Source organism: Syngnathus floridae, chromosome 2 (assembly GCF_059516105.1).
Source record: "Syngnathus floridae isolate MCC-2025c chromosome 2, RoL_Sflo_1.0, whole genome shotgun sequence".
Lineage (NCBI taxonomy): Eukaryota > Metazoa > Chordata > Actinopteri > Syngnathiformes > Syngnathidae > Syngnathus > Syngnathus floridae.
The window spans coordinates 11,750,815-11,894,993 of NC_142414.1; the positions used below are offsets into that span (position 1 = coordinate 11,750,815).

Below are 144,179 nucleotides of genomic sequence, written 5' to 3' on the forward strand. Positions count from 1 at the left end.
CAAAGTACATTTGTATATCATGTTATCCTCAAAGAGAAATGTCAGCAGATAATCACAACAAATCTTCCTGACAATGTTGCCCAATGCACTGATTTTGTGTGCATGTAAACAAAACGGTTTCACACGCATCGAGAGATAAAGCATGAGTCATTTTGCATGTGCTTGCAACATGATGGATCCCCTGTTGACTGTTTTCGACAAACTAAACCTAAATCTCTTCTGGATGGATTCAGTATTATTTATTGTTGTATTTGTGGTCAATGTGGGACACATTCCATTTCAAGTCTTGGATTGAATTTTTATTTGAATTGTGTTCTTGCCTTCCATTGTACAATAATTCCTGGATATTTGAAGATTTATGTAAAGCAGCAGAGCATAAGAAATCATTTTTTATATCATAGTTGTTGAAGGCAGTTTTTGTTTAGCCTCTGATTTTAGTACAAGTGCAATATCTGTGTGAACAGTCAGCAAGTGTCTTTACCAATTTTGTTTAAGAGCAGACCTCAAGAGCAATATATTTAGACGACACAAAAAGTTTTCCTCAGATGGCAAACAATGGGTATTTTTATTAGAAAAATATTTCCCTACTCCCTCTAACTCCTGCTGCATACTGTGCAGTGCTATCAAACCTGACTTGGATCGGACCATGGTCCTCCCCCGCACATTAAACACTGAGGTATGGGAGCCCCACATATTAAACGGTGAACCTGTATGGGCTTTTGAGACTGCACATGCAGTAATTGTACTTTATCACTTTTCTTAAACCATAAAAAGACAGCATGACAAGTATGGAATGGAAAGGTTGTTACAGAGCGAGGACATGAGCGAGAATAAAGACAAGAATGGGGACATACTGAAAGGCTTACTCCCATTTACTTGAATGTACTCAGTATGTACTACTCTATTGCTCGTGTACATTTTGACTACAGGTTTTTTCATATCTTCAACTGTCGGCTGTGTCTCGCACTCTTAAAATCGGCAAATGTCCTTTTACCATATTTGAAAGCTCATTTGCATTTTGATTGGCTGTAATCTGCAATGTCGCATTGGTGAAATGACATTTTGAATAGTCGTAAAACTAGTGGCTACTGGAAGAATTAGTAGCTGCTCCTATATGAGTTACAATGACTGCTATCACCGTGGACTATTTATATTGTTACTGTATTTTGTTTTGCTCTCCAATCAGCCCTTTCTAACCAAGTGGTTGAGGCCAAATGCCACCCCGCAGTGAGTCTGGCTCGAGCCAAGGTTTTTCCTCTTAGACGTGTTTTTCCTTTGCTACTTTGGCCAAAGAAATCTTGCTCATGTAGCGATGCATTGTGTCCTTTTGAATGGATGAGGAGAATAGCGCCAAACTTGGTTCATGTTGAGTTGACTTGTGCTTTCATTAGCCATTCTTGAGATAAAATACAAATGAAATGTCAGTCAAAGCGGCGTGTCCTGCACATCACCCCCTAATGGCTGTTCTTTACTTTCACATGATCTCATCCTGGTCGCTTTCAGGCCACGGTGGGGAGTCTGGAATTCAAGAATCCTAAACGGATTGTCTTTCACTCATGGAAATATTTCCACTTCATTATTTTTTGTACTACTCCTCTCTCGCTCTTTCAGATCCCAAGTATATTTTTAAACGCAGTCATTACAGCACTGCTCTGATATGAACGGCCCAGATGGAGACGTGCCCTGCAGAGGAGCTGTTAGGCTCACTGTCACACAGTTCACTGACTCACAAACAACACATGACCCATGAAGCCATTTCTTTCCACCTGCCAAACTCTTATTGACTCTAAGTGCAACATTATGCATGCGTGTCTTCTTGAATGACTCGCTAATGCATGTTGACAAGTTTGAGTACCCCAAATATGCACGGGGGGCAGCAGAATTGCCATTTTGTTTTGGTGTGGGAATTCATGAAGGTTTTCTTCCAAATCAAGTTGCGGAGGTCATGTGTCTGTGTGGCCTCATGCCAGGAGGGATTCTAAATGAACCCAGCAGGCATTGCCTGGATGCTGGTACAAGTGGGCACAAGATTCTGTGGCGTGCAGACAGAATCGTGTACACGTGAGTCGATAGAGGCAGAGCATTAGAGTAGAAAAGTAAGAGTAGCACACACTGTAAATCATGTGCTTCAAGAGCACATTTGGAACACTAAATGGAAACTATCATTGTTGCATCTGGTTAGCGGACCATTATGATGAAAGAGTTCTTTATTCCAGTGATTCCCATCCACTGTGCTCACCAAAAGCAACAGGTGTGCCTTGTGAAATGTTCCAATTTCACTTCTTTGGTGTGACGATCTTTTTTTTTTTTTATAACTACAAAAAAATGTGTTTTGTTTAGTTGTGTTAAGTGAGATTATTCTAATGTAAATGTACATACCTACGGCTCAATAAAGGTTGGGAAACACTGCTCCATTCAACTGCAGCGTGTGGCAGAAAATAACTAACAATGAATCATTTATTTTTAAGAAACCCTGTTTATTTTTGTAAGAGGCAAAACAGTTGAGTAACAGTTCTTTAAATACTACACTCTGTGGATAGCCATTAGCTCCATGGTCATATTAATCTGTGGGAAAAAAATTTTGATAAGATCTTTAAAATTAGCGAAATTCACATTAACCCTATGGGGCAGCTGGATTGACCAATTTTGCCCATCCTGAAACAAACATGACCAGGCTGTGAACCAATCCAAATTGGTCTGGCTTTTATGTGATGAAAGTTTCTCCCAGTTACTGGAGGTTTGCCCCTAATGGCAGCCCTCAATAAATCCAGGTTTAATCAGGACCGGGTTATACTATATTCAAGAAAGAAGGAATTGACATTACCAAAGAAAACACATTTGATCAAAACATTAAAGTGTAATATGTGTTCTTAAAGGTTACATATTATTTCAAAAAATGCCCAACAGTCTCTGATCAGTGGTAGTCCCGTGCACCCCGACATCCTTTTTCTTTTTGTCAAGGTAAAGTAGGGTGGCCTCCATTTGTTAAACAGAATTCAAGCTAAACACATATTACACCAGTGCCATTGAAAAAAGCATTCCCATTTATTATCTAAACTGTCTAAGAACTTAGTTTCATGTCCTGATGGTCCAACAAAAAACAGATGTGAACCTGGCTAACTATTAAATTCCCTGCATTGTTTATTAATCCAACTTGCATCCTTGCCAAAATCTCCAGAAACTTTACTTTCCAGTGTTAGAACCAGACAGATGGTATAGTCAATCTATGATTTTTAATGTTCACACTAGACTTTCAAGATCAGTTTGGCCTTTGCGATGCCACATTTCCTGCTTAGAATACTACGCTTTTCACTCTGAGGACACGAGCGTCCCGTCCTTGCTGATGTAAGAGCACATGCCGACCAGGCTGTTACATAAGGTCTGTAACAACATGAAAATGTCATCAACAGAACCACATGATCTTGATATCAAACGACTGGCCGAGCAAATTATAACACAATATCTGCTCCTCATGCTCGCCCTTTGTGATCTTAACATGAAGGGCGAGCAGCTGAGAGGACCCATGTGACATACTAAAAGTGTATGCAAGCACGCGATGGGTGCAACTCCAAAAGACTGAAGCTGGAGTCAAGTTCATTCCACAGACAGAAATTATATTTAAAGTTTAGAATACAGTCCACAGTACCATTGAACACATTACGCTTGCAGGGACTCTGAAAGCTTGTGGTATTTAGTATTAACCCAATAAAGATTTGGGGGCAGGATCTCATTACCAGCCATCCTTGTCCTTCTGAGGACCATGGTCTCAGATTTGGAGGTGCTGATCCTCATCCCAACCGCTTCAAGATCAATGATACAGTGAAAACTATGGGGAAAGTCATACAGTGCATTATCCCTTTGTAATTCTTCTTTCTGATTGCATAAACTTGATTTATTTAGTTTGACTTGACATACTGAATTCTTCTGACTGGATCCAAATGACTAAATGTACCTTGTGTAAGTCAAGTATCATAAACAACTCTTGAAATGTCACGTGGTACTGGAAGTTTCCTTTTGCACTGCCAGATGAAGGGGAGTCCGTGCTTAGTAATGAGCTTGCACACATGCACAAACACACACATACACACACGCACACTTGCAAATGCTTATTGTCCTCAATGGTATATTAAAGGCCAAGGTACCAAGAGCTATGGTCATAACTAAGCACATTCTGCATCAAAATAAAATAATTTTACTCAGTAGAGTCCTTCAAACACATTTAGCAGTGAAGCGTAATGGAAAGCCGTTGGATTTGCTCCAACTGAACTTAATTGATGGCGGAATGGAAATTATTCTAACCTTCCCAATCAACACTTAGAGAGGCTTGCACTCTACGCACTGTACTCTCCTCTCGTGGCAGCCCCTTTCCAACTGAGGTGTAATGCACATTATAAATCATGCAGTGGTTATTTTGTTAATTGTACCAAATGAAACCAAATGACCTGGCTGTAACTTAATTGAGCAGACTGTACTTATACAGTGAATTATCAAGCACACTTGGGAACAGCAATCAGAGGCCACTTTAGCCTTGTGGCCCAAAGCCTGTGCAACTTACAAACTTAGAAGTGAATGTATTCACTTTCCCATTCGTTCCCTACGTTTGAACCTGTGTGATAATGTGTGCTTATTGCGTGCGTGTGTGTGTGCATGTGTGTGTGGTTCGAAAGGAAGACCATAGACAGCAACAAATAAATGCTTCCAGGTGTTGCTTTGCAGGGGTCTGCCATCCACTTGAATCCACTATTTATGCTGAAGTCAACACACATATGGGAGAGTTGCAATTTACCTGCACTTTAAGGAATAAATGGACTAAATTGTCTAAATTGAGGCTTGGTGGATTTGGGTTTGTGTCAGTGCATTACAAGTCATTATTAATTGTGAATTGAACTAACCTTTCCTGTGTGGATGTCACGTTCTTCTAGTCTTGTGTTGGCTGTGTTTTGCTGTCTTGCCAACACCACACTGGCCATACCTAACAACTTAACAGTGGAACTGCAAGATGGGTTGCAATGAGGACTCTCCTGGCTGCCGGGTCGGCTGCACTCCTTGCCAAGTGGTCACGCCGGAAGCATCAATGACAAATAGATATTGTATTCTGAAGTCACATGTAAGTATTGAAACTTTTTAAAGTATCAATCCTTTTGATAACACTAAGGTACAGTGCACAGTGTAGTATCATGCGTATGGTATGAACTCATTACATTTTCTATACAGTCCAATTCGTAGCAAAAAAGCAGAAGAACGGTGCCAAGGGCTGAAATGAAAACCGCGGTACTGACCTAAGCTTCCATCAAGCCGAATGGTCCATGTGGCAATCAAAAAGTCACTCAGCCGAGAAGGGTGAGGTATTTTTTTATCAGAACATCAAAGAGCCTATCATCCCTCAAGTCGGCATCTTTACTCAGCCACTTGGCGCGTCCAACGCCTTATTTGATAAGTTCAAGCTCAAGCAACCGGAATAGATTGTACGCTATCGTTCACACTAATTAGTCTGTCAGAAGGTCAGTCCCTGCTGAGCTTGCCTGAGGTTTACCTCAGTGGGTCAAAGGTCAGTGCGCATGAGGGTTGAAACTCCTCACCCAAATATCCCCAGCCTTTCCTCTCTGGCCTCCTTTGACTCAACCGGTATTCCCTCTGTGGCAAAAGATGAATCTGCGAATAATGGGGAACGGGAATGTCATCTGGGATTTGGCTTAATACACATAAATCGGCTCCCTGTTGTGGCCTTGTGACCTGTGCATGTGGCCTTGTCAGTGGAGGGGGCAGGTATGTGGGGAATGCAATTGTTGAGGGCGCATTGTAAATGTTTTGCTCGACCTGGAATCTCTTACGACAGGAGGAGTGCAGATGCCCGAGCCTTGATCCCCTTGACGTTTGACCGGATCACCTCCTTTTTTTCAGGCTCCAGCAGACTATAGCATGCGTGGAAGACGTGTGGGTAGCACCATATACGTACGCTCAGTGCCGTTAGTGCCGCTATCACCACCAATTACAATTGGTTTTTACCTGTCTGTCGTTTTTCAAGCCGAGCGTCTAAATAGGGAGAGGGATCTACCTCCACTCGTAATAATCTCTCTTCACCGACTCTGGGGCAGGATCAGAACGGCGGGCATGCATGAAAGGGGATGGACAAGGCGGGGAGGGGGTGCAGTCACATGGTGTTATATTCGTTTCAATATCATCACACTCTCAATATGACACCGTAGTGGAGAAGTATTTTATCTCTGAAGTGAATTTCCCCTTTGTCCCATTTTTTTTTCTACCATTTTTACATGTTTATCTATTTCAGGAGAGCTATCAAGTCTTTCGGTGAAATATTCCTGCCGTAATACAGTTTGGAATAAAATCAGTGAATTGAGTGTTGTGTCAATAATTCTATAAAAAAATGTACAAAGAAAGCATTGGAGCTCATCTAAGTAGAGGTTTGACACACCCTCCATCTGGCAGCATAATCCATGACTAACACACACAAACAAATATTACATTTTAATCAAAATTGGAATCCTGCCCTGAATCTTGTCAGGTGGGATGATGGAGCACAAGTTTATTCAAGAGTCACTGACCAAGATGAAGGTTAGAATCAGGGAATTTATTCATTCTATTTAATGTATTTTCAAATTTGGAACAAATAAAAAAAGCCTCTTATAAAGACTCTAAAAGAATACAAATAAATCGATTTTTTTTCAAGCAGCGGTCAACTTAAACAATGATACAGTTTCACCTGCTGGACAGGTGTTTGTGAAAAATGACCTTTCAACTCAATTTAGGCCAGCTGTTCAGAACGTATAGGTAAGGCTGTTCTCGGCCTGTTGCGTAAAATTTCATGCATTCGATTGCCTTTGAAGCAGAAAAAGGAGAATCCAGTTTTACAAGATTTGCCACACCGTTCACATGGTCAATCCATCACTTATAGAAATAAAAAAAGGGGTTCTGGTAAATGGAGGACCAGTGACCTTGTCCTTGACCCAAAGCTTTCTTCATGCCTTTTTAATAACATCCATTCACGAGTGGTAGGCTACAATATGAGGCGCTCCAGGCAAAATATCCTCGATACCAACAAAGCAACAGTAAACGGAGTTTACAAGGAGAGTGTGGCAGTTTGTCACTGGAAACTGTCAGGACTGTCACATTAACAGAATTTTTTTCCTTTATTTTACTATAGTACAGATGTTTATGATGATGTTTGGGGGGGTGCTATGGCTCCCATGGCTTTGAGAAGGGTTAGGATGAATACCTCCCCAAGCAGTGATGGTATGGATTTAAAGCCTCATCCAGGAATCTGAAAGACAAACAAAGTCCGGCTCCACGCTGAACCGGATATGAACTATATGCATATGCCCCAACAATCACAGAACACGTGACAGCCCAAACTCTCCATCTGTTGAGTGCGTGTGTGTGTGTGTGAGAGAGAGAGAGAGAGAGAGAGAGAGAGAGAGAGAGAGAGAGAGAGAGAGAGAGAGAGAGAGAGAGAGAGAGAGAGAGAGAGAGAGAGAGAGAGACGGAGAGAAAGCATTCAAGCAAGGGTGGCGTGCCAATCTGCACTGTTTTCTCACGTTATCCGTTGTTGAGGTAAGGATATGAGCATTACAGACCGAGATGTTTAACTTGAGGCACCGTGTGTCCACCCAGCATGACTGCTGAAATGGTATGATGGAATTCCCAGTATGGCAAGTGAAGAATTACAGTGGATTAGCCTTGAACCCACTTAAAGCATGTTGGCGTCAGTAGTTTAACCAAAGGGAAAAGCTCTGTTGCTTTTTTTGTATGATACGTCAGTATAAAGGATGTTGCGTTTATCAATGCTGTTGACTCATTAGATGAACTCAGTCAAACAATTCTCTAATCCAAGTCAGGAATCATGTAAAAACACTACATTTATCATTTCCAAATATTATGTCTCATACATAGACAGGTTTAACAAGAAGACAACATTTTGACAGACCGACATAAAAGAAATTAAAACCAAAATTATTAAAGGAAAATTTAACTTTTGTACTGTATTCCAGCTGCAGATGTAAAAAGCTAACATTTTGCCTATAATTAATTTGGTAACTTCATTATCTTCCATGTTCTATTAATAACTAAATTATTGTTTTATTGTATTATTATCTGTCACGGTTTCTTTCCTTGTTTTAATGTCATAGTTTTGGTTCACGTGTCTGTGTGCTCGCCCCTCCCCTCCTGTGTGCCCATGATTAGTGTGATCATTCTCACCCTGCCTCTTGTTACCTGTCATGTATTTAAGTCCTGTCGGCGTGTCACTCCCTTTCGGGTTGTTCTCGTCTCTTGTCTTCTTGTTTCTTTTGGTTCCCGTCTTTGCCAGTTCTGTTCAGTTATTCGCATCCCTAGTCGAGCATCTATAGTTTGTCTTTTGAGTTCGTTCATTGAACTGTGGTCGAAGCTGCATTTTGTCGCTCAGCTCCGTTCACTCCATGACACACAGCCAAATGAGTCTACTGAGTGAGGTTTAATTTTTGATGCAATCTATCGATCTACCTACCTGTCTACCTACCTGTCTACCTACCTGTCTACCTACCTGTCTACCTATCTACCTACCTATCTACCTACCTATCTACCTACCTATCTACCTACCTATCTACCTACCTACCTACCTACCTGTCTACCTATCTACCTACCTATCTACCTACCTATCTACCTACCTATCTACCTACCTACCTACCTATCTACCTACCTATCTACCTACCTATCTATCTACCTACCTACCTATCTACCTACCTATCTACCTACCTATCTACCTACCTATCTACCTACCTACCTATCTACCTACCTATCTACCTACCTACCTACCTATCTACCTACCTACCTATCTACCTACCTATCGTACTCACACTTGACTGGCATAATTTAGCTACATGGAAACTTTAGCCAGCAAATTAGTCAGATATTCCTAAATTCATCTATGGCATCTGCTCTCGCTTATTTTGCATCAAACTATTTACCGTGCGCATTTTAGGATTGTGTCTATTCCCAGTGGTTGGAAAGAAAGAAAAATGGCTTCCTGTGAGCCAAACACTTGGCCACCTGGTTTGAGTAAGACTGGCCACAACTTCTACCACACAGTCACATGTACAAAAACATGTCCGATTAGGTCGTTTTGCCTGCAGTGATGAAGCAGAAATAGCTCGAGCCAGGATTTTGGCCAGCAGGTCCAAACAAAAATGTTAATTTAAAGATTTGTACTTCATAATAAACACACCTTGATGAGAATGAATGTTCTTTTGAGATCTGTTCTTGATTATAAATGAACTCCAGAAAGCTAGGGTGCATTCAGTCCATTTGGGAGTGGAAGCAGGATGGAGAAGAGAAGGAAGGTTAAAATCAGAATTTCCTGCTGTTACTTTGGAAGACGGTCCCGTAACTCAGCATGAGTCAGGACAAGGAGAAGAGGATGCGGAATACGACAAGAAAAATTTATGAGGGGGTAAAAGTATACAAAGAAGACAGGAAGAGAAAGATTTATTCGTCCGATGTGAGAATAGCTTGCTGGCTTGCTTGATTTTTCTGTGACTGTTTAAATGGTAAATATGTCTGAAATTCAGGTGGCATGCGTGGTTAACTCATCAAACAAGTAATCTATTCAGAATGAGCTACCAAAACATGGAGATGCTGGGGAACGATCCCAGGACCTCATGCATGCGCTCCACCACTGAGCTACATCCCCATCTTCTAACAGTTGAGTGGTTGTTTCCCGGCCACCATGAGATAGGTGATTCTATGCGCTGCACGTAAAGTTCACTTTACATGCATGGGTAACTCAACATCAGTCAGATAATCTATTCAGATTGAGCTAACAAAACATGAAGATGCTGGGGATTGAGCCTAAGACTTCACGCACACCAAGCATGGCCTCTACCACTGAGCTATATGGGCAAGTGATTGCTTTCGATGCATGTGAAATTCAGGTGGAATGCATGTTTCACTCAGACAATCTATTCAGATTGAGCTACCAAAACCTGGAGATGCTGGGGATCGATCCCAGGACCTCATACATGCGCTCTACCACTGAGCTACATCCCCATCTGTCAGTTGTAAATTGGTTGATCCACAGACACCATAAGATAGGTGGTTCTAGTACTGCATGTGAAAGTTTGCATGCATGGGTAACTCAACAGACAGGTAATCTATTCAGATTACACTACCAAAACATGGATCTTAATATTAGCGTGAATGGATAAAGATGTGAACAAAAGATGTATACATTGTACTTTAACATGTGGCAACACAAGAACAGGGTGTCACCTCAACTGATTGAAGCAGAACAAGAAAACAGAGGCAGGGTGGAAAAACAATGAGCAGAAGTGTTGTGTGGTTGCCCGGTATTCAGATCCTGTCTGCTATGACAAGGTCTGCCAGAGTTCACGCACGGTTTAGGGTGTCATTGCCAAAGACAACAGTCGGTAAAAAGGGAAGTTAGCAATCAGTCATGTGATGGGCAGGTGTAGGGGGAGCAACATCTATCTAATGGAATCAGTGCCCCAGGAGAAATGAGGGACAGGAAAGGATGTGCGTCTCGTCTAAACCCAACTTGATTAAAATAGGACTTGCCTGATGTTAAGTTAAGCTCTCATGGAACCTCTTTACCTCTTGAGTGAAGACAAATTTATGACACCATTGAAACATAACATTGGATGTTATCACTGTCTTTGTGTGCCACTGAAAAGGCGTTCACTCAGTCAATGAGTCCACAGGGGAAATGCATTTGCAAGCTCGCTTGTTCATGATCACAATGGCAGACGCCTCCAAAGTGTACCGCTTCGGTTTCAGCTCCTGACGCTAATCACTTGAGCAGATCATTCAAACAGAACTGGACTGTTCACACACTATGACATTTTCCAAGAAAGATTTTTCACTTCATCCACCTTTGTTTTTAGCAACCTGCCCTAGTTCATATGTCTAGATACCAAACTTCCAAACTTGGCCAAGCCCAAACTGCGCTTGCATGTCCTGGAAGGGGACAAAAAACAACAACAACAGCAATGACGACAAAGTCCATGTGCCTATCTCGAATTGTGTGTCAGACGTGATGCTTGACTGGGACTGCAGCAGGAGGACATAAAAATGAAGCACAAGCTGGCCATCAACTCACTCGACTTAATTCACAAAGGTGATTAAAGGGCAGCAAGTGGACAGAGAGGAGAGACTCCTTAAATTACTTATCACATATTTTATTCATTTATTTCATTTCAGTAAACCAAAGGCTAGATGATGCTTAATCCCAATTTTAATTGATGTGTTTAATATAAAAATATAAAACTCTTCTTTGGTAGAAATTATCCTACTTTTAGGAAGCATTTATTGACACTATAAAAATAAAAGTTTAGAGGAGTAGAAGTTGCAATGAAAGTTGTTACATTTTCATAGTGGAGTTGTTCTTTTTACAGTTACAAAGCAGTTACATGGAAAGTTCAAATAGAGTATCAATAAACATGTAAAATCATACTGTGAATATATAAAAAGTCTACACACCCCTATTCAAATACCATGTTTTTGCAATCTAGAAAAAAAATTGAGACCAAGATCAATCATTTCACAACTTTTTCCACCAATTTTTTACCTTTAACGTGTGACACTAAATGGGAGGAAGATAAAGAAACATTTTCGAGAGGGAGTAAAAATAAACAACTGAGATAATGTAGTTGCACAAGTGTGCACACCCTCTTATAACTTTGGATGTATAAAACTTCAAACACATTCAAACTCATGTGGCGTCAGCATACACCTGCAACCTTTTGAGGTGCCACTTATTAACCCCAAGTTAAGATTCCATATTTTCTGTCTTTTCTGTGTTCCATGATATAGTATGTAATACCTTAGAAGGTCTTTACCTACCTTGACCTTAATAATGAGATCCCTATGACATTATGGAAGCTCTCTATGGACCCAGAGTTGTGCTGTAAGATGTGACTACAAAAGCCAACTAAAACAGCTGGGGTCAATCAGGCTTTTGAACAGGGGTGTGTAGACTTTTTATATCCACTATATGTAATAGATATGCCACTTCAAAGATGTGTGCAGCATGTGGTGTGATTGCTTGATTTCAGGTATTTTGTGTTGAGAGGACAAGATGGTGGTGTGCAGCATGTGATCGTTTACAATCAACAAAGCCTAAAAGGGTAGCTCCATGCATGAGTAATCAAAAAGCATCAGTTGATGAATAATTGATTGACATTATACACCCATGGTGAAACACCTCGCGTGTTCAGTCACATATAATGAACATTAAACTGCTGAGTCAAGAAGTCAAAAGCATTGTCGGTGGAAAAGAGTTTGCGAGTGAAAGCAGACTTCTTCAAGAGGGTTTTTTTTCTCATCGTCACAAAGCCTAAAATCATAATCAAGCATTGGACTGTACCAATAATTTGCATCTATATGTCTATATTGGGAATCTAAGATACATTTCACATAATTTAGATAGGTAAATAATTCACAAAATTAGCTGGAAAAATAAATCAAGTCTAAATAAGAATTCCATTTTATTTTTACAAATATAACAATTATTTTCCATTTCTGCGGAACATTTGCAATACCACCATGGACTACGAGAGGACCACCGGTTGTCAATCGCTGCAGAAGATCTTGGCATTTTTTTCTATATCGAGTTTACTCAAAATTTACAGAAGAGGGCAGTTAGTCTGCAGAGCACTGACAGCAAAAAATTAGAGTTGAAAAACAATTTGTTCTTGAAAGTCCAATTCTGCCACCTGGTGCCAGAAGCTGTTACGACAACCTCTTCACAAAAAACTTAGAAAAAAGAAAATGCCTGTTCCTGAATTCCATAACCGTTTTTGAAGAGTGTAACAGGAAGAATATTTATTATTTTGCAAATCAAAAACCAAACTGCTTTTTTCCCACCCGCATTATTTCTGTTTACATCTACAGAAGCATCACCGTCACATTAAATTGCTGCATCACTGATCATAGGGAGATGTCCGTCCATAAATTACCATTACTTCGAGTAGAAGTTCACCCATATTCAAGGAAAAGATTGATTTAGTCATGTATTTTATTTTTCTTCCCAGATTTACAGAAAAAGGCTTTGGAAGAATACCTACTTTTTAAAAATTTCAAACACATATATAGACAAGAAGTTGCAAACAAGTATGAACTTTACAATGTACAGGCTTCCACTATGTGTAACACCACAGTGAGGGACAACTATCTGACATGGAAGCTCGAGCTTGACTGATCTTTTAGTACACGCGAAGTCAGTCCACAGTAAAACCCTCGGGAAGATCCACCACCACGGGCGAATACTCGTCCAAGTCTGCGTCGAAATCCCAGGAAAACTTCTTAGTCAGGTGGGCTTTAAACTTCTCCGCTCTTTTGCGGAGCGCTCCGTCCACTCCAGGTCCGCTGGCCATCTGGAAAAAGTCCTACCAGGAAAAAAAAAAATAATAATAATAAGTTGACTGGACAGGAAAAAAAACAAGTTGAGTTTGGTTAACTCATGTATTGTATTATTATCATTATTATTATTTTGTGTGTCGAGGGTGGGGGAGCCCCAGCGCGTCAGTGAGTTTCACAGTGTTCAATGTGCTTGCGTGAAATAAAACCATTGGTTGGGTTTTGCCCCGTGAAGCTGGTACCTGCAGAGTGGAGGTGAGGAAGTTGTCCTGAGAAACAATGTCCACAAAGAAGTCAGGAGGGATTTCTCCTAGCTGGTGGTAGAGCACGGCAATGAGCCCCAGGTAGAGCTCCTTGTGCTTCTGCATGGCCGTCTCAGCTCGACACAGAAGGCTCAGAAGGCGCTTCCAGTGCTCGAAGCCCTCGTACACGTTTCCCATCAAGAAGCACACAAAGGCAAACTGCAGCTCACCTAGGAAAGGAGTTTTGTGGTCGGGTCATAAAGTTCAACAAAGTCCTCCCCTCCACCGCAGATTTTTTAAACTGCTTGTCGGACTCTTGAGTAGCATTACTCCGTGTGTAAAAATAATCATAGTACATCTTCAAAGCATAGATAAACAAACCGGTAAGGATATTGCTTTATCCGTCAACCCGACCAATGATAAATTTAGTCAACAAAGACGAGTAGTAATGAGCAAGGAAAACACTTACCAAGCAGGTCGAGAGGCCTCTCTTGGTGGTTCTCGTTGAGCACAGTCTCCAGGGCGTAGGTGAGGTCCAGGCTGCACTGTGTTATCTGGGCAGGTGTGGCCCCCGCTGGGTAAGTCTTCTCTGGGATGACAGAGAAGCGTAGTTGTGTCCCCTCCCTCTGCTTCATCTTGGGAAGCCTGTCCAGTCCCTCCTTCATGGTCTGGCAGGCCGTGTCGTTCCTCGGCTGCTCAGCCCGGTCCTTTGTGTGTCGGAACTCTGTCTCGGGAATAACGTCGCTGAAGGCACATATTCGTCCAGAGAGCGGCTGCAAGTTTTTGGCCACCTCCTCACTCAGTCGGTCTGTGAGGGACACCCACTTCCTCATTACCTCATAAGGATAAGGCCCAAGGTATGGGTCCAGATCCTGCAAATTTGCTCGGACTCTGCTCACTTCCTCCTCATTCTGGGTGGCAGAGAAGTCAAAATCCTCTTCTTTGGGGTTCCAGTTAGCCAATAGGAGGTCTCTTGGTTTCAGACTGAGAAACAAGCCGGTCTTTGGGCCCACTTCTCCTCCACAGCTTGGTGGGTTGACAGAGCAGTAGTTGAGAAAGTGCAGTCCTGGGGGGATCATCTTGATACCCTGGAAGCGTGGACCAACCTTCCAACTTTTGCAGTCAATGCCAAATTCTGTGCCCTGAGGGACTCCAAGCAGGACCAGGGTGGCCCCCTCCTCAAACAGCCTCCGAGCAACATCGGGGTCCATGTCTACACTGCTACTGCTAGCCATTTCTGGAATCTAAATTCGGCAAAAAATTTGACGGGGGGAAAATGTCATTGCTAGTTTCTACCATTTGCATACGTTCATACTTACGTTTTTTTGCAGAATTTCTTCAGTGTTCGGCACAGTTGACACGATGACGCTACGATACGATTTTTGTGGCAAGACGTTATTCACAGAAATAATATTTTTAATAGATCGTTCGTGATTGATTAACTAGATCGTGTGATGTTGTGATGTTTATGTGATGTTTCGCTTCCGGAAGAAACGGTGCACGGGCATGTCCTGGTGTAAATTGAGCCCGGAAAGCAACAAATGTTTTTGTGAAAAGGTTCCTACTAACATAAACTAAAAAAAAAAGTACCCATTACGATTGTATTGAATAACTTTTTTTACTGCTGAAATTGCTGTTATGAACCAGTACTGACAGTTTTACAGTTTCAAAGACATTACATTTTCAAAAAAACAAAAATTGACACATTTGGCAGAAAACACGTATGTTTAACAGGAATGGTTGGTCACAAATACGTCACAAAAAGAAACAGCTTAGAAAATTGACACATAGTTATAAAAAACAATGTTCACAATAATATATGAAGCCAAGATATTTTTGATGATGCTTACAGTCAACGTATTGTACATCCATTCATTCACAAATCTAGATGATACTCAGTGTAGGGAAGAAAATAAGTCAGTTTGACAATCGCCATCAGTGACACAGCTTTATATGCTTTACAGAGAGACATTCTGAAGTTTCTGCCAACAATTTATTAGTGCTTTGATAGCTTTAATTAACCTGATCTTATTTCTCTTCTTTCCTTGAATTTTCTTGACATCTGTACAAGAAACAGTCTTACCCTGGAATAATGAAAGAAAGCTGTTATTATTTGAAAAAAAAGATGTGACCTTCCATTCAACATTGACACTGTTATTTTCAAGTTTACAACCAAAAAGGATGTCTGACCCTTAATTGTCCCCTTGTTTGGTAATTTGCTAATTAGTGATTGATAATTATGAAAATAAAATAAACTATTACAGTTAACAATCCTAGTACTTGGCATCTCACCAGGGAATTTGGACTGCAGTTAAGAACAATGAGTCTCTCCATGTTGTCAAGAGGCCGATCCAGGTCCGAGGGGCGATTGACACCTCGCTGACAGCGCATCCGCTGAGTCATTACAAAGATGGAGCGCAGGATGTGATGAGTCTGCTATTTTTGATGACAGTACAAATAAGTGACAGTACAAATAAGTGTAAAAAAAATCAATAATAATTATTACTCATTGCCATGTCCGTAGTGAGGGAGTACAACTCCTACCTTTCCGGGACAGGGGTCCCTTGCTTTGGGCGTATCATTTGAATCTGTCAAATTCTATAAACAAAGCATGACAAACATTTGGACTGATAACCCATTGTGTCACAATGAGACCACTGAGCCCGATTACCAGATTCTGTAGCTCCACAAAGATGACCTCGCTGTACGAGCCCAGTATTTCTTGATAGTTACATCTACGTTTTCCACAAGAGGTGACCAATAAGAGAAGTGCCAGGACACTGCTGAGTACCTTTCCAGTTTGACACTTTGAGAAACAAAGAGGGCAAAATCGAAAAATGCCATTCAATGTCAGATTTGGCCTTTTAGGCATAGACAATTTTAACACAATAAAAAAATTATTTGTGGAGCACCACAAATAAGCATCAGGAATACTATAGGCTGCATGCTTAAAATGCTGGGTTAAAAGCAACCGAATTTGACCCTACATCCTGGGTTGTTTTGCCCAAATCAACTCTTTTTTTTTGTATAGAACAACTCAGCAAATTGGTTTTATTTTTGCAAAACACAAAGTTGGGTCAAATTGAGTATCAAGCTAATTTATATTGTCATCAGCCAATAAGATTTTACTTTATACAACTGCGTAGGAAAGTTGATGACATAGCATATTGGGAAAGTGCAGTAATTAACCTTGTCGGAATGTTTATTGTGATAACAGTTAAACTTCCATAGTTACCTAATAACTAAAAGCACACTCACCATTTATATCATCTTCAACCTGCAGATCGACAGACGAGCAAACTGCCACCTGAAGAGTCAGGATTCACCTGGATCAAGTTCTATGCAAACCTCATCTGGCAGCACAAAAACTTCCAAAAAAGGATGCAGTGAAGCGTACATTCCTTATCCAATGTCACCTCGGCTCTATTTTCATTCCCAGTCGTGGATGGCTTCCTCTTGGCTTGATTTAATCGTGGTCGTGCCAAGTCAAAGAAAATAATAACCACTTTTGCTCACGCGGCATGTGAAGAAAATTGTGTGCTCACTTCTGACAAATGCACAAGAATAGCAGCAAGGGGAGGTGGTGCAACAATTTATTGTTGGCCAATAAAGTATTGCGAATCCATGTCTAACAAACTACAAAAACAAGACTACAACCGGACAAGGAATGCGATAAAAACAAAATAATGGAGAACGAGTAACTCCTGAGTTCTACCTAAACACTAAGGTGACATCAAGAGACACATTTCTGTCTCTCTCACGCTGTTTTTCTTTTCCTCTTCTACACAAGGATCGCAGGAGTGCTGGATTCTCACTGCTGTCGAAAGGGGTTGCTAGTTTACAACACAAGCAACAATGTCTCATTACGCTGTTTTCATATCTCATTGAATATACAATTTGGAACACTTGCAATAATATTTGGGATTCAGCTGCACACATGGATTGAGATTTAATCACCATTATGTCATCATCGAGCAGTCACGGTCTAAAAAAAAAAAAAAAGTCAAACAGCAACTTGTATTTTCAATTTGTTATGAAAGCCTTATTTCACAGGTGATCACAAAGCCAGAGGTACTCAATTTACATTGTGTCTGCTGCAAAAGGGCAAAACTAAGCAAAAAAGCTGAGCTGTGTAATTTGATTTGCTTCATGTGTTGAGTCCAGCTACTCAGTCTCAGAATGTGTTTTTGATCTTGCTTGCAACTTGTGCAAGAATCTCTGTTGTCTTCTTTTGCCAGTTCAGAACATGTTTAGACTCAGCGCACCACAACTCTCCATGACGTGGCTCAGCATTCTCACAGCGCTTGCGCACTTCTTCCTGCTGCTCCTATTGGATGACAGTGAGTATTAGAACTAAGGCCCGATTGTTGTGGACTTTAATGGCCAAAGTTTTGGCAATAACTGATGAATCAGAATATTAACTTTTATAAGAACATATAATACATCTATTATTATCTGTGACATTTGCATTGTGAAAGTCCCAAATAGAAATGTGAGCTGTGACACTCACAATGGGACACCCAGGGGGACTTTGATCTCAATTTCAGTCGACAAAGGCGGCAGTGCCGTATAAAATGTCACTCGCCATCCAATTCTTATTCAATAAACATATTAATTTAAACAATATGTTTATACTCGTGGGGGACACAGAACATTGCAAAGAACATTTTTTAATAAAGCGCCCCTCTATATCTGGGAAAAGGGGATCTTACTTCTGTTCCATGCTGCAGCTCAAACTTGTAGAAGAGAGCCCAAGCATCTCCCAGGTCAGGCTCTATCTTGACTGTGCGGAGGAACCACTCTCTGGCTTTGGTGATCTTCCGCTCACTCCAGAACAACCTAAGGTTACACATTTGCATTGCAACACTGGAACTCACAAGGATTCTTGAACAGAATACATTGAAGGATGCAGTCATACTTAGCTACGGCGAGCAACACATGTGGATCGTGTTCACATTTCTTCAAAGCATCCACACTCTTGGTCTTCCTTTGTGGCCTGGCTTCCAAAAAGACGGCCTCGGCCCACAGGATGCCTGGAAAAAAGACGAATTTGAATTAAATGATTACACTGAATTAAGTTCATCCCGCATTGGTTATACTCTCACCTGAATTAGGACATTCTTGCAGAGCTTTGGCCATCAGTGTGTTTGCAATGTTCTTCAGTCCTGAACGGAATTCTAATCGGACCGATTCCAACCTGGTTAGCGGGAGACACGGGCAAGAAGTCTGTTGAGCGATGATTTTGTGTGTACAAGTTCCTCCCTCTGTTTTCTGTGGTGTGCCTTTCCTCACCACAACTCGGGACTCTGTGGGTTCTTGAGTCGCGCCTTTTCCAGGATGGCTCTGGCTCTGGTCAGCTGTCCCACTCGTTCTTCCAGACGCGATGTCAGAAGCCACAGAGCCACTGAGTTGGGACACTTTTTCAACTGTGTGGAAAATATGGGATGTTAGCCGCTTAGAGGTCAAAATGAGAGCATTTGAATAAGTAGCTCACCCCTTGGTTGTAGGCCTCTCTGGCTTTATCCATGTTGTCACATTGTTCTTCAATTTGGCCCCTCATCATCCAGAGTTTGGGAAAGTCCTCATAGTGTTTCAGGGCCTCGGTGCACAGCTCCTGAGCAGCTTCAATGTTGCCTAACACCCACTCCAACTTCACCGACTTCATAAAAACCTTTCAAGACAACACCCGTTTCTGTTAATATGGCTGCAGTGAACTGAAATGACCCTTTGAGTGTGTGTGCAGCGGCTCAAGTGCCTTATTAATGTCATATCATGACAGCTTTTCAGATGGAGCAGTCAGCAAAGTCAAAAGAAAATCAAGACTCATGGGATGTTATCTGTCAGCAAACAAAATTCTCAGATCACCCAAGAGAGAAAGTGATAAAGTGCACTGCTGTCAGCATCCGTCAGCATGAGCTGAGGTTTCAGAATCGAGCAGGCCCCAACTTGATGCACGAAACACATTATGTTATCAACAGGATTTCTATAAAGTTAAGAACGACACCTGGCACTGCAACTATTTGCAACGCAAAGATGGAACTGAAGGCAACGAAAAGATTCCAAACATGCTGGTTTTATGGTGTTACTTTGTATACTTTGCAAACAAACTAAAGAGTCGTGTACACAGAGGAGTTGAACAGATTCCGAACTCGAACACTGAACAGTGGGGGATCGACAGTGTAGCTGCAGGTCGAAGGATTTGGAGATGGCTCAAGAGGGGAAAGTGGGAAGGAAGAACTCACTCTCGCTGTGGGCGCGCTGCTGCGAGCTTTGGCTAGCAGCCGACGAGCTCTCTCGTACTCGTTATTTTCGGACTCCAGCTTGACAGCAGCCAGCCAGATCTCCTCACTGTTTGGGTTAGCCTGTGGGAGAGAGTGAAGCAGTGTAAATACAATTCATACAGATTTTAAAAAATGGGGTTTACTCATTTGTTAAGCACAGTCGCTGAAACATTAAATATACAGCTTTCTTCAGACTGGAGACTACTTCGTTTTGAGAAGATCCTCGATTACCTGAAAGGCCAGAGCGAGGATACTTCTGGCGGCAGGCACGTCCTCAGCTAGCCACTTGGATTTGGCTCCCATAAGCCAGAGTACCTCCGCCTTTGGACAGTGAGCCACGGCTTTCTGGAGGAGTGTCTCCAAAGACTCCCTGACAGGTACGTGCAAAATATGAACCAGATGATTGAATACATAAGATTGCCCTCGAAGGGAGTCTATTCTTTACCTGGTTCCGTGGTTCTTCTCAAAGTAGGCTGCTCGAAGCCACACACTTTTCTTACTGGGGAACACCTGCAGGGCATGAGCATAGATGGCCCTGGCACACTCCAATGCTCCGTGTGCCACACACTGAAACAAAAATATTAGTATTCAAGGACCCTCGCAGATATCACATCTTTTTTTTAATGACAATTACATATACGCACACTATCAGAGTCCTCCATCCAGGTGTGCTTGCGGTCTTCCTCATCGATGCCTATCCCAATGACTGCTCTGATTACAGCCTGGCAGGTGGCCACGCTACCCGCTTTGTCGCACTCCTCTGCGTCCTGCCAGCAAAGAAGGGCATCGACAGTACATTATTTCTTAGTCTTTTCACCGCCATCTGTTGTACAATTATGACGCACTATGTAGCATGAACACCCGGAGCAACTGATTAATTTTAAATGCAAAGACTTAAATTGACTGTTAGACCGCCACCTGGCCGGAAGATGAGCTTGACTGCCCCAGCATCACCATTCAACAAAAAGTTAGCAAGGCTACCCTGCATGAGAATATTGCGGTATAAACTCAAACACACCTGTATCCACTGCTCTCTGTTGATCTCCACCCCGTTGGCACGCAGTGAGGTGATGGCTCTCTCAATAATCTTTTCCACCATCTGCGTGTTGCCATTGGCCTCCTCCAACTTTGCAGCGGTGATCCAAATGTGGCGGTCGGTGGGGATGTTCTCACGGGCCTTGTTCAAGACGCGTCGGGCGTTCTCGTACGTCTCAAGGCGAGCCAAAGCCAGCCAGAGCTAAAGACCACGGACGGAAAGAGTAAAGAGCTCTGATGGGATTTTTCACATTAGGGAGTCAAAAGGCATCAACAAGTACCTCCACACTTGTTGGGCAACACTCCACTGCTCGGCTCAGCATAATTCTGGCATCTTCTGGCTCCTCCAGCTCGACGGCTGTCTTCCAAAGACGGACTGACTTGGACACATTCTCTAGGGCTGCGTGAATACCAGGAGCCGCTTAAAAACCACACACACAACAAAATGAAGGTGGTACATTAAACCTGAGCCTTACCCTTCCTAAGGACTCTTTTCTTGGCTCTGACATCTGTTTCTAGCTCCGCAGCTCTGATGTAGATTCGGACCGACTGCGGCATGTGGCGGACAGCTTGAGCTACAACAGCTTTTGCCGTGTCACCAGGCTGGAGCCTGGCTGCCTCCAGCCACACGTCCTCGCTCTGATGGACACAGACAACAACCACAGTTTTGCTGAAGGAAAGCCAATAGCTAGTAAATGTTGACCTGTAACATTTATGCAACTAAGACGCATCCTATACCCAGTAGAAGTGAGTGTCAAGGTTCTTGCTTTTGACAACACGCACACGTACACAAAGAAACACATACACTTGCATGTATGCGCTCAGGTCAGTCTCTTTCCTCCTTTACCTTGGGACACATCTCTGTGCCTTTCATGATGAGGTTCCGGGCCACCTGCAGTTTCCCAGTTACTTCTTCCAGCCTGGCTGAGGCAATCCATGCAGGCGGGTGATGAGGGTTCGTCTCCCTCACGGATTTCAATAGCAGACGAGCCTTTTTGATGTCACTGGACAACAAAGAGCATGAGGAAATCAGAAAATACATTGTGGGCAAATAAAGCACATAAACCTTGGGAGTGGCACTGCGCCTATACCTGATGTCTCCTCCGTGTGTGGGGATCATGGAGTTGAGGTCGGTCAGGTAACCTTTCGGATCCACCACCGTCTGACCGCTGACTGAGTCAGACACCTGGTGAAAAAAATAGGCAGACACTTGACAAACAAAATCATGAACTCAACTACTAATTGAAAGGTGAAGTGCTGGCCTGATTACACGGTTGGCAATACTTTCTCATGCAACATCAAATGTTGTCAAGTGTTGGTGTCAGGCAGAATGATGTGCTTGCACCATTTTTCCACAACCCAATAAGCATCTTTCCGAAAATAATTTCTGATGAATATTGGAATCGGCCTCAAAAGATCCCAAAGAGTTGGGCCCAAATGCTTACCTGACTGAGTCTCATATCCATGAGTGTGTTCCTGGCCTGACCAATTTTTCTCATGTCAAGGTCTCCCGTCCCTGGCGTCATCAGCCCTGGCGTCATGCTTCCTGGGTATGGCGTGTTCAGACCACCAAGCTAGAGGAGAGAAAAGACAACAACAGTTGAGTGTTCCTACTTAGCAAGGCTGAACACATAAACCAGCATTAACCAGAACCATATTTTTTCATTCACATTGAATATGTATTTGCATGTCTACCGACCCCCTTCAGAGGATCTACACTGGTGTGGTTTTCTCCTGTCTGAAGGTGCTTGGAAAAAAAGCTGTCCGGAACAGGAGTGAGTTTCTCAAAGCGTGGGTTTCTCTGGCGCTTATTCCTGGCGTCTCCCACTTCAGGAATGCTAAGCCACTCCTCCTCTGAGACCTCTGCCAGTTTCCTCTGTATGGAAAAGAAGAGAAATGAGAGGTTGGGGAATCTGAGGATAAAAGCAGCACATTTGAGAAGATTGGTGGAGTTGTTCCATACTGTACCTTGAGATCTGAAAACTGCTGCTGAATTTTGGGTCGCTCCATACGGTATTTCTCAATCTCCTCCTTTTCTCTCAGCTCCCTTAAAACGCAAAAGAAAGATATTCATCAAAAATCGACTCAGAACTCATAAAAGATGTGCTTTTCAATCAACCTTCTTTCTTTGCGTCTTTCATCCATCCTTTTATCCAAAGCTGAATATATGGCATCTGCTTCTTCATCGTCCTTCTCGTAAGGACCGCTGGAGAACAGGCTCCCCGCATATCCGTTAAACTGGAAAAATTTAGAGTTGCATATTTTCAAGTAAATAAAGAATAAGAGGAGTAGCTCATCCCAAAATGTATACAACGCACCTCATCATAATTAGTGTCATTCAGATCTTCATCATCCTCTTCCTGGTTCTTCTTCATTTGGTCCCCAACCGTTCTCTTTCCTGGGGGTGCATGCCGGTCATCTACTGGATCATTGGCATCACGAGCTGGACCAATGTCAGAACGGGTCGTGAAACCAGTAGCCCTGAAGAACACAATCAAGAAGTGGGTACACGTGTAGCCATTGCAGATGGTCAGAAAGGGTCACTGAATGAATCACACTCTTGATCATTTTCCGCAATATGTGTCAATTTGTGCACACATTTTTTTTGTACGCAGTACTGGCCAGGACCCTTAATGCTAATTTCATGAACTGTATCACATACAAAATGCACTTCATATAGTGTTCTACACCTTACAATGAACTTTAACAACTTATGATGTGTCAATTTGTTTATTTTCTATGTATGCTGGTTGTAAAATTGAACCATACTACATTAGCTGACTGCCGTCAGTGGACTCTGGCTCTTGACCAATGTTTGTTTTGTTTTGTGAAACTTTGCACTTGACTTTTTATAATCACTTTAACCTAATAATTTTCATACGTTGATTGTTTCTGTGTTCAGCAAGAATGTCAATGAAAAGAAAGATGAAAAAGTTGTATAACTTTGTCACTCATTTTAAATATCAAAAAACAAAAGGGTATATTAATACTGATGTCGTGTAAATCAATTGAAATTTTATAAGCACACCTGAATCAGGCTCATCTTTATATTAGCCTTGATTTTATTATATTACAGAGTAATCATAAGTTACTATGCACCATGTTCATTAGGAGGAAGAATTAAACTAGTTAAATTCACGGACAGGTATAGTTAGCAAAAAGGCTAAAACGTTAGCTTACCCTCTGCCCAAACCGGGAACGTAGCCTAGTGGGGCAGGCATCCCCAGGAAGGGTTTCTTCTTTTTCCCCATTAGCGGGGAGGCGAGAGGAATAACCGGTGCACCACCGGCTGCTCCCGCTGCTCCGGTGGCTGCTGCGTTTGTTTTAGGGGCATTTTTAGAAGGCGGTTTAGCTACACTGGCGGACATGTTTTCGACGCACACGACGAAGCTGCGCGATACCGGAAAAACAATACGGTCACATCCGCCTATTAAAATTGACAACGTTTGATTTGGAACAGCGCTCCTACTGGAAAGGAGTGTTCACGTTGTCAAATTATCATAGTTTAGCAGACGCACATTTTTTTATAAATACAAAGTGTGCCTTTGTGTAGGTATTGTGTAGATAATATTTAATTTGCAATAACAGGAATGAGGACGGGACTTAAAATAACTGGACCAAGTTTGTGTTCCATTTGGTTGTCATACAGTCAGCAGCCACAGAAAGGCGCTATAGCCATAATCCAATTGCTTATAGCAACTTGGTTCTTTTAATTATAGTGTGTTATTTTGGTGGTACTTTGCATATTATCTTTTACACGCACATGCACACACACACACGCACTTACAGGATTTAACAAGGTTGAAAAAAACAAAACGAAAAAACTAAATATCATGCAACACTTTGTTTACTAAATATGGGCAAGTATTTACATTTTCAAATAATTCAAAAGGATCACCTCCACAATATTCCACAGTCTTATCACTGGTAAGGTATTTTTAGAACAAGAGCCAAACACATGGTCTTTGGGCTACTTGGTGCCTTTGGTCAACATGTTGGTGACCCCTGATATGACTTCTCCAAGATCTTTAAGAAAGTCTTCCCACAACTATGAAAGCCACGATACTATAGCTGCAAAGTTGAGAATATTGTAGCATTTCTCAGCATTTGTCATTTCTAATGGTGAAGCTGTCCTTGTCCAATTAGTCAGCATGTCTCAAACTCAAGGCCTGGGGGGTAGATCCGGCTAGTGATATCAATTTATGTGGCCTATGAAGGTAAATAATGTGTCAACTTCATGCTTCTTACCATTTGTCATCGCTTTTAACAACATCAAATTGAGACAAGACAAGGTTTTTCTATTGATTGCCCCCCCCCCCCCATTCATGTCAAATTGAAAAAGAGTTCAACAAACCATTCACTGGCTTCTGATTTCAAAACTAGTTATTCATAATTTTTTGTGTAAATGTGATAATGTAGGTCGATCATACATTCATGTGGGTTCACAATCATAACGACCCTCTGATGGAAACCATAGCAACGATGTGGCTCCTGACAAAAACCAAGTGCGACATCCTCGAATTAGTGTAATCATTACAGAATGTTTCATTCATCAAAAAACAAACAATTTAGTTGCATAATCCAGTATGCCCTTGATGACATTATTTAAAGACCTTATATTATGGCATTGTGTGGTAAATTAGCTTGGCCTATTATATACTCACCATATTGAAGAGACTGTTCAAAATTGAAACAGTAGATTACAGTAATTCTAATTAACAGGACGACTCAGAATGTTATCCCTTGAGGAAAACTGGCTCCAGATACCGCATCAACTTGTTTCAATGATGTTTCACTTCACCCATTCACGCCTTGGCATGAGCCTTCACATTTTTCTTCATTTAAACGGCCAGCAGCATAGACATTATCATGCTCATGGGAAAAGGTGCTTTGATGAAAATGTACTGCCTGACAAAACACTGGCGAGGACTAATTTAAAAACCAAGTACATCTCATTTTATTCAGCTTTCATGATGTTCCTGTTACTTTTATGTGATGAGTGTCTTATAACATTATGCACTGCTTGAATTAACATCACTGGCCTGCATAATTGGTGAGAGAAAGTAGTAATGGAACAGTAAAAAATTGTCGGGTCGTCTAACCGCATACAGAATGGTCTATTGTTCTATTTTACATAGTTTAAGTATTCATCTGCTCGATCTAGCATGTCCAAATAGCTTTCCTACAACCTTCACCAACACAGACATCTGAAGAAGTTGTTGCCTTCAAACCTTAGTTGAACACAGAGTGCCGAGCGGAGTCAGAAAATACAACAATAGGTTAATGAAATAAATGTAATGCTATTTTTTCCCATAACCTCTTTCTGGTTAGGTTACATTTATTATTTTTACTCATATTGTAAGGCATCAGGTCGACAAGATACAGGTTTGGTGAGATCATGAGACGACAAAGTTAATGACATACTTTCGTACATCCGCCAAGACACACACTCGCACACACACAAAGAAACACTAATGCATCATTCATATAGTCTGAGTGGCAATGGCAAGTTAATTTTAGCTCATTAAAAACCAGTGATGGTAGATAGGACACTGACATTATCGTTTTTCCGCTATTACACACACAGGTAAAGCTCAAATGGCATCTGTTGGGTTTAGGCACAAAGTGATATCTACATGGAATAATATCCGGACAGGATGAATGATTTGTTGAGCTCTGATTAGACACTGTTATAACAAAGAAAAGTGTCCTTGTAAAAGGTCAACTCTAAACTGCTTTTTTTTTTTTAAAGTAACAACCCTACGGTACAGCCCAAATAGAGTCTCTTTTTTTGTTTTTTTGCCACAGATGCTCAAATGGAATTATTGATCCACTAAACTGGGCCTGACAGCAAACTTTTCACACTGATGATGAGAGCTAGAAACTGAGGCTGTGCAAAGGCGACAAAGGCTGATTGCGTGTTTGGAATAGTAATGTGTTGCATTGTAGACCACTCAAATTGGGTATGATTCATTAGGCTAATTGCTATGTAAAGCATCAGAACCCCTTCTCTCTTTATTCTAGCAAGGGCACCTTCAGTAAACACCATAGAAATCCTCTTGAATATACAACATACATAACTTAAATCGATAGGGATGCTTATGAAATATCATAGTGTGTATTACATTATTTTGCAATTGCTTTCACATAGCGTGGGAAAAGAAAGGATGAGTACATTTGATACATTTATTCATATTAGGTATACCTACACGTGTTCAAAACAATGTCTGGTAAACATTTCAAATATGTCACCTAATAACGCCACGAGCTTGCATGAGCCTGAGCCTGAGGAGAGTTGACTTGTTTTTGTGATGCTGGGCAGATAAATTAGATTATTGACCCAGGCTGTTATTCAAACACACGTGAGCAGTTAGCATTCGTTTCTTTAGAGAGGAGACGAGTCGATGCATGCAGTTAATGACTGCTAAACTCAAGTAGATGAAAGTGGAAGAGGTGCTAAAAGAGATTAGTGGGATTGAAAAGCAAATAGGAAGGCAATGACAGACATAAATTTGGAATTTGGCTATTCTGCTAGAAACGGAATTTAAAGACCCTGCAATGAATTCAGGTTTTTTCTACTAAATACATTTTACATAAGTGAGGATGATTGCTGAGAAGTGTGTAATCCTGATTTGTGAAGGTCTGGGGTTCAAAAAGTTTTTGAAGTATTTCAATTTTACTGATTTTTGGTTCAGGTATGAGTTAAAATTACAGCCCGACTGTAATTTTAGTGTCCGTGGTGGTGGGAATATTTTCAATGCGTTCTGTCAAAGCCAGTGAAAGTTGATTAATTTGTTCTAAATCCATACTGACTGTCAAATAGTAATCTATATCTTTCAATAAATAGATCTAATCGATGAATTATTTTTTCTAAAATTTTAGGAAATTGATGTCACTGGTGAAGCTAAAAAAAAGATTTAATTTGGAGAGGGCATGGGGAGGTCCAAGGATCTCAGGAAGTCTGCATAACAAACAAACAAACAAACAAAAAATACAAACCTGCAAAAAAATCTTCAGAAAAAGCTGGTAAAGATTCATTTTATGTTTTCCGCAGGGGACAGGTGGAAATATTGGAAAACATTCCTGGAACCAAAGTACAATTATATGGTGTGGCACCTTAGGAGGGTCAAAGCATATTTGAACTCTCCCCACTAGCCCCGCCAGCAATTGAGGTAGCAGAGAACAGGCCTGTCACTTATAAAGCTGTGTTTGTCACCCTGTTTGGTATATCTGTGTGATATTTGCAATCTACATTTTGCTCCACTATTATACTTATTATAAATTTAAAATTATAAAAAAAATATGAGAACTGTCTAAATTCAACTGACTTATGAAGAAAGAAAATGCCCATCTGTTTATATGTGATGATGAAAAAAAAAAGCACATAAGGAGATTTAAAAATAAAAGAAGACAGAGAAAGCTACTTATCATTATTTTTCAGAAGCAACAAAAGTCTTTCCAAAATAAGAACATATGTTTAGTGAACGCAGGCCAAATTCTGAGGAAAAAGAAGCGCTCACTGAAAAGTAATCACGGCTAACGGCATTGGTGGAATGACCATCAGAGTGAATGCGACTGACTTTCAAAGATGAAACCCTAGATAAGACAGGATGATGAGTAATGTTGCAAATCTTACATCCGATGTCCCCCCTTTCTTCTTTTGGCAATGTCTCTTGGAGATTCACTGGAATTGCTTCCTCCCGGCGGGCGACTTTCCAGCCGGTGTTGTTGAACCAGAGGGACATATGCATCTCATCCCTCCCTACATGCTGTAGAAAATACCTATATGGACTCATACACACATTCACACACGCGAGACAAACACAGATGATGATGATGAGAAGCCAGCAAATGGATTCCTCCAAATAGGTTCTGTCAACATCCGCTCTCCATTTGAAATAAATGAGAGGAGATATTGCATGGTTACGGAGAAGGGCCTGTCGACAACAAGAACAAGAACTCCCCCCCAGGTCAGTGATAACAAAACAGCTCAGAAGCTGACAATATAAAGTGACTTCCTCTATCATTTGCACCCAGCAGTGAAACCGCTTCCTCTGGGAATTCAGTGCATTTCTTTCACTTTCACCTGAAAGAGCCACCCCTTTCATATCAGATTAAGAAGCTCCATTGAGCTCTCACTTCTTTCAAACTTCACTTTCTATGCATTCAAATACACCATCAAGATCCAACAACAGACACTTTTCTTTCCGAGTGGTGTTCTATTTGGCCACCGTGATTTCTCAGTGCTCGCCAAAAGACCGCCATTCACCATGACACCAGCTTTAGGAAGGCCGATGCCACACTCCAAGCATCAATAGCTTCTCTATGTCTTTTCAGGAAGTGCTCCTCTCTCCTTGAATGAAGCTCCTCAATACACGCTCAATAAGCTCCCTTTTTCTTCCCGCTATCAGGCCGCAATAGTCCGTTTGAGCACAAGGACACTACAAACTACATATGAAGTGCTATCGTCAAATTGGGTGCTCGAGTTGAATCTCATGTCAGTGTGATCATATCGAAAGTGCTCTTGGCAAAGAAGACATATGAGGTGGTGTAAGATGAAATGGATATTATGCATGTCATCTGTTGCTTCAAGTATGTAAGGTATATGGATGCTATTATAAAATGTGGGAACATCACATGTAGCCATCCGGTTTGCACAACAAAACTCCCCCCCCCCCCCCTCTATAAGTCTACTTCATTATTCACAGGGCTGACCATCATCTGAATTAAAGATACATAATTGGACTGCTTGCTGTTAGGACCAAATGTCCTTTCAGGCATACATGAGCACACTTCTAAATTAAGATCTCTCAGAAATTAAACACATTTACAAATGTGTGTGTCTCTGGGGGTGAGTGAGTGAGTGAGTGAGTGAGTGAGTGAGTGAGTGAGTGAGTGAGTGAGTGAGTGAGTGAGTGAGTGAGTGAGTGAGTCAGTGAGTGAGTGAGTCAGTGAGTGAGTGAGTGAGAGATTGCCATTACAAGAATCTAGCCAAAACATGTCAAAGTCGTTATTGCACATTTTGTTCATACAATATTTAGGGGATAGAATATGATTTAGTTTATCTTCTCAATCAGCAATTCCGTAAAAAACAAGTGAGACAAAAAGACTCAAAATATGATATAGTCTGGTGCATCTATATTTCCATGCTGTAATTGAGCAGAGAGTGGAGGACTGTTCATATTCTTAAAAAGACTTAGAGTGGAAGCCAGAGATTTAAATGTTACTCTAAAGGCTTTCAACATTTCTTCTTATACTAAAACCTTGACTGTGCTTTAGAGCCTGTGTTACGCATGTTGTACATTCGAGCTCATCCGCTCACGTGATCACAACATAATCCTGATGTGCAAATGGACAGGATGGATAGGGTTTCAGAGTGAGGGGCACTTCATAAACAAGTCAGGAGCTCTGGTGCCTTGCTTAAGGGCTCATGTCAGGGCTCGAGTTACATCAACTCATCCAACCGTGCACCATTGTTAACACCTTATTGATCCAGACGATCAATAAGTGATGAGTGATGCAGGCGTACCCCCGAAAAGGACTAAACAAATCTATCCGGTACGCAAATGCCATGGTGGTTAGCATTTTCCAACAGTCAGCTGAGTTTCAATTCAGAGAGGATCATTCGAGAGCAAGTGGAGATTGTTTTTGTTAGGACAATCTCACCCTGGCTAACTGATTCCCCAGTTTTCAGATACTGCAAAAAAAAAAAACCTGTCCCCAAAAGACTTTAAACAAGAGCGAATGGGAGCAGATGCAGTTTTACAACTTTGTTCTCACCATAGGCAAACATGAACATGGGACATAGCATACAGTAAAGATAACAGTGGCTTTTAAGATTGCCGCAAAACATAACGAATCATCTTAATTCAGGGTGTTATGAATAGAAATGATTTTCCCACAGCGTTTTAGCAATTGTTTGATTGGTAGACAATTAAATGAAAGATGAAAGTCACTTGCGTTTTCTCTTCTACTGCACTGCGACACATTTTACAAAGTACAAATTAATGCAGGCAAATGACACAGACCATGTCAGTTGTGAATTTTAATATATGCAGTGGGCCGTTAAACGATCGCAATTAGCCCCAGGGCTGTAGTTTGGACACCCATGATTTTACTTATTGTACCAAACAACCGATTGATTAAAGCGTCTAAGGAACGATAAGGTGCTTCAGTAAGGGGAGTATTAGAAGAAACTCTTTGTCTGTAATTAAATTATAATGAGCTACATTTTTTTCCCAACACTACTTCGATTGAAATAATATTCCTCTGAACTCCCAATGGCTCTGACTCTTATTAAATCTGTCTGCATTTCTATTCCCAGATGTGCCTTTGGAAATTTAACCAATTATCACAAAAGGTCATTATTGTATCTTTATTGTGCATTGTCTTTGCAAGAGTGGACGTGTGTGGTGTGTGTGGGTGGGTGGGTGAGAGAGTTATTTCACATTTAATGTTTCATATTAATCGTTTCATGACATGGGATTCTATTTATATATTCTGGGGAGCTATGCGGGTCTGCATTCTCACGCATTTTTCTGTTTTAATCTGGTGAAACCACAATTAATCTGTACACATTGTATTGTTTTGATGTTTTTAATATACTGTAAAGCGGTCATGTTCTTTATGCACAATCACTTCAGAATAATAAAAAGCACAACAGCTTCAGTGTATGCAAAGTGTCATCAAGGGTTGGGTAATTTTATTATCTTATACAGTGGTTCACTTATTTTTGCCCAACCACCTACCCATTTCTATACTGCTTTGGGTTGTAGGTGAAATGAGACCTATCTCAGCTGACTTTGGGTGAGTGGGGAAACATAACTAACAATGTCCAAAGATATAACCACTGCACTCTCATCTGTTTATCGAACAGCACTGTAATAGTTCTTTTGCAATATTCTGCAATATTGCAATGTTTTTAAAAGTGAATACAATTTGCAGTTAGCAAGACACATCAAGTCAATGCACATAATTTACTTTGGCTGCATGGCCACATAAAATGATGCGGCGGGCCGGATCTGGCCCTCGAGTCTTGAGTTTGACACCAGTAATTTAAGTTGTGCCTCACCAAAAAAAAAAAAAAATGGGTTTACATGCACGCGACCAAATTCCACAGCGTTGCATTGTATTTGACATTCTTTAAAAATATGTCAAGTATTCAGCATCCCATACTTGGGACTAAAAATGAAAAGCGTGATGGAAAAGAAAGTGTACTGTCGTGACCTTTCAATCTCGGGGCAGTCAGGTGCAAAGAGGAGGCGGAGCTTCAGCGCTCACCACCTCATGTGTGCGGGCTGCCGGCTTGTGTGACAACAAATGGTCGCGGGATGCGCGAGTGCAATCCGGCTGTCCGATCGAGAAGACTTCTTCGCCTCCTCCTGCACCGTCCACAACCCCCCAACGTTCCATCGCTCCGGGATCAGAATGGAAGAACCCTTGTGACAGCACCACGGACAGACCCACGCTGAGACCGAGCATGGCCGTGGACGGTAGGCGCATTTTGTCTTGACGGAACCGGGTCAGCCCCAAGCCAATATCATACTTTTTCTTTTTTCACACGGAATGCAATGCCAAAAGAAAAGTGAAAGCGCCAGGCTAGTGAGAGGCTGTAATATTATTGCGAAATACAACAAATATGTATACACTAGAAAGTAAACGGGACAATTATAAGGCGGAGTTTCCTGTCATGTTTCACAAAATTTGCCCGAACTTTTTTTTATTTATAGTTTATTCTGTTGGCTAATTGTAAGGACAATTTTAAATAATTTAAATGATTTCCCATTCCCTCACCTGATTGGGTGGCATCCAGTATTGAGTAGAGAGATACAAAAATGAGCTGGCTTTTATTTGTTCTCCATTCTTTTGTTTGGCTATAAATAGAGATCAAGCAGTGTAAACACATGCATGTGTTCTTCAGTATGAATGAGCTCATAGCAGTGAGGGCTTTCTTTTGTTTACACACACAAAATGTGAAATTTAATGTGAAATAGCAATTTGAGTTTACTTGGAATTAGAAAAAAATAGTGTTATTTTGACAGAATGTCACTGATGATATTATGGTACATTAACCTGACTGGGTGCTTGCAATGTTGGTTCAGTTCATGCACAGTGATGTTCGGAATATTGTTTTAGAGACAGACGCACACATTCAGTACTGTTGACCAATCCAGGGTGAAGTTTAACCCTGTCTGAAGTCAGGTTACATTTTTCCATAACCCTGAACAGGATAAGCAATATATATAAAGCATATTTCAAAAGCCATTGACATGGGCGCCTAAATTGAGCCACATGTACTATTTTGATAATTAAAAGACTTCCTATTAGCTAAAAAAAAAAAGTGTTCCATTTCTCCTTCAAAAAACGGGATCCAAATCATTTTATTATTATACTTGCTTGCAGTTACGGGAATTGCATGACAACCCGGAATCATTCGAAGACTTGTAGACCCTTGCAAAAGCTACTCGTGTATTGCTCACACTAATGCTATGGAGGCTATTCTGAATTACATGAAGCACCATCAAACAAAATGTCTCAAAAATTATGTGCGTTATATTGAAATGAAATACTGATATGGTGCTAGTGGAAGAGCATTTATCTGTTCTACCTGTCACAATACATCACTGTCATTTGGTATTGGTGGTGATATGTCTGATTGGTTCTCATAAAATCCACCAATATTACCTTCAGGAAAACAGATGGCAACACTTTTTTGCTGAGAAATTTCTACTTGTTTACATCCACCAGACTCCACATTCTTCTTCCACTTAGTGTTGTCAAGATACCAACATTTTGAATATTTAACATTTGACATCTCAGTCACGGTCTATCGTAACATGAGTAACCATGCAGATGGATGAGTGATGGCAATGAAGTCAAATAGCACGGCGATTTCACTCCTATGATTTTTCTTGTATTGTCAGCTTTTATTGCTTGTTCGACAGCTCGCATTGTTTAGACATTTGTAGTTCTTAGCATTTAATTCATTGATGGAGGAGTTTCCCGTGTGAGTTTAAAATGTCCTTCTGTCTTTGAATGCACCTCGTGTTTGGTGCAGATTGCGAGATTAGTGTTTAACTCCTGTTATGATCCTCTCCGTTTTATCAATGAATCACAGAGATGCGGTATATTACAATGGCAAGTGATCCGAGTGATCTACTGGCTTTTACACCACGCTCAGTAAATACAATGCAAGTGACAGTTGGAGACGGAACCGGCTGGTCAGCCACTTGAAAAACATCCAATCAACTGTTAAATTGTCAGTAATGTCATTTACCAAAAGGTTTGTATTTGTTTAAATCAAGAAAAATTTGTGTTTTGTATTTTTGCCCAATATTTGGTTAAAATGAAGACATTTTCCTTACAATTGCAAAATGTAGCGGTATCAGTGAATATTGATAGAACAATGAACAACAAACAAGAACTGGAATGAGAGAAATAAAATAAAAAATACATAGATAGGGGCAGATCAAAATGACACGTTGACTAGACAATTTTAAACGGGTGCATTTTGAACTGTGATTTGAATCTCATGAAAGAGTCTCTCCCTATGCGGCACGTGTGGTAAAATGCAAATACTGGCAATAGAAGGACAAATAGTAATAGGGCTTCCACGATCGCCTGCGTTGATGAATGTGTGCATGGTCGCCTTCTTGCCTATGTATTTGAACAGCAAATATGCACACTCAGCTATTTTAATGGTGAAATCATTGACATTATTGGATTCAAAAAGAAAATCAACATAAAGCTCAAACAAGATAAGTGGAATGGAAAATAATTTCTTTGTTTTATCCTGCACATGGGATGGGGGGCAGGGAGGCTCCACCCTCCCAGCCTGCCCTGAATGCATGTCCCCGGTATTGATTGCAACTTACCAATTTTCCACTCTTGACTAAGCTCACAGTCGCGGCCATTTCCGCATTGATTTTGGGGCTACCTTGTTTCAAGCCTTGGCGAAGGCACAGTACATGCTTCGTAAGCACTCTTTTGTTTGTCATGTTGTCGTCATGCTTGTGCTTGACTAGCTGACTGGTGTTTGCTTCAGGCGAGTTAACATGAGTGAGGCTGAATGAGAGCCTCTCTCAGCTCGGGGGTATTAATATTGGTGAGGAGTCTGATGATTGTTTTTCAGTGTGTCTCTTATCAACTGAAGGTTCATTAGCAATACAGATGGCACACAAATTCAAGTATGGGCACTTAGTCGAACACGGGCTATGTTTTAATTAATCCGTAGTTTACTTATGCATCATTGATTGAATGCTCTGGGCATCGATGAAACATTGTGTTCTATTTAACGAATGGGGGTTAGTTTAAAAAGGTTGCAAAATGTTTTTCACACGCGGCTGACCTTCACAGTTTTGACATATGTGTAATGTGTATTACAAAGTTGGTGCCTCAGTTTTCTCAGTGATACACAATGGAACTATTCTGTTATGCATAGATAATGAATTTCTATTTGTTAGATGGGGCTTATACATATCATATGTATAGGGATTGAATTTACACTTTATATGAGCCTTGCCTATAAATTAATGAGACATTAATGCCTGCCGCACATCAAGTCCCTTTATGGTTGCTTCATAGCTATACAACACAAATTGTGTAATTCATCATGTCTTTTTTTCTTAATCGCCCAGGATAACTGGCATGCATTCCCATAAAAGTATGCACAATGCTACCGGACATATGGTGGTCAAAGCCTAATGTGCGCATTGTACTGGACCTTTTGTTTCAGAGGAGGGCTCCATCGCTCATTTCCAGCAGGATTATACTGTACATGTGTAAACGTGTACTTGTGTTGTTGTTTTGTGTCTTCACTCACACAATATGGGCCTAGCCAAGCTCAGCATGCGAGATTTCCAGGATCTCTACAATTCCTTCCAATGCATCTTGGCTTGCTTCCATACATATGTAAGACGTGCACGCTCGCACGCACGGACACACACGCACGCATTTACATCGGCTTGACAGGCCAGCATGAGGCCAAGCACACAGCTTGATCGAAGCACAAATTAACACTCCCCAATACGCCCACCAAGCCTCCGTGTCAATGAGACTAAACTACACAGTGTCTATAAGAAGTGGATATTAACTTGTCACCGTGACAACATCTGCAGCTTGTCATGCTTGAAGCTTGGCATTTTGAACAACCACGTGTTTATGTGTCATTAATGGCTATTTCTGGCTTGTAACATGATAGGTTTAATGCATTTTTTTTATTGCATAGATGATGTTTAACCTTCAGGACTAAAGGTGATAAATGTCCTTTTCATGTTTATTTAGGACAGTAGTCAACTCATTAGTACATTTTCCACTTAAAGCCCCACTAGGGAACCTTTCAGTTCAAAAGCGGTCGTATCCCCTCTTCATCGACAACAACTCTCGAGACAGTGGCAATAGAAAGGACCAACTGATGAGACTAAGAATTTTGTCAAAATAATGAGAACCCCCGCCCCCAATAAATATGACATTTAAAACTGCTATAGAATGTAAACTTGGAGTACGACAGTACAATTTTGTAAGATTTTCTGAATCTATTTATAGATTTCACCAAAAAATAATTCATGACTTGAACTGGGAAAAGTTCTAAAATCTGGTCTCAGTTGTTATGGACCCAAATGTTCATTATCACGAAAATGGAAAAAAAAAGAACGCTGAGAGTGCAGCTTTAGGATGGCTGCCATATAATATTTTGGACGACTCTGCAATAACCGGCTTCGATTTTACTCTACCCTGGGATACAACGCAGAGTTGGATTCTGGTATAGGAAGGTTGAAAAACTCTTGGAACTGCAGGTCATGTAGTTGTGTGCATTGCGGCCTGTGTGTGTTTGTGTGAACATGCAGATGAAGTAGAAGGGCAGCCAGCCAGCACCCCAAGTGGGCGGGAGGATGGGGGTCGGCGTTGTTGTGGGGCTGTTGGTTTAACAAACAAATGCACCCTTTGTCACTTTCCCGCCTTGCGTTCCAGCCCCATTTGCGAACAACGTCCATTTGGCCGATCCAGCTCTGACAGCAAACCACCTTTTGCTCTCTGTCGTCAATCGTAATATGGTGAAAATCTTTTACTTTACATTACGAAAATAGACAAACCAAATACTTACCATGGAGGGTTTTTTTAACGTTTTTAAAAAAAAACGAAAAGTAATACTAACACTAACTAAAACCAAATTAAAACTGAAATTTTTTGAAAAAACTAAAATAAACTAACAAAGCCACCCTAAAAAAAAAATAAATACAATAAAACTCAGAATGAAATAAAAAAAGACTATAGTTAAAATTCCTAAATTCTCTATATTTACACTGCAAGCGGCTCACTTGCAGGATTTCTAAAGAGCGTGCAAGCTACTGACCAAACCTTCGCATCCTCGGAGCACGCGGTATGTCACTCTGTATAACGTTCGGAGATAGAAAAACCTCTTGAAGCCACACATGCACGCACTTGAATTCTGATTGGCACAGATGGCCCACCTGGCTTGATCCGATGGCCTGGCCGGAGGAGGATAAAGATGCTGCAGACAAAATGATTGACCTAAAACATTTTTGAATGATGTAAACTTGTGTAGGGTTCCCCAATGAGGGTCGTTAAAGGGCAGCCTACTATATACTCTATATTATTTTACAAGTATTTGTTTTAAGTGACCCCACTCGTATACGGTATTCTGATTAATTTAACTTTTGTAGCGTAAGGATCAATTTTCATCCACCTCCCGGGGTTACCATGGTGAGCAATCCAGATAGCGGAGCACTTTGGACATTCAATCGATGTCCGTCCATCCATCCGCTGTGACATAAACCTTTAAATTCATGGTATTTCCATTCATATTACTGAGCAACCATGATTTAAGATACCAGTGTTTTAAATTGTGAGAGTGGTTATGGAACGACTTAAACTCACATCCATATTTCTCTTCATTATTATTAAGCACTGCTGTATCTCCATAAAAATACCTCATAATGGAAGGAATACATTTATTAATAGTGTCTCGGACCTGTGCCACGATAGATGAATAAATCAATCAGTAGATAAATATCTACATGCTTAGGCCTTCCAGGGAATGATGAGGTGGAGGAGAGCAGCATTCAATAAAAATCAGCAGCGGATTAGCACCAGTGCACACGCTGAATTTTGGATTCCCGTGGTCACGCTTCAACAGTCTCATCCAGTCTGACCTCGCCGCTAACCTTGGCATCCTCCAATATTTCCTCAAGTGACAAGGCCTCACTACTCGTATCCAGGGCCTGCATCTACGGCTCCGCCAATTCACACCCGTTCCCCCCGGCTCCTTCCTTCTAAATTACAGTGCTCGTAGGTCCGTATCCAATTTCTCCCCTTTAATTGGGGAGACAGGAGAAAGTCGGAATAGGTGTCGGTACGATGGTAAATGAATACGATAGTAAAAAAAAAAAAGATGCCATAATTTCAAAGGGATTACTAATTAGGTAACATCATGTGAGGATTCTAATCTTAATGAACTACACCGTTGACTCTGACTTTACAGACACACACAAAAGATGAGTGACTTGGAAGCTGCAGTAATTGTATTTTTATTCACAGAAAATAAAGGCTGGGATTTTTTTCGTCTGTCTACACTTGTTGCTTTACCGTTTGTGTTCAAATAGCTTTCATTCTAAAGGGTTTTGACAAGATGCTCTTCATTAAAACATTAAATTTAAATGACTGTTATAAGGCATACGTCACTTCACACTTTACTCCATTCGTTACAGATAGGAGTCGAACGTTGCGAACGTCTACGTGCGATTCCTTCTGGCATGGCACAATCTGCAAAGCAATAAACGAAAAGTTTTGTCTGAGGAGACAAAATAAACAACAAATACTGAAACTTCTTAAGTTTCACTTGTTGCTGGGGTTGTCTGGAACATAACCCTGGCAGTGGAGGGTGGTTTACTGCATTGGAGATAATCAAAATGGAAACTTCAGTCTTACTTAAGCCTACAAGAAACCCACACTAATGAGGCTTAGGTTTTAAGGATTGATAAACAAACGCCTCTCATTTTGACTCAGTTTACTTATAATGACTTTCATCTCTTTCACCTCACAGTCACCATCTGTCCTGAGAACATGAAAGCCCCAAACACAATATGTCCTCAGCCTCATCGTTGGCCAGATGACTTTCAGCCTTCAAGTTTCAAGGAGAGCAGTCGGCATCCGCCGCTTCCCTCCATTTGCAATCTTTCCATTAGAGTCTGCTAATCAAACAGTCTAATTAAGTGTGGCCTTGTGTGATAGGGTGCGCTTGCAGCTTCCCACTCTTTGTTAATAGGTTGGCCTTCTCCTCCCACTAAGTGCTGGGGGTCACTGCAGTCTGTGCTGCAGATTGCCCATTAAACCAAATGGCGATTGGCCTCAGCTTCAGTTCTCATGACTCAGGGAGCACAAGTCACATTCATGTACTTGAAAAGCAATCGCAATTGCCTCTCGCAAGCTTAACAACTTGATATGTGTTGGTGGATGGGTGTGTGAGGGACTTAAGAACTATCTTTCAAACTGCTAACCTTTTTCAAGTTGCTTCCTTCCACTGTGAGTGTGGCAGTGATGAATAGCGGAAATGCTGCTTTGACTGTCCCTGCGCCGCTCAAATGGGCCCTCAATTGTGTCAACAGACTATCAAATGTTTGTGCCAGCTTTGCAGTTGAGGATGGGAGAGTGTGTTGTTTCAATGCCTGTCAAAAGTGACTTTCTTTCATCTACAGAACTAATTGCTCTCTCTCTCTCTTTCTCTCTTCACCCTAAAGATGGAGACTAAGTCGAATTTTTCAAATAATAAAAAATGCAGTTAGAACTGTCGCTATCAAAACTTTTCAAATAATTTACCATTGATTAATTGAATAATCGCTAGATGCAATTTTATTTTGCATTAACAACTAGGAACAATCACACAAGAGGGATTGATTAACCTTTTTGAAACTGGTTAAATTTCCGGTTCAGTCAATTTGTTTCAGAGTACATGCCTTATTTTGATTAAATACAAAAGCTAATCGCTCTGCTTTCATAAAAGACTTCATAAATGGGGCTGAAATCAGAGCATTTGATAGGTCTACTTTCTTCTTTCTTCTTCTCTTTCTTAGTTGGTACATTCCGCCATCTACCGTACATATACTGTCAATACAGTCTACTCAAGCACACTTGTTATATACTAGTATGTATAACAACACACGAGATATGCGGGGTGTTTTTCAGTCAGTGACAGACTGAGATTTTATTTTCGTCAGTGCTGTCTGTCATTTTTAAAGTTTGCCGTCAAGCAACCATGGTCGACAAAATCTTCCCTCCTTATCCGTGTGCAACTACTCAAAAGAAAGTGATAAAAAGTTAATTGGAGGTAATTAACTTCATAGAGACCACTCTGTCAATTCTGCAAGCAGCCAATCATATTTTGCAGTGCTTATAAATCCCCTCAAAAAAAAAAAAAAAAAGAACTCATTACCAATTACAGATGGTATTAGCGGTTATTGAAACCGTGACTTTTGAAAACCACGGTTAATCCTGAAAGCGGTTATCAGCCCGTGCCTATTGAGTTCCCGTTGTTGGATTTTGCTCGAAATGACAGCTGTTAAAGCCACTGCATGACCAAAATGTTGTTGCGAGAAGTAGCCGAGGTCACAGAGCTGTCAGTCAGAGTTACAGGGGACGCTGTCAACTCAGCGTTACGTTCTCGCTCCACATTTCAGGTCATTGGTGCTTTGAAGGAGAACATATATGGATCCATAAATACTCACACACATGCACAAAGTATAAGTCAATTTTATCAATGCATTCACACTGCAGGGATTCCTGTAGCAAAGAGACTGATTTTCAATTTGGATAAAAGTGACCCTAATTGCATATATTGGATGAGGGATGAGTTGTGAAACATTTAGATGGCTATATAAAATAAAATAAAAAACAAGGAAATGGAATACGATAGAGATTAATGTTTGACTTTATTTGAAGAGGTTAATTTTTCACTTTATTTGAAGTTCAAATGAAATGTAAGTCCTGGGAGTCCCCGGGCTTAGCAGCATCTCTCTTAGAAAGTTAACTGAAAATTTAAATGAATAGTAGCCCGAGGTTTATGCAATCTTAAGATGATCTCATCAGCCCCCCCTAAAAAAAAGCAGAAGCCGATATCACAATGACAAATATTGGCTCAGATAATCATATGTATTGTCAATAATAGTCTTTCCCTATTTTTTGTGCCAGTCCGTTGAGACATGTCTTTATGCGAAACTGCTCCGTGTCACATAAAAAGTTTAAGAGCACTGTTCTGTGCTGAAAAATATCATTGGTAACACTGACATGGGCAAAATATCTTCAATCCAATCAGAGTTCGGGTTAACATTTTAATCGATTTCACTGTTTTTATGGGCACTAAAACTATCGATCCAATTTGAACTTGCGTGTTCCCGCGTCACACTCCAGGCAGAACAAATAATTCTGACATGCGTAGATTGACGAAATAAAACATAAATACAATAAAACACTGCAGTGTGAAAACACTCAACACTCACTTGACTACAATACAAATAGAAAATCACTTGGGGGATCTATAAATTCATCTAAATTCATTTTTATTTTTCAATATTTACTTCCAATAAAGTGATGTTTACCAAATTCACGCAAAGACTTAATTAAACGATAGCTGATCCAGAGATATCTCACTTGTGTGTGTGTGTGTGTGGGTGTGTGTGTGTGTGTGTGTGTGCGTGGAGTACAGACGTGGAGAACAGACGTTCCCTCTGGATCGTTTGGCCTTGAAAAAGAAGCTCCTTTCAGCACTTTGCATCTATTGATGTGTGTACTCGTCTACGAGTGTGCAGAAACACTCCAATCCAGGTTGAATTGTTTTATCTATTCCTTCTTAAACTGTCCATTTTTTTTTTTTTCTCAAGCTGTCTCTTTTATAACCTGACATATGGGACTTCAGGACGTGTGAGTGGGCGAGGTGGTGCTTGTCTATCTGATTGAACTGGCTAGATAAGGAGGCAAAGCTGGTGTTCGGCTATGGCAATTAAGAAGTTCTAAGACACAGAAAGTCTTGGTAGTTAAATACTTCTCCTGCTCGCCTTCTTTCACATTAGTTATCAAGCATTTACAGTCTTGTCATGTTACAGTGCTATAATGCTGATCTCTAAGGGTCAAGAAAAGAAAAACAAGAAATCATAATGATGGTGTGGTATCTAAAAATGAAACAAACAAAGCATTGGCTCAGCAAAGGAAATAAAATGTCTTTCACACTCACTTATTTGATTATATATATTGCATATTGAATTGCGTGATTTTGCCTAGTATGGCTCAGTGGTAGAGTTGTCATCCTGAGGTTGGGGGTTCAATTCCTAAACATTACCACTAGGTGTGATTCAACCTTCAAACACTCTTAATAGAAATTGTCACATAAGGTGGCAAGGAAGCCGAAACAGGATCATGACAGTTTACCTTTGACCTGGTCTGTAAAACATTCTTGAACAGTTTGCAGGAAAACATGCAGTATTTTTCCCATGTGATTGCCTTTGTCCATTCACCTATCTCAGCAGTAGTGCACTAACTTCTGCATCACTTCCCCTTGTCCTCTTTCGGTCCATCTGAAGCATCAACCAACAAAGCTGCTGTTTCTTATCAAACATTTGACTTGTATGAATTAAATGGATGTTTGCCCGTTTGACTCGGGTCAGTCCACCTCAACTTCACACTTTTTCCTTTTCTCCCTGTTGTGCTCCTTCAGCCCGCTTTTGTTGGGTAAGCAACTGTAAAGAGATTTGTTTTTAAAGTACTTTGATTATAATTGATGAGTGTATGGCATTTACGGGCTAAATATGAATAAATGTTCTTGCTGTCCACTCCACTCTCCACTTTTATGCAGAGCTATTTGAAGGTGCAATTGTAATTTATATTCCTTCCAACTCTCTCTGTGTCGATGCTGGTAAGGCGCTGAGCAGTTCATCAACAAACTCTCATTTATTCCCGTCTTTGTTTGCAAACCACTCTATGATCAATAGCCACTGTGTTTGTGTGAGCGTGTGTGTGCGTTGATACATTTAGCCGTATTGACTGGCAGCTATTTCAGCCACGCTACATCACTTTTTTCTCATTTGTCACGAGGTCTGTGACACGTATGCATCAATGGCGTGGTGGGCATCGGCTAAGGACGCTCAATATTTTATCGATCGGTGCGCCCCACTGTATGCCATTCACTCAGCAAGCCACAGCATCAGCGCTCCCCATTGATTTATAGTAGACCGCATGTGACAAATACTTTGGAAGAGAAGTCCATGGAAACAGTCACTTCTTTCTAGCAAGTTCAAGCTCCACCCATAGCAATCAACTGCTTTGGACTCATGACACTAAATGACATGATCGTGTAAATTGTTGGTTTCTCAATGTTCACCAAACTGAGTGTGTTGGATACCTGGCAAGCTCTAGCTGAAGGTAAGTCGTGTAAACTGTGGGTTTCTCAATGTTCACTAAACTGAGTGTGTTGGATACCTGGCAATCTCTAGCTGAAGGTATTTGTGCTCCAATTGTCATGTTTTGGAAAAATAGTTGAGATCTTGATGACTGAATTGATGTAGTGAATAATTGTGTATGCTATAAATGCTGTCTAGATTAAATTTTTTTGCTAAACAGCAGTTTATTCACAAAGAGCATGGTACAATTTGGGGATCAGCAGATCACTTTGGACTACACTTAAATTTATTCCCACACATGATATATTTTTTCCAAAATGTAATATGCCGTTGTCATAAGTTTCAAACTGGCGAATAAGAAACTTGTTTTATTATACATCAATAATGTACATCAGAACTATACAACCAACTGCACTACGTTACCCTGACCTATACAATATTGTTGAGATTTTGCTTCAAACTCTCTTTGTTATTGAATTATTCAGGTTGTTTGATTACTCTTTGCAGCTCAAGGCCATTTGTTTGCATTGTCATGCTCACGGCTCCAAAAATAATTATTATTATTTAATGTTGTAGGCATATATATATATATATAAAAGAGGGTTTTGTGTTTTTTTTTTTGGATCACCAGACCCCAGCTCAACAGGAAATTATTTGGTATTCCGATGCTGAATTCTCTCAGGGTGTGGTTGTCCATAAGAATCATAACAGAAAAGCTGAATCCACCTGAGCTCTCAACCCTGCAGTACATTCTGAGCCACAATTGCCTGCAGTGTAAATACAGAATCCATCTACTGTCCACACACTTGCTTCATTCAGACCCTGTGGTCCGAACCAAGGCAGAAAAGAACTATCCAGATGTGTGGCTATCAGAGTCTCCATGCTGTCTTTGTGAGTCATATTCACATTTGCATGAGCCTGCCAGCTTTGACTAACACGCGCTTTCATACACAGATTTAGTTGGCCTGTGTCCTGATGAGAGTTGGTGTGTTGTTATCTTCTATCAGCCTGCATTGTGTATGCCCATACATGCCGAGCCAAGTGATAGTGATAGCTTGTGAAAAGTAAACCTCAGACCCAGCCTCTGCAACATTGTCTCGTGTCAGAGTGGATAATGGACTGCAATGCATCATGGGTAAAAGCCCGGCTTCTGGGTTTTATATTTATCCCGAAGCACGTTCTTGAAATTGAGTAATTTCATGGCTCATTCCTGGGCTTTTTGCCAGGTATTGAAGAGGAGAGGCATCACAGATAACCCTCCGAATATACCTCCGACATATTAAAGCCTAAACACATGCTAATCATTTGCAGATGTACCACGGACTTGTTAGTAGTTGACACGATTTCTCTGCTGATATCATAATTTTTTAGTCTGCTTTAACATGTTCTGCGGGCATGAAATCACCTTGTGATGAAGTTTCACCCACTTTTCGATCACAGTTGAATGAGGATGAAAATACACCATTGCACTCCTCCACCAATGCCTGCAATAAAGTACGTTATACAACTCTAGCTGATGGCAAGGTTATGCAAAAATCCTACAAAAACTGTACTAACTGAGGTAAATGTTCTCTTCTGGAGTCAAATGAGTAATGTTAATCGAGTGTGGGATTTGCCTCGGAACGACCTTCCGCAATGCTGGCGCCAAATTGCTTAATTACCTTTTGTGAAGAAATACCTTTGAGATTTACCTGCCGCTCTGCACAGTAGATAGAGAACGCTTGTGCTGCCATGAAAAGTTGATGTGAGGTCACACTTCACTAGGTGGAGATGCTTTGACCTCTCTACCGTCTGTCTGCACACACATCCCAGCACTCACACACATGCACGCACGCGCACGTGCGCCAACACCTTGTATATGACTTTGTCCTTTAATTTGAGGCTTCTTACCTTCGACTGTGTTTCTCAACTGCGTTTCTTGCTCTGTTTTGTGCAAAGCTTTAAAATAAATGCATCTCCATCCATTGTCAAATGTGACGCCCTGTGTTAATTTATCATTCAGGATTCAGGTAGAGCCCTTTCGGGTCACCCCACACCGGGAAATAAGTCTGCAGATGCGTTTTTATTCTTTGCTAAATAATAGACTTCTTTATAATTCTTCGTGCCTCCTTTCGTCCAACAACCATTTTTTATTTCATGTTTTCTTTTGGGACGTTGTTAAAGGCTTCTTGTCAAGGGTAGGGAGAAATAATTCAACATCAGTTAGTGACAAATAGGACAAAGTATATTTGGCAGTTGTCCAAGCTAATCAAGTACTGAGTGTTGAGACAGAAAGGTGACAGATGACTCGTGATGCTGACCAGTGAAGACGCTAATCACCTCTGAGATATGACTGGCAGTTCCTTCCTTCCATTGTAGTCCTGGCCAAGCGACAGGACCAGGTGCCAGATTTGGCCCCGATCCACTTACCTGGTCCATGATGTTTGCAGAGTTTGTTGCAGGTCGATATTTCCAACCCCTTTTCTTCCAAACTTTTGGGCAAAGAGATTTTTGCTCAAATAAGTCTTTTTAGTAACTATGCAACTGAGTGTTTCCAAACGCCTTGACTCAAAGTTGGGACATTGTTTGGTTTCTTAGAAATCATATGCCTAACTACATGATTTGATGGAGTATAATTTAACAATCAGAATGTTTTTTTTTTCTTGCTGTTATTACTCAGCTATGGATTTTCTTTAAATTGTCTGTAACCTCTTTTACGAGGTTAAGAACAACAAGTCTATGATAGCTTGCGGCGCGAGTGCTTTATCTTCGTTTTATGACTTCTGGAGCTCACAAGGTCTGGTGAAAGGGCAGCAAATGAGACATCAGTGGAGCGGAGATGAAATGATGCTCATCTAGCACTCTTGTCTGTCTTGCTTTGTCTCGTTCTTTTGTCTTTTTCTCTTCGATTGGCAGGTTTTTAGGCTTGCAGGGCGCTTTAGCTCCCCACATTCCCTCTCCTGTTTTTTCCATCGCAGTCTGACTGGCAGTAATTAGACGGGTTTGTCCCGACGACCCAAAAGACCTGCCAGCTACAAAAACGCAGAGAAAAATTCCACTGGGAAACAAGGAAAAAAGCAGATGAAGTTTCAAAAGCACTAGTACATAACAACAATTCCTGCAGGCTGTTTCTCGTGTTTTCATCTGTTTTTTGCCACCATCATGGCAAAGTGAGCTTTGTCTTGATGCAGCTGCTGACTGAACAAACCGCTGAGTTGTGATAACACACGTCAGGTATAAATGGTGTGTCGAGAAATACTCTGAAAAACTGGTGCGCCTTTGTTGTTGGGTGGAATGGCTGGTTTACTTATTTTTCTTTTAAGTATCTTTTTGGCAACGTGCAGCTCAGTTGTTCCTTTTTTTCTGGGGATGAATGTCGAAATGGATCGTACGGCAATTGAAATTGAATTGTACGAAATGACCTGTGTAAAACACCCATGTGTTACTTACCTCTCTCTACTTCTATCTCCTCTCAGCGGCGTCCAGCTTCAGCTTTTGCCGCGCCTCCCTGGAGCACACGTTGTCGGCTGAAGAGCTGAGCTACCAACTGCCACGTCGGTCCGGGGGCAGCAACCTGACCTGGCATGACGGCCGTGGCGAGAAGACAGCTCACACGCGCACCGTCAAACTGCTGCAGCAGCCTGGCACAGAGGGCATCCAGGTACAAATTGTTTTGTTAGATTTAACTATGATAAATCCATTTTTGTCTTTTGAAATACTATAGCCCGGCTGGTCTGATCAAAGGCATGTTCATGAGTAAAATAAGTAATTAAGATTCACCCATTTTTTTGTAAATAATTAATAGATTAAAAGATTCAGCTCACTACTTTTGCCTATACTTACATTTTTCCTGTTGCTGATCTTACATCAAAAGCATGCAACGGATCTATTCAGATGCGACTTTTATGTTTTTAGAGTCCCAAGTGATAACAAATCTGTCGTTGGTGCTGGAGGTGCAAGTAAAAATTTCCGTTTGCAAAGGCTGGTTGCAACGTTGTTTCCTCCTGCCTGGAGGCAGCAATACGCTTCCTGCGCTTCGCACCACACATAATAGAAGAAAGAGAAACCAAAATCAGACACTCTCCGTTGTCATCTTTTATCATGTGCTACCTCTAACCAAATTGCTCAAGATCAATGATGCAGTCTTTGTCTGTCTATACACTGAAAATACGATGATAAATACCGTTTAACAGATTATAATTGACAAATAATCTTGATGTTTTGAAAAAAGTAATTCAGGCTAACACAAATTTTACTTGATGACTCAACACAGTCCTTGTTTAAATGGGTTTTAGACAAGAAAATAGTTTCGGCAGATAGTAATCATCATTAACCCTCATATGTCACATACTCACTTTTAGCTCATAAATTCTGCATTCATAGTATCTGTGTCAAGCAGATACATCAAGTTGTTCTGACCCAGTGGTTGTATTCTACATGTTCAGCGTTTGTTTCTGTCGGAGGACGTCCATCCCTCGCTCGGGGTTAGCGATGCATCGAATCTCGAAGCTGGCAGAAGCGTTAATTGTTTCTCTGCTCTCACCTGAAAAAAACTCAGTCTCATTGCTTGTGATGTAAACACGCTCTGATATACAGACCTCATCGGCAATTAGAATCTCCTCGGTGGCACCATGGAGGGACAAAACAAGGTGTCAAAAGAAAAAAATTCAAAGCATTCCGCTCCTTGTTTGAGCCAAAACAGCGCATGACACCATCGACTCCTTTTCCTGGTCCAGCTGTTCACATGAAAGCGCGCCCATAGCCCAATGGAGTATTCCCACAGGCCTTAAAAACACTTGCAGCCGGGAGGCTGTAAGATGTACACATTCTCTGCAGGTTTGTTTAATAATTCATGAGTAGCCCCTCAGCTTTAACAACTAGAAAAGCTTTAATAAAAGACAAGTGAGAAGCTGTTTCCATATGATTACGCAGCGGACAGATAATTAAACCTCTATACCATGAGGCTTATCGTTTCCTCGTGGCAACACGCCACCTCATACATTATTAAATATAGCTCTCTCGAGGTGTGCATGTTTGTGCATTCCCACTTTGTACGCGCATTGCCCGTGCCTGCATTTTCGAGAGTCTACGGGCATGCACGGACGGTGGCAGACTTGTGCCCTGTCTACGTCTGGTGGGAGTCATGATTAGATTATTCTTCATTACACTGTTTATTCACACTTCAGCGCTAATGAGGAAGCAGTTATGTGAAGCCAGCTCATTGTTGGATTTAAGGTACAACCTTGGGATTCCTCCTGGTCAATTTAACAGGGTTAATGGAACAACTGGATATACATATACACAATCTCATACACAAACAAATGACCCATGGTACTGATGAGAGTCAATACACATAAACTACTTTTGGATGCAGTGGGATGGCAAAAAAGCTTCTCAAACTGGTGGTGAACTGTAGACCGGGATAGAAAATCTTTTTGCCAGGTGCTGATTTTGCAATGCTGCTCCAATGTCAATTGGTTAACCATGTAGTTGTAATAAAAAAAAGCAACAACAAAAATAGATAGGACATTTACTTCACTAAACCTTTGACCAAGTGATTTTTCATATTGCTTTGTCGATCTTCCTGTCACAATAAACCATACATTTAAATCCTGTTATGTGTCAAAGAAGACACATGTTGCTTATTTAAAAATATTATTACCATTATTTATTCGGCCCTAATCGGGGGACAAGTGAGAAGTATGGACCGGTCCCTAGCTCGAGTTCCATCAGACAGGGCATCCAGCTAAAAACTTTGCCAAGTGATTATGAGGATTCAAGCTGACGTGGAACGACATCAGGGATCAACTCTAAGCCCCTTGCTCTTTGCATTAGTGATGTATAGGCTGTCCGATGAGGTTAGACTGGATTCCCCGTGGAGCATGATGTTTGCAGATGACATTGTGATCTGCAGTGAAAGCAAGGATAAAATGGAGGAACATTAAGAAAGGTGGAGACATGCGCTAGAAAGAACAAGAATGAATATTTGCAGAAGATAAAGAATAAATGTATGTAGATTAGAGTGCTTGAGGAGGAAAAGTGAGGCTACAGGAAGAAAAGAGGGTGGAGTCAACAGTCCAGAGCAATGGTGAGCGTGGTAAGGAGGTGAAGAAACCGATCCAAGCAGGATGGAACAGGTGCAGGAAAGTTCCAGGTGTATTACGTCATCGAAGAGCCTCGATTTGTATGCAGGGAAAAGTTTATGACAGTGATGGCCTGGCCATGATTTATGGATTGGAGACAGTGGAAGAACCAGCAGGGAGCAGAGCTGGAGGTGGCGGAAGATGTTGAGGACCTCATTCAGAGTCACCAGGACGGTGAGGATTAGAAATGAGCTCATCAGAGGAACAGCCAAGGTTAGATGTTTTGGGTGAAAAGATTGAGAGTTGATTTAGATTGTTCAGGCATGTGCGGAAGGGAGAGTGTGAATATATCGGTAAAAGAGTGATGAGTATGGAGCTGCCAGGAGAAAGTGCAAGAAAATTTAAACTCGTATTGATTCTTTTTTCATTTGTTTTTGTTTCATTGACCCACAAATCTGGAATTTTTTTTTTTAATACGGTATTTGAAGCAACTGTGCAAGGATCGTTTTGAAAGATGTGATAAGTCAATTGGGTGTGTGCATTGCTGCAGATGCGTCTCCAAATTGAGCCATCTACCAAACAGATTTCTCTAACCAAACTGTTGTTTTTCCACGCACTGCGCCATCCATTGTTTGCCAGATGAGGCGAGGAGCGGGCTCGCTTGGTGACCCCATAATGCTGTGTGACACAGCATGGCGAAGCTTTTTTAGAGGAACAATTTAGGAAGTTTCAGTCACCCATGTGTTGTCTTATTAGGAGAAACAAGTGCAAGGAAAATTGGAATTTGTAAAGCAGTTTTTCTAACTCCAAGGGTAAAGAAAGGCCAGTCAGGGATTTTTCTTCCATGGCTTTGCAATTTTTTTCACATGGTGGCAAGAGACTGAAAATAGAGTCTATTTGTTGTCATTTTCCTCAGGCCACTTATAAACAGAATGTCTTGATCTTAGACTTTTGCTTAATCGAGAGTTTGTGAAAACCCCATCCTTTCCTTTTTCCCTTGACTGAGTCTCTCTTCCCAGACATTCTTATTTGTGTCCCCGGAGGGACCAAACAGAGATTGTATGTTGACAAATACCTAACAACCTTTATTTTTTTGAAAGTATGTAAGACAAGACTGTGCTTGTTGAACGGCATCCGAAGCAGCAAGAGACAGAGAGGCTTTGGTGTCAACAGCGGATGAGAATGAAGGATGGGAAGTGTATGAAATATGCAAGATCATGTATCAAATCATCTGTCACAGTGGGATCAAAGAGAAGTTGAATCTAAAAAAAAGCAAGAACTGAACAGAGATCAACTGTCAGCCGCATCAGAGCAGAATCAGATTGTTGTTCACATAAATGTAGACATATATATGTTCCATTTCCACTCAGTAACACGGAAAAATATTCTTCATGAAGTATTTTTTCAGGGTGCAGAAAGGACGCGGAGAATTGCTCACATAAATTTTAGCCCCAGTTTAGTGAAACTATATGATCCTCATGAAATCACATACAATGTATACAGAGCAGACAGATGTCCGATTTTGTGACATAATGGAGGTAGGAGGGAGATGAAAAGAAGCATTGGGTTTATTTGACGTGCAAAATCGTCCCCAGCAGCAATCACACATCAAAAAGATGAATGCACAATAGATCATGCAATTTAGATTTTTAGCTGCAATCAGAGATTTGCTTCTCAATATATTGTATTTGTTTGACCATGATTGCTGCTTTTAATATCCTACCATGACGACGATGGAAGTGTGGCGATTTTAATATTGCAATATTACGATATCAGCATTACCGTTACATTGCTGCTAACTATTGTATTTTACTTCAATTTAACGGAATATGTCAACTTTTTAAAGCTTGCAGCAACTGAAGGTTAAAATTAACTTCTCCGCATATGATCTTACTGTCTTGATAGACAACAGGAAGACAATAAGTGTGGTATATATTACCCATCCTCCAATGTCTCATACTTGTTCTCCATATTGAGTTTCAGCATGGCCTTCCATTCCTCATTCTCATTTCTCCCTCGCTTCCTGCGTATGTAATGAATGAGGGAGCTCCTCCCACTGGACAGAATTAGGTCTCGGGAAGAGTGGGGGAGTCGACAAAGTGTGAACAGGATCAGAAGAGAATTGGCCAGAGGACATAGACACTGATGGATGGCCATAAAGGCACGCAAGAGTAGAGGAGGGGAGGTGGGGGCTGAGAATCTGAGCATGATGTAGAACTATCACTCTGTTTGCCTTCTGCCAGCTTTTTTGACTCACACACGCTACCTTATAACTATGTTTTGTAAATCTCTTGGCTGCCTTTTTCCAAAATATACTTTTATTCTTTTATTTATGCCACTTTGCAGTGTCACAATTTTAAGTAATGAAATCAAACCCTTCCTTTTCAAGCGTCAATGCACAGTTTATTTTATTCATACCCATAGACAAGAATTCAGTAGTCGACACCCCTTTTATCTTGCCGGCTTTCATGATCCAGAGAGCCAAACTGAGTTATTTTTTGCCCCCCCGAAGGTGCCTTGAAATGAAGCAGTATCTTTCATAAGCTATATCCAATAAAAGTGAGCAGCAATGTGCTGCCAAATACTTAATACTGTACTTCAGATGTAAAATTCAATGATGAATCAATCAAAATTAGAGCAAGAGATTGTTCTTGTTGCATTGATAATAGCAGATGATTACCAGGCACTTGCAGACCACGCTCACTTATCACTGTGATTAATCTTCATTTTATGGATTTGAACATTGGGTGGGACTACATTTGCATATCTGTATTTTCACTCTAGCATCTGACGGAGAGAATTTTTACCTTACTTAGTCCACATTCATAGGGAATTTTCCAAACCTTTACCAACTCAATTATAGTCAGTGATGGGGTGATAAATAGATGGATGGACAATCCATTATAATGATGACAAGTGGACCAGGAAAACTTGAACTTTCTGCATTTGGTTTGAATCCAGAGACACAGCTCCAATTATTCCGGTTATGCAAGCAGTGTCTAATATGGGCTCCATTGAAAATATGTTCTGGCAACTGGCTATGGGTCACCATTTTTTTTTTTTATTAAGCCACAAGAGTACATGCATGCTTGCGCTTGTTTGCATAACATGTCTACAAAAATAATCTCCATGACATGTAGTTCGGCAATGAAGTAGAAGTTTTGGCAGCTGATCTGTGTTTCTCTCCTGTTTCACGCTTGGCTCAATCAGGACATTTTAATCCATGGATTTTATGTACAAATGAGAACAAACAACATCATGACCGAGTGAGATGTTTTTCTCTACCCACAAAAGACAAACCTAAATCAGCAAATGTGTTTTGCCTCTTGAGAAAGGAAAGAACAGCGACATAATTGCGGCAAGTACCTAAATTAGTCCCTGTCCGGCCTTCCTTTGTGGAGTTTGCATGGGCTCCCTATGCTTGCGAGTGTGACTGTGAATGGTTTGTTTTGTCTATATATGGGTTGAAATTGACTAGTGTACCCTGCCACTCGCCCAACGTCAGCTGGAATAGGCTCCAGCTCAGGCTGATGACAATGAGCGCTATAGAAAATGGATGAATTATGAACTCTCATCACTTGGGCCAGATCGATTAATCGGCCGGCCCATTTAAAATTGGCAAAAAATTTTCTGATTTCTTTTCCCCCCGTTTTAGACTTTAATATGTTACAACACAAGACAAAGATGGTGACAGTCAGCCATTCTTGTTCAAAATAAGCAACATAATGGATTTTTTTCTCTCTCTCAAAGTTAAATACTAAATTCAAGTCAACTCAAAGACAAAGTATTGTTAAACAGTCAAGTGTTCAACCTGTAATTCATATCTTTATTGTTGTAAGCACTGAGGGACCCAAAATTAAGGTTTTCAATTCATTACATATTTTATAATTAATCAGCTAATTTTCATCAGAATCCCAAATATTATCAGAATTTTACACCGCCAAATATCGGAATTGGTATTGACCTAAAAAAAAAAAAAAAAAAAAATCCATAACCACTGGACCCTACTCACCACAAAGATCAGTCAACGTGAACGTTCTCTTCGTGAAAGCAGAATTTGAAAGTCTGCTTGTGGAGTCATCTTGCACCCACAAATGTGCTTAACTGGCTTGCTATTTCTGTACACCTTCAAACACCTCACAGGAAACAGATAATGGGAACCTGTTGCCTCTTTGTTTTCAGGTGCATCCAGGTGAAGCCTTCACTGTGTTCCACACCAGCCCCACGTTGTCCAGTCTGTCCAAACCCGTGGTGCTGTGGACTCAGCAGGACGTCTGCAAGTGGCTTAAGAAACACTGTCCTCACAACTACCTGACCTATGTTGAAGCCTTCTCTCATCACGCCATCACAGGTATTCACCTAACACGCACTGCGTCTGTAATTGCATTCACAGCTTGCACCATTTCAAAGGACAGAAAAGTTGCTTGACTGTGGCAGTCAGACTTTGTTGTGAATCAGTGCAATAAGGGCCTTGGCATATCTGGATTTGTAAATTTTATTTTAAGGTATGTGGTTGCACAGCTTAGTTGGGTTTGTGGCTCCACAGCTTAGCTTGCTCAACTCGAAGCACGTTTGGAGCCAAATCTCTCCAAAGGAGATTGAGAAGGCATTCATGTGTAGTCCTAAAAAAAACTGCAGACTATTTTTGGTCAAGAAAGCTGCAAGGGGAAAAAAACTTGGGTCAGTTGTCATTATGAGTTCAAACAATACCTCCCACAAAACAGTCAAGCTATGTCGTAAAAAGTTATTTTCAAATCCAAACTACGGTGGTCCCTTGAGATGTGTGTATTTCGTTCCTTGACAGCTCATAACTCAAAACACTCATACCACAAATCTCTTTCCCAATTGAATTGAATGAAAATTAATATATTCCAGCCTCCCTAAAAATCTTTTTTTTTTTTAAGAAAATAGTATTTGATAATGTCATACTTTATAAAAACATACAGTAGTTACATTTAAATACAGTTAAATATTCAAAGTTATTCACCTAAGTTAATTAAACTTGCCATTCCAATACTTTTGGAGGGGACTATATAATGTATATCTAGAAGCAAGTTTCGCAATTCCCTTTGCAGTGTCCTTAACTGATGCTAACTGAGGTGCGCTTGAGAATTTGAGACGAGCCAAATCGATACCCTACTAAAATTAATTCAAATAGGATAACCTTTATTGGTCCCTCACACTACTAAAATTAATTCAGATAGGGTTAGGGTTAGGTTAACCCTAACCCTAACCCTTTTATTGCGCTGCGAATTTAGTGAAAAAACTGGATATTAAATTCTAGAGCAATAAAAAGCAGACGCAGCCAGTCGATGTAGGCTGTTTCATTCATTCAGAAAATGAAAATGTTTATCCATTGGGGTAATAAGGCAATCTGACAGGGTGGCGAACAGGAGTTTAAGCTCAGCGGATTCGGATTTGCTCTCCGATAAAGCCCTGATTTTGAATCAAATGAATGATGATTTTTTTTTTTTTTTTTTTAAAACCGTGTCTAAATGTGTGCATATGGTGAGTACCAATGCAATTGTCATAGTTGCGCATTCACAGAAGGGTGGCGGATCCGAGCAATGGCCCCAAGATGAATTCTCTGTCTGTATCATCTTTTGTTCAGTGACCCAAACGTAATCATGTCTCTCACAGTCTCTCAGTAAGCGCACCATCACAGCGGAACAAGCTGCCTGAGGAGATCAGTGTCGCCATTCAATTTGCACTTGAACATTTGGGACATCATTTTTCAGAGTGGCCTTTTTATTTAATCCTTTTACCAAACCTCTGTCCCTTTTTTTCCGATAAGATACAGAAAGATGTTGCTGTTGCAAGTCCTTGTGGAAGACAGCTGGCATTCAAATGATGTCCAATCGGATATTGTAGTATAACGTCAAATAACGTCATTGGCCATGTGTCAGTTATGTAACAAATACACAACATGTAGCTGCTTGTTCACTTTTAAACACAGCGTGCAGTAAACATCTATGATTTCGGCACCCTCACAGTGGCCAAGAGACTTTAATCTTTTGCTCCCCTCCCTACCCACAAAGCTTCAAATGAGACGTGAGAATAAAAGTTTGCACCTCTTGTTTGCAAAATATCAATATAAAGGCAGCTAAGGTGTATTCTGAAGAAAAATAATCTCTTCAAATTATGTAAGTAGCACCACTAGGTTGAGCGTCTTAATTTTTCTGCTTTTCACAGTGCCTATCTGTCTGCAAAAGCCTCATTTGCCATTGGAAGTGTTACTATGCAATTTGTTTTGAAGCCAAATTGAGACTGGTGATCTCTATTGAGCAGCTTTTGTTTTTGTCTTTCTCCTCTTTTGACAGCTCTCCCCAATCTGCATGCAATTAATGAGAGCCGTAGCACGTCTGTGGAGAATTGATTTGAATTCCATTCTACTGCTTTGTCTCATTTATGCACGCATATAGCAAGGGCATTGTGTCTCGAGGACAAGCTGGTGCAAGCACTCACAAAGGAGGGGAGAGGGTGTTGGAAGAGCTTGGCTTGGTTTTTGTGGATGCAAGCACATGGTTTGTGAGAAAAAAAATATAACTGCAGAAAATCAATAGGATATTGGTGTCAGTTTATTACAGAATGGGTTTCGTGCGAGGAGCATCGGAGGTTACAAACAATGGAGCGGGTCTAAGCAGGAAATTTGAGGTTTGACTAGATTGTGATGGATGAGCGTGTGATTGTATGCAGAGCAGCCATGTAGATATGTGAGCAAATAGAAAACAAAAGAACCGAAAGTGGCCTCCATTTGCCTTTACAGATGATTTTCAAAACCAAACAACAGAGCTACGGGCCATCATTATGAGGTGCCCATATAATTCTATCTTTTAAAATATGACCGCCAACTCTCTATTAAGATCATTTCTTTGTAAGGTGTAAAATGGGGCAGAGGAGAAAGTACTGATCAGTGTTAGAGATTTGTTCACTCCAACTTATTTTGCAAGAACCACACGGGAGACAAGTAAGTCCTTTTGGACACCTGCAGGTGGAGAGTTCACTCGCTCCAGAATGAAGTCTGAACCCTCGTTCCTGCGAGGGGATATTTATTAAGAGAAACAGAGTGGGGGTTTGGGTAAACTGGCTAAAGCCCTTGTCCTCTAGTCTAAACATGTCAGGGGATGTTTTATGACCTTGTGATAAGGAGGACAAGGTAAGGTATTTATTACCTGTTGCATTCCAACATAATCCTATGATAAAGATAACCTGGAAAACCCTAACAATCAGTCTTGCTGTTTTCTGTTTTGTTTTCTTGTCTGCTGACCTTTCATAGCGACATGCAGGGTTTGCTTAGGCAGGGTTACAGGTAGAAGAAGTACTGGAGAGCACTTCTTCTGGGGACTTCACCACTCTGCTGAGTGACGTCAATGATCACTGGGGCAAAAAGCCATGGGCGTAGGAGGAGTTCGGTGAGGCCATGGAGAATGACTTCTGGACAGCTTCGAGGAAATTCTGAGATCCTACCCTAAGTGGAGGAGTTCAAGTATCTTGGGGTCTTGTTCATGAGCGAGGCAGGATGGGGTGTGAAATCGAAATGGATGGATGGATGGATGGATGGATGGATGGATGGATGGATGGATGGATGGATGGATGGATGGATGGATGGATGGATGGATGGATGGATGGATGGAAAAGGAGATGAGAGCTTCATGAGTAATGACTATAATTATATCATTTGGGAGCTGCGACGGGTATGATGGATTTTGCTTTCTGCAGTGAAGGACATTACCTGCCTGTATCAACGTGTGTGTGTGTGTGTGCGTGCGTGCGTCCGCGCGCGTGCGTGTGTGTGAGGAGGTGCGCACGTCTGTTGCTTGAAGCATATTTTTTTTCCCCATATGTTAACGTGAATGCAGGCTGCTTATAAAATGTGCTCACTGTGGGAAATGGTTTGTTTAATGAGTGTCCCCCCTGTGTTAATGCCAGCTCTTTTATAAGTCCGATGCAGAACGAATGCTTCCCTCTTCATTCCAGACGTTTTACTGCTGCTAATTGGAAATCTGCAGTGTAGATTTGGATTAGGCTGTGAATCTCCAGGCTGAATTACAAACATGCCGACGAGCTTTCAAGTCTCCCTTAAAAGTTAAAAGTGAAATTTGTTTCTTCACAATGATATGTTCTCTGCGCATTAAGGTGTACCCGTGGAGGTCCTACATTGAGGTTTTGCTGGGATAATGGAGCAATAATATAAAGTTTGATTAATAGCTAATGTCCCCATTTCTGGTCATGTATTTGCCAAAGTAATCGCCCTCTCCTCACCATGTTGGAATGGATGCCGTTATGTCATTGACAAGGTCAAGCCCCTTTCACTTCAAGGTGAAGTTTAAAGCTCACCACACAAGGCATTTGGTATTTTGCTATCTGCTCCTCGCCTAATTTGATGGGCTTTAGACACAGATATGAAATGGAGTTTGAACATTTCAGTGGAATTTTCCATAAATTCCTGCCCAATGTGCAAACGTGGTCAGATCCAGATTAAACTTCATTTGGCATTACAGCGTTTGACATCAGGAACACAAATGTATTTACCAATGAACACACGCTGCTAATAACCGGCTATCCCTATATTCCTACTAGTCATGAACAAATTGATTCCAGACTGCCCTAACATTCTAACCCTTTTCTTTGAGGGTATTATATTAAACAAGAATCCCATCTCCTCTGGACAGGGCGAGCCTTGCTGCGTTTGAACGGGGAGAAGCTCCAGAGGATGGGAATCGTCCAGGACACCCTAAGACAGGAAGTCCTCCAACAAGTCCTCCAGCTTCAGGTTCGAGAAGAAGTCCGCAATCTTCAGCTTCTCAGTCGGAGTAAGTCACAAAATAATCATGTTTGTTGTGTGTGGTAAGGGGCAGTGGGTTGCGATCTGTACTGAGAAGAAGCAGTCAGATTTGATTTAGCTTTGGCGAAATTGACAGCCTGGGAGCAGGTGTGCCTTCCGTGGCATATATAGAAAGGGAGGCAGTGTGTGCTTCGATGATGGCAGCACTCAATTTGCTGCCTTGCCCAGGAGTGACAGCTTCAGTAAACTTTTTTTTACGAGTCACCCATCAATAAAATGCATTGTTAGTCAAAACTGGCATTTGCAAATTCTGATGTTCACCCCAGAGTGTGGCAGTAGATTTAAGGTCCGTTAACAAGTACATATTTTGTCCTCACAAATAAGACAATTCAGTTCACTCGTAGGAAAACTGTCGCACTGGTAATGTAATGCTCCGTAATCCACACGTAGCAGCAGATCAGGGATGCTCACATTTCATTGTTGTCTTAATCCACAATTTACAAAGAGCAGGAGAGAAAACTCACACTTTGTTTTCTTTGTAGCAGAATCCTCAACAGCCATCGGTACAGGCAAACAAATGTTTAAATTAACGTTGCTGACTGATAAATGCAAAGGGAAAACAAAAATGATTCATGAATAGAAACATGTTATTTAGCTGTTCATTTTGTTTGGGCTTGATATGCTTAACATTAACCTCATAATGGATTTTTAATTTGAAATGAAAGGTAGGTCTTCAATTGATTGAGCTCATGGTCGTGACATAAAAAATTCACCCCGGACGGCTGCTTGTGTGGCCTGTGCCAAAAGCCGCTATTGTGTAATGCTTCAACTCAGAAAAAAAAAAAAAAAAAAAAAAGGATATTGTGTTCTTATCTTGATGGGGATTTATTAAATCGCTCTTGATTATTAGACACAAGATTGATATATCTCATTCCATTTTTTTGACAGCATGACACTCTCAAAATACTGATGGTTGTGGTTTTTTTTTTTCTTAATAACTACACATCGCAGTGGACTTTGAGATAAGTGAATTCATGGTGAAAAAGGGACACATTATTTCCAGCCAAAGCAAAGCTTTTTCCAATTAATCAGCCTCATAATTAACAAATGAAACCAATCAGCAGCACTTGATTAAGAATTTTGGATGAAGGAACAACACGCAGAACGACACAGTGTTTGTAAGACATTAACATTTTAAATAAATGCTTGTAATCTCGATCAAATTATAGATTCTCGTATTCACTTTAGACTGCTACTGATACAAATTTGTTCCAGTGACTGGTAATAATTGACAATTAAACTTTGAAAAAAGTGCTATTCAGATTAAAATTGAACTACGGTTGGGCTGACTCGTTTGCATGAAAGAAGCAGACAGTCAACTAATAGACAATTTACTGTATTTACATTCATTGATCTCCAAAAAAAAAAAAAACATATGTGGGTATCCATTTGAATTAAACTGAATTTAAGTGAGAGCTTTTGAGTTGATGTTAGACTGGAGTGCAAACTAAAGTGTGTGCGTGTGTGTTCGTTTTATTTTACTTTTAGTAAAACGTGTACATAGTTGTTACCTTTTTTGGAATGAAAGTGTTGGAGCTTGTCCAATACGCGGAATAGAGTTTGAACACGCTGCACGGCAGGACAAAATAAGAAGACGGAGCTCTGATTAGGTTTGAGCTGTATGACGGGCTGAAAATGATAGATCAGAGGATAATGAAGCAGTGCGCAGAGAGAAAACTTTGTGTGACAGCACATTTATTCACTGGCTGCATGTCTCTCCCTTCCATTATGTGCTAATCAGTCTGTGACAGGCGCACTTGCTAGAAGCGCCGTAATAACGTTTCGCAGTCGATATTGAGCCGCCGTACTAATTGCAGGACAGCAAATTAGAGTTTCAAATGTTATTCACCACGCAACACCTAGAGAGTTAAATAGAGAAAATTGACTTTCAGTGAGTGAAAAGATGTTTTTTCATGGTGGTGGGTGTATAAACAGTGTCAAATGGTTGCTGAAGCAAACTTTGTACGGGAATGATGTGGCACAATGAACTCATCTCGTGCTTGGTTTTCACATCAAAGGGCAAACAGAGAAGATGAGAAAATTCATAAAACATTGATATCAAGATGACATGGAAACTGATGAACCTTTGAACCTCCAGTGATGACAACAGCGTGTAAAAATGTTACGTCTGCAGAAGCTGTTGAAGCACACTCCTTTTCTTTTTTATTCAACAAAACTTTGAGCAAACTTCCAGGTCACACTTTAATAAGCTACTATATACTGCACTGGCAAGCTGAAAATTCACATTTGTGGAAAATTTAAATCGGAGCATCAAAGTAGAATGCAAATGTATGTAAGCGAGCGTACAGGACATAAACTTATTCAACCTTCAGTGCAGAACTTTCACCCCTTTCATGTTTGAAATCTATTGCCCCGCGCATTTGCAGCATAATCTCTCGCATGTATTTTTAGACTTGACTTTCCACGGTCAATGTAATGTTTCCAGGGTGGTGTATTGTGTCGCGTGTGCCGTGAAAGGTAAAGGGGAGTCTTCCAGAGTCCAAAGCCTCTTAGCTCTCCCAGTGTGACATCGGCTTTGCATGGGTCGCTGTAACATCTGGATTGCTTTGGGACTGTAGGGCGGAAGGGTTGGAACCGGAATTGAAAGCGCCTCCTCGTTCATATCTCTTGCTTGTTGGTTTATCATTATAATAAATTGTCAGTTCCTCCTTCCTTCTCAACACATCAATTTTTCATCAAAGTCTATCTTTGTATGCAGCCATCTGCCATCCCTCAGTATTTCACTAGTAATTAGATAAAGCCAGATGACTGTTACACCCCGCCCCCCTTGCATCGTTGACTGTTTGTATTATGATAACAAAAAGATGATTCAGTTAGTTTGCTTTGCTTTGGATTGACTCACATTTGAACTTACAAGGTGCAAATGCAAGATATCAAAGCACAAATTTGGTGGCTGGTTGCATCTCGCATTCTTTCCACATCCTCCTTTGGGAGCTCATTTAAAATATTTCCCATCAGAGAAATGTTTCTGCACACGCCTGCAGTCATATCTCCAGCCACTTCATTTTTCTGCCTCTGCGTGTCGTGGCTCAGGTTCACCCGAGGCCCGCACTCGCATCTGTCTGTGCCCGGGAAACAGGTGGCGAGTGTTTGTCGGCTATCACGAGAGAGAAGCTCGTAGATGAAAATGCAGACAGTTTATTCAAAGAAAGTGTGACCGCCTAATGACGCTTGATGTCAGGAGTTGGCTGGTTGTCCGGGAAACCGTCTGGTTTCATCTGTAGTTTTCTGAGAGTTAGATTATGACATTGTGTGAGCTTGTTATCGTGTGCTGTCTCATAATAATTGGCGCAGTATTAAGCAACGAACCACAAATGCAAAGGCTTGGTGTAATAGGAATAAAATATCAGTTGTTGCCCGTTTTATTGCGGTTCAACAATTGTGTTCTGTATTTTGGAAGATTAATTTGATCATAAAAATCCGTCCACCCATCCATTATCCGAGCAGCTTCATCCTCATGGTCGCCAGCCAATTGCAGGGCACACGTAGACAAACAACCACTCACAATCACACCCAAGGACAATTTAAAGTGCTCAGTTAACATAGCATACATGTTTTTGGAATGTGGGAGGAAACCAGTGTACCTGGAGAAAAGCCATGCAGGTATGGGGAGAACATACAAACTCCACACAGGAATTGAACCCTGCACCCCTGCTGATGACCTTAATAATAATAATTAATCATCATCATCAATATTATATAACCCCTTAAGCATCACATATTTGAACACAAATGGTGCAGCAGCACATTTAGTATAACAGTATTCACAGTTATATCATCTAAGAAGAGCTGACAAGCTGAAACAACCTGTGACATATATACTGTATAGTAAAGGAAAAATGGCACTCAATGATATTGTGCTTTATAAAAACAGACAGTAACGACACAAAAATAAAGTCTTTGTCACACTGCTTCAATTGAATGGCCATTGTACATACAGCATTGATGTAAGAAAAACTTGCCTCGAGTTTGAGCCGACAGCGCAACAATTAACTAATAAAAAACAACAACACACATTTATAGTCCTATAAAAGAGAGGAAATGCATTTTGACGAGTGATACTTTTCAAACTATGGATGCCTCTGGATCAGTCCTAATTATGTGCTGCTCTTCTTTCTTTTTCCTCTCCTCAGCCTCCTTTGGAAACTTCTCTTAGCTCATCGTGTGGTCCATTTGGCAACCCTTGTCCTCAGCCCCTGTCAGAAAAACTCCATGGAGATAGATGCTTCTGTCTTCACATTTGCAATGGAGAATTAAGCCTAGGAAAAGCTTGTTGACTACACGCCAACCAGTCTGCTGGATTCTCATTCAACGCTGGTTTACCAGACCTCTCCGGGTGAGAGACAAAGCCTAGCTCAAGGCCGGAATACCGACTGTAGCATAGCGATAACAAGGTGATCATCTGAAATCGTCTGGTTTCGATCTAAGTAGCAAATCCATCCTTGTTAGTGGGATTGATAGATACACAAGATCCATTACAAGAGTTGGATCAAAATGTCTGCTTTTACAAAGTTAATGATAACAATCATTGTATTTGACAGTTTCAATTAAAACTGAGCATTATATTGAAATCGAAATGGTGGGGTCGTCAAGGTTGTAGTTTAACTTTAAGTTTAACTTTTTTTTTTTTTTTTTTTTACATAAATTTTAACTTTTGAAACAAAGGGTGTTGAGACCATAGTTGAAATAATGTGTGTATATGTATATGATCACTTTACACAAACAACAGTGCATTTTCCTCTCAGGATTTGAGATCGCTGGTGGATGACGAATAGCAGATATCATCAGACGTTTTATATTGTGATTGAATTAGACTAGATTGACTATGTAGCGACACACTATATACTACAGCACGTTTGAGGATTGTAAAATAACATGCACTGTAAGCAAGTGCATTCTCACAGAAGCTTGTGCTTGTTTCCATGGGACAAATCCCAAGGGCAGGCAAGTATAATGTGATGATCTCGTTGTCTACGCTTGATCAAGCAATAATTTAAATGTAATTACGCAATGAGGACGAGCTGTTAGGGCTAGGTAAGATACATTGAAATGCGTTATTTTGTAGAATGATGTTTATACGTTTGCCTGTTATAGAGGCAGCATTTAACTGCCTTGCAGTGTTGTTCAAGAACGTTACTGGAAGTCATCTCCCTATCGAAGAAAAGGACAAACCCGGGCGGATAGAGTCAAACGTGCACCTTGTCACTCTTACCATCCCATAAAAAACACAACAGCTTGTTTACGTTGCAAAAACTAAGAATTTGCTGTCTCGTGATTTTGTCACTCTAAGTGTCTCAGAGCGTTTGCAGATTATGTAAATGTCAACATTTAGTAATGGACAGTTGTCAAGCCACTGTGATGCTGTCTATGGAGTGGGAATAAAAGAGACATTTGAACAAAAAAATCAATAAAGAAGACATAACTAGACATTTTTGATAGGTGGTAATGACAAAGGTTTTAATAACTTTATGATCTGATATGTATTTCCGTGCACTTTGAAATAACAAATGTTTTTTGATATATTGCCTGAATAGCTTAATGACCCTTAAGGAACTGTTTAATGCATGCCTGATAAGTTTCTAAATCACGGACACTGCCAAAGTCATCTAAAAATGTTCAGTACTTGATTATATTTTATGTTTTGATTAATGCGAGACACCAGTTTTGGATTACTACTGAACGTTCTGGACAGAGGGAAATGTTTTGCCATACAATGACAAGATATGTGTCAAAAGATAGTGTCAGAAGAACAAACAAACCAATGCATGGTAAGTGGTGATTAGGAACTTTGCATAGTCAGGGAACATTAACAAATTGATGACGTCACAGCCAAAAGTTCACATAATTCCGTACAAAATGACAAAATTGAAAGAATGATGAATGGGCGGTGTACAACAGTGGCCAAAGTGGATGTGTGTGCAAGAATGGTTTACAGGTAGGACACTTGGAGATAAAACCGGTAGAGGTGCCAGAGGAAGAGCGGCAGGAGGAAAACAACCAAGAACCCGGCCAAAGGTGATCGCCAAGGCCGAAAGACGGGATGGAAAACAACAGACCCCACATAATCAGCACCCACCCCCACGGAACCAGCTCTCACCGAACCAGCACCCATAGAATCAAACCCTCCTGCAAACCTTGAACGTTGCCTTTCGGAATGGAGACTTTCTGCTCTTGAGCATGGTTGCACGAAAGGCCCAGCGCTGTATTGTACTTTCCTGAAAACAGAGCTTTCTTAACAAGAATTGTGATTGAACTCAACCAACCTGTGTAAGTCTAAATTTTGTTTCGGTCTCTTAGCCTTTTCCTAAAACTGAAGAAATAAAACGAGCACGCAGTGAGTAAATTGGATAACAGGTGATTGGCTATGGCTTTTGCCGTGAGGCTTCCCAAATTGTGCAACAAATCCAACATTATACAATTGATAGTAGATACTGTATATTATACTGCAGTAATATTTGTAAATTGAGTGCCAAGTGAGAAGAATTATTGACAGTGATATATAACTTTATGCACGCAAGTGTATGAAACATTTGTTGATTATGCCTGATGTGTTTGCACAGTAATTCAAATAGAGTACACATTGAAACTTTGGGAATAATAACCTTCCTTTTGACACTGTTAGATTGGCATTAATTTAACATGCCCGGAAACTGTGGTTGAAGTGCGACGGTGACGTCATTTTTAATGGCGCCTACTAACGATTTTTTACCAAACAACGCTGCCCCTTAGTGGAAAACTAATGCATTAAAAAAACACTAGGGATGCAATCAAAAATAGAACAAATATGTCTCCAGGAGGCCTACAAATGAATGAACTATAATTAAAAATAGTAGCAGGGTACTCAATTCTGGTTTGGGGTCAGGCACCCTGTATATTTATACATATATTTTATAGCTGAATAATTAATAAAATACTTGTATGTCTGGCGTGAAATGAAATCTCTTGCAAAATTTTGCATCTCCTGCCCTCTCCCGGCTGCACTTAAAACAACATTGACACCATGGGCATAGTCTCAAATGGTGCCCGTTAGGATATCGGAGTATTAGGTCATGACGACTGGCACCAATCAGAGACATAAACATCCTTTTTTGCCATTACCGAACATCGTGACCTCATTGATTCACTTGAGACGCCCTGTGCTTGAACGACTGGCGTTATTATTAGCACAGTTAAAATGGGAAATGTCAAAAAACAGCTGCAGTACTTGGGAAAATACAGTTATCCATTCTCTTTAACATGAACTAAATTGATATTTACAGACAACATGAACTAAGGTGTTATTTTACGGATATCGGGTTATAATCGTGCATGTACAATGCTGCTGAGGCTTATTTTGATTTCGCAGGTTAATAAAGGAAGGCTGTGATTGGCTAAGCGCCCACCACATGCTAAACTCGAAGTGTAATCATTAAAATGACAGTGGACTAGATGACTTGGCGTGCTACATGCCAATATTAAGTGTGGTATTTTATTTGTTATTTTTTTATGACCTCAAATAGTTGGCAGAGCTTTTGAAGCCCTGGCCGTTTAATGTCAAGCGCGAAACGTCGGGAGAGCCGGTGGCACAGCAGCAACTTTACCCCCGCTGGAATCTCCATTATGAACCTCCCCCCGAATCGGAAATAATGATGGAAATAACAACTCTGACAACAATGACGCCAAGTTGCCTTGAGTGTCGTTGAAACTGTCAAAGGTGGCGTGCTGAGTTAAGCGTGTGACCCAGCACACATTAGTGGGAACGAACCCCGTGTACGGCCGCGCGCGGAGACATCATATCCGTATTAAAAGCGAAAATAATCCCGAGGTAAGGAGCCGAGGAGTGGTCGGAGAGCGAGCGACCGTGCGTTTCTCCTGATTTTCCTCCGCTTCGGGTCGCTTCTTTCCCAAAGTGGCCGGCAGACGTCGAAATTACTGCCCATATTATAATTTGGTGGCTCCCTTAAGATCCAGCCAGCGCAAGGATTTTTTTTTCCTGCTTCTCCTCCTTCGTTATAAAGTCGCCATTTTGCTTCAGTGCCTGTATAAACCATCCGGTATTCCAATATTTTTCCTCAAGGACTCGAGGATTTACGCATCTTTTCTGACTATTTTTGGAGTGTTTAACGGCAAGCTTGGATCGATGCCTTGTGGAAAATACATATTAATGCCTCAAAGGAAGGGGGCACGATCAGGCTAAATCTCCTGGATTGTTGTGGTATTTTTTTTTTAACCTACACGCAATTTGTCATTTTTACTTCGTTTCACCCCCGTTTCAAGTGGGGGCAGGACGACGGCAGTCACTTGTCAGCAGCGTTTCAACCAGCCCTTGACACACAGCAGGTGGGATTGCGATGTAACAAAACATTGGCGGATAAACGCCCAATACGGTGCTTGTCTCCGGACCCCCTCCTCGCCCGCCGGGCTAGCTGACCCGGGGCCAGCCGGCTGTGAGCTGTGGTTCAGCGGCCAACGCCTCAGGTAGGTGTGGCTGACCACAGAGCTCGTGGAAGCAAGAAAAGTGTTACTTTCTGTCTCATCGCGCTCGCGAGTCACACACTAACATGGCAGCGTGCCATGTGCACGTCGAAATTACTTATTTCCAGTTTGTCAGCAGATAGCGTGAGTGGATTTGAGTACGAATGTTGTGTCTCGCCTGTTTTACATCTAACTAAACGATGGTAGTGATTTTGTAATTAACGATAAGAAAACAAAGCACTTGTAATCAGACCTCTTCCAAACGTGGATAAAATTCAGATACACATATTTCCAATGTGTTTGATCAGTACCGTTTGGTTATGTGTCACTTAAAATGTACAACTCAACACAGTAAAACTGGCATAGAATTGGAATTGAGCACAAAGACCTACTGTGTAAATCCTACCTAAGAAAGTTCATAACAGGCAGCAGTAGGACCGAGTCAACTTGCTTACAAACTAACATCATACAACTAATATCTCTCAAACAGAAAGCTTTCCTGCATGAGTTAAAACGGTCGCAATTTATATTAAACAATAAATAATGAGCACAGCATTCATCCTGTAATTTATGGACAGCTCACTGCCATATGTTGTGGAAACAGCCTATTTTTTTCCCATTTCTTTTTCCTCTGAGATTTGGCTGCTGTGAGGAGCGGTTTGTCTTTGACTACTGCAGAGTAAAACTCTTAGCAAGACACTGAGCTCACGTATAATCAGTTCAGCAGAGCATTTGTTTCGTGCATCTTTTCAATTATGCTTTATAAAAGAGAAAATCCTCTCCATAGACTGCTTTGGGTTGTATGCCATTCCTTCTGCTTACTTTTCTCTTTCCGTCATTGTGATACAAGTCAGAGTCATAGGCAAACATTTCTCAGTGGGGTGACCATAGTGACACAACCTTTCACTGAGGGCTGTGGCCACGTGCACGTGTGCATGCACTCATACACACACTTGTTGCCCCTTTTGTAACTTAGAAGCCATTGTTTATCATATCATCCAGTGTCAGTGTTTACGCGGGACACATTGATTCAGATTAAAAGCCAGATCAGAATAAAAATGCTTCATGTACACACCCCATTGGGAATATTCTGATCCGGTCAAGTTTACTTTGCTCAAGATTTTATTCGTGACGAGAATTTTTTTTTTCACCCCCCTGGAAGACCACATGTTACAGTCACGTTCAGAGATTCCCGTAATAAATTACGGACAATCCTGGAATTGTGAAGAAGTAAGAGATATTTGTGTCAATGTGCTTTTTAAATACGATTTGACCTCACAATGCTAAATAGTGTTGGTCTGTTACAACTGATTACTGAATAACTGTTAGCTATTGAATTAGTGCATGGGATAGAAGTAAACTATAAGATGCAGTCGAACCCAAAGCAATGGCAAACTTTCTTTGTTCACATAAATACATTTCCTCCGTACTTAATTGCATAATTTTCTGCGGTTCTGTTTTCACTGTATGCTTTTCAAGCCTCCATAATCAAAATGTATGAGTGACAACAGGTTCAATTGCAGTTCATTTGACACTGAATGGCACAGCACATAAACAGACACTGAGTGGCCTCACTGAGTGACCCTATGTGTGCTGTTGTAAATCATTATGAGACTGACAGGAATGTGCGCTCCGAGAAAATATGTGAAATCGCAATCAATCCCACTTAGAATAATTAGCGAATGTCAGCCTTCATCCATTAGACTGCCTCCACGTCAATGGCGAATAAGGGTTCAGCACCCTCAGCTTGTCGCTAACATATATCTTCTTATGGATGATAGCAATGTGCAGTTAATAACACACTGGGGTCTTCTTAACACAATTAGGAAAGAAAAAAAAGATGTCTGCCTGTATTGGTACTTGAACAAGAGACATGCAACTGGCTGTCATAAGGAGCTTTGAACCTCTCACCCTTGTCCCTCTTTGCCTTTACCCTTTATCTAATGGACAGAACAAGAAGTTAGTGAAGTCATGAGTGTATTGATTTTGAAATCAAACATGGAAGGTCATAGCCTCATTACCACTACTGATGTTTGCCTCCAATCAGATGACCTTCAGTGCGGCTGCACTCATGTCTAACTATCGCACTATGTGAATACAGTATCATGAAATGCTATCGCTACAATTTATATTATCGGAATCAATAGGAATAATACTTTTAACATGTCCTGTGTCTGTCCCCCCCACTACCAATGAAGGCATGGAAAACCCCAGTGGTACTAGGCTTGGGAAGCTTTCGACGTCGGTGCTGCCAAGGGGACGGACCTCCAAGCATGGCCATCCCCAGGAGCCTGTTAGAAGTGTGCCATGCCTTGAAAACAACATCAAACACAGTGAGTGACAAGCTGTCCTACTTAATTAAAACAACAATTATTGTCGCATTTTTTGGAAACTGTGAGAGCTTTGTTTGTGTGGGTCAGTTCCCGGTGTGATTCCAGGCAGAGTTCTATTTTAGCATATGTGGTGACAATAATTTACAATTTGTTTGTACACAACATGATATAGACTCTGTTAGCCCCGACAAAGACAAAATGCTTCCTTGGGTTTGTCCCACCACAATTACTCATGATGACTTCATTGAACATCACTGGACCAAATTGTTGGCTCAGTGCATGAGGCCTCTGAGTTCAAATCTTCTGCTTCACCCCTTGATGGTTCAGAATTTCCAGTTGCTGTTGTCTGGGACCAGGTTTGTCTGTCTCCACGTCGCAATCACCAAGGCAGGTGATCGGTCCAAATATTTTTTTTTATGATGCTTGCAGTTCTGTCGATGGAAGTGATAATAAAAACAGTTCAATGTAGTTGTAGTTGAAACATGCAGTTCCATGTTTTGAGGGGGCAAAACATGGGCAAGAGCCTGCTAAATAGATTACAGACTGCCTTGCAAATGAGTTTTGCTCCAAGTCATCTGGATTGAGATGGAGGATTCTAAAAAGAAATATGCTATACCGGTACTACTGAATTGGGTATCAGTCCAGTAACGAATGGAGCTTAACTACCTCAACTTTTTTTAATGGGGTGACGTAGACTTGGAAAATTCAAATGACCCAGTTGTTTTGGCTGCTACAAAATAGTCTTTTAAATCCCCCCCCCCCCCCCCCACACACACACACGCACACACACACACGCTCCACATTTGTAATACCAATGCACAGAATGACGGTGCTTCATTTTTGAGGTTAATAGGCTGCCCTCAAAGATGGATTATGATGCATTTGAGGCTGTGTATGTGTGTGTGCATGTGCATGCATGCATTTGTGTGCTGACTTGTGTTTACCTGTAGTTGAGAGATTTACAAATCTTCCTTTGCGAGACAAGAATAAAAATTGTAGGAACAGTCTGTATTGAACTCTTCCTTATATCGCTTTTATTTTAGTTAAATGTGCAGCGCATTCATCCATCCATAGACCTATTAAATTGAGCACTGCTGACCTAGCATTGCTATGCTAGTGCCGGTGCAGCTGCTAAACACAGAAACAGGCACCATATAATCATCATCATCATCATGATCATCATCATTGTGTTGTTGAAGACAAGTTAGCTGTTAGGCCGCAATACGCTGCTGGGAATCATTTCAAAATAAAAGCGTACCAAAGCATTGATGGCCATATATTAGCGTAGAGCATTTTCATCATTCTATTGTCCCTTTGTCTCCACAATGATTTCACCACAATTATTGCACATTCGACAATGAGACATGAAGTCCGTTTGTGATTTTTAGAGACGGCGGTTACTTGCAGGGCGAGCTGAAGTCCATTTGTGATTTTAGAGAAGGTAGTTACTTGCAGGGCGAGCTGCTGCTGCTTTTAATTATTTATGTTATAAACACGCTGTCGTGTGTGTGCTTGCGTGCGTGGGCGTGTGTGTGTGCGCACTCACAGCCAACTTCAGTGACTGCAGGACATCATTCATGTGCCATCTGCTGACCCTGCGTATTTGAAACAGCATCCGTTTCCCAATCACCCTCTGCTTGCATTTATTGTCCACATAAACGGAACCTCCGACCTCAACTGCAATCCATTCCATAGTGCTGGTTGACTTCCAAGTTGTAATTTGAAAACTAAAAGTTCCCATAGGAAATCAAGTTAAGTCCGTTTTTTTTTTTCCCTGGCCTCAGATGCTTCGTAAAGACATTTTAGTCTGATACTGTCATCTAGTCACTACACTGTAAAGTAGAGCAGCATTTAGTTTCCATCTCTGAAAGTTCATATCTGCCTCTGTCCACACGCTGAATACGGACAGTAATTCTAGCGCTCCAGACTGAATGTCAGTAAATTCACTGCTGGCCTTGTCTCAAATGAGCATCTGGCAATAGATACGGCTTCCAGGGTTGGTGGAGTGTGCAGCTGATGTCGAAGGCTCTTAGAATCAGTGCCGATCTGAAGAGACCATTGAGGCACCGTGAATTACCAGAGAAAGAGGCAGCAATCTGAAACCCAAGCTCTTTTATTCAAAGCCTGCGCCGTACGTTACATGTGCTATAAACCGAGCCACAGGTGCGCTCACAAAGTGCTGCTCTCTTCACAAAAGCTTTTGTCAATCAGCGGGGCTTAACCATTTGAGCAAATGAAGCTGTGCTTGAAAGAAATGAAACGACATGGATTCGACCCGTATGGGCTGCTTATTTCCTGCCGTGTTTGTTTAGTGTTTTGAACATCTTTATCCATCCATCCATCCATCCGTCCATCCATCCATCCATCCATCCATCCATCCATCCATCCATCCATCCATCCATCCATCCATCCATCCATCCATCCATCCATCCATCCATCCATCCATCCATCCCTCCCTCCCTCCCTCCCTCCCTCCCTCCCTCCCTCCCTCCCTCCCTCCCTCCCTCCATCATCCATCCATCCATCCATCCATCCATCCATCCATCCATCCATCCATCCATCCATCCATCCATCCATCCATCCATCCATCCATCCATCCATCCATCCATCCATCCATCCATCCATCCATCCATCCATCCATCCATCCATCCATCCATCCATCCTCTACAGTGGTTTTCCAGTTCAGGGTTGCAGGGCATACATATTTATCCATCTTGAATGTTATGCATTGGAGGCAGCGTTTACTTAAACAATCCGTAGCTGACACGGCAGTTTTATTTAAAACATGTACTTTTTGGGGGGTTAGGTGGATTTGTTCTTTAGACCTCGCTAAAGAAAGCTTTGTTTATCTGCTTTCAACCCCCGAGTCACATATTCCCTCAGAAGAGATTAACTTTGACAGAAAGTTGTGATAAGGGATCTTGGTTCCACACGGCCATTTGTATGCTTCTACCAAACAGCAGTATCGTTCTAATCCGACCGAGCTGATGGAGACAATGGCTCCTGTGTAAGCGCTCGCCGAGAAAAACAAATCTGCATTCTCTTTCTGTTGTGTGACTGTGTGGGGACATGCGTGCGTGTGTGTTGGAAGTGTGTGGGGAGCAATTGCAGGGGTAGCTGGGAGAACTCAGGGGTTATATGAGAACATCAGACAGCTGCCAGGACCCCATGGCTGTTGAGTTCTTATTTCCATGTAAACTAAAAAAACACTTTTCTTTCATTTACACAAACAAAGGACCTGTTTTCTTTAACCAAAGCGTCCCTTGTAACATGTTGGCCTCGGTCTGAAACCTCCCATATGTTAAAATTTCTTAAATGTAATATTTTACACAAATCTATACTTTTTGTCAGCCTACACGTGGTTGTTAATTTTTGTTCTCATTTTTGACTAATTATAGTGTTGAAAAAGGCTGGCGAGGAACACACAATGCCGTTGGCTTGCATTCTGAAGAACTTTTTATGCGTGAACTTCTAAAGACATGCATACATCTTATTGGAATGCTTTATTTGTGTTGTTTGAAGCTTTATAATTCGCTGTAACATTAGTGCTAATTTTGATTAGCATGTCTGTCGTCTGTCGGCTGACTAACATAATTGTGCAACATAATAAAACCATAATAAAATCTATTGCCAACACTTTAATACTGATTTTAAAATCGTCAAATTACTTTTTACTGAGGGTTTTCATTCCTGCTCCTCTCAGCCCTGATTTAATTTACACGGCCGAACAGCCGCACAGATATTCAGACAGCTGGGAGCAAGTCGTGTCCTGACATTAAATGAACAGCTGTTTCATGCCTTTGACTTGTGTCCGAAAGTCGAGGTTTGGATGTGACAGGCCTGCTTTCTTTCAGCAGGCACAATGGCTTACTATGACCCAAGCAGCAACAACGAGGCTGTCTAGTTTGTCAACCGACGTCTATTTCATCCCCACCGAGTGCTCTGCCTGTGTTTACTTCCCTGTTCATTAAATGGATCCACTGATTTCAACGAGTTTGCCGCAAAGAGGTTTTTGATAGTGCTATGACAAGTCGATCTTATTCCCATTGCAACGAGAACACATCTTCCCCGGGAGCGCGTTGCGTTAATTAGGACCTTATTTTTACGAGACCTTTGTTTTGCGAGATAGGAATGTGTGCTCAATTTCCTGCTCGGCACAACAGCTGTATCACCCCTCCAGCTGCTACTCTAGCAGCCAGGGGAAATTTGCTCTGTTGCCCGGAGAATATCAATACGCTCCTCTCTTAATAATAATGATAGTATTCATGCACACAACCACACGGTTTTGCATACTTGTGTGATTATTTGTAGTTTATGTCTTAACACTTTGAGCTGTTTTTATGCCCAGTGCAAGTCTAGCGCTACTGTGTGGTGTGTGTGTGTGGTTTTTTAATGCTTTTTTGAGGGAGAAAACCAATCCGTCCCGATTCCATTTTTATAATCCTGCCAGGTACGCTGAGTGCTCTGAACCTGTTTGGATGCCACCACAAATGAGTCTGCATGTGTGTATGCGGTCGCTGCTTGCCAATGAGTGTGTACGAGTGGACGACATGTTTTACGTAATATTATTGGTCGTTATCGTGAGCCTTCCAAGTCCTTTTTCCCTTTTCACAACAAACAGGTACGAGTTATTCATTCAAAGGTGTTTCCTTTTGACATTGTCTAGATCTAATATGGCGGATTTTCTTTTTGCTTTAAAATGCAGTCGCTGTGAAGTTCAGTTATATCAGTATTTGGAAGCTGACATCAGGTTAGATTGTGCACTATTTTGTGATGCAGTAGAGCGGATCAGTTTGTACCTGCGGCACTGCCATGTAGGTCATCTACTATTCTGCTTGGTCAAAGGAAGAAGTCATCCACCTCGAAGATTGCTGACTGCACTCCCTCAGCTTGTCTCAGTTCATCGCCCCGCCCTACAAAAATCTACTGCTCCCCTTTATTTGTAGCGCTAGGCAAAATGGAAAAGCGGGCTGATTTATCAGGGATAATTGTAACAGGGAAGAAAGTACTGGTAATACTAAACCATTGTGCTGTGATCGTCATGTGGGTAGAAATCATGGGTTGAGAGTCAATGGACAGGAAGACTATAGGCTAGACATCCATCAGATATTGCATAAGCAACATTGACAGTCTTGGAAACTGGTCGTCGTTTTTCTGTGTGCTGCTGTGTCAAATGTTATCAGCACTAGCAAGTCATAGTTGAACTTTTTGGTGTGACCACTCTCAAATTTAAATTGCAGCTTGAAGCGTGTTTTCTGTTAGTCAATATTTGATCCGGTTGGGTACGACTACAAGAACGGACAAAAACCCACTTCTGTCCTTGCTTAGTTCCTTTTTTAAAAACCTCGCCCTCCGGCCGGCCGGACAATCAGTGGTCATATGAGACGAACAGACAAACCATCACAGTATATATTTATGTCTGCACTCACAATATATATATATATATATATATATATATATATATATATATATATATATGTTTTCATATCAAATGAAGTATCAGCCCAATCGATTCAAGAATTGCAGAATCCATACAGAACACATTAGAACTGAATGAAATTGTTATTCTTATTCCACTGACCACCTCTGTTATTTAAATTTCAGCGTCCTGAATGAGTCACCAGTTTTATGCAGTTTTAACACAGGATTTTTTTTCCTTGTATTTTGCCAGCATCTGTGTGTGATGAGACAGCAGAGGGGAAGAGGAAAGGTCGTCCTAAAGCAGATGAGCAGGAACTGAGAAACATCCCTGTGAGTAGGCCTCTTTGAACTGAGTGGGTATTTCAAATGGTTCTCATTTATTTGCTCGGGGTAGGCTGCCTTACATAAATTTGCATATCACACACTGCATTTCGGATTTATTCTTTTCTTCTTCTTTCTTGTCCCCATACAGGCCCACTTGATAGTACAGTGGAAGGAAGAGTTTAAGCGCCGTTCCAGAGTTAAATGTCCCTGTTCAGGCTGTTGGTTAGAGTTTCCCAGCATCTATGGCGTAAAGTACCACTATCAACGCTGCCAAGGGGTGAGCCTCTCTCTACTACCTACATAGTAATATTCTATGAACATTATGCTTTACAATAAACTCATTGCCCACATGATTTCCTCAGACCATAGTAGCTGAGAAGCAGAGCCACTGCTGTCTATATTGTGACACAGTGTTTGCAACAAAGGTGCGACTACAGAAGCACATGCTTTGGAACCACCCAGACAGGGTTAGCTTGGAGTCAAAAGATGAGCATCTTAATAAGGTTCAGAAGACCCCTGTCAAGTCCAATACCGTTAAAAGGTAAGCAATATTTGAAGCTTAATGGGGAAAATGGCCACCCCTTGTGATGGATAAAAACAGGTGGATTTTGTCCCGTTTAATTCATATTCCACAAACGAAACATTAATCAGAACACTGTTTTGACTAGTTGGGTTGCACAGAACATATTATCACAAAGAAAATTTGGGGGTTTGCCTTTTCTTTAAAATTTCTGGCATAAGTAATTATGTCTATTAATATTAGTTGTGTCATATTACTTTTCTGACTTTTCTTGGTTTGCGATTTCAGGCCCCTGGATAACAACCCTCCATCCCCAGTGTTCTTCAAAGTAAAAAAGACGCTGGAGGCGTCGACCCCCTCTCACAATGGAGAGCTGACCCACCAGAGGAGTGAGAGGAAACAGCACAGCCAGCCGTCACTGCAGAGTCACCAGTCGCAGTCAGCCCACCCTCAGTTTGAGCAATCGCGTTCCCAAAGCACATCCTCTGACGCAGGAGGTAGTGAAAGCGAATGTGGCAGCCTACCGCCATCATATCCTGATGAAGACCCAGAACGAATGAAACACAGTAGGATTCAAGCGTTTTTAATATTCACCGTGTATTTCTACTGTAAATGCTTGACCTTTGTTGTTTTCCCTTTTGTGATTTCTTGGGCAAGGGCGGAAGCAGAAAACACCGAAGAAGTTCACTGGAGAGCAGCCGTCTATCTCTGGAACGTTTGGATTGAAAGGTATTGACAAAAATATCCAGCTCACCTCTGTGCTACATCCGTGTAGAGCGTGCTTAGTGTGTGTTTGTGTGCTGCAGGTATGACTAAAGTGGAGGAGAAGCTGAAGGCAAGCCGCATCAAGAGACCAGACAGGAGTGCATTTAGCGAGGAGCCTCACAGAAGACCGGCTTCAAATCAGTCCTTCACTAAACACGCAGCCAGCACCAGTTCAGGTAAACACCTTTTGTCTAACCTTTTCCAAAGACGGGGTTCATCTTTGGCTGAAGGTCTTTAAGCTATGTAATTTGGAATCGTGCTTCTCAGCCACTGTTGAATGATTTTAACACGCAACGCTTGAATAACAAATGCTGTGAGCATAGTTTAGACATTCTCAATCCAAATATCTCTATTAACTTCATACATGTGATATGATGATGTTATCTTAATTTATATCAATAATTTACTCTTGGCTGCTGTATATGCAACAAAATAAGTATAGTTTCCTGCGAAAGACCAGTAGGAGGCAGCAAAACACTCTTTGTAGCCAATTTACTTTTAGTTCTAAAGTACATCTGGAAAGTAATAAATACAAACTTGCACACAGCAAAATTTACAATATCATGGCCATCCATGGCTGAGGAATAGATGTCATCCAGAAGCAGAAGCAACACCTGCAAGATGAGTCATAGTACAAATATTTGATTTGCTCACTTCCAAAGAAATATCGTCTTGTTTTTCTAGGTACAATTCCTGACATTCAGTGGCAGAAAGCCATTTCAGAGCGAGGGGAAGTGGTGTGCCCCACTTGCTCCATCGTCACCCGAAAAACAATCCACGGCCTGAAGAAACACATGGAGATTTGCCAGAAGGTCAGAAGATGTGGCCATTTGTTACTGCATTTGCAAGTTCTCAAACTGAGATCCCAGAGCATTATCCTGGGGGGCTCGGCCAAAAATGTTTTACAATAAATAATGTAGCATTTTAATAAAGTGCATACCTCCATATACAAGTCAGTAAAGCAAACATAATAAACCGGTTCCCCCTTCCCTCTTTAGCGTCGGAACAATTATAATCTTGAATATGATTGTGACGTATCACATTAATGTGATATCTCTTTTGTCTTGTAGAGTTGACGCAAGATCTTGGCAAAATATTTGCTGCTTCGAAGCACTTACATGCTGTCAAAAGTTTCCAACAGAAAAATCGGAAACCTTTTACAAACGGTGTCATGGAACTAATTAAGTTTGAACTTGGGGTACCACTGTACTATGTAATGTAGGACATGCAACACTCGGACAACAATCTTGCACATTACAGTTCACAAATGCTTGTGACCTGTTTAACACTTGCCCAGGACTATTTTGGGGGATCTACTGTATTATAGCAAAACTTCTGCTTTATTGATTGACCCCATATGCTTTTATTTAAAATCTTCATATGGCGCCTTGATTTGACTTCTGACCCCATGCAGCTTCAAGAGGCCCTGAGGTGCCAACAGTGCCACAAACAGTTCAAATCCAAGGCAGGACTCAACTACCACACCATGGCAGAACACAACTCCAAGGTACACACCCGACAGCACAAGAATGAATCAGTAACTTAATTCCACCAACAACACTGGAGAACGCAGTACATATTTTAGATTTTGTTCCTTCAATGACGTAGATGGGACAATTTGTTGCTTGACACCACAACTATACAGAGTTCCAGCGGGGTCTTTAAAGCCTTACAAGCATTGAATTCATGATTTTTTTTTTTTTCCCCAAAAGTCTCATTTTTCATTTAAAATAATTAACGTATCTTAAATCAACTCAACTGAGGAGCAAATCATTGAAATTGCAACGCAGTTGTTCCTTTCCTTTCGGAAACAATGTCATGTGTATACAGTTACCTGCTGTTATTTGTGCACCTAAAGCTGTCCTGACCGCTAGAATACGTCAGGATTTTTATTTTGTTGGTGCCGCGGGAAGTGTTGAGTCAATCTATGCTACGTCTTCCAATCACATTGCACATGACGGGCAGGCAGGAGGGGACGGGGGCTAAAAACAATTTATTGTTTCACTAACTTGGCTTGCAGTTCTGATGAAATGCCATCCATCAATCATCAGAACCACTTCTCCTCAGGAAGGTTGTGGCCATGCTGGAGCCTGTCCCAGCTGTCTTTGGGCTGTTGCCAGCGAATCGCAGGGCACACATAGACAAATAATCATTCACGCTCACAATCACTTGGCAATTATAGATGCAGTTATTGTGGGGGAAGGTGCTGCTATGGGACCATTGGCACTGGAATCAAACATAGATGGACATGACTTGATGGAAAAATCGATAGTGGTGTCAAAAAATAACAGCCTGGTGTACGTGATTCGCCATTTCAAAAAAATCTGTGGAGTGAGAACGCTACAAACAAAAGTGTTCCACCACCAATTCTGAGGAAGGGCCGTATTTTTTCTTTCAAAATTTCTCCCTTTTGAACAAGATATAAAACTGTTGGGGAGAATATGATTTAAAAAGAATCATTTTTTTATTATTATTATTATTTTTTCTTTTGATGAATTATTTATAACATGTAAATATATAATTTTATGTTAGCGATATGGGGAAAAAAAATCACTAAGCTCACTCCTGTACCTACATGACACATTCACAGGAGCGTTTGCGCTCTCCTAAGCTATACTGCACAATATTTTGTATGTTGCATTTTAATTAGTCACAATGGAGCCCGTTTTTATCTTAGGTTTCATTAGTGAGCAGACGTCCCTCAAGCACTTACTATTTCTGCAGCTGTCTCAAGTCTGACAGCTATGAGAGCATCTTAAAGATATTATCAGAGCAGTCCTGCATTAGAGCTCTGGGCTTTGCTGAATAATTCAAATGGGTTTCAAAAAGTAGCATGAATGTTTCATGAATGGACGTACTTGCAAACCTTGTGGCATACTGCATGAGTTTTCCTTTTTTAGGGAGGGGCGGCATACTTTATAATAGTGCGTGACATGCAATATTTTATAACTCACACAGTTACAAAATAACAGAGTTAATGACCAGTTAGTTTGACACTGAATTTTCACGAAAAATCCTTGGCTAACACACTTTTTGATTCTGAAACCTTTTTTTTCCTACGTGGATTGTCCCTGCAGTGTAATAAGCACCAACCAGGAGGAAGGAGTGTGTAAAAGATCAAATGTCCAATATGGTCGGAAACATAACCCCTACGATAGTGTGTGCAACAACACAGCATGCTGTTTGCGTTTGTACTGTCATATTGTACATCTGTTTTCTTATGCGCTGTTTACCATAAAAGCATTTAAACAATGCTGTCGATATTATATCACGGTTTCATCAAAAGCTATGCTATATGTTAACATGAGAAAACACATGAAGGTCTCTCTGCTGGGATGCTCTCTCCAGTCATGTGCATATCTTTCTTCTCCATGGCAGCTCTGCCATCTGTTGTTCTGCTCTTTTGACGGAGGCTTGGTACAACACTCTGATTTTACAGGTGTCATAAATTACCATGAAAAATAGCCTCACCTTGAAGACATTTAATCGTCATAGCTTGTGAACACATAAAATGGAAAATACATTTCATGACTTTGAAGAAACACTGACGTGTATCCCTCCCCACCCTCCAGTCATCGAGGAGTGAAGGCCAGATGGACGACGAGCATGAGGAGAGAGAACGACTTTGCCGAATACTTAAACAGATGGGCAGAATCAAATGTCCTAGTGAGGTATGTAATTGATTTTTGTTTCGCTCATTCTTTCCAGTCCCTGCAATGCTGCACCTCCCATTTCACATTAGGCTCCTTGTTATGCAAAGCTGTGATTTCTCTTTTGGCCTTTTTACCAATCTATTCTTTCTTTCCTGCCTTGTAATACACATTGCCCAAAATCGTATCAATATTTCCCTCTCATTACATTCCATCCAAATGCAATGCCAATGGAACAGAGAGGGAGGGAGGGAGGGTAGGGAGAGCCAACAGCATGATTTCAGAGACCAGAGAGCAAGGGAGAGCCAACAGCATGATTTCATGCTGACAGTTGGGAACAATATTTTTCATGCATCCTTGTTGTCCCTCTGTTAATGTGCAGGGCTGTTCAGCTCACTTCTCCAGTCTCATGGGCTACCAGTACCACCAGAAGCGTTGTGGACGTGAGTTCTCTGATGCTGAGAAAGCCAGGTTTTTGTGCCAGCACTGTGAAAAAACGTATCGCTCCAAGGCTGGCAGGGACTACCATGTACGTACTGAGCACCCCCCAACCATCAAGTCGACTACGACAACCACCACCAACAACAAAGACAATAGGACCGACACCACCAACAACAACAACAGTGGCAAAGAGAGGGTAATATAGCAAATATGACGGGCATCTTCTTGAAGAAAAATGTCCTAGTTTAAATTGCATCATGTCTTACTTTTCCTCCAGGTCACCTTTGAGAAGTTTTCAGCCATGAAAAGAGAGCAAAGCCAGCCCGAATGGCATGTAAAAACACAGTTGCACCGGGAGAAGGACAAGGTTAAAGACGAAGGCAGTCAAGTGAAGAACAGAGTCAAGGAAAAGGCAGCACAAAATCAAAGCCTTCCCGAGGATTTTGAACGCACACCTAGTGGAAGAGTGAGGCGGCGCTCAGCTCAAGTGGCAGTGTTTCACCTGCAGGAGATTGCAGAAGACGAGCTCGCCAAAGACTGGGGTACCAAGCGTCGTATCAAGGATGACCTGGTGCCTGACAGCAAAAGGGTAAGGAAGAAAAAGGAAAACTTTACTGTGCTGACCATGAACACAGTTAATGATCACTTTCTTGTGTACAGCTAAACTATACCCGCCCAGGCCTTCCCAACTTCAGCAGGGAGCTTCTAGAGACCTGGAAGACTCAAGTCAAGGAAAATGGCTTCATCTGCTGCACCAATGAAGTAAGAGTGTTTCAGGTTTCACATGCCAACAAATCTGTTTCTAGTCTTCAATCAAATAAGTCTGTGTTTTATGTTTATGAAAATAATGCCGTTGTTTTTGGTGGCCTTTTGATTGATTTGTTTTTGTTGTGTTCAGAACTGCGAGGCTGTCTATTCCAGTGTGTCTGGACTGAAAGCCCATCTTGCCAACTGTAGCCAGGTATTAACAGTCATCAAAACCTCCCCTGACATTGCAGACGTAATCATACTCGATTAAAGATATTCATGTACGACAATTCATTGTTGCAGACTTGAATGTTAAGAATCCATTTTCTTTTTGCATGTTCATCATCATTCATCATCATTTTCTCAATAACATGCTCTGAAAGGTGCTCTGTAATATTTGTAGTTGTATATGTGTTGCAGGGAGGTGGAGAACTGGCAAAATACACGTGTCTGATCTGTCAGAAGGAGTTTAATTCAGAGAGTGGAGTCAAGTATCACATAAGCAAGACACACTCACAGGTAGGTCGCAAACAGTAACACCAATTGGGTACAGTCTTTAAACCATTAACATGAGGATAAATACTGTTTTAAAAATCCCTTGAGGCTGAAGATGACAGCCGTTTTGGTTGTTGTTTGTTTTCAGTAGAGATATTTTGTCCACCATAGTACGCTATATTATAATCCACCCATTTACTGGAACCAAGTCACTGATCTACTTGACGTAATTTTGCCACACTTTAAAGCTTCTAATTAGCACTAACAATGTTTGTATTGCATCAGAATTGGTTCCGTGCATCAGACGGTGAAGGGATTTCTAGCAGCAAGAATAAAGCACTGGATTATGACGGCATTAGAGAAGAGGTGAGGAACGGTGCCACCGCTGGCAAAAAAAGAGGTCGCAAACCCAAAGAGCGACTCCCTGCTCCTCTCCAAACACAGACTGAAGAAGCAAACGTCAATCAGTACTCAGCGATTGACTCCACCCCGTCCTCTGACTCAACGCAGTCCCCCGCGCATAGCCCTGACTTTACGGACATTACCGATCCAGATCCGAGCCAACAGCTCAACGGTTCCACTGCGCGACAAAGCAAACCTAAAAAGTTTTCGCTGTCTGAGTAGCTGTTTTTTATTTTGCTAACAAAACAACTGCTCCAGCAGATGTGATTGAACTTTGTGAGAACCGAGCACTGAGGAAACAGAAATTGTGGCTGCAGGTTCTGGAAAGTACAAACGTAAAGAGTATGTTTTTTTTTTTTCCCCCATTCCAGTTAGCTCCTTTTAAGGCACCCGCTTTAGTTCCTGCACTCAGCGGGATTTTCACAAAATGAAATCAAAGACTTCAGCAATGTTGCCTTTCACAGCAACACATTTTTCTCCTAGCATGGTAACGTCATGTGCACTTGCATTTCTTTCACAGTTCTACTCTGTACATAAACACTTAGTATATAGCTATATACTCCAAGCAATGATGCCGTCACATTTATACATCTAACAAAACCATCATTGATCATGTGTGTCAGGAATGTTTTGTGTTACATGTTTATCAGACTTTTTTTTTTTAACCAATGAAGCAAATCACTTTTAAGCTATTTTGCCCTAAAATATTTTGTTTAATTTTGTCTGTGTACCACTTGAAGGGTAAATTTACTTTGAAACTCATAATTAATTAATTATTAGTAAGCAGAAATTGTTTTTTTTCTATATGGTGTCAATTTAATCAATTTCAACAGAAAATGAAAAAGCTTGAAATACTGTCACTAATGTCAGACTGGTAAAGCCAATTTGACCGAAGGAAAAATTCTTATGAAGATGGTTGCACTGTTGCAGCACAATCAAGTAAGGTCAAAATTGTTTTTGTTTTTTTAAAGAAGCCGTATTTTGGCTTTTACTTTATCCTAAAGAGATCAGACTAGAATGAAAATGCTATCTTTTGTAGAGGTTTAGGAGAGTGAGCTTTTATCATTGCAAATCATGATTCACATATAATAATATATATGAACTTACACCTGGATGTTCAAAGATATTGCATTGCACTTTAACCCTTGTCGTTCCCCTCTTGTGATTTTGCACTCTGAGAAAGTACTTATGTAACCTAGTAGCTGTCACACAGGAACAAAGATATTTTATTCTCGGGACAGACTTTTAGATTCTATTTACGGATAATGGACACCTCTGTGATCACGTCGAGCATGACTATGAAGTTTTAACCCACCGCACAAAGCCATAATTGCCACCTCCTGTAATGATAGTTGTAGATCGAGTGTTCAAAGAAATATGAATCCCATTTTATCAAATTACCACATCTGATGTGTGCAAAAAACTGAAATGTGCAATCAGAGAAAAGCAGCGTAGATAGTACTTGAATCCACTGTTTTATTAATGAAGTGAGCAAATGAGAAATCCAGAAAAGTAGATGACGCATGTGTAGAAATCTAGGTCGCGCTCTTGCCAACTTGTTTCTTAAACGATCCGAGACAACTCAGCAGGTCTGCTAAAGGCCGTCAGTCAATCAGGCCGGTCACGTCTGATTCATAGCGTGATTAGGATATATATTGACACACCTGACCTTTTTTTATAGTGCGAAGCTCAGATGTTTCTCCATTTTTAATCAAGGTGGAGATGATTATGCATGTCCGTTTCTCTCCTGATGGGATGGACTACCTTCTACTATCCAGGTTTATCCGGTCACATTTATTAGACAAGCACTGATTCATTTCCATCAGAGTCGAGTCGAGAATATGTGCGTGTGTGTAACATTTCGCAACTTTGTAATGACCAGGAAATGAAGAATCTATAATGCTTTCTGTTGGGTGTTATGAACCGGCACAGAATCAATTGCTTGTTATATGTCATTATTAGCGTCCCATTTTCCGGGCAAGCTTTGGTTTTTCAATATGATAGTTTAGCGCCGCTTTTACCTGGGTATTTTATCACGCCCTTTACTATCAGTCTTCCTATGGTATGGAAAACGCCTATGTATCACGCCGTGTGCGCTAACTGCAACATGTTTAGAGAGTAAAGCAATACACCATATTTAGCTGAGTTTGTGTGCTTGCTTATGTTTTGATATTGACGTCTTCACACAATTGTATGGCTTTTTCCTCAATTACCAACTTAGTTTGTTTGCTCTGAAAGTGCTTTTTTACCGCATATATCGTATGCTTATTTGTCTGCATACACTGTTATTTTGCCATTTTTGATTACTCTAAGAAAGTTTTTTTGTTTTGTTTTTTTAAAATACATCGTGACAAATACATAGGGATTGTCCTTTATTCTTATTCAATATGGGACAACAAGGCATATGTACATGTGTTTGTTTCAGTATTTTGTGCCCTTACTATACCATGAAATAGGCTTGAAATACGAGTGTTGTTTGAGCTTTCTAGTGATCTGGACTGTGTGTGGTGTGACTTTTCTTGCCGGACAACAGCAGACTCAAGTGTCTTCCCTTTGTTGTTTCCTAAAAATGAGGCGACTTTCCTCAAATCCGGTCAAGACCGTCTCAGAAATATACACCTTTATTTGTACGCTACCTACTTTTAGAATAGTAAAAGACATCGGCTTAATTCGCAGGTGTCATTATATTGGTTGAGAGTTTTAAGAGATGGTGTTGTAGCTCACAATGGTGAAGTAGTAACAATATCTGAAATAAAGCTGTGTTGTATCTAACAGAAGAGGCTTTCTCCCTCCTGTGAGTCTGGACTGGTAACAGTTTTCTCCCAAATGTATTGTATGAATTGTTCATTATCCTTCAACTAATTAATAAAGATTTGTTGAAAAAAAAAAGCCATTACTATATTTGTCCGATTTGCCCTTGTATTTTCTCTTAGTGTGTATTTTGTGTTATACCCATGCACAATGCATCTGTTGTCGTCCAACATTGAGGAATTGATTAAGATGGACATTTTGAACATAGCCTTACCAATATCGAATATTTTGCATGAAATCTGCCCTGAAGGCAAATTGCAGCTCTGTGGAGGATGGACTGGTAATACCCACAGATACAGTGTGCTAATTGCCACAAACATTGTTTAATCACTGTGTCCCACTCAAATGTTGTCATGCATATATCAATATATTGTTTAAAACTATAGAGACTCCCCAATAAAATGTGCTTTGCGAAATAAAATGAGATGATTCATTCCATTCAGACGTGGTCTGAGCCTGACGCCCTTCCTTTTTTGGTAAAGGCACAAGGCTTCAAGCCAGGCACTGCAACGTACAGTGCAGTGAGCCCACGCTGCTTGTGGGCGAACGGAAGCGCACAGTTGCATTCTGGGACTTGTATTGCAACGTGAATTGAATGCCGCTGTCATTGTAGTTTACTGAAACACTGGATGCCTTCATATCCCATCATGCTACGCGGCAAAACGTAGATTGTCAACAGATTAGCGGTGTCTGGTGCTAGCATGGAAGAAAGGCTCGCCAAAATGGAGCAGGTCGACAAAACTTCAAACAGGTAAGACACCTTTCGATTCAAGACGCTTGTTTTACAAACTGGGAAATGATGGCAAGTGCTTTATTCGTCAGCAGCAATCACGAACAGTTGTCATCAGAGAAATAAGACCTGGCATAGGAGCCAATGGTTGGCTGTAAGAACTGAACACGTTTACTTCCAACCAGTTGAAGACGTTGTTTATAATGGACACACCGACTTTTAACTATTAATATGGCATCTATTTAACCGTGGTTATGGTCGATTTTGCTTGATCTCTTAAAACAAAACGAGAAGACAAAATTGAACGTTATATATCGTGGGAAAGTTTCAGCAGAATAAGCTCTTGTATTTGAAGAAGGTTAAACGGTGGTAACTAAATGAATCGGGAGTGATTGCGTCTACATTTAGTTTTTCCAAAATGTGAATGTGTCAGTGAAGCTCTCAAGTTGACTCTGTTCATGCTCAACTGGCCACAAGATGGTGTTACTTGCCTTGATGTGCCCAGTGACGCGTCGCTCCCATTTCAAAGTAATAAATGGCCCACTTCCACAAGGGGAAGGAGTGTTATTTGCGTTCAGGTTTTTGATCATCAAAGCAACCGCATTTTAAGGATCTGATACGACTGTAATTTTCCGTTCCCCTTTGAAATCAATGGGAACGATGTGAAAATGTTCCAGCACGCCACATAGATGTCAATATCTAGCCTATGTGTCAATTTCCCATCATATGGTAGCATTAATATAGATGGCTATGTAGTTGTTTTAAATACATAAGTTATGATTATCTTGTATGTTCTATGACTTCCTTCTAGACTGCCAGGGGCTTTTTTCAGTATTGTTTATTTTAAGTAGTGAGTTAAACAAGTGCAGTGGGGACCGTAGAATATTCCGCAGTTACTTTCTGTTGTTGCTATTTCAACTTTGTAACACATTATTAAATTTGAACGCAGCCGTCTGATGTTTTGGACTGCAGCGACTCTCAGTGCTCACACTTGACATTTTAGTAAGGAAGCAGCTCTTGTGACTTATTTGCAAGTATTCGAGATGAAAGACGGTCTTATGCTGATTTAAATCACATGAAGTGACAAGTTAGTTTTTCCCCACGCTGCCAAGCAATTACTTAAGTACAGTTCTGATATGAACATATTGATTTGTTTGTGTTTTGACTGGAGTGGGCGGGACCAGAGGAGCGGTGTCAGCTGATGAGAAGTGTCGGATATCATCATGCTGTTTATGAAGTGTGTGTGCGCGTGTGTGTCCGCGAGAGCGCGCCAGACTCTTATGAAAGATAGGGGTGGATTTCATCATGCAATGTGTTTGTGCGTGCGTGTGTGTGACTCTGGTGTAAAGCACTGTGAGACACAGGAGTCCCCGCAGGGGGAAAACACAACTTCCCTCCCTCCCTACTCAGCCTTCTCCTAGCTGCCGAGTATTCAGACGCTAGGCTAGAATAATAACTTGTTTGTTCCTACTTTTTAGCCCCCAGCCTTTCAGTCCTCCTGCTACTTATTTCAGCCCCAGCTGCACCGTGCACGCGCGCTGTCAACCACAGATGACTCGCGAGTGACGTAAGCGTGCTCGCTGACGGGAGACTCTTTGGCAAAACTGCCGCTATTAATACCGCCTAATGAATTTAGTCCTAAGGGCGGATCCGTCCTCTTGCATTCGCTGTTGGTGGGAAGGGGCAGGAGAGGAGGTGGAGCCTGCAAGGGGCTGCTGGTGCTGTGGTTGGACCCCGAGCGCGCCGGCCAAAAGAAAGGAAACGGAAAGCATGTTGTAAAGTTTCGTTTCTCCTCCAAGATGATCCCCTACAACCCTGTTTTCCACACTGTAGCTCACATTTGACGTTTCAGCACAAATGCAGCAGAGTGTGCATGTACTGTACATATGAAAGCGAGGGTGGACGTCTGCAGTTAAATTAAAGTGGTGGAAGTCTCCCTCGTCTCTACAGTACCTATGAGCATTCTACCGAATTACTCAGGAGCCAGAATATCTGGTTGCTGGATACTGACATCAGATGGCCGGTAAGTGCACTTTATTGGATTCATTTGTAATGCTGTAGTGTGAATAGGTTTTTCTCTATATGTGCCCTGCAATTGGCTGGCGACCAATCCAGGGTGTTGTCGGCTCGATGCCAGGTGTTATGGACTTCCAACAGGTTAAGCAGTCTAGAAAATCAGTAGATGGAATTTGTCTCGCTCATTCATGTGTAATGAGTTCTACATGACTCTTTGTAAATCCCAAACCCCATTCAATAGCTCTGCACATTCTTTGGGTGTTTGTTGACATACTTGGTTGTGGCGCTTGAGACTCACTCAGTATGTGAGTGGATTTTTGTCGTTCGGGTTTCTTCTCACTGGATACGTTTTCATGAATGCATTTATCTGAATTAAAAGCCTGATCGAAACATAAATGCTTCACGTACACCATTTCATTGTATACCTGTTGTACAATGACAATAAAGGCATTCTATTCTGTTCTACACAGGCTCTGATATTTGTGGGTAGGCATTCCAGAGTTCTGGAGTCTGGAGAAAATGCTCTCGAACCTGCAGACTTCTTTTTGCCTCACAGGGTTACTAAAAGGCTAGCGTTTTGTGACGGAACATATATGGCACCACTAAGTCAAAGAGATAAGAAGGCGCTAAGCTGTGTAATATCGCAACTCAAATGGACCGGAAGCAAATGTAAGTTGGCTAGTAACGGGGACTTTTAGTACTGGAAATAAGAAAAGAAGGGAGCAATACGCTACAATAATGGAGGTGCGACATAACAAATGCATGTATCATTTCTGCATCACATGCTGAGAGAATAGGATGCATCTTAACGATAGTGCTGACTCTAGAAATGTTCTTAATGTGTGTAAGTAGAGAGTTGGGTCAAATGTCAAATGTTTTTACAAAATAACTCTGGGTAAGAAGAAAAGGAAGCAGTTGCCAGAGGTGGTAATGCAATCAATGCAGAAGTGTTTGATGAACAAATATTACGACTGCTATGATGAACTAATAATACGGCTGCTATAACTTTGATTGGGGTCATGACGATGACAATGAGACAAGACTTGAAATTTTATAATAGTGCTCAGACATAACAGTAGTATACGGTAGTAGCATTACCTTTGCGATTAACAAGCCTCGACATGGTACCAAATCGAAAGTATTACCTTTTGTCTGCAATGCTTCATGTAGTGATGAGTCAATAAGATGAATAAGAAACTCGTCAAAAGGTGTGGTAGTAACGATACAACACTGCGTTATATTTAGAAATGTTCTATGCTGTTGACCTTGGGTAAGATTTGTGCTTCAAGGTACCCCTGCCCTCGTTCTCAGTTCATCAGTGTATAGCGAGTGAGTGCAAATACAGAAGTGCATGATTCAGCATTTTCACCAGCGACGCTCATCTTTGATTGCACTCCAGTTTTGTTTTAACGCATAACCCACTAAGTGGTTGCTGTATGTACGCTCTCACTGACTCGGTCCATGCTACGGTGACCCCGCGCTGATAAGATAAATGCTTGTGCTCTTCACCTCTGAACACTTCGCACTCCTGTAAAGGCATGTTGCCACTATAAAGGTGGGTGGACTGAGTTTAGTGGGAAAAACACTGAAAGGCCTGCTTACGAGTACATTTGTACAGCGACGGTCTTTTGGAACAATGGCACATGGCTTTTTACAGCACTCACTGGGTGAGGTGTGGATGTCTCGGATAATGTGGTCAGTGTTCTGCCTAACAAGTGAATTGCTGAAAATCAGCATTACGACTATTTGTACATGTGTGTATTTGTGTTAAGTATGCAACAATTAATCGATTCATCGACAAACAATCGATTGTTAAATTAATCAAGAATGTTCTTGATAAATGATTAATCGTTTCTAGAAATCGTTAAACTCGAGCTGCAGCTAACGATGATTTTAATAATTGATTCATCTGTTGATTTTTTTTTTGCCAAGGATTTAGGCAATTTTAAGTTATTTAAAGTGCCTGTAAACGTGTTTTTGAATAGAGATGGGCACAAAATGTTGTCTACGATTCATAACTATCAGCTTCATCTGTTATTCCAAAAATCCTTAGTTGCAGTGTCAGTAGCATTTGAATCTTGAACGACCAACATCATACCTCGTGACATCCTTTTGAGACGACACACTGTGGTTTCCAGGAATTGTAACCTTACTCAGCATGCAACAGGCACATTACTCAGTCCCGCAAACAGCTGAGCTGTTGTCATGGATTTGGGTCACTTTGTGTACTTTGGCTCCTGTCGGAGTTAGATTGGATTAGCCAAAGCTTGGTTAAAAACTAAACATTAACCCTCAATACTCAGTAACTCAGCGCATCTGGCTCTTGTTTACTGTTAACATGGTGACCAGTCACACCATGACGAGCTAGTTGTCTTGGGATTTTAAGCCTTTGTTATACACCAACCAAGTAGCAAACCCATCTGTCGAACAATGTTCAGTCGCTATCACTTTTATTGATCAGATTTGACAGATACTGTTACACAGGTATTCATTTGATAAACTGCCTTTTATGGTGGAGTTGCTGTGGCCAGTCTGAACATTATAAAGAGGGTGATATTGTGATCTTGGTTTACTGATTTGGGTGTTTTGTGGTTGGCACATCCGCCTCGCAGCTAGGTGATCCGGTGTGGGTGTGTTAGTGTACATATTCTCTTAATTATTTTGCCATCTCATTAAATGCACCCCAGTATCGTGGTGGGTTACGTTTAAAATGCACACAATACTGTGCAAGGTCAAGCACAGTGGGTTCAGGGACACTGATTGATCTTGGAAGTGCCGGTATACCTTTACTGAGTGATGGTGACGAGCTCTGTTGTGTGTTTGTAGCGGAAGTGGTGATGGCTCACTGGACCGCCTCCTCCCCTCGGTGAGCACGGGCCTTTCACCGAGGAAAAGGACCACAAGTCAGTGCAAGTCTGAGCCGCCTCTCCTCCGCACCTCCAAGCGCACCATCTACACGGCTGGGCGTCCCCCCTGGTACAACCAACATGGCACCCAGTCCAAGGAGGCCTTTGTCATTGGTAGGATTATTCATGCGTGTGCATTGCCAAGAAACACCATTGAATGCTTGCAGTATACATATTTGTGTTTATTAAGTTTGCTCATAGAGAATTGATTTTTTTTATTCTTGTTTAGTATCATGTTTAATAACTTGTCCTTTAAACAATGGGCTTGTTGAAGTGTAGGGGAAAGGGTCTTTGTGTGAAGGGAAAAGCCAGCCATTGTTGCTGCGCTTGATGTAACCCTATACTGTTTATTGTTCAGATGAAGTCGTAGCGAAACGCTTTGATACCCAAATAGTCTTTAGCGGCCTGTCATACACCATATTTTTCCCTTCTCTCTGAGCATGCGTTATTCAGTAATCTATTGTCTCAGCTTTAGCCTGCCTTTAAAATTCTCACGTGAAATTATATACAGTGGTGTGCTACTGTCTATTAACACAACAAAATACAAACTAGCGTCCACTGTTATGATGTCAACATTGTGTGACAGGTCTGTGCGGCGGCAGTGCTTCGGGAAAGACGACCGTCGCTAGAAAAATCATCGAAGCCCTCGACGTTCCTTGGGTTGTCCTCCTTTCCATGGACTCCTTTTACAAGGTATGCAACAGCTCGCTGACACTATGTCAATATTTAACATGGCTGTCTCGGCATGGTCCCTCAGATGACAACCCGGTTTTTCCACTGTCTCGTTTTTTTATTTAATCTAAGTCTGGTCAAACTGGTTAGCGAGCGCCGAAGCGACAATTTAGTGCAGTCATTTATTGTGGATCAAAGAGAAAAACTCTTTGTTTGCTTTTGGTTCCCTGAGTGATTCCGTCTGAAGGGAAGGATTCAATATTAGAGCTCAGAAGTGTCTTAAGGAGGGCAAAGTGTTGTGAGGAAGCCCACTGCTCCTGCTTCTCCATGTACCCGCCCACTGTGGTTATGTAATCTTGTCACTGTGATCAGCGACGCTGGAACCCGGCCGGCACAAGTGCCAATTTCCACACTGCTGTGTCCAGGAGGTGACCTCTAAAATGTTTCTGAAATCTGTTTTGAGTTTAAACTCACATGTGTATTAGATTCATCACGTAGAGGAGTATAAAATTATGTCATTCATTTTCTTTGAGACGTCTCAATGTCCAAATAACGTTTTAGTGTTTGACCACCTGGTGCAAAGGTCACCGTGGTACATTTAATTGTAGTTCTACTCACTTTTTTTGCTCTTGAACTTGAATCTGTGGGCAAGAATACATTATTTGAAATGAACTGTTTGTCATACCCCACGAGCACATTGCAAATGTAATTGGAACAACAAGATTTCTTAAACCTATTTGGCGGAATCCTGTCCGTGACGAGAGTCAGGTTGCATTTTTTCAATTTACCGTATTTTCCGGACTATAAGTCGCTCCAGAGTATAAGTCGCACCAGCCATAAAATGCCCCAAAAAGTGAAAAAAAAGATATATAAGTCGCTCCGGAGTATAAGTCGCATTTTGGGGGCAATTTATTCGACAAAATCCCACACCAAAAACAGTCATGAACGAGCAACAACAGGCTAAACGATAGCAACAACAGGCTAAACGATAGGTATGCTAACGTGACAAACACAAACAAAGAGCTGAGAACGGGCCTGACGTAACATATAGAGTGATTAAGGACAACTATTACATAAATAACATGTTTATAAAACCATCAGTGTCACTCCAATTCATTAAATAGCAACAACAGGCTAAACGATAGGTATGCTAACGTGACAAACTCAAACAAAGAGCTGAGAACGGGCCTGACGTAACATATAGAGTGATTAAGGACAACTATTACATGAATAACATGTTTATAAAACCATCGGTGTCACTCCAATTCATTAACTCCATCGATCGTTCTTTGTCAACAATGGGTGCGCACGGCTGAGGGCGCTTGCATTTCAAAATATTCCACAGGCTCATATAACGATAGATAAACTATATTTCAAATAACTATAATACAAGCCAATAATATTATCAAACCATCCGTGCATTTTAATTCCATTAAATCCATCGATCAAATTCCTCGTCCTTTGTCAACATCGCCGCGCGTGCGTCCTGACGTCAGCCTCGTCTTTATTCCACAGATCTACTATATAACTATATTGTAGCGTTAACAAAGTACAAGGATAGACGTGGGTTTGGTAAACGGCTCTTTATTAAACAAAACAAACTTCCAAGCGTGTGGCGGCGTGGACTTCCAGACAGACCGTGCGTGCGTAATGGCCATGTCCGAGCCCCGCGCACCGTTCGCGGACAACCACTCGGCCGAGCGCCAGCCCCCGACTCAGTAGAGTAGGACCGGGCGTGCGTAAAAGCCATAATAGTTTTTCAAACCTTCTATGTCACTCCAAATCCTTAATTCCTTCAAACTCTTTGTCCTCCGTGTCACTTAGAAATGATCACCGCTAATGATGCCGGCAGTCCTTGTGTGGGCACGTTTGTATGTAAACAACCGCCGCGCCGCGCTACTGACGTCACTTGAAATAGTAATCCATTGGTACATCACGGTTCTCCAAACTTTCTTTCTGCTGCTCGATTACTGTTTTCAGCTGCATATTTTACAACTTGAAGTTTGGAACCTGCAAAATATGAGTTTCTTTTTGGTGCCATTTTTCTTAAGCCCACCCAGTTGATGAGTCACGGCCAACGGTGAAATTTAGAGCGCCCTCATCCAGTTTCGTCTGAAAATATAATTTTTTTGGGTTGTTTTATCAAAGTCAAAGTCTGCTTTATTGTTGATTTTTTTTTTTTTTTTTTTTATATACTAAGACACGCAAAGAGATTGAAATTACGTTTCCACTATCCCTTGGTGAGATAGTACACATGTGCATACAAGCAACACAAAACAAAACAAGAAGGCACAAACAATGAATAAATAAGAGTGTTGAATAAATGATAAATAAACAAATAATAATAAATAATAATAATAAATATAATAGGAGCAAAAATGGAGCAAGTGTACATACAGCAGACAGTGGACTTGGATATGGTGCTTTAAAGTGTTAATTGCTTTATTTGATGTTTTCTCTATTTTTTATGTTTTGAATATGTTCAAGATAAAGATATAAAAGCATGTGAAGTGATCAACTATACTAAAAATAACATGGGAAGTGGTCAACTATACTTGTAAGTGATGTCTTAATGATCAAGTAAAAATTTGTGAAAAAAAAACATATATAAGTCGCTCCTGAGTATAAGTCGCCCCCCCACCCAAACTATGAAAAAAACCGCGACTTATAGTCCGGAAATTACGGTAAATAAATAAATATCCGGTCCAGATGCCACATTCACAGCCATCTAACCGGCCGGGTGGATCCTGGGGCGTCGAGCTGTCGATTTAGGAATCATTTGTGGCCTTCCTGTTTAGTTTGGAGACATAAATATGTAATTGAGTGCAGGCTCTGGGTCCCACGGCAACAGAGCGGGTGACTGATAATATCAGGCACAACAGCTCAATGAAAATAAATGAAACAACAAATTGATAATAAAATTCATTGCCAACACTTTCAATTAGCAATTTTTATCACTGTTATGTTTTGTTGTTTCAGCCCTGCTTGAGCGACTTAAGGACCATTTGCAAATGAACCCCCACGAAATGCAGCTCTTAAGATGTGTGCTCGTTTTCATCAAAAAAGCATATTCAGATATATGATTTTTTTTAAAATTTGATTTATAAAACCAACTTCAGAAAACATTTGACAAACCATGAAATTTCAACATGGAGACAAAGGTTAAGATATTTTGAAATAATTTTTTCCCATTATCTGTTTTATGATAAACTGCCAATCATTCAAATACTCATGTCAGTCAAATTAAACGATTTGAATGAACGTGTTTACCATTATTGATCAAATTATATGATAATGATTGCATTTATGCAACAATGCTATAGCTGCATTATTTATGAAACGTGAATCTGATGGTTTCCCACAGGTCCTCTCCTCAGAACAACAGATGCGGGCTGCCAGTAACGATTATAACTTTGACCACCCCGATGCCTTCGACTTTGATTTGCTGACACACACGTTGCGAAAGCTCAAGCAGGGCAAGAGTGTGAAAATCCCCGTGTATGATTTCACAACTCACGGGAGACAGAAGGAGTGGGTAAGTTTGAACGTACCAAATAATCAAAAGCCTGTCAGAATGATTGCACCACAGACGTGTCTAGCCCATTTGCAGGGGTGTTAAAGCTCCCCAAAAGAGAATGATACAAAATTTCCTTTTGACAAGAAAATATCAGGCAAACAGTTGCAACCTTGAAGGAACCCTGATAAGAACGCAACATTTATCGCCTTCCAAAAGACATTTGCAATTGTTCCTAGCTCAGTGAGAAACGGGCTTTAAAGCACCTTTATCTGATTTGTAGCCCATTTATGCATAGACACTTGCAGGTGATAATGCCAAAATATTAAAGTACTTCTACGTCCTCGATGGTGAAGGAATTTTGGAGGCTTGAATAAGCACATATTTGAATGTAATTTCCCAGAGTGTAAAAGTTACATTGGTTCCCATATACATGGCCCAAAACTAAAATAACTCTGCTGATCTGCTGATGTCGCGCACTTGTTTACGTCACATATACACGTACGTGTACCAGTACAGGGAAGTACGTACTTTTACTGCATCCTTAATGTTTTTACAAATGTATCCACCACAGAAAACAGTGTATGGAGCCAGTGTGATCATCTTTGAAGGAATCATGGCCTTTGTCGATAAAGAGCTCTTGAAGGTAAGCTCAGTGTTGTTGTCCAACAACATAATCTGATCAATTTGGCTTTTTTTTGCCCTCCTATTGAATTCACCTGTGCCATCAAATACCGTCCCTGCCAAAATACACAGATCAAATAATTTTAACCTAAACACTTTTCATTTTCCTGTGAAGTTGCTGGACATGAAGATTTTTGTCGACACGGACTCAGATATCCGTCTCGTGCGGCGGCTGAGGAGGGACATCACCGAGCGAGGCCGGGACATTGAGGGTGTCATCAAACAGTACAATAAGTTTGTCAAGCCATCCTTTGAGCAGTACATCGAACCAACCATGCGTCTGGCTGATATTGTGGTGCCTCGGGGTACGTATGCCATCCATGTACACGCCATTGCATGACTTACTGTGAACAGTAAAGGGATGGACACCCAACAAGCAATTGCTTTGGAAGTTATTTCCCCATTATTAATATCGACTTTGATTTCTGTTATTCCACCAGGTGGCGGAAACATGGTGGCCATTGATTTGATAGTGCAGCACGTCCACAGTCAGCTGGAGGAGGTGAGAAATTTCTTGACCTAAAGCAAGCACACGCAGCAGACACATCATGCCAGTTAATTATAAGTGTGTGAGTTGAGACTTAGGCCCTCCTCCTTGCTAGTGTTATTTACTATGTTTAGGGCCTGTCGAGTTCTTCCATACCAAACACATCAGCGCCCTCGAGTAAAAAATAACCTTTCCCCAACAGGTTGGCAAAGTTAGACGTTAAAAAAAAAAAAAAAAAAGTACATAATGGCTTGGTATGATGATATGTTTGAAGTGAACACAGGGGTCCTGCCCAACCCTCATGATGAATGAGTCCAGGTTTAGGCCTTTCTCCTCACTCCTGTCCATGTACAGTACTGTATTTGAGCCTGCTTGCCTCGCTCTAGTACTCCCTCTAGTGGTTAGAAGATGGGCTGCTTTTAATAGTTATCATTCTGAATTATCAGACTTTTCCGGGTGAATGTCGTGATTCGTAATGGCTCCTTATTGTTTCCATATAATAGGAATATTAGTCCATTATGTGGAAACATAATGTCCCTAATTAGGAGCAGTGTCCTCATACAACTTTGTTTGGAATTCTATCACACAGTCTCATTCTATCGTCGAGGCACATTACGCTTTTATTGTTCCTTTCTACCTACATGTGCACTTGCACACTCACAATGAATTGCTCTCCCACTCTTTTCCCACCACACCGTCATCCCACCACCTTCCACGGCTCACAGCGCGAGCTCAGCGTCAGGTAGAGTGGCCTTTAATCCTGTCTGTCATCCATCCTTTCCTCAACATATCCGCCCTCTTCCCCCGACTGCTGCTGCATTCTCTTACTGCAAGGCGGTGGAAAAGAGAGGGAAGCAGCCAAGCTCTTCCGCCTTCACCCGTTTGCTGGCTGCCGTGTGACATCACCAAGCACCACAATTGTAGACCCGGCCAATTCAAATTAATAAGGGCGCAAAACTCTTCCCAAATTGTGTTAAAGGTCCCATGGCAATTCCTTTTATGAAATTTGCAAGATAATTTGTTGTAAGTGTCCCGAGGTGAAATGCGACACATCACGTTGGCAGGGATCAAAAGCGGACGGGCTGGGATTGTGCAGGCCATTCACTTGAATATAACCTGTGCATCACGAACATATATTTTTCCGACAATGACTGCAAGTTTCCATCCTTGGGTTTATCCTGAATTCTAAAAGTAAGTTATGTCGTAAAACACGCGGCCAGCTGTATCTCGCTCGCTTAAAATTCAGAAATGTATTGTGAAAGCTCACATTTACAAAGCCTTCCTCCACCATATGCACCCAAAGACAACACAATTCCGGTTCAAAAATGTTTGCCCTTTGAGGTTGGCACTTGAGACAAAGTTTTGGCTTTGCTTTTTGAATAATGATTAACCAATCTCAACTGCACCAAACTTTGATGCACTCATTTTGCAAGCCTTCAGTCTTTTTAACGGGTATTGCATACAATTAACAAACCACATAAATGACTCATTTTGACCAATTTGATGTATAAAACAGTTGGGGGACGGGCGCATTTTGATGGCATGGGACCTTTAAGAAAAGCAATTGGAGAATTGACATTACCTCTAAAGTGGGTGGTGAGGTGAATGTGGAGCAGCCAGCATTTCATGTCAGGATGTTGCTTTTCCCTCTTTTCAAGAAATGATAACTCTCGCACACTCTTGCTGCCTTCTGTCAAGAGAATTAGTCAAGAGCAGAATGTTTGACCCCTCCTCTCTCTGGCGACAGGGGTGAGAGTGACTCTAAGAAATAGATAAATAAAACGTGTGGCGGTGCTGCAGTTGCACACATTAGCAGCCACCAAGTTTCCCTTACTGCATGCAGTGCGCTAGCTTTCTTTTTTTTCTCTTTCCATTGAACGTCGGGCCACAGAATCACATACAGATATATACAAAGGAAGTGAAATGAAATATCAACTTCCACGACTGTAGACTTTGATGAAATACGGGCCACGCTAGCTTTTGTACCACCCACGCATATGCACAGAGTCGATGCACAAGTTATCTCGACAGATAGACGGCCATTGGAAACACGTAGCTTTCAGATTGGCCCTTCGTCCATTCATCCAGCCTGATGTTGTGCCCTTTCATTTCTCTCATCTTCTGTTCTCCATCTGTCTGCGTCACCTCCGTTGTCGTCATTGTGTTTCATCGAAAATTCCCCATAGAGGAAACTTCGCTGGGATATGTGAGCAGATTTGCTATGATTTCTGTTTTTCTTTGCATCCGGCTAAAGTGACAAAGTTGGCTGTAGCATTTTAGAGCCACGACTGCATCACTACTTGTAACAGTGTGTGTTCAGTTTGCAGCCAAAGGGTAACCCCCCTCGGCTAACAGTTTCTATACGCAAAACATATGTAGTTACTATATGTGTGTGTAATCTTGGAAAATTATTACAATTCACTGAGACCAAATGCTGTCAAACAGAAAGCATCCACTTTATAGAATATACAATTATCATGGTCTCTATTCTGTTGTAATTTTCTACCAAATGACTCTAACAAGGACACTGTGTGCTTTGCTCTTTTGCCTTTCTGCTTTTGCAATCCTAAAGCTGTTTGTGATTTTTTTTCATTCCTCCTTGCATTCACACTACTAGTTTGTGTGTGTGTGTGTGTGCGTGTTTGCATTTATGAACTTGCACATTGGATGGTGCTGATGCCCACTCTTTTTTTTCTTTTTTTTTTTTTTTTTACCTGCTCCTCTTATCCCCCCACCACCATTTATTTATTGCTATGGGGACAGGGCAGCCCTGGCTTCTGCACACCAAGCTCAACCGCTTCCGCAGACGCTCAGCGTTCTGGAGAGTACACCCCAGGTCAAAGGCATGCACACCATCATCAGGTACAATCAAGGAAACAGTTTTCCGCTGCAATCAAAATGCCTGTGTGGACATAACATGTACACTTGTCACCTCTTCCTATAGGAACAAGGAAACCAGCCGGGATGAGTTCATCTTTTACTCCAAGAGGTTGATGCGTCTGTTGATTGAGCGAGCGCTCTCCTTCCTGCCATCACAGGTGCTTAAGCACAAGATACACGGTTGATTCATTCATTCGCAATCAATACAGACTTGACACCGAGGAGCCAGAGCAAGAAAGTGTAAGGTTAATAAGAAAAATATCGCTCCATAATGTTATACTTTCACAAAATATAGAATAGTAACAGCTTCTACTTGAGTGGGAACATTTCTTCCCATTTTGCCCATTTGCAGAATGTATTAGCAGGTTCTTAAGCCTTTCTGGGTGATCGTCCTGTCGGGCCACAAGTTCACAGGGACTCTTGCTGTGAACAAATTAAAATAACAAGATGACTGTTGGAGACTGATTGGTTATTGTTGGGGTTGCCTTGAGCAATCATTTCATATTGATGCTTTCACAGGTCCACGTCGTCCAGACACCCCAGGGAGAGGACTATGAAGGCAGGCGTTTCCACGGGAAGAGGGTAATGTTTTTCTCAAATATTTTTAGTTTTCTCCCTAAAGTCGCTGAATCACTCTATAATTCTTGTTCTTATTTCTTTGCAGATCACCGGCGTGTCCATTTTGCGGGCAGGGGAAACCATGGAGCCCGCTCTAAGGGCCGTTTGCAAAGATGTCCGCATTGGCAAAATCCTCATCCAGACCAACCAGGACACAGGAGAACCTGAGGTCCAGGTTTAAAACAATAGGATACTGGAGACAACCATCTAAACTGCACACAATATTATGGCATCAATTCATACTTTGTTTCTTGCTCAGCTTCATTACCTGCGTCTCCCCAAAGACATAAGCGAAGATCACGTCATTCTGATGGACTGCACCGTGTCCACTGGCGCTGCAGCCATGATGGCCGTTCGAGTGCTGCTGGTGCGTATGCATTTGTATTTCCATTTTTAGACATGTTGAAAGACCACACCTCAACTGACCTTTCTGTTTCAGGACCATGATGTGCAAGAGGATAAAATCCTTCTGGTGTCTCTGCTAATGGCTGAAATGGGAGTGCACTCGGTGGCCTACGCCTTCCCGCAGGTCAAGATCATCACCACAGCTGTGGACAAGAAGGTCAACGATCTCTTCCACATCATACCTGGCATCGGTAAGCATCTTACAGAGAATGTGAAGTAACTAAATAACCTTCCTGTGGTAAAGAGCAGCACATTGTTTGCACATACATACACACACACACACACACACACACACACACACACACACATATATATATATAAATTTATGGTCTTTAGCTCATATACCTATTGCAGGTGGCGCTGTAACATTTCCTCGTTATGATATTTACTGGATGCACAAAGGCGTTACAACAGTTTGTTCTCATGTGACTATCGTTTTAAATTGTTCTTTTCGGTAGGAAATTTTGGGGATAGATATTTTGGAACTGATGCACCTCCTGACTGGAGCGACGACGAGATAGATGAGCCTAGTTACTGATTTGACATGAGTCAGTGGCTGTGAACTTGCTCATCAGGTGGCCCACGAAGAACAACTTTGAAGCCTCTGCGGGGCCCAGAGCAAAACAATCGCACTGTACACTCGCACCATTAAAATGTTTAACTTATTTCATTCTTCATGAACTTGTGTTATGAAGTTAAAGATATTTTTGTACAGTATGTTAATAGCTTGGTCCATGTGCAATTTGCACCTTAAAAGCCTCATACTGTGGACGACACTGAATGTGAACTAAGGGGGGGGGGGTCTGCCTTCATCAGCCACGTGCAGTTGAATCAGTACACAAACTCAACTTTCATCACATGCACTTGTGAAACGACCATTCAACCGGAAAATGTGTAGGTGTATTTTTTCCCCTTCTTTCTCTCCGGGGCGTGAAAACAGCTGAAAGCGTAATACACCCAGACGTCTGCCTTTCTGCAAACTGTCTGACCAGCAGGCTGGCAGGTTTGTTAGATTGAATTCAGAGTGTGTCCAACACATTTCAGCCCCATTGTGTTTTTGGCCTCGCGTGCCTGGTTAGTGCCTGAGTAAAAAACAAACACTTTTAGTATTAAAAATATAGGCTCCGTTTTTTTAAGATGTTGGATTAAAAATAGATATTACAAACCAGGTTACGCTATTAATGCCTCTTGTCCTTTTTTTTTTTTTTTTAAAAAGAACTTCATTGCATTCACTGTAAAAGTTTAGTTGCTGAATGCAAGTGGTGGCTTGTCAATTTATCATGCCGTTGCCTTTGCACTGTTTTGTTTACAAGTTAAGCTGCATGTTTTTTGTATAAGTTCAATAAATATGCAGTTGTTTTAATCCTTTTCTAGCAGTGTCTTTCATTGGTATTACACAAATGTAGTTTTGCTCCCTGTCCAGGAACAGGCAGTTTTTAATAGCAATGTTATTCAAATAAATTTTGCCTCATCAGAGAGAGTCCTTAATAAGATCTTGTAACAAGGCTTCTTTAGAAAAAAACAGACACAGAGGAGTCCAATTGTGATCGATTCAATGCCTTGAGAAAGAAACGTCTTGGCTGAATGACAATATCCACAAGCAAGGCAATTAAAATCATTTTTAAGCTGTCCTGTCATGCTGTGCCTGATTAAAACGAGGGTTCTCACCCAATTCGGGATCTTTATTAAACCAAAAAAAAAATGGGTTAGTAATGTGGTTGTGCTTGGAGCGCTCACTGCCATTAGGACAAAAAAGATAATGATTGAAAATGCAGCTTTATTCCCATGTTTTACCTTTTATTCTGGAACAGGTGCATTGATTGTTGTTTTTTTTTAATTATTGCACTAACGTAAAAATATGCTTCTTGTTCGTGAGTTCTCCGAGGTAAGTTTAATTATCGCAATTACACCAATGCTTTTATATTTAGGCCAAAGCTTGAGAAGGATTGTTTTATTTTTTTTTAATGATGTCATACTGTATTGCATATTATTTTAGAAACCAACAAGTGTGGCTCGCCTCCATTTACTGATGTTTTTCATAGATTGGGCAACAAGGTGTGCGGATTTTTTTCCCCTGTTTATTTTGTCCTTTTCTTATTATTGTACAAGTGGTTTTATTGCTGGGATAGAACAATATTTCTAAAACTACTTATTTGAAAAAAATTTTTTATCGGTAATCAAGCGTGACCCACTGCCTGCCTGACTCATAAACAATTTTAACTTACCAATAGAACAAACATCAAGCAAAATCTCTAAAAAGGAAAATCACCGTACTTATTTTCACCTTTATCTCACATTTCGTACCAACTAAAAAAAGACCCTTGATATCAGGAAGGATGTTGTGGTTGTCCTCATCTCGTGGAAAGTAACCTTGATATCTTCCATCACTTTCCGTAACGCCCAATGACAGCTGTCAAGAAGAAGTATGATTGACGCCCGTCTGATGAGCCTGATGGACAATTACAAAGCAGAACCCTGTCAGACTTACAAGAAGCACCGATTGGAAGGGGGAGGACGAAGCTGTGTACGCGTTTGTGAAGGACAGTCAAAAGACGTGAGGGGAGCTAAGAATATCAGCAGGCCCGTTTGCCTGCTTTTCTACAGCTGTCAGAAGATGTGAGCGCGGACATGATCAAAATGTGCTGTGCCTTTTTTATTTTTTTTTAATCTTTTTTTCTAAGACTCCCTTAAAACAAATGACAAAAATGCTTCTCGAGCTTAATAGATAGAGCTGCATTTAAATTTCTGTTTCTTGACAACATCATTGAATAATAGTGTCAGTGGAAAATTTAGCACCAGCAGTGAAACCAACAGGAAGACACTCAAGTATGTGTGTGAGAAGTACTACATCCCCATTGGTAGTGACGTAGGCGTGGTGCATTGTATATTCTTCTTCAATTAGTTCGGCTGTCATTCTTAAATGTTCTTCTCAAAATAGGCCCGCAGCTTAGCCGGTCCACCTGCATGCTGTCCACAACCTTCACATAAGAGCAGAGGAGTGAGTAAACCTTTTATCTTCACTTTCTAAGAGCTATTTCCGAAAACCGGCTTATCATGGATTGATTGAACGCTTCACACATTTCTCTCATTAGAAAGAGTCAATATTCGCCTGGGGGAAAAGTCAAATGGAAGTGGATGGAGATACGCTTCACATACTCTGACAACAGCAGCAAATTAGACATTTAAAGTAGCAACGGTGTTTCTATTTATAATAAACGCCTGGATGAATAACAATAGTAGTGTGAATCACGATCTGTTGATTCACTTTTTTACTCCATGTCAAGGTCCGATTTGTGAAAGACATTTTATGAATAATTGTAATGATGTAACAATGGCCCTTCCTTCTGTTTTCTGTATGTGGCCCTGAGGAAGAAAGACACCCTTTATCTAAGTGTTCATCAAAAATGAGTTTTTTTTAAATACAAAAAAAGGTGAAAAATCACATCGTCTAAAACGCTTTTGGCGTGTCCACTGAAAAATTGATTCTTCTTTGTTTAGCAGGGATCTTAAATCCTAGACCTCGGGCCCTGGGTTTCTGGGATTTTTTCCATGTCTCCCTACCGTCACACATCTGATTCAAATGATCAACCAGGTCTGCAGAAGCTAGACAATGACCTGACCCTAACAATCACCTTATGTTGCAACAGATAGGCATAGAAAACATCAACTCAGCCTGCTCATGTTTGAGCCGTCAAAATGGATCTATTCAAAGCCTTCACTGGTTGGAAAATAACCCTCCAGGTTGTTGCTGTATTGAGAGGCAACATAGTTTGTGAGTTAGCAAGCCTCCGAGGCTCCCCTTAGGTGGCTGGGGGGGCCGCGGCATTCCGTCCAAGCTCGGCAATGTAAATAACGGCTCCGAGCTTTTCTGTTAATTATAGGACTAGATACATAGCTGGCTAACGAACTGTAATTAAACTGGGCCTAGTAAAAATCTCACAATCATGCCGGATAACCAATGATCCATACAAACACACTCAAGGAATTTGTCTCCTGTAATTGGAGTCGCTTGGGCAGCAGTATTGCAAAAAAAGACATTAGTAGTTCACGGTAGTATATTAGTCCTGTATGTTTATCTATTTACTTTATTTGTGAAAATAAAATGGTGGGTTCCAAAGGAGGAATTTCTTTGTCTTTTTTTTTTTCTTTTCGACATTTGACCTTTGAGCCCGCAATTTTTTGTGAGAAGGATGCAGCCGAGTGGTTCTTTCTTGGACTAACCAACTTTAGAATGGTTTTGTTTCAGTCTCATTCTCAGGTTTGTCAGTCCATCAAATAGCAACTCTCTTAGACAACATGCCTTCTGATTGGACAGTAAAGTACTTCATATTTTCAGATATTGTACATGGATGAATGGATTTTCAGTATCTGTGCTTTACTTGAGTATTTATTTGTCTGATGACTTTTTACTTTAAAATTCTACAGTTCAAAACAAATACAATGGTGCCTACTGCTGCTACTCCAAATTTCTGTCCATTCATACCAGTGCCTTTTATTTGGCTTACAAAATTGTTCACTTACAGTACCGTTCAAAAGTTTGGGGTCACTTAGAAATGGCTATTTTCTCAATGAGTATAACATTAAATTAATCAGGAACACACGCTATACATTGTTAATGTGGTAACAGACTATTATAGCAGTAAACGTCTGTTTTTTTAAATGCAATATCTACATAAGTGTATAAAGGCACATTTCCAGCAACCACCCCTCCAGTGTTCATTATGTTTTCTAATTATGTTAGAAAGCTAATGGATGATTGGAAACCCTTTGAAAACCCTTGTGCAAGTATGTTAGTTTTAATGGAATACACTAAATTGCCTGGGTGACCCCAAACCTTTGAATTGTTGTGTACAGAAACATATTTGCCAAATATAGTACATCTGCATTTTTTTTTCAACCAGCCCTCTTCAAATCAAATGACTTTAAGATGAATCAGTCTCTTTTTCAGTAAGTATCTATACTTACAGTGTGGAAGTTGAATTTCTTTTGCAACTTTTGCATGCTTATTGAACACCGAAAGGCCCTGAAGACTGAAGAAAAAGGAAAAAAAAAAAAAAAACATGAAAAAAAATTACCAGTAGGTGGCGAAATGCACACACGAACCAGTGTGTGGACAATTGTCACTGAGCTTGTTTTGGATTTTCATTCGAAATTGTACAAACATTTTTAGTATTTACATCCACCACCTGACTCTTTTTATTTGTATTTGAAAACATTTGAATTTACAAATATCTTAATCTTTAATTGTATGGATGTAGCATTCGGAAATCTAATGTGTGTCCATTTTACAAATTCTGATTATAATGTTGAAATAATACTGATCAGGATGAAAAATTAAATTAGCAGGATGTTCATCCTTGAAAATCTAAAGAGTAAAGATAAGTAGTGCTCTTCTAAATGAATGCTCAATGTCTGAAGCTGGTTTATGAATTCGGAATAATAAACACACAGACAAAAAAAAAAAGGAATTGCACCCTTACGACAAAATCATCTTATAATGTGAAACATTTTCTAATAATTTCACACTTGGATCAACTCAGTTTATTTACTCTATACTTTAATTATACGAATCAAAATGTTGTCATTGAGTAACTTTGTTCCCTTCTTGTAGCATCATAGAAAAAAAGACTTCTGCTTACTAAATAAAATTACACTTTTCAAAGTCTCATAACAGGCGTGTGAGGCATTTGTGTGTGTTTGTGTGTGTGTGCGTAAGGGGGTTAAGAAGGTGTGGCAGGAGCTTTGAGCTGAGGTCACTTTGTTCCATCCCCGAGGAGGCGAGCAACAGTGTGGGGGTGGCTCACTTCCCCTTTCCCCTACCCTGCCACTTCCTGTGAACGCTGCAACCGTTGACCACGCCCGTTTCGCCCCTGGCCTTCAACCCCCACGTTGCCACACACACACACACACACACACACACACACACACACACACACACACACACTCGCCCCTATTTGTGCTTCCCCTGCCAAAGAACACAATCATATACTATACACCCAATAGCAATTCTATCTGGGGCGGTCGTCAGGGATAGGATTACCTCTCTCACACACACAAAACTGAAATGCCTTCACAAATACTACGAGATTTTTCGGGTCTCACATTTCCAACATTGAACTCCTCTCACACATTACAGATTTTTTTCCTCGCTCGTAATGTATACGACTAAAATGTTCTCACAGGCACACAAAGTGAAAAGCTCCCAAGCCCACCAGTGAAGTGATCTGAAACATTCAAACACACACTTCTCACACTCAGAAATGAAACGCTCTCACTCACATTTCTGAAACGATCTCACATGTAGAAACTGAAAAGATTACAGAAGGGACTGTTAAAACTCTCTCACCCGCTATTGTAATGCTAACCAACACACTTACTGAAACGCTGTGATCTCTAATAATAATAATGCATATTTCTGTCTTGTATATATAATTGATTAAGGATTTCAGTATGGCGTGAAAGCATTTGAGTTGTGCGTGTGAGAGGTAATCCTGAATTATTTTTCGGATGACCCCTCAAACAATACAACCCTCACACCTCATCCTCCTTCTGAACCTCCCCACCTTGACAACCTCCGAGGCCAACTTATAATATCGAGTTTTCTAATGTGTGTGTGCAGGCCTGTCACTGTGCACAAGTACGTCCCATTACCACATTCTTATGATGGACGGGCTCTCTGAAGATCTTGGTTTCTGGTTAGCAACAGTGGAGTCATGCAGGCAGTCGAGTGAGTGCAGTCGACTGGCTGCAGTCCCCCTTTGAGAAAAGTCACGGGGAGTCCATTTTGCCACTTTTCATGATTTAAGGCAAGGGTTCTCAAACTTGTTTGGCTCCAGGGTCCCCTTACATCGGACACGATCCCCCTATTTTTATCCATCTCAGAGGGCAGCCATTTTGCCACTTGCTGTCGACTGAAAATTACATCACAGTTGCCAGGTCGCAACCAATCACGGCTCAGATTTAGATAACTGGTGAGCTCTGCTTGGTTGTGACCTGAGACCTGGTAACTGTACTGTCCTTTTCAGTTGACAACAGGTGGCAAAATGGCCACCTCTGATATGGACAATAACGGGTGAGGTTTGCTGTTTAACTCATATTTCACAAACACAACATTAATCAGAATGCAACATATTATTATAAAGAAAATTTGGGACTTGACTTCCTCTTTAAATTTGCTCATGTGAGGTAAGCAGTAAAGGAGTGATAAAAACATAATTTATTGCAAATTATTTTGACCCCTAAGCTGTCACTGAGGTCAGAAAAAGAAAATCATTCTCAACATTGCTGTCAATGTGTTTTGATTTGTCCGACACCTCTTGGAGTGAGATTGTCCTGATGTGCCTAATAAAGAGTCTCCTGCAGGTGAACACGATACTGATCATGCTTAGGTTTTGCGCAGTGGGTATGGGGGACATGTTCCCATCGGGGAAGGAGATGGGAGGGATGCACAGAGTGAGTGAATGTGGGGGAGTGAGCCAGTGTGGGAGCAGCAAGGCCATCTGGACTGTGAAGAGGCTGAAGAAAAGGAGTATCTGTGTACGTGCATTTGTGTATACGCGTATGAACAGAACGAGAGAGTGCGGACACCAAGCAAAGACGCGCATAACTTTAACTCTTCCAGCTTGTGTGGGTCAATATCACTACTCTGTGTGCACAATTATTAGGCAAAATTGCATTTTGGAGGATTAATTTTGTTTTTGAACAACTACAGTGCTCTCGGTCAACCAATATGTTAATAAACCCCAAATGTGAATATTCAAGTGAGTAAAAGTGAGATTCAAGAACATGTTTATGTATGCACAATTTTTAGGCAACTAAAATTGCTATGCAGAATTAGTATGCAATAAAAGTAAAAAAAAAAAAAGAAAATTTGAATTAATTGTTTTGTTTTTAGAGTTAATTTTAAACCCACCTTTAACTCAAAAAGCTCCAACCAGTTCATCTTAAATAATACCAGCCCATACCTGTATCTTGCTGGCGTCTGATTCGAAGTGAAGCTCTGTGGCCGTTATTGAACCAGCCTCAGTTCCAGCTGGCCCGTCAAGAGTCACATCAGTCCATAAGATCTTTGAAAAATCTGGATTCTGATATTTCCTGGCCCAGTCTTGACGTAGCACTGGAGGATAATGGATTCCTGGTAGCTTCATGTTTGTTTTCTCAAATCTTTGGCACTTTATTTGCGTCTTTTTTTCCTTAACACGTTTCTTGCGACATTGTTGACTATTTACAATGATACATTTGATGGTTCTGTGATCACGCCACAATATCTTAGCAATTTCAAGAGTGCCGCATCACTCTGAATTTTTGACTTTTCAGAGTCACTTAAATGTCTTTTCCCCCCGCATTTTTTCCCTGAAGAAAAAAACAACAACTGCCGAATATGCACACTGTGATATAGGCGCTACCACTTAGATCAGGAAACTGAACCACATCACACAAGGCCTCAAATTTCATTATTACACAACATTTCATTATTAGATATTGTAAATAGTGACCTTTATACAATGACAACATGATGTCCTCTGTCTAAATACAAAACATCTCCATTTGTTGTGTTTTGTGCTGTGATAGGTGAGTTGCACGCATCAGCCAAAACTGTCCTTGCATGGTCAGTTGACCCCCTCCCTTCCCCCAACCCTTCTGACCCTGTTCATTGCACTTTCTCCCATCCCCCGTTTGTTGTTGGTCAAATCAATAACACCCTCAAGACAAACGACCCTCCAACGTTCCTTACCCCGCACTCGTCACACTCCTCCTCACTGTGAGGTCATCGGGTCTCACAAGTCTGCAACTTTATGCTCCGCTAGTCGCCCCGTCCCTCTCCATCCCGCCAACCCACTTTCCCCTTGCTCCCCTGTCTGGGTTTTGTCAGTTCTACAGCTGGCGTGAAGCAGCTCTTGGATGGCGTATTGATCTGGGTTTCTATTCACCTTCACTCCCATCCTCTCGCCTCTTCATGCTCCCCAGTGTGCTGTAATGCTCCAACCTCTTTGATCGCTGTGTTTGTGTCTGTCTGTCCGCTGCTTTCGTAAATGTCTCCATTTACTGTAAGCTCCACCATTTGTCTCACTGTCTAGCGCACACAAATACACAACACACACACACGTTCTTGGAAAGGAATCTCGTTTCCCACAGATGTATTACAAACAACGACTGTAGTCTCACTTGCAGATCTCATTTAACACATTTGTCAGGTTGGCAAGTCTTTGTCATGGCGTTGCGTGTTTGTGTGTGCGTGTGTAATCCACATCTTCTTTATGTGGGTTTTGTGTATGACTTGTTTCCCCCCCAAGGCCATCGTTGTTAAATCGTCATTTTGAAAAAGCACGCAAGTGCAGCACTTGGGTGTTTGGTGTTTTCAGACCTTTCCATCTAGCCTGTTGAGACGCGTGCAACAACAAACAAAACATATCGCTGAAGGGAGGGAAGATGGTTGTATAGAGAAAATATTTCCAAAGCAAATTAGAGGAACTGTTGAGGTGAGCGGTGGTGTGTGTGTGTGTGTGTGGGGGGGGGGAACCAGTGACCTGTGGATGCAGGGTGGGAGTAGGGTGGGGCTTTGAGAACCTATTCACCCAAAACAAAGCTGCTGAGTGGACACAAATTAAGTCAAAACATTACAAGTGGTTCACAGGGAAAACAAGCGAGCACATGATGCTAAACGTGGGTTATCAGTTTCTTTCACCTTTGACCTTTTCCTTCTGTGTGTGCGTGTGTGTGTCACACACCCATCCACCTACTCAACATTCAACAATCCCTACAGAAAACAAGACTTTGCTCAGCGCAAGGTCTGTCAAACTGAGAAGTTAAAACCTCCTACAAGCGTGACCCCCACCCCCAACTTGTCTTCCTCCAACTCTCCCATTCTCCCTCTCTCATCCTTTTATCGGAATCCCGTTCCTTTCCTCCCCCCCTCTTCCTGCCTTCGATTGCCTCATCTGGCTTTCTTGTTGGTTGCAAGTAAGCAGCTTAAACACCTACAGGGTGTGACATCGGGGCCCCACGCGCCTCCAAATGCAGTCAGTGCAGGCGGGAGGAAAAAAAAAAAAAAAAAGAGTGTTTTATCCATTTATTCTCTCAGTCCCGCTCTGCCTGGCACCGTGTGGTTAAGGCAAAGCCAAGACTGTCCTCTCATATTAGGCCGGCATGAGCCTGACAAGTCCTCATAACCCCCGACCCAGCACCCACCCCCGTCTACTTTCCCTGCTTATGATAAAAACGAAAGACGGCCCCAAGAGATGGGACCAGCAGAGATAAGCCAGGAATAAGCGGAGGGCATAGGGGGAAAGCAGGGAAGAGGAGGAAGAAGGTAGTGGAGATAGAAGATGTAATAAGGATTTAGATGGATGGATTGATGGACAGAAGGGCAAACGGAGACCTGGATGGATGGATGGATGGATGGATGGATGGATGGATGGATGGATGGATGGATGGATGGATGGATGGATGGATGGATGGATGGATGGATGGATGGATGGATGGATGGATGGATGGATGGATGGATGGATGGATGGATGGATGGAGGGATGGAGGGATGGAGGGATGGAGGGATGGAGGGATGGAGGGGAGCTGGATGGAGAGCTGGATGGAGAGATGATAATGGTAATTTGCTGTGGTGTGGAGTGGGTTCATGACCCAAGCGGTCAGCTGGGTCAAATCGAACAGCAGCACTGGGCCCTAAAAGGTCATTAAAAGGACAAGGGAGGTTTGACGGCGTAGGGAGGCGGGGTGGGAGGACGCTGTTAACCCCTTCCTCTGCTTGCTTGCCCGCCTGCAGAGAGGAGAGAGGAAATGTAGCGGAGGAGAGGAGATGAGAGGTCACGTTATGGTAGCATAGCAACCCAGGTTGGAGTGTGGGCTGAAGCGAGCAACAATATGTAATATCGCTGAGAGGTTAGACAGCTTCGAGGAACCTTTCAAGATGCATGCGGAAAGAGAGGTGCACTTTCGGCACACAAGAGGGGGAGGGAAGCCAACAGAGGAGGTGGGGGTCGCAGAAACGCGGTCGACGAAAGACAAACGCCAATCCTCCCATTTTCCTCCTCCTCTTCTATCCATTTCTCTTTGATTCCCTCCTTTCTCCCTGTGCTCGGAGCATCGTTAAAACAAGTGGAGTTGTGTTCGGAGCGTGGGGCTACATTGAGACAGTGACCTCCGCAACGAGAAGACGTTCTTGCTTCGGGGAAGAGAAGGTCGTTTTGTGCGCCTCCCTCTCTGACTTTCTCTCTTTATGTCTCTCTTTTTTTAGTTTACTCCTACCATTTGCAGTGGAGTAAATGAGACTGGGAGGGGCTAAGAAAGCAGAGAACAGGATCAAGAGGGTAGACATGCAGAACGAGAGTAGGAGATCACGAGCCTCAGAGGGGGAGTTTGATGTCGGATACAGAAAACTAATAAACAGCGGGAGAGGAGCTTTGCTTTTCATATACTACAGTATTGAGTAATCATTTAGAATCATTGTTAACTTGACATTCTCCAAATCCAGCCTCTCTGTAAATATTCTCTGGTCCTCATGAAAGGAGACTGATTCTCTTTGTGCTTCATCAAAAATAAGACTTTTGCAAATATATGCTTATATGATATGATACGGTATTGATATGATTGATTCTACAAAAGGAACAGTCCTGTGAGGTGAGTCATCAATGCTGACCTGCAGCATCCAAAGGCATCTTTCTTTCTATCTATCAGCAGCCTCAAAGTCCAGTGGGTGAAATGAGGACAGCCCCCTTCCCTGCATGTCACTGTCACACAGGGGAAAAAAAATGTGTGGGCAGCAAGCACAAATACATTCCCCTTATCCTCCACATGATGACAAACATCCTCTAAATCCAATAACCTCCATTCACTTGCCTTCCCCCGACGTCACTCTTTTCCAGCGCCCCGTTTTTAACACCTTCTGTTTCTTTCCCTCCCTGGCTTCCTCACGATCAATAACGACCTCGGAATCTCGAAGTTTCTTTTTCTCTCTCCGAAGGACGACTCATCGTTTTTGCCACTGCTGATTTTAGTGTCACTAAGCTGCACCTTCACATATTATGTCTAGCACCTCGCGCCAAATATTCCTTTGTGAATCCCTCCCGCAGCCCCCTGCCTGCACCTGGAAGAGATAGTGTTCTTTCAGCCGCAGGCTCTGCTTTCAATACAGCCAAGGCTGGGATGGCACAGGCCGCGCACAGCTGTTCCCCGCAGTAAATTGATAGCAAAGGGTCGTGGATGGCGGCTCGTGTTATTTTTGTGCCACTTGTAGATTTTTGTGCAGTTGCAGTCGCTGATTCGCATCATACATCCTCCCGTGCACTGCAAGCGAAAAACTGTGACCCTGAATTGAGTTTGAAATTCCCCACATCCAGTATACTCCGCTCTGCTTGTTTTTTATTGAACCACAAAGACATGGCGCGATTGTCAAAGAAGAAGCAGATGGCGTCAAAGAGGAGGTAACGGGCGAGAGGTGGAAAGTGGATGATTTGAGAGGGGCTCTTGGCAATGTTGTTGGCAATGGCTGCTGGCAACCTGGCAACACACACACGGTGGTGCATTGAGATGTGGTTGAAGTCATAACTCCCAACCATGTTCCAAACTCCGCACACTGATGAAATGAATGGAAATCCTATACCTTAATCTTTTCCAGCCCCCAGCCCCCCCCACCAGAAATGTGGAATTATACACTAACACTCCATAATAATGTCCTGTAATGACATGATTAGGTATTGTGATTGTGAGCGTAAAAGGTCGTTTGTGCGACAATTTCGGGGGCGTTCCAGTTCCTCCGACTGCCCCAAAGACAGCCGGGATAGGCTACAGCATGCCCATGACCCTCGTGAGAAGAAGCAGTTGAAAAAAAACAGTTTTTGTCGCACTGCATTAGTTGAGTGGCCATTGTGCTGCTCCTTGTGGTGTGCCTACTTTAGCCACTTGGGGGCAATATAAGGCAGACAGATGGATTTACTGTTCAGAACTGTCTCAACTCATTTGAGCACATCAGTTTGACACTCATATTGGTTGTTCTTTGCAGATGATAAAGATTATATGACTGTGTGTTCTGCTATAGTTTCAATTGGTGCACCATTTGTGTTGAATCTGTTACTTAAAGTGTTAAGTAAAGGGCTATATAAATAAAATTGACTTGACTTATTTACATTGTGCATTTCATACACAATGTGCTTTACATGATGAAAAGTACAACATTTAAAAGCATTAAAAAACAACAATAGACGTTTAAAAACAGTACAGAAATAAAAAAAATCTTACGAAAATTACTCAAGTTTGAATTAGCCAAGACAAAGACATTTTTTTTAACTGAGTGGCAGGAAACAACCTTTTGGATTTTTTTCTTCCCACTATTTGCCAAACTGCTGCTTGATTAGAAGTGTGTTGTTAGCTCGATGGTGCAGCTAACACACAATTGAAACATAAGGTAAATTGTACCAAACCATACCGAGTTGAGCTTGACAGAATCATACCATTTAATGGAAAATGCGTCCGTCTGCACACAAGCTCTGTTTGCCCCGCACCCACCCACCCTCCTGAGTGGATAGCCGTGATAAGTGTTCACAGGATCGAATAGATGTGTAAGTGGCCCTAATGAAGGGTTGTGGGGATGAGTGAGGTCACGGAGGGCGGCTGAGGTCACGCTTGTCATGTCAGCCAGATTTGAAGGCCACGATGGCGTGAGAGAGCGCGGCTTTGTGTAAAGCAGCTTGTTTCGGGCAGGGATTGTGTTAGAAGACCCCGCTTACGGCGGGGAAGTACAGAGACCCGTGCTCAGGCATTACAGACCTGCATCCTTAATCCACATGCTGTTATCGCAGCGTTATCCGGCCCTTCAGTCGCCAACAAGCTGATGGAGACCGTGCTCAGAGCACTGCTGGACCGCGCTAACGCATCACTCTTGCTGCACACATTAACACATACATAAACATTCACACATACATACACACGCAGTCACGGTCTTTTGTGATCATGCTTAATTTCTATCGAATTAGCGACTGCAGTTCCTCATTATATACACACATGCATCAGGCATGCACAACTGAACTTGAGCTTTTTCTACAAAGATATGTCCATAGTGTTGATCCTTTTGAAAAACCTAAACCCAAAACATTTGAACCCAAATAGGCTTGCATTCGTCAAAACCTACTCTATTAAATTTTGTGTTTGTGGACAAAGAGTTAATTATAATTAATCATCAACATAATTCCAGTGTCTTGCTGAGTGGGCATTTTCAGATGTAGGCTGGAGAAGTAACGCCTTGCCTGCGACTATACAATGCTATTGCAAAGTGTTGGCTGACAGATTGGAGTGAGCGATGGATTAAATAATTCCATCCTGTGTACACTACGGCTGTCAGAAGAAGTGTAGTGCAAATTAAAAGGGTTGTACATCAAATTCTTGATCGCAAAGAGAGCTCCAAAAAGAATTTCAGATTGGCTCACAACTTAGTAAATATATGTTGATGATGTTATGATCATTTTTGTTTTGCAAGAAGAGCAAGTAGATGCAATGTTTTGAATATAAACCATTTTTTTAATTGTAAATGCATTGTAGATTTTGCGGCAGCAGATGAAGAAAAGATTTAAAATATAACAAATTTAGAACTAAGATGTTTAAGTTTGATATCTTGGGTTTTGTTGTCTTTTATGACATGTGACACGTCACTTTGTCAAATGACACTCCATCCTTCCGCCACCACCGCACCATCAAGTAGTGTTTTTCCTATGGTTACCACCAGAGAGAATGGCTTTCCCTGAGCCCCTGATCAGTCCCATGGCAACCGATACCACTCGTACCACCCGTGAGTATGCCACAACACAATCATCCACATCTATTGTTATTGCTATTGTTCTTCTTAATATTGTTGTTTCGATTATGATTATTGTTATTCTGATAATAATATCATCATCAGTAGTACAATACAAGACAGCAGCTGTAACAAAGATAAAACAACTCATATATAGCAATGGGACAACCACAAGTGCACTAATGTCACCAAGCAATTTCTGTCAAAAAACTTCCCATTTTTTCACCCGTGTTATCATGTTGTGCTTTTTTCTTGAAATATGTTTTTATATATCACCATGAAAGTAAGACCACCTATCTCTACATCACTGCAAACCTCACATTCCAAAATGAATTAATTTGAAATGTGTATATCGCTGGCGTCTGGAGGATTGATGATGATTTTGGCGTCCACTTTTCAGTGTCCAAAATCATCATCACTTTGACAGATTTGTTCAAAAATTTCCATTGCATTGCGAAAAAGAGAAAGCCATTTTAAAACTTTAGATTGGTCGATAATTTGTAAAAGTAACACTCACACGTCTGGACTGACCAAAAGTATAGATTAATACTATTAAATTGACCCAAATGTAATTTATGAGGTTTTAATTTTTAAATGTTATTGGTTATCCCCCAAAAATTATTATTTTAATTTTTTTCATATTCATCTATTTATTCCTCAAAATAATCTATTTTCCATCCTTCGTTCTAGAATTTATACTTTCTGTGACCTTTTTATTTATTTGGTTTGTAAAATGTATCCCCTTGCTCAATCAAGATCGCATATATATATATATATATATATATATATATATATATATATATATATATATATATATATATATATATATATATATATATGATTGGTAGAGATAAAGAAGACGTGCGGGGGAGAGAAAGAGAGAGAGGTGAGGGGAGGAAGAGAGTCTAATGGGGGAGGAGAGGAGAGGAGGGAGGGAGCGAGCGAGGGGGAGGCTCATGATTGCAAGACACGGAAGAGCAGGGGAGGGAGAAGCTGGGAGAGCGAGAGAAAGCGGGGCTGTGGAGTGGGAGAAAACACGGGGAATTACACTTGGCAGAAAAGACACGCATAGGAGAGGACAGAGCTTTCCGAGTGGACATCCCTCCCCCCCCACGCCCCACTGCACTCATCCTCCTTTACCGTGTTGTTTCTCGGAGCTGTCACACCACATTGGACTCGGAGGGAAGCGACACCGATCGCCGTGCAGCCCGGAGCCCATTCAGAGCCCATGGGGTAACAGGTATGTCTCACTTGCTGCAAGTAAGAAGCTTCTCCTTTTTTTTTTTTAAATCGGCTTTCGAAGACTAAGCCACGCTGCATGTCTGTGCCTATTTCATTGATATATTTTCACTAGTTCCCCTGGCGTGTCCAGCAAGTCAGACACAGAGGTACCTGCCCGTGTGTTTATTTCAGTTTCGCAGAAATAAGAATCAATATTACGGTGGCTCCGTCGGATCGCTGTGACAGGCTCCCCAGAGTGAGCGGTGTGAAAGTACCTGTTCGGCTGTCTGCCGCTTTGTGCAAACTGTCACTCATTGACACGCGTGGCGTATCACACACAATTGAACAAGGCACGCACTTGTCTGCCTTTGTTTGTGATGACACGCCACTCTCCGAGTTGACTTTTTAAAATGAAACTTTCATTTTCGTGCCAAAGAACTCCTCGTTGATGTGATCATGGCAACAGGCGACCGGTTACGGCTGTGGAGCGCTTTCTTGCGGGGGCTGGCTGCAATGCTTGTTCGGCTGCTTGCAGGGCGGAAGACTGGACATGAACCCTCCTCCGTCTGGCCTCAGTTAACCTCCAAAGAGGGATTCTTTGTCCAGCTGAAATTTCTTCTGCTTCAACAGAGCAAACTTAACAAGGAAATGCATGATCTCTTTCCCCAATGCAAATATTTTATATTGGAAAAATGTCACACTATACCACCAAACACAAATGTCATAAAAACGCATATGATAATCTCGTCTCACAAACGTATTTGATGGGAAATATGGGTATGTTAAGTTACAAGGCAGTTTTTCTGTAGTATGAATGGCAACAGGTGGACACGGGTTGGTTGTACCTTCTGCCATCTAGTGGAAATGCATTTCGTTTCTTTTGCCTATAGCTATAAAGCTAGCATAGTTGAGATGAACAAAGATAGTTTATTTCAAACAAATAAATAAACCAAACAGGGTAGCTTGAAGGTGTATTTAAACGAACACCCTGTTTTTTGGCGTGGGGGGATTTGAAAAGTTTTGGCGGATGGGGGGGGGGGGGGTCAGTGATATGCACCTGTGGATGAAAAAGCGAAGTGTCGAGAGTCTCTGTCACTGACAAGGACGACTGCCGTCAATAAATAGTGTGAATAGTCACAGCCTCTGAAATAATCTTATTTCTTGTTATTCCCTGGCCATAGCAAGGCGCATCTTAGCGTCCTCAATAAAAAAAAAGAAAAAAAAAAGAATAGAATACAATATAAGTAGCACCACTAAGAGTTGTTTCCTGACAAGAACACCAGGGGGCGCAATTTCCTTTGCCGTGTTAAAGTGTTCGTTATATATGCGCGGTCATTCGACGAGTGCGGGGCAGTCCCCAACTGTAAAAAAAAAAATCATCATTGTCCAGTTAAGTCATTTTTGCCCGTATCGCTTCATGTGCAGTGGATGCTATTATTGACGTAGTGCCTTGCTGATGTTCTGGGTTCGAATCTCAGCTCTGGCTGGAGTTTGCATGTTGGATGCGTCCGTGCTGCAGTTGTTGCTCATATTTGTCTTCTTTCTTTATCAAGCTATCGACCCACATGTTTGTGTTCATTGAATTTATAACAAAGCCACGGAAAAAGTCTTTGCGTCAAGGGCCCCACACGGCACAGTTTGACAGCAACTAACAGGATCTTTGGATTAAAAGACTGTCTGCTGATTTCCCAAATTGTCTTAAGGCCCGATCGGATTTGTGCAGTTGTTTTTTCCTCCGTCATTCCAGGTTAAGAAGTCCAGCTTGATATGGTAAGCCCTCCAAATTCCTTTATTCAGTTATTCAATTATTGTAGGATTACATATTCTATTATATGTGTCTGTGTATGTATATTTCCGTCAGTTTTGTTTGGCCCAAAAGTTCTCGCTGCATCTTTTCTTGACACCACCTGGTCTGCCCCAGGAGCCCTGTGCTTCCCTGAGGTGGTGTTTTGTGCTACCCTAACAAGAAGAGCATCACGGCACGTGTGTGTGTTGTGTGTCAGAGTGTGTGTGTGTGTGTGTGTGTGTGTGTGTACACAGCAATGCTCTAACCACTGACCAAGACGGCAGTGAGAATGTGAGTGGAGGAGGCATGTGGGGGCGAAATCCACTGTAAGATGGAAAAAATATTAGCTGCACGTTGCCTGTGAGATTATAAACTACTTTCCACTTGGGTTTGAGTTTAAGTCTGAAACTTTATAAAGATGATGACCTGAGGTGAGATTTCAACACATCTTCTGCTCAGTTTTGGTGGTCCACATGCTCGTTGGAGTGTGGACGGGAGTAAGCAAGCGCTGGTGGGTCAACCCGACATTTGACCGGTGAACTTTTTGTGCAGATTGGGTTGAAGATTGGATTTGGGTTGGCTAAATTGAAGGTGGTTGCAGTTTTTTGTTTAGTGCCTTGCTCATGGGCCCTGAAGCAGTGAGCGTTTTGTGTGCCATTTACGAGGGGGGCGGAGCTTTCAGTCACATGCTGCCGCAATGCCCGCAATAAGTGGGGGAGGCACGGCTTGGCACGGCATGATTCGGGTGCCAGTTTGGAGGCTCGTGACGCTGCCCCCTCTCTGTTGGTGTATGTGCGAGCCTGCTGGTGTGTAGGAGGTGCTCGGTGCCCCCGTGTAGGTTGTAGGCTGACGTGTGCTAGTTGCTTAGTGGGCTTCTATCCCCAGGGACGCAGTGTACTCCCCCCCCCCCCTAGTGTGTGTGTGTTTTTTATGTAGATGGTAACCATACACCTCTTAATGACCGTAGAGAAATGCGGAAAAGAGGTCAAACGGTCCATAAAGGGATCCACGCTTCATGCATTGTTTTATCTCTGCCACTTTTTTCGTAGTGATAACTTGTTCATGTGTACACCTGGCTAGCAGGACACTGGATTAACTGTTTGCTCTCACTTTAAAAGAGATCCCTGAAAGTTGACTGTTGTATGCATCCCATCTTGAATGTTATCCTTCTCACTACTTGATTCACGGCTTTGGCTCACAGTGAGCTGGAGCCAATTGCGGGCTGCTCTCCCCCCCACCTCGGACAACTCCTAAAGCTTTTTAGATTAACTGCCTTCCGTAGCACATTGTGAATACAGGTGCTCCTAATCCTAGTGGGGAGCCAGTGGGGGTTGTGTGTGTGTGTAGCATCTGTCATTTTTGTCCACCTATCTAACATGCTCATCTCCCCGCCCCCCAATTAGGAACAGGTGAGTTTGACGTACCCTCAACATGAACAACCCCCACCACACACACACACACAAACACACACACAGGCAAGTTTCCATGGATGTGATGGTGCTTGTATTTCGCATGCATGCACCTGCATGTCCATTGGAGCTCCTTTTGTCTCTATTCTTGGTTATTGAGTTTTCAATTAGGAAATCAATTTTAACTAAAAATGCATTCATCCATTTTTTTTATTAACTATAATTCATTCATCCACCCATTCATCCATTAATTAATTCATTCATTCCATTCATTCATTTCATTCAAGACAAATAGCAGATTTTTTTGGTCAGCATCGATTCAAATGTATTATGATTTATTTATTCAACTTGTTCCCGGTTGTCCTTGAATGACTCAGAATGTTGGACGCGCAGAGTGGGCATCCTCAATGTAATTACCTGGCAGGCATGCCAGCGGGCACACACATACACACGCGCGCACTCTCTTAGTTGTTCATTTATAAGTGACTTAGAATCTTAAACTCTGTGCAGAAAGATGATCAGCCCGACTTCTCTTCAAGGTGTAAGTTTAAGTGTGGACGGTGCTGAAAGCTTTCCCCCCCCAAAAAAAGTACATACTTGTCAGTTGATATTTTTCAAGTGAATGAATTTATCTTTTATACATACAGCGTGAGCAATTGATGAGAAATTGAGTGGCTTGGAGCAAATACATCTTCAGAAATGGTCCGCTAGCCTCGGGCTCTGCCTGGTGCCAGATTTCCATATCAAAGCTCAGGTAAGAGAGAGAGAGAGAGACATGTGCTGAACGTGGGAGAGAAAAACGAGAGAGGGGTTGATGAAACCAAAAGCAAGCTATGTTGTTGTTTTTAATATGCGTCTTATAGTTTATTCTGTGTCCGTACAGCCTATCCTAATCCAAACTCATCAGTTTAGAAACAGAATCCACAAATTTTGTCTGCTCACTTCTATATGTGACACGAGCAGAAACATGGTGCAAAAACAGCTTTCTGCTTCTACAACACATCTGACCTGAGCACTTGATGATCAACTGTACATTTTTGGGGGGGAGACTGGAGTGATTTAACCCATTATGGTCTAAAGCACCTGGCAACCTCTAAAACCTAAGAGCGACTTTAGAAGCACTCCCAAAAACGTATTACTGGAAATTCAACTATATGGGTTAATGGCGTTTCAATTCTTTTTAATGGGCAAGGATAAATTTAAATTGAAGTATTTTCCAGACCTTTGTCAAGAAACAAATTCAGTTTGTATCTCTAGGATTGATTATTCCTGCGACTTGGAGCGTCATCCCTGACCTCGTGGACTTGATGGTGACACTAACAAATGGATGGGCTCTTTGTTTGCCGCTGTTGAACATTATCCGGTTTTGCGGACTTTCGTAATCCAGTTTTGAATTGGAGTGCTAAAGTGCCGCTAACAAGACCTGTTTAACATTCACTCCTCTGCTCAACATACAATTATTCCACTTGGCTGCCATTAACATGTACAGTAGGACTTGGCTTTTAATTGGCCTGATATGACTAATGCCAGATCAACTCGGATTTGCTAATTAGTTTTTGCTTTAAAAGTGCCATCAGGACATGAAATATTCATTGATGTGAGGTAGAGCGAGGACTGTGGGTGGAATTATGGGATATTAGTGCTATAGGCAGGCTGCGCCGGGAGAAGAGATTGAACCTCTGTCGGCTTGTTGTGGTCGCTTATTCATACTTTGGGTGAGGTGTTAGTATTTCGTCACACGCCCACGTACCACCTCCATTCAAGGCATCACAAGGCCACTTTTTCACCACCAGTCCCCTCCTACGTCCTCTCCATCGCACCTGTTTTAGACCCCCCCATATTTTTGAAACTACATCTGCACTATGTCTGTAGTGTGCCATGAGATTTTGGCCATCTTTTTCTAAGGTCTCTCTCGCTCTCGTTCTCTTTCTCTGACACTCATTCAACACTCATTTAACATCAAGTGTTCGAAACTGGAAAGCTACAGTTGGTAAGGTAGTTAAACTAAATACAGGGTTTAGTTTTAGAAGAGTTGTAGGTGGCGGGTGCGAGATGGCAGGATAAACAGTCTTTCTCGTCTTACTATGGACGGGACGATCTCATTCGCACCCAACACTCATGGCAGATAATCAAATATAATTCTTTCTAGATTCTAAATTCATAATTCACAATCACATCGTATAAGTGTATTATGGTGTTCCACGAGTATTAGGTCCCAAGCTATTTATGCATTATTTAAATTGACAGTATGAAATATTTTGATAGAAATAAGATGAATGAACGCCAAAACTAAATTTATGGTGTTTGATGGTAGAGCTAGTAATATTTAATTCAAATGGCTCTAAACTCAAAAGAGTATATGAAACAAAATTCTGGAGTGATATTATGAACATCATTGTAAAATGTATTAAAACGTAACTTGGAATGAAGAGCTTTCTTCTCTGCTCACCTTTTGGTTGCTTCACCTCACACGTGCCCCCGTCCTCTCCGTGCCCTCTACTCTATCCATCCCACTCATCCTGCTCCAATACTCCTCCCACTCCTTCATCCCCCGCCTCTCCTCCTCCTCCAGTCACCCTACTGTAAGTGGGCCAGGTGCCTCCTGTGGCCTCCCCTACTCTATTTCTCATTTTTACCCTTGCTCTCCTCCCTCTTACATTTTCACCCTCTTCCTGTTCCCTTTCTCATTCCTGCTCATATTTATATATCCTGTTAGTGCAACAGTTACTTTGAGGGTACCATGCAGGATCAGTGTTGCTGCCTTTGACCCAATGGGGCAATTTAAATCTAAAAGGTCTAGAGAGCTCTGCAACATTTAAAACAAATAGTTATACAAAAAAAAGTTGCAAAGTTATATGAAATAGTGCTTACTACATCATAAGACAGAAAAGTTGTCTCGAGAATTAATGCATTACTACTTTGCTATTGTTCATGAAGATGATTGCAAAATCACAAAGACGATTTGCAGGTTTTGGTCCTGATGTAATACTTTCCTGGAAAGAGCCACATTCAATTGAAGTCTTCTAACCTTCAACACAATATTGTATCATATTTTCTTCATCTTAAAACGATTGCCTCAGCTTAATTTGAAATCGACTTTTAGTAGCTAACAAAGACAAGAGCCTCATTTTCATTGCCATGGCAATTCTGTGCATTTTTTTTGTCGTCGCACTCTCAATGGACCAACGACCCCGCTCTTGTTGTCCAGCGCCAGTGTCAATGCCAAAATGATCACACATCATATTTTATTGCTTTCACATTTGTCATTTTGACTTCATTTAGCCTTGACAGTTTTAGTTTTCTCTCTGTGGAGTTTCCATGTTCTTTCTGTACTTGCGTGGGTTTTCGCTCACTCCTCTCTCCTTCCATGTTCCAAAAACACGTGGTCTGAATTGTACATGCATTTGAACGTGAGTGTGAATGGATGTTTGTCCCAATGGCTACCACTCCTGGGTGTAGCTCTCCTCTCACCCAAGTCAGCCCTAACGAGAGGTATATAAAATAAGTGGATTCCCCAGTTCGGCTTTAATAACTGTTGACTACGAAACTGTTTGAATTGCCATTGAGACATCAGAGTGACTGTGCTTGTTTTAAAAATGTTTAATGCTTGACATTTTGAGTTTCTTGAAACAAATCGCTTGTGTGTGGGGGGGGGTAATGAGTGTGTAGTCTCATCTGTCGATGGGTATTCTTGAAAATAGAGATCAGTTCCTGTTTTCAACCAGGAGTGATCAAGCCAGACCTGAACAGAAGTGAAAAAGTCCACATCCCCTTTTAAGTGGCGAGGGGCGAATTTTCCCCCACTGAGTTTTACGTTGACTGTACGTGAACACAAAATGAAACGTCGACTCATTGCGGTTGCCTCATTGTCTGCGGCTCTGTTAATTCTCACGGTGAACTTTCAACATCACTTGTCATGTCATTTCATCTTGTCTCAGCTCACACCTTTCACTCATTGTCATTCCTCATCCCTTCGTCAAGTGTCTCTTCCTTGCCCTCTTCTTTTTAATCGCTTTCTCACCTCTGTACACTTACTTGTGCTGTCTCACCCCCTCCATTTGATTTTTGTTCAGGGCATTTCCACGGACACCTTCCTCACAAAAGAGGGAAATTTGTGTGATTTCTTCAAATGAAGTTTCCAAGGTGGGCGTTGTCTTTGGCTATTGATGGCGTATATCGTGCCAGTTGCACAAATTAATTCACTTTTCGTGGCTGCAGGGGTTGCAGGAGTATAACATCAGCGCCATAAGCCTGCAAGCCGCGGCCGTCTTTCGTGTTAGAAAAAAGTTGTCAGTCTATGTAATGCCAATGCCTACTTTAGACAAGAAGACAGACAGACAGACAGACAGAAAAGGAGACGTGTGGAAAGAGGAGCAAGACAAATGTGAGTCTGTCCATGAGACTTGGAGATTCATCACAGTGGAGTTTGTAGCCTTGAGGCACAACAAAGCAAACTTTACATTGCTTTTTCTTTTTACCTCCCCAAAAAATATCTGTCTCAAAAACAACCTTTGGCTATCGGTGGGGTAAAAAAAACAACAACTGATACTCAACTAAGCGACTCACGCTGGATTGCTGCTTAAGTTTTTTTTGTGCTTAATAAAAAATACTTTGTGTCTGTGGGCTGCGAGGAACTTAACTGACAATAGTACATGGATTATATCGTATTTCTTCTTTCAAAGCAACAGTTTAAGTAGTATAATAACACATATTGAACTGTTGATTGATGAACATTTGTAGTGGAAACGTGCTACATTGAGTCTTCCGCTCAAGTGTCCCCGATGCCCAGTTCTCTATTAGTCCACTGAACATCGATCTCGAGCTACTTTTCTTCTTTATCCGCCACAACACTGCTTTTGTTCTCCATCGCTCTTCCTTCTCCTTTTTTCTCTCGCACCCCCATCTCCTCCTGTCCTTCTTCTCCTTCACCGTCTTTTCTCCAACTCCAAAAATGTGAGTCCTTCTATATTTAGATGCCCCTCTCCTCTCTGCTTGATTCTTCTCCCTTTATCTCACCTCGTTTTTTTTTTTTTTTTTATTTCTGCTGTTGAAGGACAGATTTGCCAAAGAGCTCCAAGATATCTCCCTGTTTGATTGTGGCGGCGTTTTGATCAGGTTGATGAGTGACACGGCAGCCTCAGGCCATTCTATACAAGTGCGCTTTTATAAACACGTCTTTGTATGTAAATCACTTGTATGATAGACTCAGGAAGCCAGTCAATGTTGTATATTGATGGCTACGCTAATATAGTAAAATAAGATGTGTGTTTGCAAATTAGATTTGCTGTATTTGCCCATGAAGGGGAGTGTGTGGGAGGGTGTATGGGGGGTGGTGACATCACACTTTTTCCCCTTTTCTTAGCTGAACTTATTGTGAGCGAAAGTTAATTTTAGAAGAATTTAGAATTTAAGAAGGATGCCTGTTTGCTTTTTTATTAAGTGACTTTACCATCAGGTTACCCCAAACGCACACGGGCACGCACGCACGCACGTACACGCATGCACGCATGCACACACACACACACACACACACACACACACACACACACACACACACACACACACACACACACACACACACACACACACACACACACACACACACACACACACACACACACACACACACACATACACACACACACACACACACACACACACACACACACACACACGCGCTCTCTCTCTATCGGACACCCGCCTCGGCACCAGATAGCTCGCCACCAGTGAGTCATTATCATCCAGTCATTCAAAAGCACACATCTTTATAAACAACAATGAGCTCACATGGCGTTATGATTTTTTTTTTTGTGAACATGGATTCCTCATGCACTGTCACTTTGGCATGTATCAGTTTGTAAAGCCTTTGATTGATTTGACCTCTGACTCATACTGAGAATTGTTTGGGATATTGACATGATTCACCATTCCTTTTGACTTTCAGTGTTAAATTTAAGGGTGTTTAATAATAATAAATCAACTGAACAATGCAGAAATTACAACAGTTTGTTGTATATGTGTTTCCCCACCGTTGAAGGGACAAAAGTAATGGGACAATTGACTGCTAATCTCTCTTGTAATTGTAATTCACTGCAAAGCATTTGGAAAAAAGGGAAAACATAAAAGTTTGATTGATGATCACTCCTATTATTGCCCTATTATTTTCCTGCTCCAAATGAAAAGTGAAAGTCTGCATTTAACGTACATCTTGTTGATTTCATTTTACAGCCAAAATGATAATTGGGTCCATGTCCCAATCTCCATGGACATTACTGTGTGCTGTCATTTCAAAGTATTACAGATGATTGTAAGGATTCAGAATCATTTTTCATTTTTTTCCCCAGCTCTGTTTACATAGCGGTTGAAGTCTGGCCTACTGGCCAATCTAACGGTAGCGATTCTAAAACAAAGACTCACTGTCTTGTTATCTGTTTGCGTCTTCTTCAACTCCTCTATCCTCTCTCCTTTCGCCTTGACATCCTCTGCTCCCACTCACACGCCCCATCCTGTCCTCCGCCTTCCTTTATAACCCCTCTTTTGTCCTAGGGCTCCAATCATCCACACCTCCTCCCACACCTCCCACACCTTTTCATTTGACTTCTCTAACTACAGTAATGAGATGTTTTATTATTTGCATTTCACAGCTTTTAATAGAGAGAAAATTTAGGCTAAGCCCCAGCTCGTCCATCATGTTGTTACCATGGGAGGCCGAGCGGGCGTAGAGAGGAACGTAGCCCAGAAACCACGCATACACATTGAGAAGGAAATGACAAAGGTGCACCATCTTTGTGGAATAAAAAAAAAACAAAAATCATGGAATGAACACTTCAAAGACCTCTAAAATCCTCCATAACAAATTATCAATAAAAAACATTTGCTCAAAATGTATTACATTACATTTGTAATTAGTAGGCTGCAATTAACGTTTATTTCAACCATCATATATTTTATTGATTATTGATGATTTTACAAATGTAAATGTTTGATGCTGTCTGAAACAACACGGTAATTTTGATGCGTTGCCTTGGACAACCCCTCGGAATTTTGACGTGTACAAGCTTATTTGGTGGATATTTTGAACTGCAACTTGACAGCCAATTGGAGAAGGGCTTCCCCGAGTGGCAGAGGAACTAAAATGCTTGAGTAAATAATTACATTCTACTGCTTCACTCTAATTTGAGGGCGTTTTTCTTTTTAAATCAAATTTCTCCAAAAACCCATGATCTAATTCTCAAAAATGTTTGTTGAAGTGACCGTTCCTCCCAGAATCTGCTTTTTGGCACAGTGTCGTTTTTGGTGCATCTTGTCACAACGCTAACTCCAATACATCCACAATACAGTCACATGCATGCAGTATCACTGACTGGTGTCATGGGGTCACCTGAGGGCTTGAGGAGCCAAACAAAGTGCCATTTTGGGATGATCCTAGTCTGTCATTAGTGTGACTGGATTTCAAGACGATCCCCCTGGGCTTAACACCTCGTGAAGCCGGAGGTGAGAAAATGAGATGGTGCCCAGTATAGTAATGTCTTAAGACAGGCTCAAAACTGGAGGCTAAGTCCCTCACAGAAATTGAATCTCCAGAGCTTGATGGGTGACCGAGGCTGACTTGAAGGGTGTTGACCTGAGTTTTCAGGTGCTGGTTGAGATGGAAGGGAAGGAAGGTGGATGAAGGAAGTAGCATTAAGTCTTCCTAAGCCTCCTGGATCTTCTTTGGTGCCTCTCCACATGACATGACTATCCTTTTCCCCTCCACCCTGGCTTCCGGGAAAGCGGCCAGCTAGACGGCCGGAGGGAAAGAGAGGTGGAGGTGGCAAATACAGCATGCTCAAAGCTGATGGGGACAGGTAGGTGCACGGGGACTTGATATTAAGAATATGTGAAATAGGAGATGTAAAGAACCGCAGCAAAGATGAGAACGGAGGAGATAAAAGAGTGCAGGATGAAAAGAAGAAAATGAAGGAGCTAAGAATAATAATTCCTAATATATATTTTTTAATGTAGCTGGTCTACCTGTCTCTCGCTGGCAATGTGTGTGTGCGTGTTATTTTCATTTCCAGCCTTGTTGATGGGTGAACACGCTGGCTTGTCCCGAAAGGCTGCCAGCTCTGTCGGATTGGGGATTAACCCCGGGATAATGGCCTTGATGCCCAGTTGAGTGGAAGCAAAGCTGTTTGAAAATATTGGCTGCCTGACTCATTTTCCTCTTCCTTCTTGCCTTTCACTCGTTGTCTATCGGTCATATCTCTTCACCTCATCTAGTCTTGCTTTCTTTTTTTTTTTCTGAATTCCTCATGTCCCGCTCTGCCTCCGTGCTTGTGTTTCACCGTGACCTTTGACTGCCCTCATGTCGTGAAGGGAAAGTGAGCGTAGAATCATTGCTGCTCATCTAATTGCAAAAAGAGTGATGACATAACCAATCATTGAAAATGAGCATTCAATTAAATAATACTTTCTGCCCATGCACCTCAGGTGTGTGGCGGTCAAAACATAGTCTAACTCCAATCTGTCTGAAGAGCTGGAACTCTGTTGTTGCTCACTTGTTCACCCCGCTGAAACCCTTTTATCAAGTAATGTGCAGAACTGTGACATTTTCCGAGCAGACGAGTGCAATTTGTATGCACCGTGATTAGATGAGGGTGGCAATTTTCCGAGTAGCCTACCGGCCACTAAAGGATAATATGTCCTTACTTTCTGAAAAAATACAACATATTGTAAAGCATTTTTTTGGGTCAACTTCCCCTTTAAAGAGGAACCCATCCAAGGGAAAGCTCATGTAAACAAAGTTTGCCTCCGTGTTTGGTCCACAAGGTCGTTTGTATTGGTCTCGGGTCAAGGAAGCAGAGGACAGGCTCGGAGCGACAAATTGAATAGAAAGACACACACAAGGAGGAAGAAGCCCCGTCCTCTCACTCCATCACGTCTCATCACTTTAGTTGTCTGCCTAAAGTGACTTTGGTATGATGTGACCGCCACAAAGCAGCCGCAACACCACGAAGGCTCTGCTAAGCGTGTGTGTTTTAGCGCTTATATGCGTTTGTATGTTTGAGGACAGTAACAATGTGTATGTGTGATTTTAGAGCAAGGGGGCCCTTGATTTTTTTCTGTGTGCTGTTCAGCCAGGGCTGAACGACGACAGTCACTTCTGATTTGGAGTCAGAAGGATGACAGAGTCTCGGAGCTCTGGTGGCACCTTTCACTGAAACAAAACCAAATGTCAGCCATCTTGTGTCTTCTGAAGAAAATTCATGGAAGGAAGGATAAAGATATTTTTATATGTCAAGTAAATCTCTAAAAAAAAAAATATGAGGAACAACAGTGGAGAGATTTGGGATTGTTGGTTCTGGAAGGAGTTGAACATGCTGAAAAGAAAGAAGCCAATTAGGCCTGCGGACCGTTTAGAGGTCAAAATGCACTCCTCTCTGATTAACCATGTGTGAGTCTATATGTGATTAAGCCAACATTTTCCTCCCTCATGTTTTCATTTCTTTCTCCTTAATGTTTATTTCTGAGGTGTTTGTTTTAGTCATGATATTTCTGGTAGTGGTGGTTGTTCACAAAATTTCATATTTAGTTTGGATTCCTGGATTACGATTCATGCTCAAAAGTGAAAAAAAAAAAAAACTTAGAGATTAGATCAGCCCCATTAGCTGCACTATATGGAAAATTTGCATGATACACAAGTGAGGACAGGTTGATATCAACTCCACCTTGCTTGACAATCAATCCTGGTACAACATCATCACCTCTTCCTCCTCAACGCATGTAAAATGTCACGCTCCGATAGTAGCATAGTTTTTGCTGCGAGGGTTAAAAATTTATCACAACGGTAAACAAATGAGTTGTACTTCCATGTTTGTAAAATTCATGAAAGTCTCTCACGTTTATACAATTAAAAGATGTAAAATGTTTTAAGATTATGCTTGAAATTTCTGATCAGCTCAGAGACGGAAGGAAGAAGAGCTCAAAGTGTCATGTCATTTTTCAAGCAATGTGGTTTGTCTAAGTTTCTCCGGGCTGTAGCGTCAACATGTTGCTTGTCAGTGTGACAGTGTGAATTTAGTATCAGGATTCCGCTTGACTTTTTGAAATGAAAGGATGATGGCTGGTGAGATTGACTGGTCGCTCCGTATTGTGAGATTTCATTTTCCTCTAAGAAGTTTGTTGAAGATTGACCTTGTATTTCTCATGTACCAAAAAAAATAATTAGCAGGGTGCTTTCACGATTGAAGGCTTTTCTGGTCTTGTGTGCGGCAATAATGTTTTTTCCTTATAGAAATGGGCTGTCTTTACAACATTGAATGCAAGTGGCCCTGAGAAGCAAGAGAAAGGATGCTGTGTCTTTAAAGTTTGTCTGCAAAGGTGATTGGAGAAGACTCTTGATATTTCCATCATACCAACGCAGAAAGAAAAAAAAGATATCTCAAGGTTAGAACAGCAATAGATTTCTTTCAGCAATCCGTCAGCCAGAGGAAAAACACACAGAAAAAAACACTTATGAAACACGCATCCACGGATTTCTCAATCTTTGCTGGTTAAATAAACGCTAATCTCAATAAAAGATTATGAATGAGAAAAAATTGATCCGAGCTTTTTTCCTCGCAGTGGTCCAGTTTTGCTCACATGAGACACGTCCAAGCGGACGTGGGAGACATTGAGGATTTATGTGATCCTACAAGCCATCAGGTTGAGCAGAGCTTTGCTAAACGTGACCTGAAGTGTGCCGGCCCCGCAGCAAACGTTGCTGTCACCTTGGCCCAGGCAAGCTGTCATCTCTCCGAGAGGCCCACCAGACCTGACAGCTGTGGCGCTCCCAAAACAAATCACCGCTGCGTTTGGTAACGCTCGGCATCCCCGCGATTTAGTCTTCGTCCAGACGAGAGCAGGGAAGGCAGCTGTTAATGCACTGCCTAAATGTTCCGTGTTCGTGTTTTAGGCTCGCTCGGCTTTGTTTTCCGCCTTCTCCTTCAATGTTTCGATAATGCTTTGGCGACGTGCGCATCTCCCTTTGTCACTTTCCTCGTCCCCCTAGCTTTTGTTATCACCTGCATCTCTTTGTGTTCAAGTGTGAAATGCCTTTTGTGACCAGAAAAAAAAAGCAGATAATTGGGTATGCAATCCCAAAATTCAAATCGGAATGTTTATTTTTGCATGCATGTCGCTCTTCAAATTGTCATAATGGGCTATTCTTTGTAGCACGTCCATCACCTCGATTTTGCAAGACTAGAATCTCTGAGGTGAAAGTTCAAGAGAGCTTTGTCTTGTGGTGAAAGCAAGTCCTTGTTTATTGATTCAATGCTCCATTTCACGCTCGTGGTGAGCCTTGGTGGTCTGCCCTAAATGTGTTTCACCCCCCCCCCCCTCCTCCCTCCTCCCTCTCAACTTTTTAGTGAACATGTTGTAACGTGGCTGTCACATCTAATGACACCGCACACACACACCTTTTCTCTCTCTGACACACACTTTCGAATCAACCTGTCAGAGAGACAGAAAAAGAGATTTCTGTGTATTTATTGCTGGGCTGTTTTTAGACATCAAACTACGGCGGTTGGGATGTGGCACCTTTTGATGTCATTGTCTTTATGTCACATTCATTATTGAGAGATCCTTAGCCTGACGTGTCTTTCTTTTTGCTAAATATACTTTATTTTTCTTGGAGTAGAATCGAAACAATGTCCAGTTTATTTATTTCCAAGTCGTTGCGTCTCTTGGTCTGATTTATTTGGCACCGTGTGCCGAAGCACTTTGTGACGCAAGTACTTGCCTTTTTTTTTTTATTTGGGTTTGAGACTGATATTGGGACCACTAACTGAGAATCACACACCAGTACTTTTAATTCCAGAGTAAAGCAGCCAGATGACATCTATTGCGTATAATGTAAAGAAAACCTAATGTTGTCATTGCTAATTGATTTGTATTTAATGCATAGCTTTTCGAACTTGCATCTTGAAAACTGGCAAATCATACAACGCGCTGTAACGAAGGCTGCAAAAAATTGAGTTAAACAAATTTTAATCATGATCATGATAACTGTCATTGATATAGTAATTATATTTAAAATGCAAGCTCTGCTGTATATCTAAAAGGCACTTTGGCAGCCAACTACCAGGGTGGAGGGTTGCAAGTGTCACACCAATCAAAAATGCCACATCGTAGCTGATGGGTTTTTAAAAAAAAAAAAACGTAATGTTTCTAGGTATGAAGCGTCATCCAGACAGCTGCCGCTAAGCAATACAGCATATTGGAAACGGGTGTTTTGCAGTAATACCAGACTAATGTTATGCTGTACTTTTGTGCATTTGCCTGAGGCTGAAAAAGCCAAGTGTAAGGAGTCTCTGTCAACGTAATACATGTGTGCAGTCAATGAATGGAGCCAAAAGTCTGTCAAATATTCACACTTTCTCCTCTTTTCCCCTCATATCTTTTCTTTATGGTATAATATACCTACAGTGGCCGCTTCTTCCTTGACAATAATAATGGCAACCACACTGTTGGTGGTGAAATAAAAAAGAAACATAACTGTGGCACCTCCAAAAAATTGTTACTCAATAAGAACACCAAATGTTGCAGTGCTTCTGTTGGGAGAAGGTCAATTGCTTGTTGGGGTTGTATGATTTGGAGATTGTTTTTTTCACGATTGTACATTTCAGTCTCATGTGGCCTTAATGAATCACCTTCTCAACACTTTTGGAAATTTATAATGTGACTTCTTGGCAGTTGTGCCCTTTTAAAAAATTTTGCTATAATTGTGGGGTTTTTTTCCTTCACAATCTAGCACAGAGAAAAACATGACTCATGACACAATTAACACCAAATTCTGTAATGTTTGTAAATATCACTATTATGAGTTTCAAAATTACAATAAGAGGGAATATTTGATATCATTGTTTTTCTTTTGTCTTCTCAGAATTGTGGAAGAGAGGCTTTTGTTCAGATACCCAGATGAACAACAGGAAGGAGGACATGGAGATCTCCTCTCACTACCGTCAGCTCCTTCGAGAGCTCAACGAGCAGCGGCAGCACGGAATCCTCTGTGACGCCTGTGTCATCGTGGATGGAAAGATCTTCAAGGCCCACAAGAACATCCTCCTGGGCTCCTCACGTTACTTCAAGACTCTTTACTGCCAGGTGGGGTTCCAAACTCTCGCTGAAGTCATGACAAGGGAGCGACTTTTATGTTGCTCCTTGGTGTCTCGACTAAATAAATAAATGCAGCTTCACTTTATGTCCCAGGTTAAAAAAGGTTCAGAGCCTCATCATCAGACTACAGTCACTCATCTGGATATTGTGACGGCGACAGGCTTCAAAGCCATTCTCGACTTCATGTACTCTGCTCACCTCGCCCTCACAAGTAAGAACGTCATTGAGGTCATGTCTGCGGCCAGCTACCTGCAGATGACAGACATCGTCCAAGCGTGCCACCGCTTCATCAAGGCCGCCCTTGACATCAGCATCCGCTCCGAGATGGCTGACGAACTGGCCGAATTTGAAATGGGAGCCGTTGTCACGGCTGGCATTGGAGGTGGCGGTGGAGGCGGCGGAGGTGGAGTTGGCATAACTGGAGCAGGGGGAGTACCCGGAGTGGGCTTGGGAGGCGGTGGGATAGTAGGAATGGCTTCCGAAGCCCTCGCCTCCATCATGTCTGGTCGCAGCACTTCTCCCTGGCTGGCACGTCGCACAAGCCCCGCCAACTCCTCCGGGGACTCTGCCATCGCCAGCTGTCACGAGGGAGGCAGCACGTATGGCAAGGAGGACCAAGAACCCCCCAAAAGCCACGAGAGCCAGGAGGAAACCTGTCACGACTCTCAGCCTGCTTGGCCGCATGACTACAGACCTGTTAGCGTCAAAGAGGAGCAGGTGTCCCCTGCCTCTTCCTCGCACCCCCGGGACAACCCCAGGGGTGCGGCCCAGAGCCAACGGGATCCGGTGATTGGGGGCCCAAATGCAGGTGTGGACGGATCCTGGCAGCCTTTATCAGGATCGGGACGGAGGAAGAACAGGAAGAACAAGGACACAGTCAGACATATAACCCAGCAGGCAGAGAGGAACTGGGAAGGAGAGCGGCAAAGGGAGAGAGACAGAGACAGCAGGCCTGGATCTCCGCTTCCATCCATGCTAGCTGTGGCCGGCTGGAACTACAATGGACAGGATATCCCAGGTATGACTTGAAATGCTTCACCTATACACAACTACTTGAAATGTTGTTGCCGCGTGTACTCAGTGTGTGTTCAGGTGACAAATCACACCATCAAAAGCACCTCAGCGGGAGGTGAGTTGAATGAGTGGACACAAGGCAATTCCTTGAGCCTGAGAATTGTAGCATGACAAGAAATGAATGAGTGTCTATCAAAATGCAAAGTCTGCTTGGAATAGTGCTTTCAACAGAAGTACAACACACCAGGGACAAAAATTAGCTAAAAACATCCCCAGTAACCAGATGTTCTGATGTTTATGATGAGAAAAGTGTTATGGATTTGAATATTGAATTTCTCTTTTAGAAGAAATTCCACTCACAGTTCAGCTTCAGAGGCAACATTCAGTCACTTTATGTGCAGCATGAGAAAGTATGCATGTGCTACGTACTGAAAGTTTACTCGTCGAGTATGACCTCTTTTCTTCCGGCGGGCTTGAGATTAGCTTGCTTCCACATTAACGTGTTAGGACTAAGATGATTATCTCAAATCTTGGAGGTGTGAGGTGGAACAGGGTTAAATGCAGATAGATGATACAATCCTCTTCCTGCTCCTGTTTCTGTAACACAAACACAACCGAGTCACCCACCTCAAGAAGCAAACCCAATCTAACATTCAAATTCACTTTTTCATTTGAGGAAGCCTATCTCAGTTCACAATAGTTAATTAATTTTCTATGCACAAAAACTAATTCATCAAAAACACCTGGCTGTGTGTTCTTGTGTGTCTGTGTGTATTTGTGTGTGTCTATTGGTGGGGGTTTAAGTGCGCTGTGGGCCCAAGGCGTCGATAGTTAGATCATTAAAAGTAAGAGAAGCTAATCCTGGGCGCATTAAGGGAGTTGGCTGTGAAATGGGCACACACGTCGCACCGCTAAAGAAAACAGGATAATTGAATTGACCTGGGTCACTGCACGGATTACCATGGCGTCCTCACTATCCTAAGCTCCACCCCCTCTCTGCGGGATTTAGGGAAGGACCTCTGGAAAGGGCGAGCAGATGGAAAAAGGTAGACATGTTGAGGAGAGTGGTACATGTGTGGGGTAAATCAGAACAGAAGACAGAAAATTGTCCACTTCGAACTTCATCTTCCATCTCATCTTGAGATACACATTATCAACTGTCAATCAATTAATTATTAGGGTGGTGATTTTATTATTTTTATGCTTCCATTTTTGTAGGAACGCAATGGTGTTGGTGTTTAGCATGACTGTGAGCTTATAGTATATAGTCCTGGTTTACATTCAAACCCAGGTTTCGGTTGGAGGGCTGAACGACCATCAGTCTATTCAATATTTGGAGCTGATCAATCATTGTTGATCTTTTTACCGTGCTGCACTCATTGTTCTGCACTTCCGATGAATTCCTTCCATAAGGAGTGGCTTTATTAAATTTATACTGCAAAACAAATAACAGAGAGGTAGCAGTTACTTACATGCTCAAACATTGTGTCGGAAACTGGACAGTTGGGATATGATTACCATATTGTGTTTAGTAAGATTCCAGGAAGGTGATTTATTTGTATTTAGGGAGAGGGTTGAGATGGAGTTCTTTCCTGAACAGGTTTTGTGAGGTCATTATTGACTGAGGAGCATGTAGAAGACCTCTCACTGGGGGTGGTGTGATTTGGCTGGTAAAACATTCTGCTCTAATGTGAAGCCAGTAAATTCTGACAGAAACAAATCTTTACTAGAACAAAAGTAGTGTCAGTTGATCCTGAGTGGCGGCCATAAACACGTAAGATCTGTTTAGGCTTATGTCTTCTTAAGTTTTAAGTCTCTGTAAGTAAAGGATTTTGTCACCTGCAGTTGGAGATTTGAATCAGATGTAAAGGGCATATGGCCATCTTGGGAATTAGAAAGTTGTGTGCAACTCTATTCAAAGCTACTACGCTCATCATGGAATTGCAAAGGAAGTAGAGTGGCGACTTGGAACACAATCCATTCAAGACTTACAGTAAATGCTTTTTGATGTGTTACGTTGGTTTTATTACCATATACTGTAGCCACATGTAAAGGGAAATTATTTGGGTAACTACAAGCACAATTTAACAAAAAATTGGATCGAGTCTTACTTCGAATTACTTTTATTTACTTGGACAGGTGGATTCACTCACATTAAGCAGCAACGTTCTTCTTTATCTTCAGCTGCTCCCTTCACCTTTTGAATTTGCACAACTTTTACTTCAGCGAGGAACCGAGAACATGCCATGATTGACCCGCTGCTTTTATTCAACATTTTGAATTGGTGAAACTGTCAAGTGGCACAAGTCTCCCTGATTAACCAAAATATCTAGCACAAGCAATAATAAATACCTTTAGCTAAAAGTAAGGATTTTTTGTCACCGTTTTTAATATTTAAAAATCTGATTTTTCCACAAATTAATTTACTAAGTATATAATGAATAAATTTACAATTTTATTTGAAAGTTATGAATTGAACACAGGCAGAACATGTTTTAGCATATCCTGTGCTTTGGTTTTTTTTAACTACAACAAAGATGCATTCAATTACTAAAACACGGCAAAAAAAAACATCCAACATTATCTTTAGATTCTTAATTCATTCAATCTATGCAGTATGCAGCAAATATGCAACATGAGTAATGTTACAAGCAAAGCATCATTTATTCTTAATGCTCTATATGTCACAATTCTTTTACTCTATTATTTTTTATGCTGTGAAGCGGTGACTTTGAAATAAAAAACATGAGATGCAATACGTGTCTTCTTTGACAATTGCATTTTGAATACATGATATGGAGAGAGAATTCCACTGAATTTCTGAGAACTGATCTTTTCTTATTCGTTTCCCTGAAACAAAATTACTGATTAAAATGCCTGGCAAATCTACATCTGATTATGATTATTTTGAAAAGGGCTAATATTGTTCGATAAAATCAACTGGCTGATCAGGCGCTCGGCCCTACTAAAAATACTTGTAGCAAGTGCAGTGTAGCTAACATTGTGGTTTCTTAACAAAAAGGCTTAAGTAAAAGCAAAAAGTATCTATTAAAACTATTCTGACAAAATGATTATTTGAGTAATTGTAACTCGGATCGTTATGGCCTCGTCGCAAGGACAGCCATATCTGCTGTATCTATTGTGATCACTGTTGATGTTTTACAGCAGTTTTACAACGATTGCCTGACTAAGGATTTGAATGGATTATTTTCCTCACATACGGATGATGTATGGTCGTGTTTAAACTGTGTCATTCGTTGTGGCGTGTCCATGTTGACATAAACGGTTGCACGAATGAGGATTTGGTTTCTTCAGATCCTCTTCACTTGCACACATCTGCTGTGTTCACTTGACACTATTATTCGGGCCACCATGCGCTCAACTTCCTGTCTGTGACACGAGATCTTCGCTTGTCTGATGCTCACCTTGTGTGCTGACACAAATATTTAAACTGCTCACATGTGAGAAAGGACAAGAACTCAGAACTGTTTTTAGACAGGCTCCACTAATCTGGTTATCTGTGATAATTTTGTTTCTGCCCACTGTTTTATGAGAGCTGGCAATTTCAAAAGAGATGTTTTAAATAGCCTCCAGCTCTGCCAACTGATGCGTAAACCTTTAAATACTTACTACCTGAAACTATTTTTAGTTTGTTATCCGCCGTTTCTACCTGACCTGGGATAAAAAGCATCCACAGATCAAAAACTGATCTGCTATACATATATATATATATATAGATCTATCTATCTATCTATCTATCTATCTATCTATCTATCTATCTATCTATCTATCTATCTATCTATCTATCTATCTATCTATCTATCTATCTATCTATCTATCTATCTATCTATCTATCTATCTATCTATCTATCTATCTATCTATCTATCTATCTATCTATCTATCTATATATATATATCTCCATCCATCCATTTTTATCAATGCTTATCCGATTCATTGATTAATCGCCAGATTAATCGATGATTAAAATAATCGTAGGTAGCAAATATCCAAAACACTTGCATTTGGGGGCAAGGCTGGAACTGATTAATGGCATTTTCATTCTTCTTAGTGAGGACAGATGACTTGAGACACTGCAGTAGTGTTTTGAATAGCTCAACACTGTAATTCAACTTCTCCTTCATAACTTTCTATTTCAAGTTATCTTATTTTTTCAAGTCCCTGCTCATTATTTAGCTTGTGGATTTTTTTTTTAGATTCTTCAAGTCATTTTTCAACAACCCTCTGCATAGTCCTTTTTTGCTGTATGCATGCTTTGAATTCAGCCCCAAGGACACACCCACTCAATCTGTTGTCCATAGTCTACATGGTAATTATTTTATGTATTTATTATTTATATTGAAATAATTTCATGACCTTTCAGGGGTGCTTAAGGGGATTTTTTCAACTTGGTAGAAGGCCAGATTGAGATGCTCACACATGAAGAGTTCAGACACGTGGGTTGTTCTTGTTCTCTTCTGTTTTTCCCTCGAGCTGATGCACATGGATTATATCTCAGATTCTTTTTATTTTTTTTTCTAGTCCAACATCTTCATGTGACTTTCTCCTCAACAAAACACTCATTCATTCTCTCACACCTGCCCACAGAGACACAGAAAAAAATGTTTTAGCGTCAACTCTACTCAGGTGCTGCTTGGTTTGGCTTGTTGGTGCTCAGACCTTCACCCAGAACTCACCCGGGGCCTGCAGACTAGCGTCGCCCCGCCGCTCACCTCATGTTTGAACTTCCACATCAACTTTTGCTCTTTCTCGCTCTTTGTCGCCTTGCACCCCGTCTCCCCAAGCCTCAGCAGTCGAAAGGTGAACACTTAAAATAATGAATCAGATCCCCCTTTCACCCCCTTCTTCTCTGTATTCCAGTTAAGTCTCTCCCAATAGTATTTGCACTTCATTAATCTTGAAATAGGTTTAATATTTAAAACACCATGAACAGCTTTCAACAGCTCCTCCACTTTTTCACTCCCTTCACACTTTTAGGTTTAATAATCCACTCCTATATTTCCTCCCTAATTCACTCCTCCTTCATTAAAAACCAAAATAGATTTAATATTTCAGATTGTGTGGACTTAATTTGCACTCTTTTCTTCATACGCATGCGGTGGATGAGTACTTCATCACAATGAAGGCTGTCCTCTCTCGCCCCCACACTATTCTCTTCTGTGTGTCTTCTTTTTTCTGGCCCCTGGTTGGGCTTTCTCACTTTTTCCACAGTGGCTCCTTTATCTGTTGTCTCGCATTGTGTTCCACACCTCGCCGTTTCCCCCCTCCATCGAGTTGCTCTTTGTCCCCAGACTACACGCATGATCATTTCAGCCCTTTCCTCCCATCCTATTGACTCCTGTGGCCTGCCTGCCCCACCTCCCGTGCATCAGGCTGTTCTTCCCCCACGATTCTTTTTATTGAGAGCCTCATTTCAGCTTTAAGCACAAAAAAATATAATATTGCCGTGGCAACCAGTTTTTTCTCACCGCCCACCAGCCATCCTTGTTGTATGACCTCACATCCTGCCGGACATTATGGGCAGTCCACCAGCTAAAAGCCCCTTCTCCTACCCGCACACATTCACACCATTTTTCGCACTCTTGCTGTCTGTCTTGTTCTCTTGCAGTTCTGTCTTCTCTAAATGTGCTCTATTTTTAATTCTATGGCTTAAAACCAGCCACATTGGGCAGGGGGGAAAAAAACCTTTTTGATGGTCCTTTTTATTCCTATAGAATCTTGGACAGCATCCCCACCACCACCCCCGCCTCCCTTCACTCCCCACCTTCTGCCCCTAGAGCATGCCAGAGAATGTTGGTGCGGGGGTGTTAAAGATTAGATATACCACCCTGCGTGCACTTGGGATGGGCACATGCGTGCTGGAGTGAGCCGTGGCCCACACACACACACTGTATGCGCTCACCCGCGAGAAACTGCATGCAGTATATGCACTACAGCCCCCACAACTCTCGGCATCTGTCAGTCAAGTCAAAGAATTAAACGAGCCTCTGCGCATCACGGCAGGATGTCCTGTTGGCACAGCATGCAGGCTGGGTGGGTCAGAAGATTTCTGTGGTTACACAATTCACGGCAGAACACCCCTCCACCACCACCACCAAGCCCCAGTGGTGAAACTCCACCCTAAATATCCACCACCATAAATTACTATTTTTTAAAATATGATTTTCAGTTTGATGGGACAAACTGATGACTGCAAGTGTTTTAAATGCTATTAAATTGGTAGAGATGGTCGAGTAATGATACGAGGTATCAGTGTCGATACCAGTCTTATTTCAAGGTATCGGTAACTTGTGCCGGCGGCCAATTGTGACTGTTTTACCATCAGAAATGACTCAAAATTAGAAGAATAGATAAATGCCATTCGTTTCATTTGTCGTTGTTTTTGGTGGGAAATTTCAGGTATCAAAAGTACTAGTGGTATCGGTGCTTAGTATCAGTGATACTCATACAAATATAGAAGAGCCCTACTAAAAAAGTGTTTTATTGTTTGTGTTAAATTTATGGTTCCCACTATTAATATAGGCAATTATAAGCCTATTAATATAAGCAATTATAAATTTGCCGTTTGCTCGGTACTTATTCCATTTGTGGTTTTCTCAAGGTGGGCCACATTTTCAAATAGCTAGTAGAGAATAATAGAGGACTACACATGCCCCTTTAAAGTCACCGTGAGGCCCATGTCGCAGCTTCTCCTTGGTGATGTGAGCGAGGTAACATGCTTCCCTCCCACTGATCTGATAGCCGTTAATGGACCCTGTAGCTATAAGCCTGGCACCACCGCTGGGCTATGCAGCATGTCTCACTGTACCTGACATTCGCTAAGAGCCATTTTAGCACAAGCTGCAAACTTCAGCATGACAACAAGAAGCTGAAAGTGTGTGAAGAAACATTCCTGTTAACTGATGTCTGAATCTTTGCACTCTGTCATTTTCAGCTAACCTGGAGTTCCTCTCCCCTGCTCTGTTTATTTGAGCAAGGTAGCTTTGTTCTCTTCACTGTGCTTGCTCCCTCTGTGGCCTCCACCCCCGCGCCACACCAGTTAGAAAGGAGAGCCAAGTGGGGAGGGGGAAGCGTCGGCGGGGGGTGGGGGGGGGGGGGGGGGGGATGTTTGGACAAAACGGACAACCTGCACAGGATGTCGAGGTTTACAGCCAGTGGGTGTGTCTTTTTCATTGAAGCATTGAGCTCATACGTATACTATACACACACGGACGCACACGCACACACACACAGACACGCGCACGCACGCGCATGCACACACAACACACACACACAATACCTCAATGAAAGTTATATATATTAAATTTAAATATACGTGTATTAAATGTATGTTTGTATCTACATACTGTACATGAATGCATGCATACAGGCATGCACACGCACGCACGCACGCACGCACACACACGCACACACACAAACTGTGGGTATGTTCCACTGGAAGTCTCCTTCCTCTCTGCACTAATTTTGTTCTTCCCTCCTTTGCATCGTCTCCCCTTCCACACCTCCTTCTCCTTCATCCCTCATTTCATCTCTTGTGACGACGCCCCCTCCTCCCATTCTGCTCCCCTCCCTTTTTATCGAAGGACGTGTTAATCATACATCGGAGTTGGCCAACAGCAAGGAGACACTACGAGTGAAAGGCTGGAATAACAACAAGGGACAAAATTATCTTTTAGGCTGTGTGTTTGTTAGTGGGTGGGTAGTTTGGATAGACTGTCTGTTTGGACAGTCGCATCGCCATGCCATCTTGTACACTGTACAAAAGTTTCTGTCCCGCTGCCATATTTATTGCGATGCTTCTTAAAATGGTTAAACTTGAAGATTAAGTCACACTATCACAAACACACATGCACACTGTTGATCGGAAGGTATGAACAAACTAGCATACATTTATGGTTGGTTCAAAGCTATTGCATTTTTTTATATTAATAAAAAATAACAAAAGAAGATTCAGTCTCAACTTTATCGCTCGACAGAAAATGTAACGAGTGTCAGCTTCTACTTTAATTTTGATAACAAATGATGATGAAGCTGGAGTTTGATTTACGTGCTTATCTACTAAGTAGACACAACCAGGATTGTGTCTGCCAAATACTACGCTAAATTGCTAAGCAGCTAATTTAGTGCATTATGGGAGCAGTTTATGTAAATCATTTAAATAACTTGTTCAATATGATTTATCAAAATTAAAATGAATGAGGTAAGTTGACTTTTAGTGCGTCTGAAAGGCAGATACAAACTACACTCCTACAATAGGAGAATAATAAACAAACATTTTTGAAAGGTGAACAAAAATGATGGCAATATATTGTCAATTCAGCAAAGCAAGGAGTCATTCCATTTTAACAATGACAAAAGTCAACTTTCACATCTCGACTTTCATCTCCTGTTTTTTTGGGTTGGCTGTGCCAAGTCTTTTATGCACAGGATGAACGTATACCTGTACATCCAATTACCACATAAATGGCAAGAGTTGAATCAAACAAAGCATGGCTTTAATCATGCGGCTGCTAGCTTCTGCAAAATTAGCAGAGTGATCAATACTAATTTTTGTTAGCCTCTTCTTCTAACACTTCCAATTCCATCACTTCAAACCTCATGTAGCGCACACAGCATATTCCTGACTTTTCCATGGTGACCGAAAAACTCTTAAATGTAAAGATGTATTGTTCTATTTTGAGCTTTCCACAATTAAATTGAGTTAAATAGGATTATGTGTTGCCATTGTTTTATCCAATATAACCATTTGAGACACCAGCTGTAAAATTACCATATTGTTCAGAGTGAGTGGGGGAAAAAAAAGACTCGTGGAGACATTTTAGATTTTCGGAATGGGAAACGCGTGGTCGGAGGGGGTGATCATAATTTGATGTTTTTTCTTTTTGCTGTGAGACTGTTTGGCCTTCCCATAGTTCCTCTGGTGCATCAGATGTTCAGCTTCAAGGTTCTGTTTGTGTGTGTCTGTGTGTGTGTGTGTGTGTGTGTGTGTGCGCGCACGTGTGTGTAGATGTGTCAAGGAGAAAGGGGGCAAAGGCAGCTTTAAAGGTGGATTTGATAGCGTTACACACCCGGACCCTTCTCCTCCTGCATACCCCTCTGTTTAGACCTTGATAAGTGGAGCCGGAGTCTGTGGGGGTTCGGGATTCCTGTCTGGCACAAACATGCATGTACAGACTGCTAAACACACACACACACACACACACACACACACACACACACACACACACACACACACTGGGATACGCCCGCTCTACATTCCAGTGTCCGACTAAGGAAGCAGCCGAGCCGTCTTCCCCTCCACTTCCAAATTATCCCCTTGTCCTAAAGTCACATTGAACTTGTGCTTTCTTATCCTTTCTGACTCATTCATACTGCCTGTGTCTGTAATGCTTTTATCCTCCACTCATCTCCATCATGGTGAGTGCAAGCTCTCGTGTGAGTCAGATTCAGATCATTCATGGCATATCTTTGGAGTTTCAAACCACTTTGGTAACAACAAGTCTACTTGGTACAAGGGGAGATGTGTACAATTGATATTGACAAAAGTAGCTTGCTTGATAGTTTGTGTCTTGGAGTAGATAGATGATAGATTAATAGATAGGTCGATAGATGGATAGATGAGTAGGTGGGTAGATAGAAGGACGGGTAGAATTTAAATTGCCGCAGCAGTTCACAATTACCCCAATAAAAGAGCAATCATCGGACAGAATAATTAAAAAACAAATAGAAAAGCAGTGTTTAACGAGCCCTAGGGAAAACTTACCCTCAATGGCCCTCGCTTACTAACAGTATGTATACCAATTTATGCGCAAAACGTGTACTATGATTCACGTTTGATGCATGAATGTGTGATTCATCAATAAGTAAAATGAGTATTTAACACTCATTTGAGCCGCTGTATTGTATCCACAGTCACACAATACACTCCACAGCATGAACCCAACATTTCCAAGTTGAATAACTGACATTTTAATTTGTTGTTCTATGCCTTCCTCCCAGTGTTTTTGTTACACTGTGGCTCTCTTTCCATTTTATTTTGCACATCCCATATGACTGTGTATATTTCTAAGCCCTCCCAGGGGTGTGTTACTGGGGTGAGGAAGGGGTCATGTGGTCTCACGCTGACCTTCTCTTTAATGGCTTCTTAATGAGAGCGTCCGAGAAGCCGAGAGAGGAGCAGTTTTGAGAGGCAGGGCAAGATAGCGCTCGTTCTCCTGAGGGCGCTGACTCTGGGCGTGTGGATCTGTGTGTGTATGTGTTCGTGCACGTACTAACCCCTTGTTCCATTTCGAGCCCTCTCTGAGCACTATGTTCCTCTCTGGGGAAAGAGGAAATAACACGTTAGTAGCCTTGAATAAGCTCTACGGTGAACCCTTCATATTCACCAGGCTCTGCCGTAAATGGTGAAAATCAGTGATGAAATGCCGCCCCCTCAAAAAGGGTTTATAGTTGGTATAGATGCGACAAGATGGACGGCAAATCACTTAACACAGAGTATCGTAAAGCATCAACTTGTGTCATGTACTCAAGTTCACATGTTCACACCGTAAACAACTATAATTAGTACTTTTATTATTCAAAACAGCCACCTTCGCATTAAGCTCATAAGTCGCATTAATTTGCATGCAAGCCTGAATAACCTGACCCGCCCATTGACAAACAAATATGCACACTAGTCATTAATTCAAATAATATCAAGTCATTCAACTCAAGATAATTATGATGTAAGAAAACAATACTCATAGGCATGTATTCTTTATCCTCTGCAAAAAACGAAACACTGCCATAGTGAGAAGCTGAGAGAGGAGCTGAGCCTCTCGTACAATCTTATCTATATGTCTGTCTTATACTGTCCCCTGGTGGCCAAGACGGGAACACCAGCAGGAGCAACACAATAGTGAGACTTAACGAAGCAATTCTTGCATTTTATTTCCATTCTCGAAACAGGATTTTGGATGCAAGTGTTTTGAGTTACAAGCATTGTCAACAAAGGAAAAAAAACTATTTGGCAGGCAAAGTGTAACAGTGTTTTTGCTGTGCAAAAAATACAATACAATTATGGGCTGAAATGTGTCTCACCAGAAATTGAATTTCAAACATTTAGGCATGCATGGATGCACGTGCATTCACCAACAAAATAATACATCCCAAACACAGGCGTAAAAACATTGTGAATTAAATCTAACAAATGAGATTCCACAAGGGGGCGCCAAACAAATTTTTTAATTGCTTTGACCTAATCACAAGACAGCAAATAACCGAGA

General features: G+C 41.5%; 7 protein-coding genes across 17 annotated transcripts in view; 4 read left to right on the top strand and 3 right to left on the bottom strand.

Annotated features, from left to right (window-relative positions):
• Positions 1-12,477: 12,477 nt before the first annotated feature.
• Positions 12,478-15,134, bottom strand: aar2 (AAR2 splicing factor). Its single transcript, XM_088369795.1, has 4 exons — positions 14,927-15,134; positions 14,077-14,851; positions 13,608-13,837; positions 12,478-13,394 (listed from the first exon to the last, which is right to left on the bottom strand). Exons 2-4 carry the CDS (start codon positions 14,840-14,842, stop codon positions 13,227-13,229), a joined length of 1,164 nt encoding a protein of 387 aa, XP_088225921.1. The 5' UTR covers positions 14,843-14,851; positions 14,927-15,134; the 3' UTR covers positions 12,478-13,226.
• Positions 15,135-15,206: 72 nt separating this feature from the next.
• Positions 15,207-17,123, bottom strand: LOC148401765 (uncharacterized). Of its 2 annotated transcripts, none has more exons than XM_088369180.1 (5): positions 16,866-17,123; positions 16,279-16,413; positions 16,152-16,205; positions 15,900-16,040; positions 15,207-15,691 (listed from the first exon to the last, which is right to left on the bottom strand). In XM_088369180.1, the coding sequence occupies exons 1-5, from the start codon at positions 16,866-16,868 to the stop codon at positions 15,566-15,568; spliced, it is 459 nt and encodes a 152-aa protein (XP_088225306.1). In that variant the 5' UTR covers positions 16,869-17,123; the 3' UTR covers positions 15,207-15,565. The 2 variants fall into 2 exon arrangements, with proteins under 2 accessions (XP_088225306.1, XP_088225304.1); XM_088369178.1 differs by having other exon boundaries at positions 15,900-16,043; positions 16,866-17,110.
• A 63-nt stretch (positions 17,124-17,186) lies between these two features.
• prpf6 (PRP6 pre-mRNA processing factor 6 homolog (S. cerevisiae)) lies at positions 17,187-24,331 on the bottom strand. Its single transcript, XM_088369177.1, has 21 exons — positions 24,104-24,331; positions 23,242-23,404; positions 23,043-23,161; positions 22,892-22,970; positions 22,623-22,799; positions 22,369-22,497; positions 22,015-22,109; positions 21,771-21,927; positions 21,400-21,562; positions 21,205-21,323; positions 20,907-21,125; positions 20,533-20,655; positions 20,334-20,455; positions 20,120-20,258; positions 19,850-19,969; positions 19,102-19,278; positions 18,900-19,033; positions 18,713-18,804; positions 18,526-18,640; positions 18,320-18,446; positions 17,187-17,934 (listed from the first exon to the last, which is right to left on the bottom strand). Exons 1-21 carry the CDS (start codon positions 24,289-24,291, stop codon positions 17,782-17,784), a joined length of 2,910 nt encoding a protein of 969 aa, XP_088225303.1. The 5' UTR covers positions 24,292-24,331; the 3' UTR covers positions 17,187-17,781.
• Positions 24,332-32,166: 7,835 nt separating this feature from the next.
• LOC148401767 (sterile alpha motif domain-containing protein 10-like) lies at positions 32,167-63,776 on the top strand. Its single transcript, XM_088368122.1, has 5 exons — positions 32,167-32,415; positions 46,782-46,966; positions 53,571-53,739; positions 58,061-58,201; positions 62,388-63,776. Exons 1-5 carry the CDS (start codon positions 32,403-32,405, stop codon positions 62,408-62,410), a joined length of 531 nt encoding a protein of 176 aa, XP_088224248.1. The 5' UTR covers positions 32,167-32,402; the 3' UTR covers positions 62,411-63,776.
• Positions 63,777-65,666: 1,890 nt separating this feature from the next.
• On the top strand, positions 65,667-84,695 carry znf512b (zinc finger protein 512B). 3 transcript variants are annotated; one of them, XM_088368117.1, is made up of 17 exons: positions 65,667-66,711; positions 68,907-69,041; positions 74,713-74,792; positions 74,935-75,063; positions 75,149-75,327; positions 75,595-75,872; positions 75,958-76,035; positions 76,113-76,247; positions 76,756-76,883; positions 77,486-77,578; positions 79,644-79,742; positions 80,104-80,358; positions 80,440-80,751; positions 80,823-80,924; positions 81,061-81,123; positions 81,330-81,428; positions 81,690-84,695. In XM_088368117.1, exons 2-17 carry the CDS (start codon positions 68,909-68,911, stop codon positions 82,026-82,028), a joined length of 2,502 nt encoding a protein of 833 aa, XP_088224243.1. In that variant the 5' UTR covers positions 65,667-66,711; positions 68,907-68,908; the 3' UTR covers positions 82,029-84,695. The 3 variants fall into 3 exon arrangements, with proteins under 3 accessions (XP_088224243.1, XP_088224247.1, XP_088224245.1); XM_088368121.1 differs by having other exon boundaries at positions 65,668-66,711; positions 75,964-76,035; XM_088368119.1 differs by lacking the exon at positions 65,667-66,711 and adding an exon at positions 66,729-66,852.
• Positions 84,696-85,223: 528 nt separating this feature from the next.
• Positions 85,224-100,897, top strand: uckl1b (uridine-cytidine kinase 1-like 1b). 6 transcript variants are annotated; one of them, XM_088368869.1, is made up of 15 exons: positions 85,224-85,368; positions 90,190-90,383; positions 90,856-90,962; positions 94,306-94,476; positions 95,030-95,101; positions 95,255-95,444; positions 95,580-95,641; positions 97,813-97,832; positions 98,390-98,488; positions 98,571-98,664; positions 99,026-99,088; positions 99,171-99,299; positions 99,384-99,491; positions 99,564-99,720; positions 99,988-100,897. In XM_088368869.1, the coding sequence occupies exons 1-15, from the start codon at positions 85,319-85,321 to the stop codon at positions 100,065-100,067; spliced, it is 1,596 nt and encodes a 531-aa protein (XP_088224995.1). In that variant the 5' UTR covers positions 85,224-85,318; the 3' UTR covers positions 100,068-100,897. The 6 variants fall into 6 exon arrangements, with proteins under 6 accessions (XP_088224995.1, XP_088224989.1, XP_088224992.1 ...); XM_088368863.1 differs by lacking the exon at positions 85,224-85,368 and adding an exon at positions 87,025-87,370; XM_088368866.1 differs by lacking the exon at positions 85,224-85,368 and adding an exon at positions 87,029-87,370 and having other exon boundaries at positions 99,171-99,293.
• A 14,397-nt stretch (positions 100,898-115,294) lies between these two features.
• The window catches only part of zbtb46 (zinc finger and BTB domain containing 46), a 52,274-nt gene continuing 23,389 nt past the window's right edge, over positions 115,295-144,179 (top strand). Inside the window, exons 1-4 of one of the 3 annotated variants that reach the window (XM_088364682.1) lie at positions 115,427-115,566; positions 129,019-129,104; positions 131,650-131,870; positions 131,976-132,900. In XM_088364682.1, the coding sequence (XP_088220808.1) occupies positions 129,044-129,104; positions 131,650-131,870; positions 131,976-132,900 (1,207 nt within the window). In that variant the 5' untranslated portion in view covers positions 115,427-115,566; positions 129,019-129,043. Of the gene's footprint in view, positions 115,567-126,475; positions 126,590-129,018; positions 129,105-131,649; positions 131,871-131,975; positions 132,901-144,179 lie in introns of those variants that run through there. The other 2 variants (XM_088364673.1, XM_088364665.1) reach the window with 2 other exon arrangements.

What these genes read in the sequence shown, in the direction of transcription:
- znf512b (XM_088368117.1), top strand. Translation starts at nt 68,909, where the DNA reads ATGGAAAACCCCAGTGGTACTAGGCTTGGGAAGCTTTCGACGTCGGTG. An exon ending in CGCAGCCAGCACCAGTTCAG is followed by an intron (nt 76,248 to 76,755) that starts GTAAACACCTTT and finishes TTGTTTTTCTAG; the next exon opens with GTACAATTCCTGACATTCAG. An exon ending in ATCTTGCCAACTGTAGCCAG is followed by an intron (nt 81,124 to 81,329) that starts GTATTAACAGTC and finishes TATGTGTTGCAG; the next exon opens with GGAGGTGGAGAACTGGCAAA.
- prpf6 (XM_088369177.1), bottom strand. Translation starts at nt 24,291, where the DNA reads ATGTCCGCCAGTGTAGCTAAACCGCCTTCTAAAAATGCCCCTAAAACA. An exon ending in TCCTCGCTCTGGCCTTTCAG is followed by an intron (nt 19,970 to 20,119) that starts GTAATCGAGGAT and finishes TCTCTCCCACAG; the next exon opens with GCTAACCCAAACAGTGAGGA. An exon ending in GTGTTGCTCGCCGTAGCTAA is followed by an intron (nt 18,447 to 18,525) that starts GTATGACTGCAT and finishes GTGTAACCTTAG; the next exon opens with GTTGTTCTGGAGTGAGCGGA.
- LOC148401767 (XM_088368122.1), top strand. An exon ending in CTGGCACAGAGGGCATCCAG is followed by an intron (nt 46,967 to 53,570) that starts GTACAAATTGTT and finishes CTTTGTTTTCAG; the next exon opens with GTGCATCCAGGTGAAGCCTT. An exon ending in TCTTCAGCTTCTCAGTCGGA is followed by an intron (nt 58,202 to 62,387) that starts GTAAGTCACAAA and finishes TCCTCTCCTCAG; the next exon opens with CCTCCTTTGGAAACTTCTCT.
- LOC148401765 (XM_088369178.1), bottom strand. An exon ending in TTGTGGAGCTACAGAATCTG is followed by an intron (nt 16,206 to 16,278) that starts GTAATCGGGCTC and finishes CTTTGTTTATAG; the next exon opens with AATTTGACAGATTCAAATGA. An exon ending in GGGACCCCTGTCCCGGAAAG is followed by an intron (nt 16,044 to 16,151) that starts GTAGGAGTTGTA and finishes CATCAAAAATAG; the next exon opens with CAGACTCATCACATCCTGCG.
- uckl1b (XM_088368863.1), top strand. Translation starts at nt 87,303, where the DNA reads ATGAGCATTCTACCGAATTACTCAGGAGCCAGAATATCTGGTTGCTGG. An exon ending in TCGATAAAGAGCTCTTGAAG is followed by an intron (nt 95,102 to 95,254) that starts GTAAGCTCAGTG and finishes TTTCCTGTGAAG; the next exon opens with TTGCTGGACATGAAGATTTT. An exon ending in TCCACAGTCAGCTGGAGGAG is followed by an intron (nt 95,642 to 97,812) that starts GTGAGAAATTTC and finishes AATTCCCCATAG; the next exon opens with AGGAAACTTCGCTGGGATAT.
- aar2 (XM_088369795.1), bottom strand. Translation starts at nt 14,842, where the DNA reads ATGGCTAGCAGTAGCAGTGTAGACATGGACCCCGATGTTGCTCGGAGG. An exon ending in GAGGCCTCTCGACCTGCTTG is followed by an intron (nt 13,838 to 14,076) that starts GTAAGTGTTTTC and finishes CTCCTTTCCTAG; the next exon opens with GTGAGCTGCAGTTTGCCTTT. An exon ending in TCCTCACCTCCACTCTGCAG is followed by an intron (nt 13,395 to 13,607) that starts GTACCAGCTTCA and finishes TTTTCCTGGTAG; the next exon opens with GACTTTTTCCAGATGGCCAG.